The 141,114-nt window shown below is 46.5% G+C and overlaps 5 protein-coding genes and 2 long non-coding RNA genes across 36 annotated transcripts; 3 read left to right on the top strand and 4 right to left on the bottom strand.

The window, feature by feature from the left end:
- Nucleotides 1–244: 244 nt before the first annotated feature.
- PKMYT1 (protein kinase, membrane associated tyrosine/threonine 1) lies at nt 245–9,249 on the bottom strand. The gene is given in 9 exon segments (XM_035135657.3): nt 245–413; nt 415–612; nt 994–1,092; nt 2,330–2,586; nt 3,520–3,692; nt 3,881–3,987; nt 4,174–4,664; nt 5,743–6,113; nt 9,017–9,249. Coding segments are annotated over 8 exon segments (1,725 nt in total). The 5' UTR covers nt 6,112–6,113; nt 9,017–9,249; the 3' UTR covers nt 245–382.
- A 121-nt stretch (nt 9,250–9,370) lies between these two features.
- LOC148683967 (uncharacterized) lies at nt 9,371–14,619 on the top strand. The gene is made up of 2 exons (XR_015946721.1): nt 9,371–9,685; nt 12,877–14,619. It is a non-coding gene; the product is annotated as an uncharacterized LOC148683967 (long non-coding RNA).
- Nucleotides 11,340–38,986, bottom strand: GREP1 (glycine rich extracellular protein 1). 22 transcript variants are annotated; one of them, XM_088656330.1, is made up of 18 exons: nt 36,153–36,366; nt 31,818–31,874; nt 31,477–31,521; nt 30,372–30,416; nt 30,094–30,153; nt 29,643–29,672; nt 27,512–27,556; nt 25,104–25,139; nt 24,103–24,153; nt 23,632–23,697; nt 21,771–21,824; nt 19,367–19,435; nt 18,787–18,861; nt 17,450–17,527; nt 16,672–16,734; nt 16,273–16,356; nt 11,983–12,036; nt 11,340–11,763 (listed from the first exon to the last, which is right to left on the bottom strand). In XM_088656330.1, exons 1-18 carry the CDS (start codon nt 36,355–36,357, stop codon nt 11,738–11,740), a joined length of 1,143 nt encoding a protein of 380 aa, XP_088512456.1. In that variant the 5' UTR covers nt 36,358–36,366; the 3' UTR covers nt 11,340–11,737. The 22 variants fall into 22 exon arrangements, with proteins under 22 accessions (XP_088512456.1, XP_034991554.2, XP_034991556.2 ...); XM_035135663.3 differs by having other exon boundaries at nt 24,103–24,156; nt 36,153–36,364; XM_035135665.3 differs by having other exon boundaries at nt 16,273–16,359; nt 36,153–36,364.
- Nucleotides 38,987–65,924: 26,938 nt separating this feature from the next.
- On the top strand, nt 65,925–68,811 carry LOC118094914 (claudin-9-like). Its single transcript, XM_035135696.3, has one exon. It carries the CDS (start codon nt 66,758–66,760, stop codon nt 67,412–67,414), a length of 657 nt encoding a protein of 218 aa, XP_034991587.1. The 5' UTR covers nt 65,925–66,757; the 3' UTR covers nt 67,415–68,811.
- A 9,163-nt stretch (nt 68,812–77,974) lies between these two features.
- On the bottom strand, nt 77,975–90,910 carry LOC118094915 (claudin-4-like). Of its 4 annotated transcripts, none has more exons than XM_088656320.1 (3): nt 90,868–90,910; nt 80,516–80,614; nt 77,975–79,297 (listed from the first exon to the last, which is right to left on the bottom strand). In XM_088656320.1, the coding sequence occupies exon 3, from the start codon at nt 79,272–79,274 to the stop codon at nt 78,630–78,632; it is 645 nt and encodes a 214-aa protein (XP_088512446.1). In that variant the 5' UTR covers nt 79,275–79,297; nt 80,516–80,614; nt 90,868–90,910; the 3' UTR covers nt 77,975–78,629. The 4 variants fall into 4 exon arrangements, with proteins under 4 accessions (XP_088512446.1, XP_088512447.1, XP_088512448.1 ...); XM_088656321.1 differs by having other exon boundaries at nt 80,516–80,603; XM_088656322.1 differs by lacking the exon at nt 80,516–80,614 and having other exon boundaries at nt 87,319–90,910.
- Nucleotides 90,911–91,037: 127 nt separating this feature from the next.
- Nucleotides 91,038–127,661, top strand: SRRM2 (serine/arginine repetitive matrix 2). 6 transcript variants are annotated; one of them, XM_088656301.1, is made up of 17 exons: nt 91,038–91,216; nt 91,731–91,794; nt 93,752–93,844; nt 111,003–111,278; nt 112,823–112,927; nt 113,083–113,271; nt 113,775–113,852; nt 114,022–114,084; nt 114,484–114,510; nt 114,879–114,929; nt 115,027–115,116; nt 115,241–115,433; nt 115,574–120,390; nt 122,402–122,671; nt 123,959–124,084; nt 124,232–124,348; nt 125,509–127,661. In XM_088656301.1, the coding sequence occupies exons 4-17, from the start codon at nt 111,040–111,042 to the stop codon at nt 125,516–125,518; spliced, it is 6,375 nt and encodes a 2,124-aa protein (XP_088512427.1). In that variant the 5' UTR covers nt 91,038–91,216; nt 91,731–91,794; nt 93,752–93,844; nt 111,003–111,039; the 3' UTR covers nt 125,519–127,661. The 6 variants fall into 6 exon arrangements, with proteins under 6 accessions (XP_088512427.1, XP_088512429.1, XP_088512428.1 ...); XM_088656302.1 differs by lacking the exon at nt 91,038–91,216 and adding an exon at nt 91,245–91,620; XM_088656303.1 differs by lacking the exon at nt 91,731–91,794 and having other exon boundaries at nt 91,058–91,216.
- A 4,069-nt stretch (nt 127,662–131,730) lies between these two features.
- Nucleotides 131,731–137,581, bottom strand: LOC118094922 (uncharacterized). The gene is made up of 3 exons (XR_004693785.3): nt 137,426–137,581; nt 136,551–136,738; nt 131,731–132,954 (listed from the first exon to the last, which is right to left on the bottom strand). It is a non-coding gene; the product is annotated as an uncharacterized LOC118094922 (long non-coding RNA).
- Between the last annotated feature and the right edge of the window lie 3,533 nt (nt 137,582–141,114).

The raw sequence follows: 141,114 nt of genomic DNA, 5'->3' as shown, positions 1-141,114 counted from the left end.
ACACAAATATTAGAAGACAAAACTTTAAAAGAAAACATAGCTTCCACCCTCATTCCCCATATAAAAGAAAGATTAATTTCCCCCTCAAGTGATCTCTGACAGTACACCCTATTTTCCACTGCCTGCCAGCAGATACCAGTCTAAATTTTGGAATACAATAATATGCATCACAAAACCATCATCATCATAGGGCTCAAGCAGAGAAGTTATGCACAGGGAAGCAACCCTAGAAATCCTGCCTCCCCTTTGCTAAACTTAGCTCTATGTCACAGCCCAGCCCCACTGAGCATACTGGCCAAGTGTGTAATATCAATGGGAGGTGCTCCTCCCTGCACCCAGTAAGGGCCTATGTAAGCCAGTAAGTAAAGAAAAGAAGTGCCTCTCAGCTCTGGCACTTCTGCTCAGATGCCAAAGTCTTCATACAAGCTCAGCAAGTTTTTTGGCTCAAAAGTAGAGCACTGGGGAGCAAGTGACTCCCATTCATCCTCATCTCCAAAAACTAGTGTGCGGCGCAAGCTCTTCACATTCAGAGAGCCTGATGTGACATTTCTGCTACGGGGGGACTCTGGGCTGATGTAGCTGAGGTTAGGGCTGCCTTGGAGTACCAAAGACCTGTGAGTGACCAAACAGAAAAAGACAGGTGATAAAAATAAGGTGTTCGGTGCTGCATCAGGATCTCCTATCTGAGATATAGGTCAGCAATGGGAAAGACAACATACTCCTCAGGTCACAAGAACTTTGCAGCAAAATATTCTGATAAATATGCATGGTTCAAACCATTGCACCCTCTACAGTGCCAAAGGGGGGGGTGATACCTTTTGAGAAACTAAAAGTTATTCACTGATTGAGTCATTAACAAGTCTGCACATTTCTCTAAACCCTCTGCTTACATGCAGAATCATAGAATTGCAATGGACCACAAGGAGTTGTCGGAAAACCTCAAGCAGCTCTGCTGCTGTCTCCCCTACAGCTACCCCTTGACCATCAGCTCACCTGTTCTTCCTGCCACCAGTTTGCTGGGGTGAGGGGTGCCGTGGCGTCGAGGTGTTTCCTGCACAAGGGCAGATGCTCAGCAGAGGAGAACCAGGCTGTCTGGAAAGGAAGCAGCAATTTCATGCATTTTAATATCAGGCTAGTAGGAGTCAAACAGAATTCAGAAGTGTGACAGAGGTGGTGGTGAGGAATCCAGACTAGCTTCCTGTAGTGAAAGAGTGCGCACATGTGCTTGAACAGACAAACTGCAGTGGCTCACACTCAGAAGGGAAACTGGACAGCCACTTGATCTCCTACCTTTTAGAGCCTGCGGCCAGTGACTCGCTTTCTCTCTACATGGGTAACAGGAACCATTCTTCCCATGCTTAATAGAAAAAAATAGTATCATTCTTGGCCACCTACCGTTGATAAGGTAAGCTTTATGCAGAAGGTGGTGCAAAGAAAAGCACCTGAATGATTGGGGGGGTCATTATTTTAGGAAAGGAGATTGAGAGTTTGGCCTGTTTAGTCTAGATTTTAAAAAAGGTTAATGGGGAGGACATGATTGCGCTACAGAACATCAGAGGGATTACAGTGGTACCTCGCAAGATGAAAGCGTTTTGCGGTTTTTTTGGCGCTTCACAAGACGAAGTTTTTCAGCAGTTTTTTTGTTTGTTTGGGTTTTTTGCCGCGGCAAACCACACTTCGCAAGACGAAAATCTCGCTAGACAAAGCGACTCGTGGAACAAATTACTTTTGTCTTGCGAGGCACCACTGTACACTGTGTAACAAACCAAATTTAGATTTTTTTTAAAAAAACTTAAGGAATAACTGATAATCAACTGCCCTTTCATACAATACAAACTGACTTAAAGTAGCTTTCTAAGAATTGAGGATAAAGACAATAAAGCAAGTTGTCACATGGGCAATACACCACAACTCTTGAGAAGGAGCTGGTTAGATCTATGAATGCCATCAGGAAGAATCATTACTCCTTCTGCTTCAGAGATCGGAAAAACTTGAATAGAACACTGGTTAGGGTTGACTAGGAGAACAAACATTTTCTCAAGAGAATGGTGAATGGAATTTGCTTCATATTACAGATCTAACTCATTGAGCCCTCCCCAGCCCAGGTCAGACTGGCTAGCAATCCTGGATATGTGAGAGGATGTATATTAGCCTTCCCAGACAGACAGACAGACAGACAGACAGACAGACAGATCACTTGGTTCAGACATCTGGATTGCTCTACCACAGTTTTCTCTGATGGGGGGCACCTTGCTCACATGTGTCTCTACTTCCAACCTGTTACTGTCTGAAAGTAGGCACGGTCCTATCTTCTTCTCCTTCTACTTACTTGTCAGAAGACTGCAGCTCAGGGCAAGTGTGGTTATGGTGCCCAGCTGTCTCCGTTAGTTCAAAGACATCCTCACCAAGCCTCTCTTCAGCGTCCTCTTCCTCCTCACCCCAACCACTAGAGAGGCTGCTGTCTTCTGGGGGAAGGACAAGGGGCGAATTTGGGGGTGTGACTGGAATATTCCGATGCCAAAACAGTAGCCAGTGAACCGAGCTGCTCACAGACCCCCAGAGCCACTGCATGAACCTGAAGATGATCTGAAATAAAATAGATGGGGAAAATCCACACATTAAGAAAGCAATCAATGGAGCAATAACAATAAAGGACCCCTGGACGGTTAACTCCATTCAAAGGTGACTATGGGGTGAAGAAGAGAAGAGAGGAGGAGGAGAAGTTTGGACTTTATATTCCGCCTTTCACTCCCCTTATGGAGTCTCAAAGCATCTAACAATCTCCTTTCCCTTCCTCCCCCACAACAAACACTGTGAGGTGAGTGAGGCTGAGAGACTTCAGAGAAGTGTGACTAGCCCAAGGTCACCCAGCAGCTACATGTGGAGGAGTGGGGAAGCAAACCCGGTTCACCAGATTATGAGTCCACCACTCTTAACCACTACACCACGCTGGCTCCTCTCGCTTTTCAGAACAAGGGAGGTGGCATTTGTCCACAGACAGCTTTGCGTGTCATGTGGCCAGCATGACTAAACTGCTTCTGGTGCAATGGAACACTGGCGAGTGCCAAAGCACATGGAAATGCTGTAAGAGAGCAATTGATGGGGCATAGCATGCTGGCATGAGACATTTCTCAAATCTGGCAATAGATACTCTCCCTCCCTACTGCAAACTGGAGGCCAGGGCACCAGAAAAAGTCTCCAGCCCTTTGCTGTCAGTCAGTGCCGCTCTCACTACTGGGTACATAAAACAACACAAAGACACAACCTCAACTAGGCCAGCATACCCCCCCCCCCGGCATTTAGGCTGAGCAACACATGGAACTAGCTCAGTGTGATTTGCCCATAAATAACTGATAGGCTGTTTTCTGGTAAGGATGCCTTTGTCCAGAACAACAAAAAAGGGGTGTAAAGCAGTAGCATAGTTCTAGGAAGCGGATGATTTGGTAGTGCTGTGGAGAGTGCACTCAAGGAGAACTGCAGATTCGCATTGTGAAGATCTCTGGCCAGAGCCTCGATCACCTTGCACATGGAAACTCCTTGCTGGATCCCAGATTGTGCCAGCAGTATCAGCTTCCGCCACCTCTCTGTCTTCTGCATGAGGCTGGAACCAAGCAGCGTCTCCACCGAGGGCCGGAGCAGATGGTTGGGTTCCAACATGGCAACTAGGAGAGTCCGCAGCTCATCAGAAAGATCTGGGAAGGGCAAGAATATTCCACTGCTTACTTTGTTTTCTGCAATATATTGAACTTCACATACCACCAGCTCTTTCCCCAGACCCTCCTAGTTTTGACAGCCACTTTGCCTCCTTCCATGAGGATTAGCGGTTGAGTTGGCATAGGCAAGTGCTGCATGCAGAAATGTTCCCTTTGTTTCTGCTCACCTGCAGTGAACTCAGGGGGTATATGGCCCTGTCTCAGTTGTTGCCAACCTTCACCTCCATTAGGAAGCTCCATATTGCAAGCAATCTCTAAGATGGTTATGCCCAGGCTGGAAGGACAGAAGCACAGAGATGAAGTAACAGGAGCAGCACAGCATTGCTTATCTGCAGCACTAATTTGAACCCCACAACAAGTTAAATTTTGAGGCAGTGGAGCAAAAGCCACAGCTGTGAAGCTGTGAGCTATCTCAGGCAGTGGAAAAATTAGCATCCCTATTTCCTATCTCATCCCACACCTGAAGATGTCAGCAGCCTTGGTGTATTCCCCACGGAGCAGCTCAGGTGCCATGTAGCGGGGATCGCCTTCTTGAGCATCATTCAGATCCCTAGAGTCCAGCTCCAGCATAAGCCCAAAGTCACCTAGCTTGCAGACATTGCTGGATGAGAGGAAGATGTTAGCTGGCTTAACATCCATGTGTAAAAGGTTGCGGTTGTGTAAGTGACGCAGTCCCTGCAGTAAGTCCCAGAGGAACGCTCGCACTTGCCATTCGGGCAGTGGTCCATACTCCTCACAGTACTGCAACAGGTTGCTTGGACACAACTCCGTCTGTATGTAGAGCTGCCCACGCTCTTCCCAGGCCTTTACGAAGCTCACACAGTTGGGATGGTGCCCCACGCGCTCGTGCTTGCGCACCTCAGCCAGTTTGCGCTGCCTATCGATCTCACCTCGGAATGGCTCCACAGAACGCTTCACAGCATATAGCTGTCCATCTTCCCTACAGCGCACCTGTAGGGAAGATGAAACAAGTTATTGCATCCTGTAGACTGAAAAGGATCCTGGCCCTTCCATGCAAGAACTCCCAGCACAAGGGGTGTTCAGGATCTGTGAGTGGTAAGCTTGCCAAGAACATCCAGATTCTGTGATGATAAATTATATTCATGTCACATTGTCATAAAATCACCCAGCAAACAAATGAGAACAAAGCCTGCACAGTTAGCATTCGTTCTGCATTCATCCTGATTTACTTGAGGGGTGTTTGTACATCATTCTGTTAGTCATTTGTTCGTCCTGCACTCTTCAATGCATTCTCCCATCACTTTCCAAATTGCAAAAAGCAAGATTCTTTTTTAAAGTTGATATGTTGCACTAAGGGGACAGAGCCCTTTAACTGCAAAAAACCTGCAAAAAGCATGCACTTAAATCCTTCTCACAAAATCTGGAGGCACCCAAAGTGTGGCACTGTGTATTTAAGACAATGCACTGTAGTCAGCACCCCACTTCTTACAGTGTGGACTGCCAGATTCCTCCTGGAAGCCCACAAGCAGGGCATGGTGGCAACAGCCCTCTGTCACAGTCACCACCTCTGAACATGGAAGTCTCATTTTAATGTAATCCATTGATAGGCAGATCTTCCATGTGTTTGTCTAATTCATTTTCAAAGCCATCTAACCAGTGGTCATCACCACATACTGTGAGGGGGGAAATCTTAATTATGTCTTGTGTGAAGTCATTTCTTCCCCACAGACTGTGTCCATACCTTATATTTAAAGAGCTTGGCTTCCCGTAAAGAATTCTGGGAACTGTAATTCATCTCACAGAGCTGCATTTCACAGTACACTTAAACCAGGCATCCCCAAACTTCGGCCCTCCAGATGTTTTGGACTACAATTCCCATCTTCCCCGACCACTGGTCCTGTTAGCTAGGGATCATGGGAGTTGTAGGCCAAAACATCTGGAGGGCCGCAGTTTGGGGATGCCTGACTTAAACTATAGTTCCAGCGAATATTTTGGAGAAGCAATGTATTTTAAGTGGCTAGTGTAGATGTGTCCCAAGTGATTAGTAGCCTGCCTGCTACTGCCTTACCTTGTACACTTCACCAAAAGATCCTCTGCCAAGACGACTTAGCTGCTGGAAACACTGCCTGAAAAACAGCTCTCTCTTGGAAGCGTCATACAGGTGACTATGTAGGGGTGTCTCTTTCCTCTGTGCACCATGGAAGGAAACACTGTGTGGCTGGAGCTTGGTCCACGGTTGCTGCCGGCGGTCAGTGAAAATCCTGCGCACACTGAGTGAGCTCTTCTGGCGTGGACGTGGTGGAAGGGTATAGCTGAGTGGCTTACGGCCTTTCTTGGTTGAAAAACTGCATTCTGCTTCCCGGAAGAAGGCAGGCACTGGAAGAGGAGCGTGACTCATCTGAGATTCAGCCCCTCCATAGTCAAGAGGTAGTGGCATGTCTGAAAGCAGAATGCATAGTTATTGAAATTACACTATCATTTCCTCAATGATCAAAAGTTGCAGTCAGTGAGTCTTTGGTGTTGGGCTGCTAAGGCACATTTAAAGTTCACTAACCAAGAACCCAGGTGGCGCTGTGGGTTAAACCACTGAGCCTAGAGCTTGCTGATCAGAAGGTTGGCTGTTCGAATCCCTGTGACAGGGTGAGCTCCCATTGCTCGGTCCCAACTCCTGCCAACCTAGCAGCTCGAAAGCACATCAAAATGCAAGTAGATAAATAGGAACCGCTACAGCGGGAAGGTAAACGGTGTTTCTGTGTGCTGCTCTGGTTTGCCAGAAGTGGCTTTGTCATGCTGGCCACATGACCTGGAAGCTATACGCCGGTTCCCTCGGCTAACAATAATAATAATTTATTATTTATACCCCGCCCATCTGGCTGGGTTTCCCCAGCCACTCTGGGCAGCTTACAACAGAAAAATGAAATAAAATAATTAAACATTAAAAGCCTCCCTAAACAGGGCTGCCTCCAGATGTCTTCTAAAAATCTGGTAGCTGTTTTTCTCTTTGACATCTGATGCAAGATGAACGCGCAACCCCAGAATCGGTCACGACTGGACCTAATGGTCAGGGGTCCCTTTACCTTTAACCAAGAAAAATGTAAATATTTTCAGTTTGCTGACCTGAAGGGACTGATACTTGAGTCTCAAGTGATGGGGAAAAAAGCCTCCTCACATGCATAGCCCAAAGGATAAACGGCAAGAACAGGAGGATACATTCAATTTAAAAACAGTCTTTCACTATATGTAACAATGATGCTCAGAAGCCCTGGAACCTGAAAAGCATTCTAACTCCCACTATTCATTTTCTACATTCCAGTTGTGTGACCACAAGCCCAGAGCTGTATCTTTCTGTACCTTCATAGCTTGTATTCACAGCAGGAAGGGACGTGTTTATTTTTGTCTTTTGCAAGAACAAAAACAACCACCCATTTTAACGTTCTATCAGGCAGAGGTTTCAATAACTCATGCCTCCCAATCAGCTGCTAGAATTCCATCTTAAAAGATCAATGCCCTGTGGGCTGCTGTCTCTAGGCTCTGGCCATTTGGGACACATTTTAGGTTAAGATGCCTTTCATCCATCTACTGCAACTGTCCTGGAACCATCAGTAATTGTGATGTAGTTTGTAATGGCCTTAATGATTCCTGATTAATCATGTGACAGTCAGATGAAACTGACAAGTCTGGGATCAGAATCTTTAGAGGCACTCAAAGGAAAACAAACAAAGCAGTCAGCAGAGTCACAAAGGAAAAAACACACACTAAGTGGAGTACTAACAGGAAGATATGAAGAGTTTCAAAGTATCGATTCACACAAGGAATTCATATTTGCATTATCTATCATAAGCCGCTTAAATGTCTATGTGAACAGCAGAGCAGTTGGATACAAACCTATACACAATTTCCTTTGAGGAAGCCATACTGAACACAGATTTACAGTGGTACCTCGACAGCCGAATGACTCGACTTCCAAAGTCAGCAAAACCAGAAGTCTTGTCGCCGTGCGTGCATTCTGCACATGCGCAGAACGGGCACTTTGACAACCGAAGACTTCGACTTACGAAGAGCGCCGTGGAACGGATCGTCTTCGTAAGTCGAGGTACCACTGTACATTAAAACTAAGATTGCCCTGTGCATCTTCTAAATAAATAGGGCACTACATAAAAATATTGCTATATTTCTAACCCTTTAGCAGAGCATGTGGGTTTTTTTTCTCTTTCCTTTATCCTGACAATAAACCTAGGAGGTAGACTAATAGAGCCCCTGCAGCCAGGCTCAAATCCACACATGAAATTCACTGGGTGATCTCAGGCCAGTCTTTGAGCCTGAACTCTCTTACAGGGCTGTAGCAAGAATAAAACAGAATGGAGAGGAGAAAGAAGAAGAGCTATGTACCCTGAACTCCTTGAGGAAAAGAGTAGGATTAAAAATGACAGACAACTAGAGAATTCCTCCAGGAATTTGCCTTGTTCTGATTTTACCATCACCAACAAAACCACTAAAAGAAGAGCCCAGCTGTCCCCCACAACTGGGCTTGACTTATGTCAGCTGCGGAAGATACATCCTCTCTCCTCCAGCTCTATCACTCTCAACCCTCTAAAGTTCTTCTGCCCCTTATAGAAACACAAGAGGAGCCCTGCTGGATAAGGCCAATGGCCCATTTAATCCAGCATCCTGTCTTCCCAGTGGCCACCCAATCAATGCCTGTGGGGAAACCCCCGCGAGGAGCAGGATTCTAGCACCTTGTGATTCCCACCAACTGGCATTCAGAAGCCCTGCTGCCTCCGATCCTCCTTATGCTTGGGACCGCCTCCCAGGACACCCTCAAATTACCCCCCCCCCCCAACTTCACACTTTCCACGAAGCCTTGGGCACAATCTCTCCCCCACCCCAAACTAAGCCCTATAACATCTTGCAAGTATGACCCTGGCTAGAATAAGCCCCTTCCAACACCAACCCCTCAGCTTCCTTTCCCCCAGCAGGCCTATCAGAAACACGGCTCTATCCATGTTTTTACTTGCTTTTTAATCGTCGTTCCCTCCCCCCTCCGCCCAACCTACGTTTCGGCTGCTTCCTATTCTCTCTGTAACCCGCCTCGAGTTCCTGTCAGGGGAAAAGGCGGGATAGAAATCAACACGACGTTTAGTCATTCTAACAATGATAGATAGCCACCACCGGCAGCCTCGCCCTCCTCCACGGAGAAGGGCCCTGTTCCCAGTCGCCGCCTCTGCCCTTCCCCAAAATTTACCTCAGGTGGGGGGGCGCCCCTTTCCCCTGCCCCTAGTTGGCGACATCAACGCCACACCCGCTCCTGCCAGTGAGGAAACAAAAAAGCACCGGCGCCTTACCTCTCTTCTCCTTCCTCTTTATAATTTTAAATTTCCTCGGAGCCCCGGAGAGCAAGGGTTCGTGCGTACATGCGAGCGAGCGAGCGAATCGCTTGTTCCGGATGGATCAGCCCTTTGTCCACCCCCTCCCTTCCCTCAGGTGTGTCCTGCCCGGCGCGCGCGCTAATCCCCTCAACGCCCGGTTTGCGCTCTCGCGCCAAAATTCCAAACGGCATCGCCCACTTCCGCGTCCCGACGTCATCGCGCATGCGTGCGTGAAAGGCAACGGGCCTAAGGGACTAAGCGAGCGCGCGAGCGCTCCTTTCAACGGAAACGCCTCTCTTAACTGTGAGCCTCTGGTTTTCTTGTTTGCTCAGTCAGTCAGTGAGTTGGCAGGTGGGTGGTCAGGACCAACTAGGTTGAGGGAAGAGGAAAGGCCTCGCTTGGACTCGGAGGCAAGCCTGCGAGCGGGGACTTTGCCGAGGAGTCCCCTGGGCCGCCCATTCGCTAGAAAACGGACAAGGCTTTTTTGCCTTTTCGGAGGCGGGGCCCGCAGTCGTACGCGGCACCTGAGGAGAAAGAACTGGAAGCGGAGGGTCAGGTGGGCCTAAGCGGTCTCCTTCGCTCGAGCGGGAGGGGGAAGTCGCGGTAAATGAAGAATTGCGCTCCCCTCGCGAGTGAGGAGTCCCGGTAGGTGCGAGCAAGCAGTACATCCCAGGGAAGGGCGAACAGTACGGGGGCGGCGGGGCCCCCACCCGAGCCTGGCTCCCTTGCTGGGGGCAACAGCTCTCTGGAAAACCGCAGCTTCCTGAGGCAGAATGGAGCGCCAAGGGGGACCGTCGTATCTGCAGCCGGTCCTTGGCTGGGGAGCAGAGTTGTCTGGATGGGGGGTGGGGCTACATGCAGCCGCTCACCCACCTACCCTCCTCTGATTTAATACTCACACTCCCTGGGAGTGACTAAGGTTGTTGTCCATGCCATACATTTAAAGCACGTTTGCAGCACCCCCACCCCAGCAAGAACTGTGGGAACTGCAGTTTAAGGGTGATGGGAATTGTAATTTTGTGAGGCTAAGTTACAGTTCCCAGGATTCTTTGGTGTGGTAGTGGGGGGGTATGTTTTAAATATATGGTGTGTTCTCTCAGCCTCGGTTGATCCACCTGGGTTTTCTGGGTTCGCTGGATGTTGTCTGTGCAAAGGGAAACATTGCCCCCCCCCCGGGTCAGGCGGTAAATGCCTTCACCTGATTTGTCTGTGTGGGCTGAAGTGGTGAAGCTAGGGGAGACTTGTAAGGTACTGGGGAACTCCAAGGGCCCCAGCTGACCTGGAAAGTGCAAACCCCCGTCCCTTGTCCTGACTGACATAAGTAGTAAGGGTTGTTCTAAATGGCTCCATGATGGGCACCCCTTTGGTCAGATTGGGAGAGCCAGTCTTGGGGGGGGGGGGAGAGACTTTAAAAGCCCATCTGTCAAGCTTGAGTTAACAAGCACAAATTGTACATACGGTAGAACCAGTGCAGGGGAAAAGGCATGTGCCCTGGGTAGCAGGTTGAGGTGTGTGTGGCAAAATTACAATCTTGTTAAAAATTGAAATTGCCATTTTACATACTTACTTTAAAGTGGTTTTATGATACTTAAATCCCCTCACATTCAGTTAATATAGTTCATAAGAATCGGGGAGTCCTGTAACATTAATTTAACTCATTATTTATTTTGATGTAATTAATATGTCACCATTATTACACTAGCATATAAAAGTAGACATGTCAGACCACTGCTGGACCACTGCTGTTAAATTTGACAAGGAACATCAACCCCATGGCAACACCACTTTTTCAAATACGGTTCTGTTTCTAAGAATTGTGTGGCCGAGAAACTGAGACTGAAAGAAACCCCCAAGTGCCAAACTTGATCACAGACGTTTCTGTTGGTTAGGAAAAAATTATAGGCCCATCTGGAATTGCAGCAGCTCCATCTAGTGAAGAAGGCTGGTTATCGAAGAAGGCTGGTTTATCGCTGTGGTTGGATTGTATAGCTAGCATACTTCTGGGTTTCCCATGTACCGTATCCTTCCCCTGCTTTTTCCCCATGTTCAAATTTCTATACGTGACCCCAGCGATCCAAACCTTGCTTTATATTTCTAACTCTTCACATCCTTTGCACAAACAAGTACAAATATTTCAATTTGACTTAGGGCTGGGTAGTGTTTAGAATGTAGAAAACCTACATCGATTGGGGGAAAAACATTTTTGGAGGTTTTCTGATAAACATGAATGTTTAAAGAAAGGCAAGGGTTGGTTTGGTATGTTACGATTCTTTCACCAAAGATGATAAAGACAACAGAATTGTGGATTTACTTATTTTTAATTGAAAAGACACATGTGCCTGGGCACCAAGATACACACTAAGATGGGAATCAACTCTAGGCTACCTCCAAAGAAGTGGAATTGATAAATCAAATCTCTTTGGAAGGAAAGGGGTTTCCAATTTCATGTGTCTGTAACACTGATCATTGACATGCTAATAGCCCTCAGAAAATGTGTTCAATAATGCTTTAGAAGCCAACATGGTAAAATCTTCTCTCTTACAATGAAAGGTTTCTAATAATAAAAACAGGAAAAAGAAATATAGGATCATTTATACTGGAAAACTTTGTTGTCATTAGTCATCACACTTAGCACCAAAAGTTGCCGGGATGCCTGAATCCTGCTGCACAGAAAGTTCCACACAGTAACATCATTCCTCAGCATTTTCCAGAAGAGCAGCGACCTGGGAAAACAGAAGGAAAGAAAATGTAGAAAAAGAGGCAGACATTGTTCCATATTTCATCCTTGCACTTCCAGAAACAGGTTGCAGAAAGGCATGTGGTGGGGATGGAAACTGATCAGATAGGAACCAAACTATGGAAGCTCTGATTTGTACAACAGACTGAGTAGTAAGGATAGAGAACAGCCGCGATTATGAAAGATAGGGATCCCACTTTCTTACCTCTGTACCCATTTCCCAGAAATCCATTCATTCCATACTTAGATTCTTTTCCTCCTAGAGCAAAATAGAAAAAGTGACTTATTTTTTTTCCTTACTCTCATTTGGTGTACAGAACCCTTTTCCATTTATTCCAAAGCAAAAAATTCACTCAAGACCATTTGTACTGTAGCCTCTTTTTGTACAAATCACAGTGCTCAAACATCCAATTATCAAAACATAAAGTGAAACGGCATTGCAAAAACTACAGTATGCAGTGCATGCCTATGCATGCTTTCTCAGAAGCAAGTCCTGTGTTCTATGAGTTACTCCCTAGTAAGTGTTCAGAATTGCAGCTCTAGGACTGCAGCTGTTATGTTTGGCATTCCTTTTGTGGTTGCCGTGTTCAGTTGCTTCTCATAAAGATCTATCAAGATCAGAAGAACTTTGCATTTGTCTTTGTTCAGATGTTCTAATGCTGTTTTATTTCTGAGAATTGATATTATTTTGTAGTTGCAAACATATGTAAAGTTACTTAGCATATGTATCAAGTTTCAATTTTTAAATTTTATGATACCCCCATAGCTACCTCCATAAAAAAAGAAGCCTACAATACAGTGGTACCTCAGTTTAAGCACTCAATTAGTTCCGGGGAGCCATTCACTCCCCGAAAAGTACTTATTTAGTTAAGATTTAAAAATACTAAAGGTGAGTTATTTTACTCATTAATCAGGATTACACATGATTTTTAAATAAGTTCAGTTGTTTTACTAATAATTGTTAGTTTTCTGAAAATGTCCATGGGGTACTTAGATACACTAAGAAACGGGGCACATGGATATGTATAAAAGTGCCCCGCTAGTGTACAATAGTGCCCCAATATACAAGTTTGCATGAACTAGTTATTCTGTTTTCCAGGAAATGGTGCGAACTTATAAACCTAAAACTGATAGAAGAATTATCGATGAGGAGAACGTAAAGACTGCTGTAGCTGAAGTTATATCAAAGAGATTGTCTATATGGAGGGCAGCTAACAAATACAGGATCAAAGCTGCAACTTTGCAACATCGCATTGAAAAGTTTCGAAAAACTTTTGAAGAAAATGAAGTGTTATCTTCTAATATATATGGGTCCAAGTACACTGTTGCACAGGTTTTCTCAACTGAACAAGAGAAAGTGTTTACTGAATATTGAACTGTAGTAAAATGCACTATGGGCAGCAAGTCTTGGTTTTGGCTTATGAATATGCAGAATATTTAGGGTGTAGATATCCAGAATCCTGGGGGGGGGGGGGGGAATAGATGTGCTTGGAAAGATTGGGCAGCAGGATTTAGAAAGAGGAATCGGGACCTAAGCCTCAGAAAGCCAGAAAATTTGAGCGCATCACAAAGTTTTGCATTTAATAAAACCATAGTCACTGATTTTTTTTTTTACAATTATGAACGTGTAATGACACGCCTGATGATTTCGCACCAATGCAAATGTTAGATTCGAGTTCTCAAGATATTGCTGATGTTACGGATGCAACAAATGAAGAAAATACACAAGAGCTAGGTTTTGTGGACATGGATATTAGCCAAAATGATGAGATTCCTGAAAACTGTGAAGACGAGATACCAGTTGTTGAAGCCAACCCCCTTGGGAACCGATTGGAAGAGGATGTTACATTATCTCCTAAGGTCGTTCCACCAGGCTCTACACCAATATTGTTCCCTGAAGTAGTTAGACCATATTAAAAAAAAGTCATTGGTAAAAATACTCATCAAAGAGAGGAAGAGAAATCGAGAGTCTTCACTGATACACCCGAAAAAGATCGATTACAGAGATTGCACGAAGAGAAGGAAAGAAAACAGCAAGTTTAAGTGAAGCAGAAAGAAAAAGTTGAAAATGGCAAAAAAAATATTGGGTTTAACGGAAACTTAAAAAACTAAGAAGAAAAGATGTCGTCGTTCAGAATCTGAGTCCGATACAAGTTGGAATGAATCTATGGAATTGAGTGATGATGATGATGAATATTTTGAAGTTGCATCTAATCCAGAAGATGAGGATATAAATTTTGATGTTCCCAATCCTGAAAATATAAATGTTGGAGATTTCCTACTCATTAGATCTGAAAAGAAAAAAAACTTGTTTACTATGTGGCCAAAGTCATTTCCAAATATAATATGACTGAACGTGTCATATCTCAGGAAAAAACCAGGATCTTGTATGTTTGTCTTCCCCATTGTAGAAGATAAGGCAAGCATTGATTTCAAGGATGTTGTTTTGCAGTTGTTAAAACCAAATTTCTCAAAGGGCAGATCTCAAACATCTCTCTATACTTTTTCTATTGACTTCAGTGGATATAATGTGCAATAGAAGCTAAAAGTTAAGTAATTATCTTATTTTTTATAAGCATTTTGTTTTGTTTAAATTACTATTTTTTACTACCTAATGTGAGGTCTTATACTTCTTAAAGTTTTTCCAAAGTTTTTTTTTTAATGGATAGGTGTTTGAGGAAAGAATATAAGTTTTGCTGTTTTGTTAAGAAAACCTTCCATAAAGTCTATGATATGTGTGAAACACTGTTAGTTTTGAGACATAATTTAGATTTTAAGTAACAAAATGTAAGGCTGATTGATTTCTCACAATTTTTTTTCCATTAAATTTTTGTAAATGCCATTCTCATACAATTTATGCTTTGTTTCAAAGTGTCCATCCTATGTACAGTATCTAAATGCCACGTGGGTGGGGCAGAATGATACAAAACCCATTTTTTACTCGGATCATTATATTCTCATTGTCTTCTAACTTTAATGGTTCTTTTGATTGCTATTATAACATTGATTAGTTATGCCATGCATAAAGCAATTTTATTTATTTATTTTATTTAACTCATTTTATTTAACTCATTTTGTTTAACTCATCAATGTGCCCCACTTGTTTGATATGTATGACTACACTTTCCAATGAGAATGCGTCCATGTAAGTTGCTGAAGCATTTGAAAACCTCTCATAATGACAAGAAGGATAAACCACTGGAATATTTTCGAGCATTGCAAGATAAATTTGAAACGACACCTACATTGAAGAAAATGTTTAGAAATCGGTTTTAAATGATAAAGGCTTAATCACATCTCATGTGATATCCAAACTGATAGCCAAGGAAAGAAAACCACACACTATAGGGGAGTTACAGGTAGGTAGCCGTGTTGGTCTGAGTCGAAGCAAAATAAAAAAATTCCTTCAGTAGCACCTTAAAGACCAACTAAGTTTATATTTTGGTATGAGCTTTCGTGTGCATGCACACTTCTTCAGATACCTTCATCTGAAGAAGTGTGCATGCACACGAAAGCTCATACCAAAATATAAACTTAGTTGGTCTTTAAGGTGCTACTGAAGGAATTTTTTTATTACACTATAGGGGAATCCTTGATTTTGCCAGCAGTGTCTGTTGTTATATCAACCGTTCTGAACAAAATGCTTGTGAAATAATTGAATCCATTGCAAGATGTATTGATGAAATGGCAAAAAAATATTGAAAGCCAACTAGCCCCGCAGTCAAAAGTTCAAAAGTTTGCTTTCCAAATTGATGAATTGTGTATACAGTACCAGATAACACAGCCGTACTGATGGCTTATGTTAAGATATTTGCATGATGACAAATTGAAAGAAGAAATGCTATTTGCTCAAAAGCTTAAAACACAAACGGTGAAACAATTTTTGAAGAAGTAAAGAGGTAAATCAGTGAGAAAGATATCCCTCTTGAGAACATTCTGGACTGTGCTACTGATGGTGCTGCTTCTATGACAGATACAGAGGATTTATTGCATATTTGAAAGGTGTGGCAGAAGTATTCTGTATTCACTATGTAGTTCACCGACAACAATTGGTTTCAAGATTGCTAGCAGGGTGCTTGCATGAGTCTCTACAAATTTTAATAAAAGCAGTAAATTACATTAAATCAAATGCACTTCAAGACCACCTGTGAATTATTTACTCAGCCTAGCGCAGAATTGCCTTAACATAATGGACAGAGACGATCTTTGGTTATCCCTCACAGCAGTAGAAATGAATATTAAAAGTTCTGTTTCTGGTCATCAAGCACAAGGGTCACATTGATCAAGAAATACTTAAAAGTATAAATTTTTAGGTAATATTTTGTAATGAAACATGTTCTATTTATAAACAAAACATTTAAATAGCTACCTGTCTACTGATAGCACAGGGGTGGGACACGGTCAGAAAAAGGTTGAGAAGCTCTATACCTCTTGGGCAGGGAAATCCTATTTCTTTCTCATTGCTACAAGAGAACACAACTCTAGTACCACTTACCGTATCCTCCCAGTGCTTGTCCAGGGCCCAGTGGACTGCCATACCCTCCTGGAGTTTGTCCTGCTGAAAAGGGACCATATGCTCCTGCTAGACAGAACAAGAGCCAAATGAAGGCAGCAAGGCAACTGGTTGCAAAAGGCACCCCCAATTACACCAATCCCAGTCAAACCTATCCTAAAGATCAATGGTCGGGAGGGGAGCAGTGCCATTTTAAATATATTTTTTGGTATTTTATTAAGTGCCAACATTTTTAGCATACAATCCAATACGCATTTGATTTTTTCTCTTTTTTTGTCAACTTCCCACCCCATTTTACATGAAGGGGTTGTTTCTCTCCTGCTGCACCCTATTGGGAGCTGTGCTTTTTATTACCATATTATCTTGCACCTTCAGCCTTACCTGCCCCCAGCCCATTAGCTTGGGGGTCTCCTCCATTCATATATCCTATTCCGTTCCCATTGCCTGCAAAGGATGCAGAGGAAGCAGAGAGTGAGAAAGAGGGAAAGAGCATTACAACAAAAGACCACCCCAAACCAATTAGTCCATGAGCTCAGGCTCTTGGGATTAAAAAGAATAATAAATTAGCTCCAGCCTACTTCAAGTTGATATATTCTACAAACATCAACTCTAAAGGAAAACACCAGTTGAATCCCCTAATCTGGAATGTATCAGATTTTGTACACGGGCGGCATTAAATGAGAGCAATGTAAATATTTACAGTTGCTAACTGCATGCCTCAAATGCATCTGAAAGCTTTGCTTGCTATCTGTGAATAGTTGTGTTAAATTCCAAAACTTGTATCTCAGGGTGCCAGATGCAAAACAGCTGGGCTTTTGCACCTTTAATATTTGTGTAGAAGAGGTAAGCTCAGCGGGTGTAGCTTGTCATGAAACTATTAAAAGGGTAGGAGCCGTCCTTTTTTGCATCTGGCCACCCTAATGTATACACAGCAAACTGAACCTAACTTGGTCTACTAACTGATAACATTCTATCACTTTGGTGTGCCTAGTTCTTTGGGACTAACTGCTACCACCAGAGCCAAAACTGGCCATGTAACTAGACCTCAGTATTACTAGCTTGGTGTACTCAGTTCCCCAATCCATACTGCTTTTCAGCAGATGGATGTGCTTGAAGCTCTACTCTAGTTCTGTGACTAGGTGGGCTCTCTTTCACCTACCATATTTGGCTGCAGCTGGGTCTGCACCAATACCATCAGAGCTACCAGGTTGTGCTCCATAGGGGCTCTGAGGAGCTCCTGGAAGGCATGAGAAGAATAAAAGTTGGGAGGGCAAGGGGATATGATTGCCCACCCCACCAAAAACAAATCGCACCGCAGTCCTGGAGAAAGCACACTACTTGCCGAGATGTACAACAATGCACAATAAGAATTTATAAGTTAAGCCCAACAAGTCGCAGCCAGGACTCTGTGTACTAAAGAGTTAAAAGTCTGCAGCAAAAGAAAGCCCTGACTCTTGCTATCAAAAGTAGAATTCTGCAGCCTATATATAAGGGATGGGGAACGCGTGTCCCTCCAGGTGTTGCTGGACTCCAGGGCCCATCAGCCTCAACCAGGAGAGCCAACAGTCAGGGTTGATGGGAGTCTTGGGCTGGTTCACAGTCCCGCAGACGCTGTGGTGGGCCGGAGTGCGCGTGCACGCATGCACAAATGCTATTTCCGGCGCTCCTTCCGGCATGGAGAAGGCATGCACAGCTTCCCATTGGCTGCAGGAGCTTCCTGCAGCCAATGGGAAGCTGGCCAGCATCATGGAAGGTGATCCCTGCTCTGCTCCACGCCAGTTTAGCGTGGCGCATGGGAGCCAACCAAGCAGGTGGGGGGGGGGGTCCCGAGCAGGCGGCAGGGGTCCATGGGCCAGTTAAACTACCCCCATGGGTCGCTTGTGGCCCATGGGCCTTAGGTTGCTGACTCCTGACATAGATGTTACGCAAATGAAGCAGGTTTACATGTGTGTTCTGCTTTGCATAAATGGTTCTGCCCTGAGTCTACACAAAGAAGAGTATATTTCACAGCTACCTACTCTTCACTTTGGGGACCCAGGGCAGAACCATTTATGCAAAACAGGACACACATGCAGACCTGCTTCATCTGCAGAGCATATATATTAGTACCACAGCTGCTGTGCCTACGAGCCTGTATTCACTGATTGAGGGGGTCTCCAATCTTGGGCCCAGGGCCTCAAAACCCTAAAGAAATCTAAAAATTCATTGTGGAAACCAAAAAAATACCCATTTTGCAGTTCTGACCCCCTGGAAAAAAGGCAGCCCCCTACAAAGGGCCTTAAAATTCATGGTTTTATTAATAATAATTTGGGAGAGCCTTCTGAGACTACCAGTAAGGGTGCATGAGAGCCCCAAAAGCACTACATTTGGGACCCCAGATTGTGTGTGTTTTAGTTGTACCTGAAATAATCAGCACTTGACTCAAAATTGTGCTTTTCCTGCAGTCATACAGAGTACCAGTCTGAGGCACACCTACCCCCTGCTGTCTTAACTTACCATATCTTCCAGCACCATAGTCTCCTCCCAGGCCAGCAGCCTCTGGCTGCCCACTGTATGGGAGTTGCCCTGTCCCTGTAATACAGATAATAGGAGCCCAAGGAAGAGCAACAGAAGGTTACAGAGAGGATCCCTTGATTGCCCCTTTGGCACCCCTCTTTCCCACAACTTAGAACAATTCTAGAGAATTTCTCCCATGTTGACACAGGAGGACACACCTGCACTAAGTCATTCCGTTTCCCCTTCAGGAAACTAGCTTTTTAAGGAAATGTCAACACCTTTGCAGAACAAAAATTCCCTGCATTCTCTGGGTGAAGCCGTGACAGTTGAACTGGTAATACAATAAGCATTCAACACAGTCACACCCAGGCCATTTTCATCCTCCCTATGTTTCCTAAGTCATTTATGCAGCAGTTAAGGCATGTTTCACCCCCTTGGGGCCAGCTGATGCTAAAATGCTTTGCAAGTCTACTCTGCTCCCCTTCAAGCTGCACAAAACTTTGCCAGGCTGTTTGTCAGTTGCCTTATGAAAGGAAGGAAGGAAGTCTGTTTTCCCTTAGGGAGCACAAAAAAGTCTTACCTCCGTATTTAGCAGCAGCAGGATCTCCAGCAGGACCTCCTAATTGACTGCCATAGGGAGTCCGGGCACCTGCAAACACATCCCAAGGGTCAGTATAGAGCCTCTCCCTCCCTGCCTGCCTGCAATCCTATAATGGCTCATTTCTGAAGAAGTGTACTAGGAGGTCAACCCTTCCGCATCCTCTGATTCTTCTCCCTAGCTGCCATGGGCTTACCCAGGATCAAAATTAGGGGGGGCACACCAGCCACGCCCCCCACCCCCAGCCACCCGATTGGCTGGCAATGACATGGCCGGGATCCCCCAGGAGGCGTGGTCAACATCCACGCCCCCCAGAGGGGAGGGGGCCAGGCACACGGAGCCACCCGCACTTGCGCTTCTGCCTCGCCCGCTCCTTTACCGGCAGCGGTGACTAAAACGAGGCAGCAGCAGCGAAGCTGCCTCCATTGAAGGAAACCTGGACCTGGGCTAACTTTAGCCCACACTCCTTCAAGTCACAGCGAGCACAGCACAGAAAGTGCTGCCCCACAATGCTCCGCGGCACCTCATTTGCATACCGCGGAGCATTGTGGGGCAGCACTTTCTGTGCTGTGCTCGCTGTGACTTGAAGGAGTGTGGGCTGAAGTTAGCCCAGGTCCAGTTTTCCCTCAACGGAGGCAGCTTTGCTGCCGCTGCTGCCGTTTCGCTTCAGCCGAGCAGGTCCCTGCCTGTCGTGCTGTGCTCTCCCTTTTTTGCTTCTAGGGGGCAGCTGCCCCCCCCTGCCCCGTGCTGGGTACGCCCATGCTAACTGCAGTTACTAGATGAAATGGAGGAGACATGTGGTGAGTGATAAGAGCTGATCAAATGCAGTCAAGGCAGAAGGAGAGCTTAGCCTTTTTACTCCCATGTCATTTTTCAATTGCCCCTTCCACTGAAGCTCTTGTCTGGTTTGCAGGGCAGGGAAACCTACGCAGGGAGAGGAGAGGACCAACACACAAATCCAACTGTTGAACTCTTGTTGCACTCCAGTTCTACACAGACAGGGGGATCTGCTCATGGGCATAAGAAGGTGCTCAACACTGGTGTCAGGCTATTTGTCAATCTGAAGGTAAAGGGGCCCCTGACCATCAGGTCCAGTCGTGTCCGACTCTGGGGTTGCGGCGCTCATCTCGCTCTATAGGCCGAGGGAGCCGGCGTTCGTCCGCAGACAGCTTCCGGGTCATGTGGCCAGCATGACAAAGCTGCTTCTGGCGAACCAGAGCAACGCACGGAAACGCCGTTTACCTTCCCGCCGGAGCGGTCCCTATTTATCTACTTGCACTTTGGTGTGCTTTCGAACTGCTAGGTGGGCAGGAGCTGGGACCAAGCAACGGGAGCTCACCCCGTTGCAGGGATTCGAACCGCCGACCTTCTGATCAGCAAGCCCCAGACTCTGTGGTTTAACCCACAGCGCCACCTGGGTCCCTTCTATTTGTCAATCTAGCCCAGTACAATATACTCTTGACTGGCAGGAGCTTTCTTTTGTCTTGTCTTGTGCAATCATTCTCATCCCCTACTACCATTTCTTTTGTTGAGGTAGTCCATGGATCAATTTTGGGAGCAAGATGTGACCTATCCCTCTTTAAAAGGATCTTCTCATTGGCATGTGTGCTGTTTCCCACACGGGGCTCGTCCACACTTTTGCTTGTCCCATGCTTTCTCGGCATGGGTTGGAACAGTTTTGCCTTTGCCTGCCACTCCTCCCACCCCAAAAACCCGCTCTTTTAACACTAAATTAGATTAAACGGCAATCCACAGAAAACCTGATTGGCCTTTGTTCTAATACAGCACTAAGCCACGTGTTTTCTCAGGGGAATGCAGCAGGGCAAACAGAAGTGTGCATGAGCCCTGACTTAGCCTCAAAACGTTTGTCTGAACTTCCTGTGACTTGTGCCAAGTGGCATGGACTGTGCCCCAAACACATCTAGCTTGGCCCTTAGTGGAAAGCAAAGGCCCTTTACACGGGCTCAGGTATGCTCCCTTCTTAGCACATATTCTGCAGCTGAATCTCAGGACACTGAAAAGAAGTTCTGGAGCTGAGTCAAGGCGAGCCAATGGGTAAGTCCTGTAGCCTGTCTCTTTCTTATCCACTAACCTCCCCCCGCCCCGCCTCTACTGATGAAACGTCATATCTTCCCCTCCACTTACCCACTTAGCCCTAAATTTATTCCCCTATCGCTGCCAGTATGGCATAGTGGCCAGTGTGGCACTTTGACTTGGGAGACCTGAGTTCAAATGCTGACTTAGCCATGATACTCACAGGGCAGCCTTGAGCAAGCCACTCACTCTGCAGTCTAAAATGTGTCATAGGGTTGTTGTGCTAAAATGCCACTCCAAGCTCCTTGGAGGGAGGGGGCAGGGGAATAAAATGAAAGGAATAAATACTAACCATTCCCATTCCCATATCCAACACCAGGATATCCATTTCCTCCAGCTCCATAGCCTGAGAAAGAAAAAAATTGAAAATGATGGGAGTGGGGGAGATCTTTTTGAGAGGTATAGAAGCTATATATTCAGATCAAAAAGCGAAATTGATAGTAAACAATACTTTGGCTGATTATTTTGATATAACAAAAGGTACTAAATAGGGGTGCCCGTTGTCACCACTGGTATTTATCACGGTCCTGGAGGTATTAAATAAGAATTTGAGAAAATTGCCAGAAGTCAGAGGTATAAAGATTGGAGTAAAAGAGTATAAATTAAAAGCCTTTGCAGATGATGTGGTCTTAACATTAGAAGACCCACAATCTAGTGTACAAGAAGCACTGGTGAAAATTGAGGAATTTGGGCAAGTAGCAGGATTTAAACTCAATAGAAGTTAAACCAAAATGTTAGTGAAGAATATGGTTAAGGAACAGCTAGATGAATTGCAACATAGATCAGAAATTATGGTGGTAAAAAAAGTGAAATATCTTGGAATTTGGTTAACATAAAAAAATATCAATTTGTTTAATGATAATTATGAATCCAGATGGAAAGAAATTAAGAAGGATTTAGAAACATGGAATATATTAAAGTTGTCATTTTCTGGAAGAATATCAGTGGTAAAAATGAATGGACTACGCAAGATGTTATTCCTATTTCAAACAATTCCAGTGATCAAAGGGACAGGACAATTTAAAGAGTGGCCAAAAGTATTATCGAGATTCATCTGGCGGGGGGGGGGGGGGGAACCTAGGATAAAATTTAAATTGCTAATAGATAAAAAAGAAAGAGGTGGATTCGCCATGCCAGATTTGAAACTCTATTATGAGTCTCTGGATCAGCACATTCTGCCTAAAAGGGGTGGGACGTGTGCAGGGCGGCCAAATAATGTCTGTACTTTGCTTTAGGACAGCTGAGCTATGGGATTTCTTGTCCCAAGGAAAATGCTGCTGCAAAGAATTCAGCAATTCCCAAGGATGGATTAGCTACCAGCAGAAAACCATGTTAGTACTTGCCAGCTGATGGTGCCAAACTCTGCCTCCATTTGCCATCATTTTGTGACTGGCTCTGCCCCCTGCACCACCATTTTGTGACTGATGGACCCAGAGGGGCAAAAAGTGAGAGCCCCCTGGCTTATTCTACTCCCTGTAGAATGGATGGATGGGTAGCAATATGTCTATTTAAATAGACTTTTCAATATGTTGGCCAACTGCTCCACCTTCTGGGCATATATTTTCATTGCCATTTTGTGCAAGTACGCACTGGCTGAAAAGTATTATTTCTGCATTATTTTGCTCAACTGCTAGTGCCTTTGAGTTGGTACCATGATTATGCTTGCCTTATTTCAAAAATTCCCACCTGGACATTGTTTTTGACTGCAGTATTCCAGCTATGACTGGGAAATTCCTGATGTATAGCTGATGGATAACGAAGGTGGACAAGACTTTGCATGCAACAGATCTGCCACAAAGATTTGGGTGAGCTTTCTGAGAATCATGTATTAGTTTTAGCAGGTCACTGTCCCAAACATGGGATAGCAGCATAGACACACACACAAAAAATAAAAGGGCAAGTTCTGCAAAGTAATGTCAGGATAAGGAGCTGCCATTGATCCTCCTAACCCAGTAATTTCTAGTCTGACTGGCCTGCTGCCTGAAGTCTCTTGACCAGAACTTTCACATGCCAGGCTCCTTGTTTCTGGGGCAGGGGATGAACATGCTTGTGTCACAGCAGTCTATGGCCAAAAGCAACACTGCCACTAGTTACATTTGACTCCCCTTGTACCAATTTACTGCAGAGTATCAGAGCGTCTCTCTCTCTCTCACCATTCCCATATCCATTATGGATTCCATTGCTTGGGTAGCCGCCGGCTCCATTTCCACCAATATAGGCTGTTGTACAAAGCATGGAGAAAAGAAAAGTCAGTTGTGGATGGAAGTGATCACTCCTTTTTCTCTCTCCCCTGCCCTTCCTCCCTGGTCTGCACAAGGCAAAATCAGTTTATGATGACAAGTTTCATGGGGGGGGGGTTTTCAAAATAAGAAAGAGCTTCTATCTCAGCATGGGCAGAGTGCTTTCTCCCTACAAATGAGGTGTCACAGCCCTAGAAACGGAATACAGAGGCTCTAGCTCAGATGACATATTTACTAAACAGGGTTGGGCCCCACTACCCCTCTCTGGTGAAATTAATCCTTAGGAAAATTAACAGCAAACCCCACTCTTCCTTCTCTCTCTCTCTCTCTCTCTCTCTCTTTTCTTCCTTCCTTTTGGGGCCCCATCCAACTTTTCCAGCTCACCTTGCTGTGCTCCTGTTGGGTAGCCACCAGCACTGGGCCCTGCCCCATAACCTGCTAAGAGAAAGAAAGAAATTCTCTTTTCACAAATCAGCAGAGATATCTAGGGTTCACCCAGTTGTGGCTGGTGCCTGTTGTGTATGGTAGCACAGAAGGCAGGGAGCCCAGCAGTAGGTGGCGCCAGAGCCAATGACAGGCTACTTCTAATTCTAGCTTTACCTCCCTCGCCCTCCCTGCTGAGTTCTATAAGGCAACACTGAGAGTGAGGAGGAAGCTGACAGGCGGCGTCACCCCTTGGGTGTAAATAGGAAGGCAGGCAGGTGAAGGCTGGCTGACAACAGGATGGGGTTAGTGGGGCAGTGCCCCATTTCCCCTAGTGGACAAGCCACCACTGGGTTTATCTGAAGCTTGTGACTAGTGGCACTCTTCTTGCCTAGTCAGTTCAGAACTGAGATTGGCAAACCAAGCTATTCCCTAAAACATCAGTACATAGGTTATTTCCCCCGCTAGCCTAACTTTGAAATCCTGACCACATTGAACTACTGATTACACCATTAGAAGCTCAATCGGCCTTCCGAATGCCTCCCCCAACTGACACTCTACAGAATACTTTACCTTGCCCTGCTACTCCCTTCCCTTTATCTAGTGGCAGTGATGGCAGTAGGAAGGGCTTTTGGGGACTGCTGAGCATGTTTGCAACAGCATCTGAGGAACAAGGAGCCCTGCTGTTTCCAGGGTCCCTGCCATCCATACTAAGGACTCAGGCGACCTGGAAAACCCAATTTCTCAGGACCTGTAACAACCAGGATCTTGGTGCCCCCAAAATCAAGTTGCCAGGGAAGGAGTGTAGCTTGATTTAAATTGCAGCCTGGAGAAGAACTTCTGGATTATTGGAATTATGAATTATGAACACATACAGAATTGCAGCAGACACACAGCCCTAATGTTGGGGAATGGGGGGCGGTATTTCCTGGTGGAACATTTGATGGTGAAAGTACTGCTACCTGATTTGGAAGGCTTGCCTCTGGCTCCAAGGCCTGCTGAGTGAGGAGAAAGAGACTGGGTCAGACCAGAACACTAGGTACAAAGAATAAGAGCAGGTTTGTGTACTTCATGCTTTTAAAAAATCTACATAAATTTATGTGATCTGTATAAATGTTGCAAATTAAGTGCACTTACTTTGTCTAACTCTCTGCTTCTGGCAGTCATCGAAAGGGGTAAAGAGCTATGCAGAGTGCTCAGTCACGACCTGCTTTGTGGCCATTGAAAATTCTGCTGAGCCCCTCTCTAGCTTCTGAAGGTTTCACAGGACCCTGCTACAGCCAACATGCACTAGAACAGGGGTCGGCAAGCTTTACCTCGCCTGGGCCGGTTCACTCTTGCGGAGATCGCTCTGTGGGCTGGATCGCGTCTGCGCAGATGCGGTTTCCAGTGTCTGCATCTGCACAGATGCAATTTTCGGCGCTGCGGAAGCAAGGGAACTCGCCGAGTGGGCGGTGGATTTGGGAGCAGCTTGTGGGCCGTTTAAATGACCCTGTGGGCCACAGGTTGCCGACCCCTACACTAGAAGCTTGCGTTTTTGTTTCAAGGAAAGCACATATTGCTCAAGATGATGAATTTCCCTTCTGGCATTCATCTGCATTGGCACTGGAGACAAGTGAGCTCTGCTACCACACTCAGATGCGTAACTTCTAGAGACCTTTTTTAAAAAAAGTTTTTAAAAAACTTTCATCACAGAGCAACAATAAACACTAATCTGAGTACCATGGTTCTTGCCCTAAACTGCATACCTCATAATAGGGTAAGATACACATCTTCACACTTATGTCAGATCACGTCTCTCTGGAAAAACCCCAAGAATCTTGACCCCCACCAACCCCCTATTCACATATGCAAAAAAAAGGAAACCAGATCTCTGCAAATTTATTCTCTTTCACTAAACCCCATGCTTATTGAAACTGGTGAATTAATCTTTTGGATAGTATCAGCAGCTCTATGTTTGAAAACCAACCCTGTGGGGTACAACCCCCCTTCCATACTTTCAAGTGTTTTGTCACTTCCAAGCCTGCCGCTGCCAGAAGATGCATATCCAGACCCTTCTGCTCAATCCAAGCACCCTCATGTAGTGATCAGGGTGCCAGGTGTGTGTTTGGAGTCAAGAACTGTCTGGATTATATCCGAGATTACCATAACAGCTTCTCCCCAGGTAACTTCTGGAGGAAAGGGCTGAACCCTGGAAAACGATGTATCCAAGCATCTTGCACCATCAACATTTTAACAATGCACCCTTGTAAGGCAAAATGCAACAACTAGACAGTGGTTTTCATAGAATCATAGAGTTGGAAGAGACCACAAGGGCCAGCCAGTCCAACCCCCTGCCAAGCAGGAAACACCATCAAAGCATTCTTGACATATGGCTGTCAAGCCTCTGCTTAAAGACCTCCAAAGAAGGAGACTCCACCACACTCCTTGGTAGCAAATTCCACTGCCGAACAGCTCTTACTGTCAGGAAGTTCTTCCTAATGTTTAGGTGGAATCTTCTTTCTTGTAGTTTGAATCCATTGCTCCATGTCCGCTTCTCTGGATCAGCAGAAAACAACCTTTCTCCCTCCTCTATATGACATCCTTTTATATATTTGAACATGGCTGTCATATCACCCCTTAAGCTTCTCTTCTCCAGGCTAAACATACCCAGCTCCCTAAGCCGTTCCTCATAAGGCCTTTGACCATTTTGGTTGCCCTCCTCTGGACACATTCCAGCTTGTCAGTATCCTTCTTGAACTGTGGTGCCCAGAACTGGACACAGTACTCCAGGTGAGGTCTGACCAGAGCAGAATACAGTGGTACTATTACTTCCCTTCATCTAGATGCTATACTCCTATTGATGCAGCCCAGAATTGCAGACATGGAACACAGAATAGAAATGATCCCTAGCAAAACAGATAATTGGAGCGTATGCAGCTTTACGGCTGCCGTTAGGCCAAATTGCACCAAACACTGGAGGATCAAAACATTAACACACGTGGACACAACAAAAGGCAAGAAAACAATCTCATGATTAGTTTTAGAAAGCACCCTCAGAAGAAACCACAGAAAAAATACACCAGCATCCAACGTCCAGTACCTCAGCTCCAGGGTCTGAAAATAAAGGAGGGTGGCCAACAGTTTTCAAAAGGGTAAAATAAGCAGAAGGGTTGAAGGGTTGGTGTTTTTGCCAAGAAGTGCAGCTGGGTCACTTAGCGGTCTTCCAAGTTTGTAAAAAGTCTTGGCACACCCTTTTTAAAATGGAGGGTTAATTCGAGCGAGACGTGTTTAGCCAATGGAATGTTAAGAGAGTAAAGGAACAAGCACGTAAGTGAGGTACCTGTTGAACAGGTAACAAGAGACAGAAAGAAGAAGATATCTGACTTACTTCCCAAGGGGAGGCCAACACGAGGGTAACCAAGTCCTCTATAACCTGGAAGGCAAAGATGCATCATGAACAACGATGGAATAGAAACATCACGTCTATTTCCCCTCTTTTAAGTGGAATTTACATTTGCTTATTCAAATTTCAATTTTAAATCTGAGTGGCACAAAAAACAACAACACAAGGTCACTTGCAGAGGACCTGTTTATGGAGCCTTCATTCTGATTTGTTTGTGGGGAGGTTGGAAGACTTTGTGTCAAGCAATTGCTATATCCCACACTTTTCACTGCACTTTCCTTAGTGCAAAAAGTCCTATCTTTGGGGGGGCGGGGAGTTTGTTGTGCAAGAGCGCAAATTCAGCTTTGATGGTGCAATTTGAATTTTGCCAGTAAGTGATTGAATCTCTGACCCGAAAACAGTGATAAGTCTATAAATATCACTGTTTAATAGAAATAAATATCAATATTAAGGCAGTTGGGCAAAGGAATCACACACCCCAGCTCAACAGATCTCGGCTTACCTTAAACCACTAAACCTGACAACACATACAAGGTGGAACTCGGAAAATAAGAATATCGTCGAAAAGTGCATTTATTTCAGTAACGCAACTAAAAAGGTGAAACCAATATATGGGATAGATGCATGACATGCAAAGGCCTTTATTTGTTGTAATTGTAATTATTTGTCATTAGACGGGTCAATTATAAATGGAATGTAATTAAGGAAATGTAATAGCGATGTTTATTTTTGTATTATTGTAACTATTTGTTTTATTACTGTGGAATTTCCAAAAGTAAGCATTTGTAAAAAATAAAATAAAAATAAAAAATAGTAAGTTGCATTACTGAAATAAAGGCACTTTTCGACGATATTCTAAATTTTCCAAGTTTCACCTGTTTAATTGTTAAGCAAAGTGGGGGGGGGGTTGAGTTGTGGTTTTTTATAAAAAAAATCTTAGATGCCAAAACAACTTGACCAGCTTTGGATACAATGCACTTTGACTTGCCAGGGTGGGCACAGCAATCTTCTCCTTCTGGCAGTAACATGTCCTTGGCTCTGGGAGCACCGAGACTCCCCAGAAGGAGAGGAAAGGCATCAGTCTGAAGATACCAAAGGTGTATTGTCAATGCTGCTTCTGTCCTTCTGCCCCTGTACATTGGGATTGAAATGGGGGCCACCGGAGCTGGTGCTTGAGCCAGGTTCACGTTCACGAATAGCATCCGTGGGTGCCCCAGCCACTCTGGGCGGCTCCCAACAAAATATTAAAATACAGAAATCCATGAAACATTAAAAGCTTCCCTAAACAGGGCTGCCTTGAGATGCCTTCTAAAGGTCTGGTAATAGTTGTTCTCTTTGACCTCTGGTGGGAGGGCGTTCCACAGGGTGGGTGCCACTACCGAGAAGGCCCTCTGCCTGGCTCCCTGTAACTTGGCTTCTCGTAGCGAGGGAACCACCAGAAGGCCCTCGGCGCTGGACCTCAGTGTCTGGGCAGAACGATGGGGGTGGATACGCTCCTTCAGGTATACTGGACCGAAGCCAGTACAGTATGTCCTTCCCTCTTTTCAGAAGACATGTTAGCAGAATGAGACCGGGGGAGCAGGGCACTAAACTGTAATTAACAGAGCGAGAGAGACACACAATCCTAAACCTGCAAGAGGTTTGTTTAGACAGGCCATTACAACATGAATTTTTAATTTAACCAGTATTTATTGATATTTATTGTTTTATTGTTATTTTTAATGATCTTTTTATGGCCCTCTTGTTGATTTTATCCCTATACTGTATGTTGCACTCTGCCTGAAAATGTGGGTTATATACCCATAAATAAATAAATAAATACATGTAATGATTGATAAAACAAAACACCAACCTCCCTTTCCAATTTCTCTGCACTGGACATAATTTTACAAATCTCTGCCATGTACCCGTTCCTTTACACATGCTTTTATTTTTTATTGTTTGCAAACTTTGTACGGAAGAGCCCCTTGATCACGTGGTTGTTCTTTTCTACACTTGTCCATCACCCAGCTCTGCCATTCAACTCCAGTTCATCCTGTTCCCCCCTCTCATGTGCATGGGAGGTAGGAAGAAATGGAGACATGTTCAGTGAAGTGGGAAAGAGAAGCCCTCATACCTGCTCCATATCCATTTGGGACTCTGTATCCTGTAGAAAGACAGAAAGCATCAACCGATGGGCAGGCAATATCAATGACTGCAGAAGCACTCTAGCTAGCTCAGTGGTAGAGCATCTACTTTGCAGGTTCCAGATTCAATATCCAGCATCTCCAGGTAGGGATAGCAGCAGATACTCTGTCTGAAATCCTGGAGGGCCACTGCCGGTCAGTGTACACAAAACTGAGCTAGGTCTGACGAATGGAAGGCAGCTTCCTGTGTTCCGGAAACAACTGAGAAAGGTCACTTAGTTCCTGCTAATGCTCTTGGTGGTTGCAGCAATAACCCTTATCTCTGGGCAAAGACCAAGACCAACCATGTTTCTACATTTCATATGGTCCATGGCTTAGCGTTGGCCCCACTGACGGATGCAAGACATCCTCCCCCTGGATGTCATCCCATGCGCTGCTCACCTGGCTTTCCTGGTTTGTTCCCAAAGCCTGGTCCAGCAGCCCCAAATCCATTCTGAGCACCTGCAAAAGCAGAAACGTCTCTCTCTCAACCTCTTTCTGCCACCATGCGTGGGCCAAGCCCTAATGATCTCTTTAGGAGGGGACATTTTTGTTCCAGTCAGCTTTTGGCATATGAATTGACAGCTTGAAATTATTATTATTATTATTATTATTATTATTATTATTATTATTATTTTCTACTCCTCTGTATTTAAGTCCACCATCACAGCTAAACTTACCCAGCCCTGCTGGCAATCCTTGGGCCCCATAGCCTGGATACTTCCCTGTGGGAATAAAAAACAGAGGAGGTTATAGCTAGGGGAAATGAAATTAGAGTGATCATAACAGATCAGGGCTTACTGCAAACCACAACATGGTATTTTCCTTGGCAGTTCCCATATGTTATCTACAATGTAGACCAGGGGCTCACAAACTAAGACCCGGGGGCCGGATGTGGCCCAATCACCTTCTAAATCTGGCCCGTGGACGGTCTGGGAATCAGCATGTTTTTACATGAGTAGAATGTGTCCTTTTATTTAAAATGCATCTCTGGGTTATTTGTGGGACCTGCCTGGTGTTTTTACATGAGTAGAATGTGTCCTTTTATTTTAAATGCATCTCTGGGTTATTTGTGGGGCATAGGAATTCGTTCATATTTTTTCCCAAAAATATAGTCCGCGCCCCCCCCCCAAGGTCTGAGGGACTGTGGACCGGCCCCCTGCTGAAAAAGTTTGCTGACCCCTGATGTAGACCAATGAGGCCTGGGTTCAAATCCCTGCTGAGCCATGAAACTCGTTGTGGGTGTCTTTCTCTCATCTTAAAGCTACCTCAAAGGCCTGTTGTGAAGATAATTTGTCAATGAGAGAGCACCTTGAAGGAAGTGTGGTGTGTGTGAATTAATTAACCCAAGTCCCCTGCAGTGTACATTTTCTTCTCAATTTTGCCTCAGTTTTAAAGAATTGGGCAATGTTGTGAAGGTGGACAACTGGAAAAGAACAACAAACTATTGCATATTGTAACAAAGAGGATTTGTTCCTGAGGAGCTGAAATGCTTAAAATGCAGGTAAGCCCCTTGTGGGAAATGTACGAGCTTTCTAGAGTTACTGTGAATGACATAGTTATTTGTAATAACACTAAAAAGCTAGTATAATAACTATCAGAGGGAGGCTCATCAGATTTTAAATGGATGCACTGCTCTGTTATACCACCCGGCCGATGTACCGGTAAAAGCAACAGTTTGTTGTCTTAAGTACTGCATGATAATCCTGTAGCAAATGCCAAATTCTGTCTATATTTTCACCCTCCATCCCATACCCCGACCTCAATATTTGCCGCACAACTTACCAGCCTTGGCTCCCGCTGGTCCCAGTCCCAGTCCAACTCCTCCTCCTAAGGGATGAAATACAGACCACAAAGTGTGAACTGCCCTCTTGTACTGGCCATGGGTGGTTCAGCAGAGCCAACAGGGCAGGGTGAGTGAAATGAGGGAAGCCCCATGAAACAGAAAGCAAAGAGCAGGAGATCTTTCAGAGGCACCAGTCAAACTTTGCGTATGCACAGGAACTAGTTCAGGGTCAATATATGCACATTTAAAGCCACTCATTGATTAATGGGAATAATCCCGTTGGTTTTAGCAGCTGCACACTATATACTTATGAGGGGTGGGTGTGATGCAGGATACTTACCCCTCATCAGGGATGGGAAGTAAGGTCCTGCCCGGCCATTTGATTGTGGTTTAAATGCTGGAAAAGATCCATGAGAAAAAGGGAATGAGACTGGATATCACATACATCCTTTACTTCGTTTTTATTTTGGAGCCTTATCATTTCCAATATTGTTGTTACACACCAGGGATCCCCAAACTAAGGGCCGGATGCGGCCCAATCGCCTTCTAAATCCGGCCCGTGGACAGTCCGTGAATCAGCATGTTTTTACATGAGTAGAATGTGTCCTTTTATTTAAAATGCATCTCTGGGTTATTTGTGGGGCATAGGAATTCATTCATATATTTTTTCAAAATATTGTCCGGCCCCCCACAAGGACTGAGGGACAGTGGACTGGGCCCCTGCTGAAAAAGTTTGCTGACCCCTGTTACACACCAAGCCTCTAGCATAAAGTTAATTATAACTCAATAGACCGGTTTTTGAAAGGGACCGCCTTAGTAGAAGAACATAGCAAGAGCCCTGCTGGATCTAGGCCAGCTCTACCATTAAGCAGAGGGAGGCGACTGCCTTAGGCAGCTGATTTGGGGTATCATGAAAAAGCAGCAGATTGTCAATGAGTTATGCACCTTGACCTGATCATGTTCGTGTGTGTGTGTGTGTGTGTGTGTGAGTGTGTGTGCGCGCGCTGATTGGTGCTCTGTCTCAGGCAGCAAAATGTATTGGATCAGACTTCGCTCAATTACTACTCAGTGTTCTGTTCCCACAGAAGCCAACCAGATGTCTAAGTGAAGCCCACAAGCAGCAGCATCCAACTGTTTGTGGTCCTCAACAACCAGTCTTTAGAGGCATCCTGCTTCCAACACAGGAAGGCATACATAGTCATCCTCATGACTAATTAGCACTGACAGCTTTTATTTCCCATGCTTTTTTCTCCTAATCCCGCTTGAAAGCCCTCCAAGTCCACGACCATCAGGATGTCTTTCTTGGGTCCTTAGTTCACACTTTGTTCCTTGGGCTCTTAGTGGACAGCATGTTTTGGAGAACATCTAGAAGGGGTGGCTACGATAGACACTTTCCGTCCAACAACCAAGGCTTTTGTAGTGCCTTAGCAAACATAGATGGTGAGTGAGTTTTCATGGATTACTGGAGCCCACTTCACCAGATGTATGAAAGGTTTGTCTTCAGTTGGCCGGCAGACGAAGAGGAGCTCTGGTCCACAAAAGTTTATGCCACTATAAATCTGTTAAGTCTTCAGGGTGCCACAAGACTCTTGGTTGTTCCTGTTGCTGAGAGATTGGTTCTCCTCTCAACATCTGGCGGAAAGCATCCATCATTCTGCCCTGTCAGGCCCAGCGAAGGTGGCTCTGGGCCCTTCCACAAAGCTCCTTTCAAAGCCTGAGCCCCAGGTGCCAAAGGATTATTTCACCACCCTGGCCATCTGGCCCACCTGGGTCCCACCCTGTCTCCTGGCTCAGGGAGCTGGCCTGCCTGTCTTCGGGACTTTGCAAGGGGGTGTCAGTCTCCTCTCCCCTGAGAAGGGCACTAAGGAGGCCTTTGTGTGTGCAGGGCTGCCCGGGGCATGGAAGGAATGTGGCATCCTTGTGCCAGGTAGAGATGTGACCTGGAAGGAACAGTATGCAAACTCCCAATCGCTGCCCTGAGCCTGGACTTTCTGGACAGCTCGGGGGCCAAAGAGGGATGTTGGGGTTATGAAAGGAAAGTTGGTTTGTGGGGCTCCTCTCCAATTTCCACGGGGCTTGCAGCCTCCTGACGCCTTTGCAATGCACAAATTCTGCTGTCATTTTGTGGCACCCTATGCAATGATCACCCAATTGCCATTAGCTTTGACTTATTCTGGAATTAACTACCATGGTTATGACTCATGGGTATTATATTAACTACTTGTTTACAAAGCAGGTAAAATCTACTAAGCACTGTCCCAAGACAAACAAGCAAGGCAGCCCCTGCCTGAAGAATCACAATCAGGCCACAGTTCAGGGGAAGCACGTGTTGCCTTGCATGCAGAAGGTCTCAGCTTCACTCCCCAATATTTCCAGGTAGGGCCCTTTCTGAAACCCTGGAAAGCTTCTGCCAGTCAGAGTCGACAATACTGAGCTAGACAGAGCAACAATCCAATTTGGTTTAAGACAACTTCCTAATGTACTGGCATAGTATCAAAGGGAAAAAAAGTCTATGATTCTATTGGAAAGGAAGAGGAAACAAGAGACTTAAGGGAACAATGATTGAAGGTGCATTAAAGGTAAAGGTAAAGGGACCCCTGACCATTAGGTCCAGTCGTGACAGACTCTGGGGTTGCGCGCTCATCTCGCATTATTGGCCGAGGGAGCCGCCGTATAGCTTCCAGGTCATGTGGCCAGCATGACAAAGCCGCTTCTGGCAAACCAGAGCAGCACATGGAAACGCCATTTACCTTCCCGCTGTAGCGGTTCCTATTTATCTACTTGCATTTTTGACGTGCTTTCGAACTGCTAGGTTGGCAGGAGCTGGGACCGAGCAACGGGAGCTCACCCCGTCACAGGGATTCGAACCGCCGACCTTCTGATCAGCAAGCCCTAGGCTCAGTGGTTTAACCACAGCGCCACCTGGGTCCCTGAAGGTGCATTATGTTGCTTTAATTGATTTTTGGCATGGAGCACTATTAGTGGCAGCTATATCAAACTGGTGCCTTAATATATTACTGCATTTTGTTTGGTTTTGTTGCAATTACTGGTTTTTTTTAAAAACACACACACACACACACACTAATTTTAAGAACCTGCAGAAGTTGCAATTCGGCAGAAAGGTAGTACAGAAAACCAAGCTGCTTCCAGGGGGATGTTTATTGTGGAATCGGTGCTGCTCACAGCTGCATCACAATGCTATTGTAACTCATTCCTCCCACCCCCCCTAATTAAATACAGATCTACCCTTTCTGATAGAAAACAAGTTTAAAAAAAACAAGCAATACCCTTTTAAATGTCTTTGTGGGATGGGGTGGGTTGGGGTTTTTTTTGGTTTGTGTTTCCCCACCCTTGTTTTTCCTTGTATTTTTATGCTGTGAACCACCCTGAGCTCTACAGATGAAGGGTGATATACAGATTTAATTAAATAATAATAATAATAATAATAATAATAATAATAATAATAATATGTTGCCAACAACCTTGTTTCCAGTATTAAGTCCCTGCCTGGAAGCATCCTGGATGAATGAAATAAAATCAGTAGTAGTTACAGAGTCTGTAAGAGGCAGGATGGGGTTCTTCCTAGTGGGGTTTTAAAAATTGAGAGGGAGTTGCAGAAGATGAGCCAGTTCTCATTAAGTGACCTGAAGCAGATGACTTTTGGTCCTTAAGCTGAGAAGTACCTTTGTGCTTCTCTCCCCATAGTTGTGCCCTGTCCCTTGTGGATGCAAAAGAGGATATGCAAGAGACATAAAATTTATTTATTTTGCTCCAGTTGTGACCCACCCTCATTGAAGCTGCAATCCTACGGGTGCACACTTAACTGGAAACAGCAGGGCATATTTACATAGACCACTTATTTCAGAGTTAGCATTCATGGGACTGCACTGTAAATCTTCAGCATAACAATCCTCTCCATTCTTTTGAACAGCACAGTCCTATACCTCAATTAAGACTCTGTTGCACTTGAAGAATATACTCCAAGCCCAGCATCTGCCCTGGAGGTGTTTTGGACTACAACTCCCATCAGCCTTCAGGGCACCTGGTCGGCAGAGGCTGCTCTAGCTCCTATCCCTGCATTTTGGGATGCTCAGTTGGGAGTGCAGGAATGATTAAATTTAACATCAAACTTCCAGTGGTCAAGGGAAAACCTGGCAACATATGAGTGATGATCTCCTTCAATGTAAATTACCCAGTTCCTGCATCCTCCTTACCCACCTCTCACTGCATTCTGGTGCCCAGATTTACATTTTATAGAATGCCAGCCCTTATAGCCCTCATTTAAAAGCACCTATAACATTTGCCCAACAAAGTGTCTCACCGACATCACATTGCTGGTGCAATGTGAAAGGCAGCATGGTGTAGTGGTTAGAGAGTTGGACTAAGACAGGGGTGGAGGCTGAATGGACCTTTCCAGACACACCCTCCCCCCTCAGGCCATGGCCTTTACTGACCCTGCTTCACATTCTCTATTTGCTTTCTTTCTCTTTCTCTTTTGATTTTTAAAATAAGCTTCTATCATGTCTTTCTTACCCATCTCTTGCAAACAGTCCCTACTGTGCATTATTTCCCTCCTAGGAAAATGGTGTTATCCCTCTAAGAGGAGCACGAAAACTGAATTTTCTGTTGTCTATTTCTGTTTCTTCCCTTTTCCATGTCCGTCTCCCAGACTTACCTCCTCCCTGCAGACTGACCCTGGCCAGGCACAACAGCAGAAGCGAGGTGCAAAGATTCATCTTGGCCACTGTAAAGAGTCTGCAGTACCTTCTCAGAGTCTCTGGGTGCCCACTGGACTTGGAGGGGGGGGCAGCCCCTTTTATTCCCTGCTTATGCTCCGCCCACCTCCCACCTTCTCTCCTCATTGGGTGTCTGGGCCACATTCCCTTCTACCCTGCCCAATGGGCTCCAAGTATGAAGCACAGGGACCCTCGCATACTTCTGCTCAAGCAGCCTTGTTCTCTATACATACATCCACATCCTTGAAAGACGCACTTGCTTCTAAGGCTGTCATCTCACTCCTCTCTGCATTTTCCAGAGGAGACCTTAGTACCACAACTCTATTATACTTAATGAAGCATTAAAAAAAACTTTTACAGGATACAAATTAATTAACTATCTTTTTTTAAAAAATTGGTTAAATGATTTGATCTGCTTTTAGGCTGAGCAAATTGAAGTCTCACATTGAATGTAGCTGATCTGTAAAAAGGACTTTATAATCTGAAAGTGGGGGCAATGTATGTACTTCTGTAACCCAAGGAAACCTTTAATAAAAACAATAATAAAAAAATACACCGGGATATCATCCGGTCATGGTGCTGCTTATGTTCCCATCTTCCCTCAACACACCTGCTTCACCTGTCCACAGATACATTCTTAATGCCTCCCTCCCCCCAAAAAAACCTTTTCTGTTTTATATTCCACATGCCACAACATGTAGATTTAACTCTGCTTCCATTTCTGAAATGAATAGGGAACATAGCTGCCAAGTTTTCCCTTTTCTCGCGAGGAAGCCTATTCAGCATAAGGAAAAATCCCTTAAAAAAAGGGATAACTTGGCAGCTATGATAGGGAAGGGGGAACTCTGCACCTTTCCTCAACTGCTTAAGCCACTCCTTGCTAATCTCAGATATTTGGGAGCAAGCCACTTAGTGGAGAAATGCAGCTAGACACTCTGCATGTTGCTCAGACGGCCTCACATCTATTTTCTAAGGGGCAGGGGGATCCTTGGCAAGGAAAACAGGATGAGGCCTAGTGCAAATAACTCACACTTGCATGTACCATACAGTGGTACCTCGGGTTACAAACACCTCGGGTTACAAACACTTCAGGTTACAGACTCCGCTAACCCAGAAATAGTACCTCAGCTTAAGAACTTTACCTCAGGATGAGAACAGAAATCGCACGGCGGCAGCGGGAGGCCCCATTAGCTAAAGTGGTACCTCAGGTTAAGAACGGTTTCAGGATAAGAACGGATTCCGGAACAAATTAAATTCGTAACCAGAGGTACCACTGTATAGGCAAAATACATATCTCCTTCACATACAGAGAGCAGAGCCCTGGCAGAGACCTACAATGTCATTTATGTGCAATGTCTCCCTCTTGACATGGCACTGATTGTCCTGTGGCACTGTGGGAAATGAAAGCCATTGAGATTACCCACAATACCTTGGGTGTCGCGTTGCATTGGCGACACCCTTAAAATGGCAGGAGGCTCACAGCCACTCACCACAGATCATAGCTAATTCTGCTTGGGAGCAGGCGCAGTCGCTGATGTGCAAAAGTCTCTCTCTCTCTCTCTCTCTCTCTCTCTCTCTCTCTCTCTCTCTCTCTCTCTCTCTCTCTCTCCATCACCCTGATGGCACGTTGTCCAAGACTGCCAAGATCCTGGATTCAAATCTGTCCAGGATCCAGGGCTGGGCCAAGACATGTTGTGGTCTGACACATGTATAGAATTCTATTTCATGTGCAGCAGGAAGGGATGGGAGAAGGGCCAGGATTCAATTCAGTTTGCATTTAAAGGTGAACTTACCTAATTTTACTTGTGACATGATTTTTTTTTAATTTGCAAAATTAAAACTTGCACTTCTCCCAGTTATGCAAGTCCCCAGCCAATAATGCATATATTAAGAGCGTGCATAAATTGCATATACTGTAGTAGTGAAAATATACTGAAATTCATTATATTAGGGGGAATACCTTTCAAAAATGAGCATATTAGGCAAAACTGTATACTGAAATACATATATTAGGAGAAAATTTGCACTAAAATGCTAGTGAATTTTCATGCAAACTTTTTTTTAAAATCAAAAACTATTGTAGAAATGTCAAGAAAAAATGAGAGAAACTGAAATTGACGGATTTAGAAGAAAGTGGCCAACCCAGTGTTTAAATATTACTTCAACAATGATCATGTTGAACCAAACCTGCAGGTGGCAGGCTAGCTTAGAGGGTGCTGAGCCACACAACACCCACATCTTGCCCCTTCCTGGAATCTGCCGCCTGAGGCACCCACCTTACTCGACCAAATGGCTGGGTCGGCCCCACCAGGATCCTCCCTTAAAGCTAACACCTCTTCGTGAAGATTCAATTCCCTTTGCCCCCAGTGCACCTCTGTGCTGAGAGAAGCTGCACCTGTTGAATGTCTGCTTGTCAGGCGGTTCTTAAAGGCTGCTCATTTAATGATAATAATAATAATAATAATAATAATAATAAATGGGCAGCGGGCAGGAGAACCCTACCTGCTCTTTCTACTTCAAAGCTGCTCTGTCGAGTCACTTGCAAAATCCGCTCTCCTTCTCCAAGATAAACACTGGGTTGGCTTCCATCCCTGCGCTTGTAACAAACCCGCCTGGATGTTTGGTAAACTTTTGCATCTAGCCAGCTGTGTAACGTCCCCCCACCAACTCTCCCTCCCCTCCAACCATGTTTAAACTGTCTGGACGCTGCAATGGCTGTTAATCATGGGGCTTCTTGCCAGCACTTGTTCGCGAAGGTGCCTCAAACTCATGTGCTGAATGAGCAGGGAAATCAGCCGTCGGAGGGCTCCTTCGCATGGCTTAAAGCACTTAGTGGCTTCCTGGTTTTTAAGTGGCCAGTCCTCAGCGCCGCTTCTGCTGTTGGGCTGCACTGCCAGCCGTTAACTCTCTAGCGCCACACCCACAACATATATTTAAAGCACATGGCTTCCCCCCAAAGAATTCTGGGAACTGTCATTTATTAAGGATTCTGGGAACTGTAGCTCTGGGACGGGGTTAGCCAGGGCCTTTTTTTTCCAGCTGGAACTGAGATCTGGCACCTCTCAAGAGGGCACCATTGCCATTATAAGAGAACAAAGGAGGCATGCATGATGAGTTTGGGCACCTCTTTTTCTGGGAAAATAGCACTGGGGTTAGCTACAGTTCCCAGGATCCTTTGGGGGAAGACATGTACTTTAAACGTACACTGCGGATGTGACAGCCTTAGACAAGCCTTGAGCCTCCACCTGTGGCATGGGGATAAAAATATTGGCCTACCCTACACGGCTGTTAATGGGACTCAGGTGGCGCTGTGGGTTAAACCACAGAGCCTAGGACTTGCTGATCAGAAGGTCGGCGGTTCGAATCCCTGCGACGGGGTGAGCTCCTGTTGCTCGGTCCCAGCTCCTGCCAACCTAGCAGTTCGAAAGCACGTCAAAGTGCAAGTAGATAAATAGGTACCGCTCCAAGCGGGAAGGTAAACGGCGTTTCCGTGTGCTGCTCTGGTTCGCCAGAAGCGGCTTTGTCATGCTGGCCACAAGACCTGGAAGCTGTACGCCGGCTCCCTCGGCCAATAACACGAGATGAGTGCGCAACCCCAGAGTCGGTCATGACTGGACCTAATGGTCAGGGGTCCCTTTACCTTTACCTTTACACGGCTGTTATGTGGATTCTTGAGGCAGTGTAGAAGAAAGACGTGAATTAAGCTGCAGAAGTGTTTTTTATGTTAAGGAGGCCAGGCCTCTTGCTCAGCATGTGTTTCACCTCCTTTTGGGGACTTTTCAGTATTTGCTGAACTCGGGCTGTGACCTGTCAAAGCACCCTGGCACAGTTCGTACCCCCCAGCCCACCCAAAAATAAGCATGACCTCCCTATTGATTTTGGGGCCAACACACACATACATACACGCACAAACACAGAGACTGAGAGCCTTTTCCTGCTTTCACGCCTTTTGAGAAACGCACCGGCATTACTGGAACGTCAGGGCAGCCTCGCAGGGACTTGCTCCAAAGGGTCTTGGTGCATTGCAAGCGTGTTGGGAGGGAGAATTGCCATTAGAGTGGGGTGCTGTACAGCAAACACAGATGGCAAGGTGGGGACGGAGGGGAGGTTGGCTGGGTGTATAAACACAACCTCTCTTGTCACCCCCCCCCAATCCCTCTGCAATGTTTGAGTGCCAGAGGTCACTGTCTGGGAATGCTCAGTAGACAGAGATGTGGAGGTGGAAGAGAAGAAAGTGGGGCAGACAAGGAGAAAGACAGAGGAAATCTACCCACTCTGCTCCTATATTCAGCAAGACTGTGTTGTTGTGGGAAAAGGCAAATCAGTATCATCATCATCATAATCATCATCAAGGATGGGCCATTTGGGCTGATTAAGTGGGTAGTTAAGGTTTCACAGTAATGCAGCATCTAGGTCGTAGACTCCTTCTTGGTGACTACGATTTGTACGGATTGCTGAATTCAAAGCCAGAGTACAATTTGTGTGCCTAAATTACAGATGTGGCATGAAAGATATGGAGACCTTACACAGGCAGAGTCCTGAAGGCCACACACCACACTGAAAGTACATTCAACACATCTTGCGGGATTCCCTCAAAGAAACCCGGGAACTGTAGTTTGTGAAGGGTGCTGAGAATCGCAAGGGAAACTACATTTTCCAGGATTGCTTGGGGGGAAATAATGTGCTTTAAACGCAGTTCAAAAGCGAAGCATGCGCAAAAAGTCCAAATGTCCTCTGCAATCTTATTTTACTCCAGTTCCTACTTCTCATTTGTTCTCTTGCTCGTCTTCACTGGTGAGAGCCAGTTCCGGTTTTGCACATCTCACTACAGGGCGCCATTTGCTCAAGGGACCGAAATCCGGCCTGTTCGTCCTTTCTGTTTTATTCCTCCCAGTGGTTCTCCCGTCCCTGTTTTTGTTGCCGCTAATGGGAATTTACCCTGCTTAAAATAAGTCTGCTCCCTGACTCAAACCTGGGGTGCCTCCAGGACACGTTTGAAAGGCAGGTCATTCTGGAAGGAAACTTTCCATGTTCTTGAGGTGCCAGGAACCACCAATAAACCTCATTTATAGTTCAGCAGGTTAACCTGAGAATGAACAGAATGGAAAGATACAGCAAGGCCGCCATGCGACCAGAAGGTAACCTGGAGGAGAATAACAGAAGGGGCTTTTCACCCCCTTGAATGTGTGGGCAACTAGGGGGTGGGGTGTAGGTTAGAGCTCCAAGCAAAAAGGAGGGGAAAAAACCATACCCTGAAAGCACAACCCCCAAAGAATCCTGAGAAACATAGTTCACACCTCACAGAGTTACAATTCCCAGCACCCTCCACAAACTAAAGTTCCCAGGATTCTTTGGAGGAAGCCATGAGTGTTTGAAATGGTATCCTAGTGCTTCAAATGTATGGTGCCAACGGGGTGAAGGAAATCCCCTCGGACTCAAGTGATGCTGAGTCCCAAGTTGTGGCCTCTGCTGCTGGACTGCGCAACAAAACCTTTTTATTGTTATCACCATGAACTGCTACAGAAACACGTCCTGGAGAACAAGGTAAGAATTTATCTGAGACTCAGGACGGGCATATCCTTGTGTACATTTTACCTGCTGGTGAGGACTGAAGACGACCATGATGGATGTTCCCGTTGCTGCTTCTTCTCTTGCTTTGTGCGTTGATTCTTTCTGAAATAAAAGAGAGAGAAATAAACTGGATCATAAACTCACAATTCAGTGCCTCAAACTTTCCTTCTGTGCAATCTGCTGTTCTGTGCAGAGAGAGTTAATAAAGTATATGAATTATATAGAGGGGCAGTGGGGAGAGGTTCCGCCCCCCCAATTCACCCCATAAAGGATAAGCATCTTCTTCTAAGTTCCATCAGAAACCAGGCATCTCCCAATGGGAAAGTCAAACAGCAGGAGGAATCTAGCAGGTGGGTGCAATGTTTGTGGCTTGGGGTGGGGTTGGGAGGAAGAGCAGGCCAGGACAAGATGGGGTGGCCAGACATGCACACGAGAAGTGGCAGAAGGAAAGAATGTGGCATGGCTGTTGTGCAGGAAAGCATCAGGGGATTTGCAAGAGGTGGGGAAGGGGTCCTATGAGTAATGACAGTGCCACAAAGCAAACAACATATCCATTTGAACAGAACACAAGGTAACTGTTATTGTTTTCATGGGCTTGTTTATTATACATTTTAATCATGGATACTTTCATGTTTCAATGAAATTGTTTTGCTGTTTCTGAACTGCCTTGGTATTTTGTTTTCTTGAAACAAAAGGCAGCATGTAGAGTAGCAACAATGTCACCCATAGAAATGGACTCAGGCCCAAATGACTCTATGCACAACATAAAACAAACGAAAAGCTCTGGATTTTGCTAGTGGGTCACAACATGCTCCTTTGTAAATTCTGCCCTGGTTTTAGCGGATGTTTAAACCCTGCGAGGCAGACTGTGCTGCAAGATTGTAAGGGGCGAAAGTTCACCCAGAGAACTTTAGTAGAATCATAGAATTGTAGAGTTGGGAGGGGCTTTGAGGGTCATCTGGTCCAAGCCCCTGCAATGCTGGAATATGCAGCTGACCCATATGGGGACTGAAACTGCAACCTTGGCATTATCAGCACCATTTTCTAACCAGCTGAGCTACCCAATGTGTTAACCAGCATCTCCCTGAGTCCTTGTCCAACACCAAAGCGCCTTTGAGATATTTAAGGATGGAGGAGGAGGAGAGGCTGCACAGGTGACGTTAGGTCAGTGGAATAATCCAGGCCCATTGTCCAAATAAACACACTTGTGTTTGTGTTGCTAAATGAAGCCTAATTTTCCATCCTGTGTGGCAAAGGCATGTGCAGTTGCCGCTCCCCCTTCCTAATGAACACAATCAATTACACCCACATACCCGCTTTGCGTACTTTCCTATTTGCCTGCAGTTGCAACCTCAGTGTCAGCCTGAGGTTGCCGAGAAGGGAAAGCAACAGGCTGCAATGAAAGACCGACAGCACTTTCGGTCCTACGAGTGCAGCTGGGCCTTATGTAGCCAAAAACAGCATTGTTCATGCCCAAGAAAGAGGTTCTGTATCAGCAGGTTTAGAGAATCCTAAGTGTTTTCAAAACCCTTTCTAATCAGCCCCAACAGGTCTGAGCGTGCTCAGTGGGCACAGAATGCTGACCGAATGTTTGCAGGTGGGAGTGGAATGGAGTGGCTGAAAACCTGAATGGGAGCATTCCATGCTTGGGCCTTTCGTTGCAGCCGGCCCTGCTTGTCATGTCAGAATGCAGAGAGCCAAGAATCTTTAACCCATCTTGCAGATTAAAACTGAATCCAGACAAGAGGTGGAAGCGACGCTGAGAGATAATGGCTTTGGTCTGGAGGGAATTAGGCTGCTTGTTTTATGTGTGGAATTTTGCAACCTTCCCCGATGAAGTTAAGAGCTTAAAGCCAGGGTGGCACTCTCCAGATTCATTCATTCATTTGACTGATTGGTCTCTCACCCTTCCTGCCAATGGAGCCATCAATGAGAGCTTCTGGGAAGGAAGGCCTCATCTGCACTGGGTCCCCCACAAAGGTTCAACATCCCTCTATCCGCCTGGCCAGACTGGGCTCCCCTCCCCACCTGCTCTTGACACAATGGCTAATTGAATGAATGGTGTAATGTCTCGCTTGACCCGCGGTCCCACGGGTCTCAGTTGTTGCTTTCCAGGATTCTGATCTAACTCGTGGCTTTTAGGAATGTTGGAGGGGAGTCCGCTTTGAAAAGGGAAAGGAAAGCAAAAATGGAAAAAGTTACAACCCTTTGGCAGGAAAAGCCTGGGTGGAAGTTTTCTTCCCAATGTCCCTTCGCAGTCTCTTTCTTCCGCTGCCAAGATGCACACCCTGAATGGTCTCTTCACGCTCCCCCTCGGAGGCCCTTCCTGATCGCTGCCTCTGCTGCCTAAACACCTCACCCCGAGAGACCCCTCCTGCACCATTCAATAAAGGCAAATATTATCAGGCAGCATCCTTATGGGGGGTGCATTTTCCCATTGAGTTCCCCAACACAAGACACCCCTGCGAGGAAGGCTTGTGGCAAGGAGTCTGTGGGATCCGAAACCTTATTCAACCCACTAAATACAAGGTCCTGTCCCCCCGTGGTAGTAACTAGCTAATTCTGGAGGAATAAATCCATTTTGCGCATTTGCAGATGTTAACTCGTGTACATGTACACATTTCCTCACGATTCGGTCACTGTGCAAGAATTGCTGCACATGTGGGCAGTAGCTGCAGAGTCTGAGGGGCAAAAATAATGACACTTCTGCTACATATGAAGACAGGTTCCAGTGGAACTGAGCGGAGGAGACCAATAGTGGCTCCAACGGTCAAGAAGGCAGTTTCTGTACGTCCTGTAGAGGGGAAACGAGAGCTCGTCAACATGGGAAGGTAGCCCATCTAGGAGAACGAACACTCTGATCCTAAACCTCCACTGCTTTGCAGGATAGTTTCACGAGAAGAAAAGGCTAAAGAGTAATCCCTACACCAGGCATCCCCAAACTGCAGCCCTCCAGATGTTTTGGCCTACAACTCCCATGATCCCTAGCTAAGAGGACCAGTGGTCAGGGATTATGGGAATTGCAGTCCAAAACATCTGGAGGGCCGAAGTTTGGGGGTGCCTGCCCTACACAAATCCAGAGTGGAGTTCCTAAGACAGTTAGGTGGCACCTTGTATATCTCCTTCCGGCAAACGTATTGCTCTGCTTTCCTTTGGGCCACCACAGTGAGGTCGAGAGGGAGTCTTGTCATCTGGGGAGCCCAGGACCTCCAGAAACACAGCACAGGCGTGTACCCCGGGGAAGTCACTGCCATGAAATTCTCCTCAATATTGAGCCAAAGCAGAACTCCAGTGTATAGTTAGTAAAAACTTAAACATGTTACAGGATCCCCCCCAAATAGAGGCAATTAATATTTCATCCAGCAGAGCTTTACAGCTACTGAAGGCAAATGAGCATAATGGTCACAAATTCAATACATTCAGGGCTGGCACTGTCAATAAGAAATCCACTTCAACTTCAACTTCAAAGGTAAAGGTAAAAGGACTCTGACATTTAAGTCCAGTTGCAAACCACTCTGGGGTTGCGGTGCTCATCTCGCTTTACAGGCTGAGGGAGCCGGCGTTTGTCCGCTTCCGCAGACAGTTTTTCTGGTCATGTGGCCAGCATGACTAAGCCGCTTCTGGCGAAACTAGAGCACATGGAAACACCGTTTACCTTCCTCCGGAGCGGTACCTATTTATCTACTTGCACTTTGACATGCTTTTGAACTGCTAAGTTGGCAGGAGCAGGGACTGAGCAACGGGAGCTCACCCTGTCATGGGGATTCAAACCGCCGGTAGTGATAAAGCAGGATATCAAATCCAAACTCCTCCTCCTCCTCCTGTTCTTATTCACATATTACAGACTGCGTTACTGGGTTTCAGAGGTACACTGCCTCTGATGGTGTAGACCAGGGGTAGGGAACCTAAGGCCCGGGGGCTGGATGCGGCCCATTCGCCTTCTCAATCCGGCCCATGGACGGTCCAGGAATCAATGTGTTCTTATTTGAGTAGAATGTGTCCTTTTATTTAAAATGCATCTATGGGTTATTTGTGGGGCATAGGAATTCGTTCATATTTTTTCTTTGAATTATAGTCCAGCCCACCACATGGTCTGAGGGACGATGGACCGGCCCACGGCTGAAAATGGTTGCTGACCCCTGGTGTAGACAGAATGTATCCATCACAGCTAATAGCTGTTGATAATTGGAAGAAATGTTGCTTTGCAGGATAATACCCTAATCTTCCTCCATTTTAGGGATGTCTTTTGTAAGCGGAGGGACGCAGGTGGTGCTAACCACTGAGCCCAGGGCTTGCCGATCAGAAGGTTGGTGGTTCGAATCCCCGCAATGGGGTGAGCTCCTGTTGTTCAGTCCCAGCTCCTGCCAACCTTGCAGTTCGAAAGCACGTCAAAGTGCAAGTAGATAAATAGGTACCACTCCGGCAGGAAGGTAAACGGCGTTTTCGTGCGCTGCTCTGGTTCGCCAGAAGCGGCTTAGTCATGCTGGCCACATGACCTGGAAGCTGTCTGCGGACAAACGCCGGCTCCCTCGGCCTATAGAGCGAGATGAGCAATGCAACCCCAGAGTCGTCCACGATTGGACCTAATGGTCAGGGGTACCTTTACCTTTACCTTTTGTAAGCGGAGTTAGCTGGAGTGGACGTATTTGGTGAAAATTAACACAGGCCAGAAAAAGCTTTCGATTGTTGTGGAAGTGCAGCTCCCGCCTCGGCCAATACCCCTCCCCACCGCCGAGAGCCACACCACAGGCCCCACATCTTAAATTTTGGCCACAGAAACCTGTAGACCTTGGCTTCAATCCAGGCTAAACTCCGGAGCACCATGTGGCAGCTCTGTGTTAATATTTAGGTTGGGTAACGTCTGACTCTGCGAACCTGGGAGTGGTCAGTTTTACTGCCGTTCTGCACCACCTCCTGGAAGTGCACTTTCCCTTTGCACAAGGGGCTGCCTGCTGCTTGCCTCCCCCACAGATGTTTTCACTTGGGTTGCAGTCTAGCACACTGGAGAGAATAGTGTGTGTTGTGCGGGAGGGGGGAACGGTTTGGTGAGACATGAAAGGGTGTGAAAATATATGTCGTTGTTGTCCCCCCCCCACCTTCCTCTTTGATCTCTCGCCTTGATCTTTTGTTTTCATTCTTGGACAGGCAAGTCAAAAGAGAACTGTATGTGAAAAGAAAAGAAACAAAGAAAGAGGGAGGGGGAAACCCTCTGTAAAAAAACAATGCAAGACATAAACAGACAATTTTCCAAAATGAAAGCAGACAAGACTGCTGATAACGCATCAACATTTTCATTGTAAGCTGTGTGTTATGAGAGAGTGAGTGAGAGAGAAAGATTTGATTTTTTAAAACATTCTCAATCCACACTCTGTACAGCGTTGTTTTATCGTGGGGTTTGGAAGAATTCTGGACCCTTCTGAGATTTTTAATTTTTTTTAAAAGAAAGTTTTAATTCTTATTTTAAAGAAACACGGGGTGTTTCCAGGCAACTTGTTTAATTGTGCATTCATCCTGATTTTGCATCAAAGTAAGTGGGATGCGGGTGGCGCTGTGGGTTAAACCACAGAGCCTAGGGCTTGCTGATCAGAAGGTCGGCGGTTCGAATCCCCATGACGGAGTGAGCTCCCGTTGCTCGGTCCCAGCTCCTGTCAACTTAGCAGTTCGAAAGCACGTCAAAGTGCAAGTAGATAAATACTGTATATTCCTGTGTATAAGACTACTTTTTAACCCAGGAAAATCTTCTCAAAAGTCGGGGGTCTTCTTATATGCTGGGTCGTATTTCTTATGCGGCAAGTATATCCCAAACTCTATATTTTAACTGGAAAAGTTTGGGGTCGTCTTATACGCCCAGTCGTCTTACCGGTATATGCCGGAATATACGGTAGGTACCACTACAGCGGGAAGGTAAGCGCCGTTTCCATGTGCTGCTCAGGTTCGCCAGAAGCGGCTTTGTCATGCTGGCCACATGACCTGGAAGCTGTACGCCGGCTCCCTCGGCCAGTAAAGCGAGATGAGCGCTGCAACCCCAGAGTTGGTCACGACTGGACCTAATGGTCAGGGGTCCCTTTACCTTTACCTTTAAGTGCTATCCCACACTTTCTCAGGCATTTTGCTGTTGCTTTCCTTATTGGTTCCTAGGGCTGCAGCGGCACAGGTGAAACCAAACATTCCCTGAGGGCAGCCACAGATTCTCTCTCCCCTCTCCTCAGTTATGTGCATTTATTTACATTTATATCTCATCTTTGCTCCAAGTTTCTCAACGTGATGCACATACTTGTCGCACTCCCCATTTTATCCGCACAACAACCCTGTGAGGTAGGTTTGTCTTAGAGACAGTGACTGGGCCAGGGTCACCCTGTCAACGTCATGGCTGAATGGGGATTTGAACCCTGGTCTCCCAGGTCCTAGTTCAGCAGTCTATCCTCATATCGTATTATAAATCACATGTGTTGTGCTGACGACCTTGTCCTGCAGGACGCATCCCCACCCCCTTTTTTCCAACTGCAGCTGCGATTGCGGGGAGATTCCTTTATTGCACCTACCCGTATATATGTTTTCACCTTCATGGCTAACGTAGTATCTTTGAGGGGCGAGATTTTAAGTCCTGGAAATAGCACGAGAGGGGAATATTGAGGCAACTTCTCCGAAATGCTGCAGCCGCGATCCAAACCAGCTGCTCTGAGCAAGAAAAATGACGTCAGGCTAATAATTTGCTTACGGATCTTCTGCGTTACGTCGTGGCGCCGGTCTTAGAGAATGCAATAAATAGGTTCTACCACTAGAGAGCAGGCGGACAGTTGTTGCGTCCGGCGCAGCAAGTCTGCTGTGAATTTCTTCGTCTTGCTCCGGGGAGGGGAAAATACTGTACGTTGCCTTTTCAGCTCTGTTGGGGCTGGGACTGATGCTGTGCATATTCTGGAGGAGTTCTCTTGCCACCAGATTCATTCCTCCTCGCTCCCATAATGGTATCCGTCCTTGCGCATTTCAAGTGGCCTTGTGCACGCTCGCTGGGCTGGATCTGGCCTCCGCAAGCAATCTTGCCCGGCCCGCGGCAGGAGACCCTGCCAGATTTGAATCAAGGTCTGGCAGAAAGTTTACCCGTGCTTCTACTAATGAGAAAAGGGCGTTTTTAATTTGAAAGAAACTGAACGATCCCACACCTTGGCGTTGTTGCATCTTCAAAGTTTAAGGCAGCTCACCCCACCCCAGGCGACCCATTTATTCAGCATCCTCCTAATTTGTTTGCACAACGTTTGCATTTATTGAGCATTGATTAGGATTTTCTTGTGGGCGGTTTATATGACCTCACCTTAAGCATTCCTTATCACGCACTTTCCAGTGGGTTTTCTTGGCAGGTCGCTTCCAGATGACCCATTAATTGAACCCTGATTTGTTCATGGATAAATTAGGCAAGGGGGTGCTTCCAGACCATCATTGTTTTCTGGTGGGATTCAATTGCATACAGTACTGGCAAATTCATGTTGTGCAAGGGGCACAACCTTAGCTGATTAAAATTCTCACCGATAAATCAGGTAAACATTGCAGCCCAAGTTACACTTTATTTTTTAACGTTACGTGTAATCTCAGTCTTCTAAATAAGCCCAAATAAGTTATTAGCCTACACATGTTTCTATCTAGCCTGCTAAGAGGCTAATAGCCCATCTCTTCATCCTGGCTACAGAGGAAGAGCCTTTTTCTAAAGAAGGCTGATAGAAGAGGAGCATAACTTTGGAAGGGCTTCTCATCCTCCACAGCCAGCATGGATACCAAAAAGGAATGGGGAAGGGAGAAAAGGGGAGATCCATCATAACTTGGCATTCCTGCATGGAAGTCATGATCACCTGTGGCTACTAGGCCTGCCCTTTCTTTGAAAAACTTAATAAGCTGGTGAGATGAAGTCAATGGTATGGGTTTTCCAGAAATGTTCGAATGGGAAAAATTTCTGGAAAGTGTTCCTAGGGCAGAATATACATTAAAAATAAGCATAGTGAGATAGAATATTTTCCAGTGCAAAATGATGCCCTAAAGAACTCTAGGCCCTAGAGAGTGATCTAATTTAACCCACTAATTTAACTTGTAAACAAACTAAAAATGTTGAAAACTTCCAAGCTTGCCTGATTACTGTACTTGCACTTGGCATCCTGGCCCATTGTTACTAATGAACTCACAAAGCAAAAATATTTTCCACCGAAAAATAAAACACTGGAAGATTTTCTGCCTCACATCACTGGATGATGTTACAGGTAGGTAGCCGTGTTGGTCTGAGTCGAAGCAAAATAAAAAAATTCCTTCAGTAGCACCTTAAAGACCAACTAAGTTTATATTTTGGTATGAGCTTTCGTGTGCATGCACACTTCTTCAGATCTGAAGAAGTGTGCATGCACACGAAAGCTCATACCAAAATATAAACTTAGTTGGTCTTTAAGGTGCTACTGAAGGAATTTTTTTATATCACTGGATGAAGTGTGTGGTGCATATATCTGCATTTGAACTTTTGATCATCTATTATTGTAGGGCAATTCTATTTTCCTAGTTCCTTTTTTTTAACAAAAAGAACAAGCACTCCCTTGGCTTCCAAAACAGTGCAATATGGGCATTTGCATAGTCAATGAATACAACATTCAGAAAAGGGAGACAAAGAGCCTTCAGCCCCCACCCCCAGTGTTATATTTTTAGCAGAGTCAGGGCAGGATATAAATTACTTGAATAAATGGCCAATGGGTGGAGGGGGCAGTAACTCCCAGTATGAGAGTTACAAGCATGCCCTCATTTTCATCTTTGAAATTTTGGAAGGTGTAGAACCATTTATTAGGAGGACAAGCTTGCCCACTAAACTACACTCTGTGGCCAGGGGAGAGAGCAGAGTCTGGGGAATGAGCTCATCTTGGCAAAACTCTACAGAACTGAACTAATTCCATGTTCCCTTAAACTGTGGTCAGGTTGCTGACTGGCTGCCCAGACTGTCCGCCCCGCCCCACCCCAAACTCTCCTTCCCTGACTGCTCCCCTGCCCTCTTTGCATTTGGCTTACATTTCCATTCTTCCCTCTCCCCCTTCCCAAATCCATGGGCTTCTGCCAAAGCATATGGGGGGCATGCAAGGAAGGCTTGGGACAGATGGGTCCCAAACTAAATATTATTTGTCTGTCTGGCTACATCCATCCCTGCTGGTGAAGGGGAAGAGATGCCTCTGCCCACCTCCGAGCAGGACCAAGTTCAAGCTGCAGACTTTGAACTCTCAAGCCCTCCAGCGCCTGGGCTTGCAAAGGCTGCTGCTCCCTGCCAGAGCCCCCCTCCTGTGAAAATCTGGTGTGTTAATTCTGCTCACCAGGCCTTACTGAGTCATTTCCCACCCCCATCACCATGCACAAAGGAAATGCAAAACAGGGCCTTGTCTGCTGTTGCCCCAAGGCAATTGGAATGCCTCCCTAGAGCAAGTGCATAAACATTTAGCTTTTCAGAGGCTAATGAAAGCCATTTCGGATGGCTTTGGGTGGAGGTTTTCAGTTATGCGATTGACTTCCATTGTCACTGTTTTTAATTTTGCGCCTTTGAATTTACATTCTTATGAAGAGCACTGTTGGAGCAGACCAAAGCCCCTATCTAATCCAGATTTCTCCTCTCACAGTATATAATGGGGTGCCTACAGGAAGCCCCAAAGCGGTGGTGTGATCCTGTTCCTCATCCCAGCAGTTGGTGCTGAAAGGCACACTATGGTTAAGAGACACTGACAGCCTTCCCTTCCACGAATTTGAGCATTCTGTTTTGAGTTATTTAGTGTTACTTTTAAAGGCAGTTTTTAAAGTAGCCTTGAGTATTTGGAAAGCAGCAAATGAAGCAAAGAAATAAAGAGGGAAAGAAAGAATAAGGGATAAAAGGAAGGAAGGAAGGAAGGAAGGAAGGTTAAGTTGGAGAGAGGAAAACAGACATCGGAGGCGTAAATGGCTTTGCCAGTGGTTCTGTACATCATGGATTCACTGTAAAAAGTAACATGAACAAATTATGTTCCATTTAGGAGAGAAAGAGCTAATAATGGAAATAACCCCCATTTCTTGGAACAAAAAAAAAAAAAGGCTTGTCAGTGGATGCTGGCATCCCTCTTAATATTTCTCTCTGTTTAGCCTGGCTCAGACTTCCAAGTCCTGCTGGTGTCTCTCGAGCCTGACTTGCAAAATCTGCCTTGGCCTCCCCATCAGCCCTTCCGCCCTCCTGGCCCTCAGCCCAGGTCATGCCCTAGCCCAGTCAGCACAGGCCTTGAGGGCTTGCCTCCTTTCACATCGCTGTGGGAGTCATCCCCCACTTCCCCATTGCTACAGCACTTCTTCCTTTGGGTGCCTCCTTGATTTCATTCTCCATTTCAAGATGAGGATTTTCGGAATAGCATGTGTCCAGCAGTAAATCACTTTTAAATCACTACCTTAAGTTTGTTTTCCCAGTTTTCTTGGGATTTGTTAGGTAGTGTGCTCTGGATTTTTTATTTTTATCTTTACATGAAGTTAAAATAGCAATCCAGTAAGAAATATGAAATAAAAGAAATAAAAGGAGGGGGGAAAGGTACAAAACAAAACAAAAGCTTCACAGCCATTCCCTTATAAGATAAAGTACATTCTCAAAAAAACTACACAGTGAACTAGACGTTAAAACTGGCCAGATACATAGAGAAAACAAGGAAAATGCTATGAATACCATACAGTGGTACCTTGGTTCTCGAACGCAATCCATTCCGGCATTACGTTCGAATTCCGAAATGTTCGAAAACCAAGGCGTGGCTTCCGATTGGCTGCAGGAGCTTCCTGCACTCAAGTGGAAGCCGTGTTGGATGTTTGGCTTCCATAATTGTTCGACAACACTTACTTCTGGGTTTTTGGCGTTTGGGAGCCGATTTGTTCGTCAACTAAACCGTTCAAGATCCGACTTCCGGTCTACCGCACGGACTAAGCGGCGAAGAAACCCCGAGGTCCGAGGCTTCTGGCTGCATGGAGGACGGGGGGAATTTCGCGGGAGCAACGCGCCCCCCCCAACCCCGATCAAGCGTTTCGGGGGTCTGGATTGCTCGGCAGTGCCCCGGAGCGATTCCTCCGGTGCCCGGGAAGCTCCCTGGAGCCCCGAGAGCCGGCGGAGTGGCAGTCGCAGGAGCCATTTTGAGCCCAATCACTACCTCCATGGAGTGAAGCTCCGAGCCGACAGCACGTAAGCGGTGGATTCTTCCCTTCAAAAAGAAAGATTCGGACTGAGTAAGTTAAAAACGTATGAATTGGACGTAGAAATTGGCTATGGGATGAGACTTAAAAGGGAAGTCGGTCTCCCCATTTGAGTGCCGGATGATGCAGTAAAGTTGTGGAATGCCCAAAAATTGGCTTTAAAATCTTTCCCCAAAGCAGAGTAAGGGGGAGAGTTTGAACTGTGTTTAGATCTCTGCAAAGGACTGTGTGTTGATAAGAGGATCCCCTCTGGAAATTGGAGTCGGGTCAAAGGAAGGATCGACTAGCCGCCATTATGTCGTCACAATAGAAAGGAATGTGCTGGTTTATTGGAGACTGAGAGCTACTGACAGGGGGAAAAGGCGGGAAAAAAATCGAAGGCTTCTCAGTATTGAATTTAAGATTGAATATCAGGAGGAAGATCAAAGAAATAGAAGTTGGAACCAGTTTGGATGTGACTTTATCCTTTTAAGTTTGGAAAATAAAAAATAAAAGCAATAATAATACCATTTCCGGCTCTGTCACATTCTTTTTTTTAATAATATTTTTATTAGTTTTTTAATAACAAAAAGGAAAAAAGAAAAAAGAAAACAATAAGAAAAATATAACAAAAAACAATAGTATAAAAACAAAGCCATACAAGATCATAAGCACATTTTATCATTAGTAACATTGAAATTAACTTTACATAATCATATATTGATCAAATACAATTCTTTATCTCTATAGACTTCCTCCTATCCTCCCTTCTACGTTTCTATTAATAACTAACTCAGCACTTTCTAATTCTTTTTAACATTCTTATTCTAATTACAGGTAGGTAGCCGTGTTGGTCTGAGTCGAAGCAAAATAAAAAAATTCCTTCAGTAGCACCTTAAAGACCAACTAAGTTTTTATTTTGGTATGAGCTTTCGTGTGCATGCACACACTTGAAACAGAAGAGTCAGACCCTTATGTATATACAGAGGGTGGTGGGGGTAGGTGGGAATGGGTGATGGGCTGATGGGAGTGGTAAACCTGTAGATGGCTGTTAACGACTGCTGATGACTGCAATTGGTCCTGTGGGAAAAAAGCAAGGGCTGAGGCGCTAAAGAAAGCTAGATCATGCATAATGAGATAAGAATCCTATGTCTTTGTTCATCCCAGGTGGCTCCATGGTTTTAAGCTTGGTAATGAGTTCCAATTCAGCAACTTCTCTTTCCAGTCTGTTCCTGAAATTTTTATTACAGAATAACACAGACATAGTTATGTTGAAGACATAGGATTCTTATCTCTATTGAATGGATAAAGACGGTCTGAACCTGGAAAGTTTTAAGGAGCTAGCTGAAATCTCTGGAGACATTGATTCCAAGGGAAGGGGGGTGGAATTAGTTTTAAAGATGGGATTAAAAAATAAAAAATAAAATAGAAAATGATGTATGGATATTTTGGGGTAGAGAATAATGGTTTTGGAGTAGTATAAAAGTAAAGAGAATTACGATGTTTTACAGGAGATGAATTAAAATGAGAAAGATTTTTGTAAGGATTAAAGTTTAAGAATTATGGTTTAAACTATAAGATATGGTGTTAAATTAAGATATTTGGAAACTGCAAAATTTAGTTGTCAAAAATGAACTCAAGAGGGTGATACGAGGAAGTCCATTGTGTTAAGAAATAAGATTTGATATTATCTGTATTGTGGTATAAAATCAATAAAAATTATTAAAATAAATAAATAAATAAACCGTTCAAGATCCAAGGTTCCACTATATTTCATCAGCTCTGAATTTGTCATTCTGTTGCTGAACTTGGTCAGAATTCCATTGCCCTATCATTCTTCCAGCCAGTTGTCAGAACAGGGAGGGCATAAAGCTAGAGATAGAGGTCTCTGTGTCAGACCAAAAACAAGCACACCTTACTATTTTCCTCTATTCTACAAGATGTTTAAAAAAACAAACAAGCTACACATAAGATATCAGAGAGTGCAGCTGGGATGGGCTGTGTTCAGAAAAGAAGCAGGTCTATTTCCCCACCCACCCCTTTCCTGATTTTTTAAAGAAATCTGATTTAAAAGAAACCCACGTCATACATGGAGGGGCATGTGTGCATTGCGACAACATCAAGCCATGGTGGATGGTATTTCTTGGCAGCAGGCTTGTAAAAACACGCAACAGGTGTGTTAAAGAGCTTTCTGTACTGATTTCTGCCCTGTCAGTTAACGACTAGGCTCTGCCCTCCGACCTATCCCAGGCTTCACTCATGCGTCCAGAAGGTTGCAACAATAGGATGGAGCACTCTGTACATGCACCAAAATTGCAGGAGTAACGGTCTTGACCATTTAGAAATTAAACAAATGTGACAGCTGTATAAGAACATAGTTAGGACTACTGCTTTTTTAAATACTTTTTTACTTACGACAATTACTTAATATTTATTCAAAGCATTGTTTTTTTTAAACAAAAAAACCCTGCACTTTAGCTGAAGAAAAGACACCCAGAGTGGCTTGCAAATATCAGTAGTAAAACAGTCACTACCCCTCAGGCTTCCAGTCAAAAAGACATGATACCCAAGGAAAAAGGGATGGGGAGGGAGGAGGGGGAAAGCAAGCTCCGTCACCAGTTCGTAAAGTTACAGATTCTGATAAAAACCAGCTTGAATGGAAACAGTAGAGGCCTTTTGATGTTCCGGCTTCTGTCTAGTCGTCTCTTACGGTATTTTTTAATCACAAAGACATAATGGCTGACTTTATATAGTAGCACTTCATGCTTTAGCACTGAGCTGTGGTCTCCTGCCTTCTCTCCTCCCTGGCTGCATATGCTCTGCCAACCCTCCCTGTTCACTAGGGACAGGCCTTTTCTTCTTTTCCTTTGATGCCTGTCTCTGGTAAATCATTGCCCCTATTTTTGCCTTGGGGGCAGCTTTGTTGAAAGTCTTGTTCCTGTGAATTGCCATGGTTCTCATACTTCAGGCATCACCTTCCTTCTCAGGGTCTCTAGAAGTTACATTTCCAAGTAAGGAGTGGATGTGTCTTGTCTCTGGCTACATATACACACACTGTACTTTTAAAGCACATTCAAAGCACTTGACTTCACCCAAAGAACCCTGGGAACTGTAGTTTGTTGAGGGTGCTGGGAATTGTAGTTCGGCAGCGGGTTAAGACCAGAGCTCTGTGTAAAATTAAATGCTACAGGTGCAGTGCACTGCACAACCTCCCACATCAGACCCAGTAGCTCCTGAGGAATATTTTGTGCTGCTATTATTGTTGCAGATTGATCATGTCTTTCTCCTTAGCCCAAAGAAGAAACCTGCTTTTTGACTTGCAGCTTAGCGGAGGGCAGGCAATCGAAGAATGAGGAACTGCAGCAAATATAGAAAAAGAACCGCCAGTAATGCGAAACCGCAGACGGAGGTGGGCAGGCGAGAGCTCAGACCCTGTTCATGCGCCCGATGTTGCAATCACGCCCCTTGCTTTCATCCTGCCTGTCAAATGCCGGTGGGTAAATGTGTATTCCAGTCCTAGCTTTGGAGTAAGCATAAACCATTGTTTGCCTGTTTGGACAAGGATTTGAAGTTACCAATTGCTGAACTGCATGAAGGGAAGGAGGAGGGGGAGCAGGAGGAGGGAATGTGCAAACTTGGAGTGTTCCTGCCTTCTTGGTGGTGCTTGAATATAGACTTTACGGTGATTTTTTTTTTTAAAAAAAGCTGCTTTTTATCAAAAAGAAAGAAACACTCTTCAAATGCTCAGAAGACCTTTTTCCTTGGGGCCTTAGAAAACAACAACAACACACACGCATGCAACTGCTCATTTGCTCCACTCGAGGAAAAGGCACTGTTACACCTGCTCAGAGGAAGCATAATGGAATTTTTCGAAAACAAAAGCTGGCGACACTATTCAAAGGGTGTGCAACCCCGCTGCACAGACACCAGGTGGAGCATTCCTGAAGAGCTGGTTGTTGGTGAGGATGGAGTGGGGGGGGGGAACAAGGCGGCAGGACACTTGATCTGTCCCAGGTGAGGCAGCTCCAGGCCTCCTTGTTTCCCTTCACTGCCTGCCTTTGTTCTCAGGCCCAGTCCATCTCCCTTGACAACGCGATCCTATCTGCCTGCGAAACTGGAACATGGGCACCGGTTGCACGCAGCAATGACCTACTAAGCGAGCTCCTGGCGGTGTTCTCTTCTCACTCCCCCCTCCCCTGTGGCCTGTTCCAGCAGCGGGCGATGGTTTCAAGTAACCCTCCTCCAAGAACTCACCTGTATTGCGCCAGCTGTCCTCACCGAGATGTCAAGCCTGGCGAGGCCCAGCAAAACCACTGGGAGACATTTCGGAGAGGGGCAGCCTTTCGGAGGAACCTGGGGTTAGGATGTTGAGGGTGGAGGAGACACCTGGATTCAAATCGCCCTTCAGCCGTGAAGGCCCCACTGGGAGTCTTTGGGCCAGCTAGCCTCTCTTGGCCCAAGAGAGGGGGGAAAATGAGGGGATGGGCAGAAGCAATGAATACTGGCCTGAGCTCCATGGAGGACGGGTTGGATTATAAACAAATACATTAAATCAGGAGTGGTTAAACCATCACCTCCTGCCCGCTTTCCTGAAATACGGTATATCTCCTATCATCCCTGACTATTGAGCATGCTGGGTGGGACTAGCAGAAGACACGAGGCTAACAATATCTAGAGGTCCAAGGGTTCCTCAACCCAGTGGTTTTCAGCCAGTGTGCCGTGGCACCCTGGGTGCCTTGAATGATGGTCAGGGGGTTCCGTGGGCAACACTGGCCTCTTTCCCTCTTTCCTTCCTTCCCTCCTCTGATGCCCTCTAGCATCTCTGCCTCCCAAAGGTTTACGCAGCTGTTTGTTGCAGTAGCCCTGTCAACCAGCTCCGCAGGCAAATGGTGCCTCTGGGGTTGGTTAGGGGGTGCTGGTTGGCAGGAGCTGGGGTGGCCTCGGAGTAAGCAAGCAAGCAAGCAGGTGACAGAGCCAGCCAGCCCCTGCTGTTGGGAGTGGACAGACAAGTCCCAAGGCCCCTGTGGGGCAGTGTGAGGAGGCACCTCTCTTTGGGGCAGGGGAGGGGCAACTCAAAGATCAGGGGCGGTGGCAGCGGCTGCCCAGAGGACTCCCAATGAAACGGGAGAGGAGGGGAGGCTAAGGGAGGGTGTTCGAAAAAGGGTGAGAGGCTGACAGCTCTGCAGGCAAGGGGTGACATAACTGGGCTCCTGAGCCCCACAGGGGTGCCACAGAAAGAATGTAGTTGGTCAAGGGAGCCATACACTCGAAAAGGTTGAAAACCTCTGCCTTAACCCACTGCATTAAATAAATAAATTACATGCATCCATACATTTTTATTATCAATGCTGTAAGCTGCCTTAGACTTTTCACGTAAGGAAAAGGCTGTAACTATTTCAATTATAAAAAAACCCAACACATTCAGCTCTGGACATGTAGACTAGGAATACAGGAGAGAGTAAAGGTAAAGGGACCCCTGACCATTAGGTCCAGTCGTGACCGACTCTGGGGTTGCGGCGCTCATCTCGCTCTGTTGGCCGAGGGAGCTGGCGTACACCTTCCAGGTCATGTGGCCAGCATGATAAAGCTGCTTCTGGTGAACCAGAGCAGCGCACGGAAACGCCGTTTACCTTCCCGCCAGAGCAGTACCTATTTATCTACTTGCACTTTGACGTGCTTTCGAACTGCTAGGTTGGCAGGAGCTGGGACCGAACAACGGGAGCTCACCTGTTGCGGGGATTCGAACCGCCGACCTTCTGATCAGCAAGCCCTAGGCTCTGTGGTTTAACCCACAGCGCCAGAGTACCTCAGCACATATACAGAGTTCCTTTTGCTACTGAGTAGGTATTTCCTGCTGCCATATATATCGCACATTGTGGCACAATAGGTCACTGCACCTGGCTGTTAACCAAAAGGTTGGTGGTTTGAGCCCACCCAGGGGACGGTTGTGGGCAGGATTCAACCATTGCAGGAGGCTGGGTTGGATGACACTTAAGGTCCCTTCCAATTCTACAGTTCTATTATCTTCCAGGTCAGAGGATGTATCTACTACGCTGAGTGTGAGGCAAGGCTTTTCTGCCTGTTTTCGAAGCCTGTGCTCAGACTTGGGAGGTAAGCATTCATCCCGGTATGTCAGAGTCTGTCATGTTGCAGCAGAAAGCGCCCAAGAGTCTTGTGGCACCATTAAATTACTTTTGTTTTGTTTTGTTACAGTTTTGTGGAATACAGCCCACTTTATCAGATGCTCGAAGTGTTATCCTGAGTTACAGGAATAAATGCACAAGTGGGGAGGGATTGCAAACAGTGAGGTCAGAAGGAAATGAAGTGCAGAAAGTACAGACAGTGGTAATTATGTTATTAGCAGTGACCATTCAAAAAAGAAAAGTAAATCAATTGTTGTTGATAACACAGACGTTCTGGCATTGGTAAGGCAATTAACACATAGAGAGAGTGTAATAAAAACACAGGACATTTAGCGTTGCTACTCCAATGCTGTGGAATTTCTTTTAGCAGAGATTTGGGAGGCATCCTCACTTTTGACTTTCAGGTGCCTCCTGACATGGGTGTCGCCAGGATTTTTGTTGGGGTGTGTGTGTCAGAATCTCAGTTAACTATGTATTTTTATTGATTTTTATTGATGGGGGGGGATAGCTGCTCCTTACTGCCCCCCTTGGCTACGCCCTTGCTTCCTGAATCATTTTTTATGCTGACAGGCCTTTGCAGCTATTTAATTATTATTATTTATTATCCAGTTGCAGTATCGATTATCTATATTTTAATTTTTGCTTCACGCAAAGTAATTTACCCTCCCTGAAAACTAACCAGGATAATTGCTCAATACAGTCGTACCTTGGTTTTCGAACAGCTTTGTTCCTGAACGTTTTGGCTCCCAAACACCGCAAACCCAGAAGTGACTGTTCCGGTTTGCAAACTATTTTTGGAAGCCGAACGTCCAACGGGGCTTCCGTGGCTTCCGATTGGCTGCAGGAGCTTCCTGCAACAAATCAGAAGCCATGCTTTGGTTTCTGAATGTTTTGGAAGTTGAACAGGCTTCCGGAACGGATTCCGTTCGACTTCCAAGGTATGGCTGTAATCAGGTCACCTGGAAGCAGCCAAAGGGTCTCTGCACATACCCGGTAGATTTTCTGTTTCATAATCATGGCTAAACTTAACCTAGGCATATAAAACATCAAGTACTGTATATAATTCTAAATCTGAACTTAGCAATTGCATGTTTTTAAAAGCAAATTACAGGGTGCTCTCCCCCCCCACTATCAATCCAGACTGAGGCCATGTATGTACACATTAGTGGTTTAAAATGAAGCGAGGTCGTTTCTCCCTAGTGAGTTTCAAGTCACATTTTTGCATTGCTATACACACCAAAGAGGCATCAAGGGTGCATTAGCTGATTTGTTTCACTGCGCCTGCAAGCCCCTTGAACTTTTATTCAAAGTAGCTGTCAACTGTGCATGCGCTAACATCTGCGCATGCACAACAACTGCACCTTAGTCTAACCGCAGCTTACAAATCACATGGAAGATGGGAAAGCACATGCAACAGCAGCCTCTATCAAGAAACTGCAGGATTAGAGCTTGATTGTGGCTAGCACCTTGTGTACTCAACACCAGAGCCAGAGTAAACGGTGATGTGTACCTAGCGCAATACTTTAACTGTGGGAGGCCAGGGGGCTTTTCCCCTTTGGCCCCCTGCAATCCCAATCCTGTTTGAACAAACCCAAACCTGCCATTTGGATTAGAAAACAACCTCCATTGGCAGATATGAGCGCTTTCCTTGCATTGCAAATAGTAGGCATAGGCCATGCAAACCTGACTGGGACTGCAGTAGGGGGGAAGGTAAAGGACCCCTGACAGTTAAGTCCAGTCACAGAGGACTCTGGGGTTGCGGCGTTCATCTAGCTTTACAGGTTGAGGGAGCTGGCGTTTGTCTGCAGACAGTTTTTCTGGGTCATGCGGCCAGCATGACTAAGCCGCTTCTGGCACAATGGAACACTGAAACCAGAGCAGTGCACGGAAACGCCGTTTACCTTCCCGTTGGAGTGGTACCTATTTATCTACTTGCACTTTTTTGCGTGCTTTCGAACTGCTAGGTTGGCAGGAGCTGGGACTGAGCAACAGGAGCTCACCCCGTTGCGGGGATTCGAACTGCCGACCTTCTGATTGGCAAGCCCAAGAAGCTCAGTGGTTTAGACCACAGCGCCACCCATGCCAACAGCTAAAGTTCCCCCACCCTCCTCTTGGGTACCAGTCTGCAAAAAAACCCTGTCATGCAGTGGTTATTTGCTTTTTAAAAAATGTTACTGTCTTTTCAGAGGCGTAGCTTGGGGCGGGCCGGGGGGGGGGGTACTAGACACCACACCGTGGGGGGGGGCATTTACCATGCCTGAGCCACTCCTGGGAGTGACACAGTGGCTTGGGCCCCTGCAAGCTCAACACTGCCCAAAAAGCCAATGCAGGTTTGCAGGGCACCGGAGCAGAATTGGGCTTGGGCACTGGGATTCTGGCGCGCCTTGCCACGATCTTTTTAAAAACAACTGATGTGATTGCTAAGTGTACCAATGACATCTTCTACAGCGTAGCCCTAAGCTAGCAGCCATCACTGTAACATTGCATTTTATATTGCGGTTTTATAGTCATATCGTGATTTTAATTGGTTTTAGGTGCCCTGAGTGATGTGCAGGCATTAGAAAGACAGGGGTAGACCATTTCATAGCTTATGGCAGGGCATTCCGTAAACTGAAGCATGTCTGACAACCTGAGCTCAATTGAAGAAGGGGTGTGTGTGCAAAGATGAATTTATCACCACCAGCGTCGTCGCAGTGATCTTTGGCAGAAGAACGTTGCATTATTATTTATTAATCCCTAGATCTCAGGGCGGATCACAACATAAATTTACAATATAAAAAACACAAAATACATTTCACAAATGGAGAGCCACTGCAGAAAAGGCACTTTCTCCTGTTGCTCCCCTCAGCAGATGATCTCAGGGTCTGGGTAGGTCCATATGGAGAGAGACAATCCTTGAGGTATTCGCAGTCCTGAGCCGCCAAAACCAGCACTTTGAATTGGGCCTGGGAACTCATTGGCAGCCAGTGCAGCTAGGTCAGAATTACCGTAGTGTAATAAGCTAACTGTAGTGTAATATGCTTTCGTAGTGTAATATGCGTTCGAACTGCCAACCTAGCAGTTCGAAAGCACGTCAAAATGCAAGTAGATAAATAGGAACCGCTACAGAGGGAAGGTAAACGGCGTTTCCATGTGCTGCTCTGGTTTGCCAGAAGCGGTTTTGTCATGCTGGCCACATGACCTGGAAGCTATACGCCGGCTCCCTCGGCCAATAATGCGAGATGAGCGCGCAACCCCAGAGTCGGTCACAACTGGACCTAATGGTCAGGGGTCCCTTTACCCTTTACCTTTAATATGCTCAAGCAGTCTTGGTCCAGTGAGCAACCTGGCCCCTGAATTTTGCACTAGCTGAAGTTTCTGAACCGTCTTCAGAGGCAGCCCTACGTATAGCACATTGCAGTAATCTAACCTCGAGGTCACCAGAGCATGGGCAACAGCAATTAGGCTGTCCTGTCCAGATAGGGGTGTAAGGTGGGCCACCAGCCAAAGGTGATGGAAGGCACTCCGTGCCACTGAGACCTCCTGAGCCTCAAGCAACAGCAAAGGATTCAGGCAGTGGCGGAGTAAGCCGCTGTGTCACCCGGGGCGGCAAATTGCCATGCCCGGGGGGGGGGGGGGCGTCGCTACGTAACGAAGCTGCACATGTGTACAACTTAGAGGGGTTTCTACCTGGAGGCTGGATGCTCCGTTTAGGCTCCGTTCTGAATTCGGGGTGGGTGGGTGCGTGCTACATAAGAGGGGGATCGCACCCCCCGCCCCTACGACTTCAAAACGGAGCCTAAATGGAGCCTCTAGCCTCCTGGTAGAAAGTCTCGCTTGGCACGGCAGGGAGCTCCAGAGGTCTCTGCTATGTTGTTCCAGGTCAGTGGTGGAGACGCTGTGTGGCCCTCCAGGTGTCTGTTTATAATTCAACTTACTTACATTTTAAATTCATATCTCGCCTTTCCTCCAAAAGGAGCCCAGGGCAGCAAATGGCAAGAGATAAAGCATATTTTTTAAAAAAATTCTCACAAATAATGCCAACACAGATGCAGAGCGAGAAAGATCTCAACTTAAAAGCCTTGTTGGAAGATGGGTCTTCAGTAGGCACAAAAAAGACAATACCAATAGTACCTGCCTTAATATTCAAGGGGAGGGAATTCCAAAGGGTAGATGCCATCACACTAAAGGCCCAGTTCCTATATTGTGCAGAAAGGTCCTCCTGATAAGATGGCACCCGCAGAGCACAGTGATTCAGTAGTTAAGAGAGGATACGATCTTTTGGGTGTTCCCAGCCAGCATTGATGGCGGTCAGGGATCATAGGGGTTGTAGCCCAGATGCACGTGGAAGCCACACATTCCTTTGCCTGTTGCAGAAATGAGTAATCTCTTGTTCGGAGGGGAACCGCTATGCTAAGGTTACAAACTGTTTGAAAATGCACTGGGTAAAATAAATTGTCCGTGGTTACTGTTTGAAAATAAATTCCTTCTTATCAACTGTGGTTGCCACATTATCAACTTCCTTCAGAGTTATGTGTGCTTAAGCTGCTCTTTATCAGGCTTTGATAACATGACTTGTTTTTGACCTGGAGACAGAAGAACCCCATTAGAACGCCTAATCCTTTTAGTTTCTTGCCTTGAACCAAGCATGCTGTGGATGTTTACTACTATTAGCAGTAGATACTATATACTAGTATCATGAGTAGTCTACTAAAGATAATTTATTATATGCCACCCTAGGGATGCGGGTGGCGTTGTGGCCTAAACCACAGAGCCTAGGGCTTGCCGATCAGAAGGTCAGTGGTTCGAATCCCTTCGACAGGGTGAGCTCCTGTTGTTCGGTCCCTGCTCCTGCCAACCTAGCAGTTCGAAAGCACGTCAAAGTGCAAGTAGATAAATAGGTACCGCTCCGGCAGGAAGGTAAACGGCGTTTCCGTGCGCTGCTCTGGTTCGCCAGAAGCGGCTTTGTCATGCTGGCCACCTGACCTGGAAGCTATATGCCGGCTCCCTCGGCCAATAAAGCGAGATGAGCACTGCAACCCCAGAGTTGTTCGCAACTGGACTTAACTGTCAGGGGTCCTTTACCTTTTTATTCCACCCTAGTTTTCCATTGTTTCTGAACCTTGGAGTGGTATTGACTTTTAATTTTAAATTGTTTTTTAAAAAAACAACAACACACCTGTTTATTTTGATTTCACTTTTGTTTAGATACAAATGGTATTTTTTGCTTGTTTTACTACATATGACTTACTTCCTTCAATGTTTTTAATTAAAATGAAAACGAAAACAAATATTTTTTGTAGGGATTTTAGCATACATGGGGATACTTCCTCTCCTACCTGAATATGAATGCTTTGAAGTGCTATGTATATTTGTCTCACTGCTATTTACCTCTCAGGATTATTTTAAGGAGATCTTATTGGTCTAATCAGAAATAAAAACCAGGCATAAAATTGTTTTCGTATCATAGCTTCAAAAGGCCACCAAAATTATTTTGATGCCCGTGTTGTGGATTGCTAACTGGATTGCTGTTATTTTCTAGAGTTAACATGCATTGTTGCGTTTTGCATTATTGTTGGGCTACCTTTCCATGCAATAAATGTTGTAGGCCGAAAGTCACTTAGCTGTGTAAGGCCCTGTATACATTACCAGCTTAAAGCGTAACTAAGGTGGAATCTACACACACATGTGAAAGTGCTTTTTAAAAAAATGTTTTGAAAAAAACACTGAATTCGGCATAGCCCACTGTCACCATCTAGTGTCACATTTGTACATTGCTCTTTACAACACATTTCAAAACATTTTATTTGCAGCTGTATAGCTGAGCCCTAGGTCGTTGAAACAAAATTTTAAAAATCCTTCCAGTAGCACCTTAGAGACCAACTAAGTTTGTCATTGGTATGAGCTTTCGTGTGCATGCACACTTCTTCAGATCCTAGGTCGTTCTTTTTCTTAATTCAGATCAAAGCAGTGCTTCATACAAAATGACAGGAGAGGTGTGGATGACGGTTATCATTGTGCGTACTGTATACCGCTTTCCAAAACAGCGGTGGGAGCACACTGGATGCGGATTAAACAGGGGAGTGAACCCAGCCTGAGTCCCACTCCACGAGTTTTACTGGAGCAAACTTGCTTAGGATTGGGTTTTATATAGCTTTGTTATGGCAACAAGTGAAAGGAGGCTACGCACAAATGCTGATTCTTTCTGGCATCTGTATCCCACCTTCCCTCCAGAGAGCTTAGAGAGGCCTACGTGACTGTGCTCCCCATTTCACATGAAGTTAGGCTGATACTGAGTGACTTGCCCTGTTCAGCCCCTTGAACATCGCAACTTGAGCCCTGTTTAGGGAAGTTTTTAATGTTTGAAGCTTTATTTTGTTTTTAAGGTTCTGTTGAAAGCCGCCCTGAATGGATGGGGAAACCCAGCCAGATGGGTAGGGTAGAAATAAATTATTATTATTATTATTATCATTATTATTATTACTATTACTACTACTACTTGTGTGGGGATTTGAACTTGGCTCTGCCCACTCAAGTGCACAGGGTCTCAGTTGCAAAGTTATACTCTTGCTATTCACCCACACCTCAGATGGGAAACCTTTGGCTCCCCAGGTTATAATACCCATTGCCCTTGAAGATTGGCCATTCTGTCTGGGAATGATGGGAGCTGGAATCCACTTCTCTGTGCCTCTTGAATTCAACCACAGAAACTCCCTTTCTCGCTTGATCGCTCGCTCTTTCTCTTTCCCCCCCACCTCCCTCCTTCTCTCCACCTCTGCTTGTTTTTCTCAGCCTTCTCCTCCCCTCCCACCCTTTCCCCTCTAGAACGGGCAGCTTCCCAACTCGCCAACAGAAAATAAAGAAATATTCAAACTCTCTCCTCGACACCACCACCCATTCTGTTGTTACCATGGAACCCCCAATGCCCTTCTCGGCTTGGGCTGCCTGCTCCTCCCACCCACCTGTTGGGGGTTCATATAACCCGCCCCTCCCTGTCCCTAAGCACGGGCTCCCACGGGATCCTTCTAGACAACAGCAGGTACCTGTGAAGGAGAGCAAATTCAATAACAAGCAGCCTGCCGAACCCAGGGAGGGGAAGAGAAGACGGAGGATCTGTCCAGCTCCCACCATTGCTAGCAGCTTCTTCCTGGGCCTCCTTCCTTTGCTGGTTCCACCGCACCTGTCTGCCTTTGGTCCTGCCAAGCTCCTAAAAGTGACGCCCCACGGACAGGTATCCCTGGACGACTCCACATCACAGACCATCTCTTGGATGCTGTTGACTGCCATCTTCCAGGCTGGCATTCCCAGCCGCAGGTAACACAAGAAGGCCTCTTTTGTAGCCGTGCTATCGACTGGTCCGATAAAGAGACTTGGTTTTTGCAGAGGAGCCCCGTCAGAAACCCTCCTCCTGGGCCCACAAGTTGCTGGAATATCCTTCCAGGACTTACTGTCCAAAGCTGCTCTTTGGGGAAATACGTTATCTCCCATTGCAGCATCATTCACTCTGAAGATCGTGTGCCTTTGAATTCTCACCCTCATTGATCCCTGTAAAAGACAGCCTGCCTTCGGACACTGCCACCCGGTAAAACGTGCGTTCCCCGACCCTCCCAGAGGGTGGCGGAAGAAGGAGTACGTGTCTTGCAGCAGGCTAAGAAAGCGAGTCTCCGCTCACAATGTCCTCCGCAGGGCTGGAGATCTTGGCCCTGGGCCTGTGCATTGTTGGCTGGATAGGGTCCATCATCGCTTGCGCCCTGCCCATGTGGAGGGTCACCGCGTTTATCGGGAACAACATTGTCGTGGCGCAGATCATCTGGGAGGGTCTGTGGATGAACTGCATCGTGCAGAGCACCGGGCAGATGCAGTGCAAGATCTACGACTCCTTGCTGGCCCTCTCGCAGGATGTCCAAGCCGCCCGGGCCCTCATGGTCGTCTCTGTGCTGCTGGCTATCCTGGCGCTGATGGTGGGCATTGTGGGAGCCAAGTGCACCAACTGCGTGGAGGACGAGGGGGCCAAGGCACGCATCGTCATCACCTCGGGGGCGCTCTTCATCATCTCGGGTCTCCTGACCCTCATTCCGGTGTGCTGGTCAGCCAACTCTATAATCCGCGACTTCTACAACCCAATGGTGGTCGAGGCCCTGAAAAGGGAGCTGGGGGCCGCCCTCTATGTTGGCTGGGCCGCTTCCGCACTGCTGCTGCTCGGAGGGTCGCTTCTATGTTGCTCCTGCCCGCCACGGGAAGACCGTTACCCAGCCCGCATTGGGTACTCTGTCCCGGCCAGATCCACTGCACCTCCAGGCAGTGGGATCGACAAGCGGGACTATGTATGAACAGCTGGGGTTGGGGGGAGGGTAGACTTGCCAGATGTTGCTAGGCCCAAACCCTGACAGGAGTTACTGGCCCAAGGACTTTTTCAGCGGGGAAAATGGGACAAAGCCAATCGGTATGGGTTGAGCCGTGATATCTGGCAATTCTCAGTTGCGTGTGCATGCACAGGTGTATGTGTGAGACCACGAGCGGGTGGGAGATTAGGGGAAACATGAACAAACAAACGGCTCTGTGAGAGAATGAACAAACAATTAGGAAAGAGATGAGTGCGGCAGCAAACACAAGTGGAATGCAGGAACTGTACCTGAGGAGGGCTGAGCAAATGAGAGCAGGGAGATGGGACAAGGATACGGGCAAGTTAATGGCTAAGCCAGCAAATGATTGTTTGGGAGCGGGAGGCATGGGGCAGATAAGGGAGAGAACGGAGAGGCACTTGTGAACAAACAAAAAGCAGGCTGGAACATGAGAAGGGCCAGCGAAATTAAATATGAGAGAAAGAGGAAACACTGAGGACTGTCTGTCTTGTTAAAAAGCAGCCCTGCTGCAAGAACCAGCTCATGCGAAAATGTTTCGTCAGGAACAAAAAGTGAGGGGGAAACGGAGAGTCAGAGAACAAGTGGTTTTTAATATTGGAAATGGCGAATGGGTGCTGACATGGCTGAAACAAAAGAGGGAATTAACGGGGTGAGGCTTGAGGGCGGAAAGGAAACTAATCAAATGAGAAATGGGCAGGGTGAGTAAGCCTACCCAAACCTGGCATATCAAGAACAAAGAGACCACAAGGGATGTGGAGAATGGAGGCAAGGCACGACTTCCTCACAAGGCTTGTGTGAGAATGGCAGAATAAAATAAAATGGGAAGTGATGAACAAGAGCCTTGGTTTGGTGAGTGCAGAGGGGCTAGGCAGGATGTGGCAGGAGACCCTGACCCTCTTTTGCCTTGGACTGGCGCTATTTGCTTGCTGGTTAATAATTTGTCAAGGCTTTGGCTACTCCTGGAGGCCTGGACAAACAGATGAGGATGTTTTGCTCCTGTTGTTCACTACCACAGCCTTCCTCAGACAGTGCAAGAATGAAATCAATATGTCTCTCTCACACACCCAGATGCATTAGGCTCCCCTCCGCTCACAGAGTTGGGAAGAGAACCCAGGTATTCTGGCTTCCACCCCCCTCTGTTATTGGAATGGGGGTAGGAAACAGGATTCTCAGCCCTGCCCCCCTTTTCCCTTCAGAGTTTTCCTAAGGAAAGTGGGGGGGGGGACTTCCTGAGGTAACTCTTTTCCCTTGAGCAAGAAGGGGTCAAATGGGACTCCCTTTTGTGATCACGCCCTCCCAGAGGTCTGTGTGGTGTTGCTGAAAACTGTATTATTCAGATAAAGAAGATAAATGTTTGTAACCTATCTGTCTCTGGTCTTATTTTTGGGGTGAGGAAAGGGGACTGCAGAGCTTTTGGAAAGTGAGAACAAAGCCTAACTACAAAGGGCGGGGAGGGGGACACAGAAACAAGTATGGGGAGGATAGATAGTGAATATATTGAAAAGTGCTTCATTTGTAATAGGTGAAGTGTGTTGGGAGTTTGTGCATATCACACATCACTCAGTCTGACATAGAAGCTCTAAGCTTCCGTGTTTGGGGATTATTTCTGAGGAAAGGCACTCTGTGTAAGCTCAGGAGGACTCTTCTTCACCGCTTCATTTACTCATGCCCTGCCATTCAAGAGTGGTTCCTTAGCAAAGCCCCCAGCCTTCTCAGGCTCTTATGAAATGGAGGCACAGGAACTCCGACATATATTTCCAATTCTATATATTATAGTGGTGATACTATTAGTAACCTATCTGACACCAGGAAGCAACACAGTAGTGGGTCCCAACCCACCAGTTGAAGACTAAAGGGTTAGACAGCATCATTGGTATATATTGTCAAACAAAAAGCAGGTCCCGGGGCTCACACTTGCCTGGTAGCTGTGCCCCTTTGGACTCTGAAGCCCCCCCCCACTACTCCCGAATCTGTTAGAGTTGGCAGGCGGTGAGTGAAAGGCATTTCAAACATTTTCCACATCAGGGGTACCTTTTCAGCCCGCTTGAAAGTAAAAAAGGAAGGAGGGGGAGAAAACCTCCCAGATAATGCCTGATGGGGGAGATTTGAGGGTTTGGGGTTTTTTTTTTAAAAAGGTTCTAGGACAAAACTCAAATTAAGCATCCCAGGGAGCGCAGGCCAAAGAGCAGAGGCTGTCCTGGAGTAGAAAAGTGTGTCAGGACAGGGATTGACTTATTTATTAAAGAGAATGCAAGTGTAAATGAATGGGAAGGCCAAAGGCCTGACAAGGTGTGTTTATATGTGTGGGGAGGGGACAGAGGAAGCTGGTTTATTCCGAATCCAGAGAGAGCTCAGTACTGACAATGACTGGCATCCGCTCCTCAGGGTTTCAGCGGGGGCTCTTTTTCCTGCATTTACCAGAAGATGCTGGAACCTTCTGGATGTAAGGTATGCGCTCTGCCGCTGAGCTGAAACCATTCACCTTTACTCCCAGATAACAAGGGAGCTTCTGAGAGAAATTCATTTTGCCCATGCTCAGAGGCACTCCGCTCCTTGTTACTGCTTTACATGTTGCAGTGTGAAGGCCTGACATTGAAGAATGGATGGGTGTGTGAGTGAGTGAGTGAGTGAGAGAGAGAGAGAGAGAGAGAGCGCCACATTTCCTGGGCTGATCCTCAGCTCAGACGAACACCTGTGTTCTAGATGCAAAATACAAATTCACACACTGATCTACAATGCAAAGTGTGTGACTTTTCCAGCTGAGCTTTGGGCAGGTGCCAGGGCCCTCTTTCCCCTCAGCTCACTGTGCTGTGAGTGGCATCTGGGTCAAAACAACCCCCTGCACTGTAGTGCCGCAGTCTGGGACACTGTGGGAAATCAAAATGGCAGCCCCCCCCCCTGACACATGGCACAGCTCAGAGCACTGCTTCTGCCTGTCAGAGATGCCACATCAGCCTTTCAGGGCCTATCCAAGGATGTTTTGATTGGTGCCTTCTTAAACCTGGATATAGCTCTACAGGAAACTAATGTCCTTTGCACAGCAATTAGGACATAATTTGGGCTTCCCAAAGGCATCTGTGAGAACAAGATGCTGGACTAGAGGGGGGTCACTGGCTTGATCCAGAAGGGCTGTGTAAACCGTTAGAGTAATGGGCTGGTACTCTGGGCTCAAATTCCCACTCAGCCACTGGGTGACCTTGAGCCGCTTAATATCTCTCAGGGTGACCTACCTCACAGGGTTGTTGCGAGGATGAAACGGAGGGAGGGAGAAGCACACATGCCACCTTGAGCTTGTGAGCAAAGTAAACAATAAAGAAGTTATTTAATGCATAAATATAATTAAAAATAGCAAATAATTGTCATTCATACATTATGCTGACGCCATCTCTTCCGCTCAGTCCCGCCCCAGGATGAAATACAGGCAGGGTTTCTCTATCACCTGCCTTTCCTGTCCAAAAGAGGCTCGAAACCTCATGAGTTTCGTGGCATGGGGATCAATGACACTTGTTCTTTGAATTTAGCCCATAGGGAATGGCAAGCATTTCCTTGAAATGAAGAGAAAGGGAGAAAGAGGATGTGAGTCGCCTCACTCCCCACAACAGCCCTCCCCGGTCCAGGTGAAACCCACAGATCGCATGAGGAGAGGAGGTTAAATCCAGTACGTACCAGAAGCATATGGTGTTTGCTCTGTGTAGACAAGTGGTGCTTAATTTCTTAAGGAGAGGTTTAAAATATCATATCCTCTTGAATGACAAAAACACTAAACTGAAAATCTTTCCCCAACCCCAGATATATGCATGTGGGGGGATTTGTATATGTTCAGGAACTCTCATTGCTTCCCAGTTTGGGCTGAAACTTTCCTTCAAAAGAGTTGCCTGGGTTTAGGGTTGCCATATTCCCAAAACTGAAAATCTGGACAAAGTTGAGCTTTTGGGGGGAACATCTCCCCCCCCCCCAAAAAAAGTTTTGGGGCTTTTTCTGATTTTTTTTTGTTTATCCCCCTTGTCATATACCTGGGTTTTCCTTGAAATGTTCCCCCTTGATTTTGCAAAAATTCCCCGGACACCAAAATGCTGTGTGATTTCTGCAAAAATCTGGATGTATGGCAACCCTACCTGGGGTGAAACCTAGAACAAATTGAGGCCTAGTGGCAGTGGCAAGATGGGGTGGGTAGAGGGGAGAACAAATTATACAGGGAGAGGTTGTGGAAGGCGGAGTGCAAAACCTACAGACACCCTTCCTTCCTAATTGGGGGGGGGGCAGGTAAATTAATTTGAGCCAAACATAAGGTGACTGTTCTAAGAAAAAAGTAAGTTGTGTGAAGGGGTGGGTGGGAATGAAGAACTTCACTTCCCCATTCCAATTGCAATTGTGAAGGTGGGGGAGCAACATTTTTGTGAAACAGCTGGGGAACTTGAGAGAGAGGCATGAAAGAATCAGATCTGCCCCACCATCATCTTTTGGAAATCCCCCATTTCAGTTTGAAACTCCCTATGAGTGAGTCTGTCTGTCTGTCTGACCACGCCACTTTGAATGAACTCAGGTGCTAGCTATCCAGGCAGTGAGAGCAACCTGGCTGGCTGGTTTTCCTCTACTTCAACAAAGAAGCAGAAGTGCGGACATACACCCTCCCCCTACTCCACACCACCACCCACCCTCCTATTTTCTTGGATGTGGGCCCAGCAGTCGACCCCTGTAAGGAGAGATCCCTGCCTGACTTCTTGGAGGGGTACCAGTACATTCCAGGGCCAGGCCGAGCCTTCCACAGCCAGACACGTAGGGACAAGGAAGCCGATCTCCCTGGCATGAGATGCGAGTCTCCTCCCGTCAAAACTGGCATGAAGTGGGACGTACAGGGTGGGGGTCTGGAACAGAGGGCAATGGCGGACAAGCTACTGCAAGGGGAACACTGGGAAGAAAGAGACGGTGGGGGGAGGGAGGCTGTGCCACAACCCCCTAACCTAATGCCGGCTTGCTTCCTCACCCCCAATACATGCTGACTGCAGTCTTAGTGCTGTAATTTCATCTTGTTTTGCTATAGTCCCCAGAACATTTGCTGCCTAATGCAACCACACACAAGATGCAAAATCCCAACTCTGTACAAACTCCAGAGTTTGTACATAGCACCCACATTGTGAAATCTAGGCAGCAGCAGCAGCAGCAGCAGCAGTTCCTACTGTAACTGTAGTGGTCATCGTGGAGCTGGGAAGTCCCAGATTTTTCTCCTCACTTTGGCACGAAGTTCACTGCGACTGTATTCACACAGCAGGCTTTTAAAAACATCACATTTCCCCAATGATTCCGTTAATTTCCGCATTATATGTGAGCTTTCACGTGACGTAAAAGCCACTTCTAGAAAACAAAAACTACAGCACATGTTTAGCACTCATTTCCGTGTTATTTGATCCCAGAAAAAAGGGAATCTGCAGCCCCCTTAACTCAGAAAATTGTGGGACTAAAGCCATGAATTTGGGGGCTGCATGCAGTTCTTTTCTGCCTTTTTCATGCGGGAATCATGAGGGAACAGAAGAAAGAAGTGCATAGGTCCATAAAGCAGGGGTGTGGGGTGTGTGCATTGTTGTCCAGTGGTGGTCATTGTGTGGCTCTGCACCCTCAGTTGTGAATGAAATTTAGTGTGACATGCTGGTATATTGGTCAAGGAGCCAGAGTTCAATAACAAAAGGGACTGCAGTGTGAAAGGAACATTTAGAAAACTGGTCAGAACCGCTAGTATTATAATGGGGGAAAGTAACACAATATTCCAGAAGTCTGAATACATCCTTAATGGCTTTGAGCCAATCTCTTATCTCTCAGCCTAACTTACCTCACAGGTTTGCTCTGAGGATAAAATGGGAGGGAACCTGAGCTTTCGAGGAAGCGTGGGTGGAAAAATGTGATGAATATGGATTATTTTTTCCCTTGGTTTTCTTTCCTGTGGTGTTTTGCTGCCTGGAATAAAGGTTAAAGATCCCCACCTCATTCCACCCATGTACAGAAGGCAACTGGGCTGCAAATTTGGGCAGGACAGGAGGCTGGTTTTGTAGCCCAGGCCAGGCCATGTGGATCACACTTTCTGCCATCTTAATACCTCACCACCATTGCTCCCTCTGCATCTGTCACATTCGCACCACACATTGGCAGCACTTATGCCACTTTAGTAACCAGGGCTTCCACCAACAAACCCCGGGAACTGCAGTTTGTTAAGGGTGCTGCGAGTTGTTAGGAGACCCGTCACAGAGCCGCCGCCCCCCAAACACCCTTAAAGTACAGTTTCCAGGATTGTTTGAGAGAAGTTATGATGATTGTCCCATGGACTGCAAGAAGATCAAACCTATCCATTCTGAAGGAAATCAGCCCTGAGAGCTCACTGGAAGGACAGATCCTGAAGCTGAGGCTCCAATACTTTGGCCACCTCATGAGAAGAGAAGACTCCCTGGAAAAGGCCCTGATGTTGGGAAAGATGGAGGGCACAAGGAGAAGGGGACGACAGAGGACGAGATGGTTGGACAGTGTTCTCGAAGCTACGAACATGAGTTTGACCAAACTGCGGGAGGCAGTGGAAGACAGGAGTGCCTGGCGTGCTCTGGTCCATAGGGTCACGAAGAGTCGGACACAACTAAACGACTAAACAACAACAACAACAACAACAACCACAACATGATGATGATCATGATGATTGTCAAGGGACCCCTGACCACTCTGAGGTTGCAGCGCTCATCTCCCTTTACTGGCCAAGGAAGCATGCCCTCTCAATCACAGTTCTTAAGTCCTGCCACCTCTTCCCTTCAAACCCCCTCCCCCCCTCCATTTTGCCTCTGGCTTATCCCCTTAATAGGCTTATTCCAACTTGTAACCAAGCCTCAAAGGACATGCAACACCCACAGCCAGACCCACTGCTTCCTTTTTTCCTCCTCCTGCCTCAGAGTGGGCAACCTCATTTCAGCTCCATAGTGATCCATGCCAGTAGTTGGAGGAACCAGAAGCAAACGTACCTCTGTACAGGAGGCTCAATTCCAAAAAATGCAGTGTTTGTACATCTACCTGCCAGCTCCTCATCTTCCAGCCAGGCATGCAAGAGGCATGACCACAGTTCAAGAGCGCATTCCAGCCAGGCAAAAGCATCTCAAGTTCCTACATCCTACACAACTGTTTTCCTAAATTCTCCATTTTAGATTATAACCTCCTCAGGGAGTCTTACTTGCCTGTGTTAACCCCATGTGCACCATGTACTCCAGCAGTACCGAAGAGAACGATAAGCACCCTCCACCCACAAAACATTTATCTTAGTAATTGGCACATCACCCAAAGGGACAATGGAGTGTCCACCCCAAAAGCTGAAAAAGTGCAACTAACTTGATGGGTGAGCAACATAGGTTAGAAATAACTAAATATAGAATGAACTGAATGGCAGTGGAAAAGAGCTTCTGGAACTAGGTAAAGGTAAAGTGACCCCTGACCCTAATGGGTCCAGTCGTGTCCGACTCTGGGGTTGCGGCGCTCATCTTGCGTTATTGGCCGAGGGAGCCGGCGTACAGCTTCCAGGTCATGTGGCCAGCATGACAAAGCCGCTTCTGGCGAACCAGAGCAACACACGGAAACACCGTTTACCTTCCCACTGGAGTGGTACCTATTTATCTACTTGCACTTTTACGTGCTTTCAAACTGTTAGGTTGGCAGGAGCAGGGACCAACCAACGGGAGCTCACCCCGTCACGGGGATTTGAACCACCGACCTTCTGATTGGCAAGCCCTAGGCTCTGTGGTTTAACCCATCCAAATAGTCCAATGAGGACGGAGGACTCAGAGGGTATGTAATGCTGGCTCTTGTGAGGTGGGATGACAAGAATACTGTACTTTGGAAAGGAAATGGAATGGAGTATCGTGGGAGAGAGCATGGCTGGCTGGCACCTTCAAAAGCAGTACATCCTGCCACACTTTCTTGCAGGTTTGATGTGTGTGTGCGCGCATGCACACACAAATACAGTATATAGAATGAGATAAGAGCCGCTTGCAGACTGGCAGAAGCAGAAGTGTTTTTTGTCACTTCCGTGCCTTTTCTTTTTAGAGTAATTTTTTGTTGCCACAGCTGCCCTTAGGTTGATCTGGTTGCTATGAGTCTGGCTCTCAATCCTAAGTGGGCTAACTGGGAAGCCAGTGATGGTGAAGCTGAAGTGGGGGATGGAATACAAAGGCTACCTCGTCTCCGTTGATGGCTACATGAACATGCAGCCTGCAAATAAATAATATATTGATGGTGCATTATCTGGACACCTTGGTGAAGTTCTGATAAGGTGCAATAATGTCCTTTATATAAGGGGTGTGGAAGAAGAAGATGGAGAAATGAGAGAATAACTATTTTTGGGGGAAAGTTTTTTGTAACTGTGCTAATAAATTTAGTTGTCCAGTTTGGTTTGCTTGCTTTTTAAAGGTTTTGTCAAGTAACATTTTTAATGGCCAAAAAATAAACATTGTCATTGAAGAAAAATTACCACTATGGAAGAAAAATAAACATACTATTTCTGACACACACAAAAGCAGTGTGAGATCATAGCTGCCAAGTTATCCCTTTTTAAAGGGATTTTCCCTTATGCTGAATAGGCTTCCTCGCGAGAAAAGGGAAAACTTGGCAGCTATGTGTGAGATTCCAGGGGTTTACCTAGAGTTCGGTTTCCTGAAAATTAGGGACAGCGGAGCCTGTGGTGTCTTCATGATATATGGTTTATTTAGACATATATTCCACCTGAGCCTACAATGGAGGGGCTCACAGCATTAACACCCCAATAAGGTCTTGCTTCTCCCATAGCCACAGCCTTGGATCCCAGCAGAATTCGGCATGGCTCTGTCTCTCAGCTGCTCAGCCTGCTTCCAGCTTCTAACTTCTAGCTCACACACCTCAACTCTGGCTTTCCTTTCTAAGTGACAGACAGATGAGGGAGCGCCCCCCCCCCCCATTTTCCCTTTTGTTACCTTAAGGACCCATACTTACGGGGCCATTACCAGAAAATTTGTCTGGCTATTCTAGCAATTGGATCCTTGTTGGCTCCAGGAATTACCATAGAGGAATTCAGGCATGCTGCTTCTGCTTCTTTGGGGATCACTCCTAGCAGTCTTCCATGAACACGAACTTCTGTTTCAGTGTATCTGAAGAAGTGTGCATGCACACGAAAGCTCATACCAATGACAAATTTAGTTGGTCTCTAAGGTGCTGCAGGAAGGGATTTTTTAATTTAATTTTTTTATTTTGTTTCGACTATGTCAGACCTCAGACCAACCCGGCTACCTACTTGTAACTAGTTCCATGAACATGGTGTTAACACTTAGTCTGCAGTGACTGTGTGGAGGCCAGTTCTGGATGCACACAGCCTTCCACAGTGGGGACATAGGTTTCCAGGCAGGAGTTGATCACGTTTCTCCCTTTTGTCCGGAGTTTGAGCATCAACAAAGTCTGACACCTTCAGTAAAGGCTGTTCCCCAATTGGAGCGCCCACAGGCCAGTCAGTGTTTATACTACGTTTTTAAAGATTTGCCTTGAGAGCGTCTTTAAACCTCTTTTGTTGACCACCAGCATACTTTCCACATTTAACTTTGGAATAGAGTAGTTGCTTTGGAAGATGATAATCAGGCATCTGAACAACATGACCAGTCCAACGAATCATTGATTCGACAATGGTGATCTTTTCTTCTTCTAGTACACTGGCATTGGTTTCACCTGTCTTCCCAAGTGATGTGTAAACTTTTTCAGAAACACTGTTGATGTTTCACAAGCAGCCTGCCACCTCCCGAACTTCCAACATTATCAATGCTAAATCTCCCCTTGCTCCCCAGGACCCCAACTACTTAACTCAGGCATCCCCAAACTGTGGCCCTCCAGATGTTTTGGCCTACAACTCCCATGATCCCAAGCTAACAAGACCAGTGGTCGGGGAAGAAGGGAATTGTAGTCCAAAACATATGGAGGGCCGAAGTTTGGGGATGCCTACCTAACTTCTCCCCATTTTAATTTGCTCCCAGTTTCTTGTTAGCACTTTCAAGACCACTAGGCACTTCCAATCTCTCTAAGACCTCATGGAAAAAGCACCTCCCTCGGCCTCCTCTCTTTGAACTTCCTCTCTGCTTTGTTTCTATGCTGGGAATTCTTGCTTGGTCAGTTGTCTGAATACCTTTGGGATATGTTGGCGCAGAGACTAAATTCTTCCAAGAGGGGAGTCTTGCCCCTTGGCTATGGATTCCTATGGCTTTGATGCATACTCTGGTATCTAGAGACCAAGTATGTTCACCCTTCCTTGGGGGCAATGCGAAGGTCACTTATCTTCCTTCTCTCCCTACCCCACCTCTTAGTTAGAATGTTCCACAAGTCAGAATATGTTCTGCTAACTCTCCCAGGAAGGTTCACTAGATAAGGCACACCTGGCTCCAAGAACTTGTATTTAATGACCTGGAACTTGTATTTAATGACCTCTAAACACGAGCAGAGCGCTTCTCTCCCCCCCCCTCTCACACACATACCAGTAATAACCAATAACAACTGTTATATACAAAAGCCTGTAAATTTTATTCAGGTCATACTAATAAAAAACAGAAATAAAATGGCATTCAATATGAAATGCATGCATGGTGAATTGCAGTGAGTTAGCAAAATGGGAAAAAAGACCACATCACCTTTGTTTACAAACAACATCGTACAACACATCACAGCTTTATAAACTCATTTCTGGAGTACCCGTTTCCACCACCTACTTCTGCCCCCAAATGGAGACCATATTGAACGGTGACGTCCAGGACAATATTAGTAGTTTTAGTCTCCTGATGAGCACCCAGGAAACCTAAAAACAAAAACCACATTGATCATTAAGAACTACTTGGAAATGACTTTCTCCTGCCCCCCGAGGTCCAACATCTCTTCTACCTACATCGAGGAGAACCAGTTAAGAGTAGAAAATGTTCTCTAGAAGCAGAGCTCTGACTTCCGTAGGCAAGTCCATACAATAATGTAGTGGTAACATTTGGGGGTGGGGGAAAATACTGATGGGACAAGCACATTGGAAAGTGATGGGACTATCAGATGTTCTGTTCTTTGGATGGATGGATATTCTCTGCAGAGCCCCAGGAGAGATGCATCTCGGCTCCTCCAAAGAGGACCCAAGCAGTAGTGATGACAGCTTTGTTTTCCGGAGGTGGTGTTCCTAGACGTAGTTCTTGCTGGGGTAATCACTGTGGGGCTGAGAGGCAGCGGCTGTGTACCGGGCGCTGTAGTTGTTGCCCTCCTTCTTGGGGCAATTGCAGCAGAGCAGAGCTCCTCCGAGGATCAACAAGGCAGAAGACGCCCAGCCGATGTAAAGGGCAGCTCCCAGCTCCCTCTTCTGGGCGTCGATCACCATTGGGTTGTAGAACTCGCGGACGATGGTGTTGGCTGACCAGCACACGGGGATGAGGCAAAGGATCCCTGCCACGATGAAGACTGCGCCAGAGACAATCATTATGCGGGCCTTGGTGTCCTCGTCTTCGACGCAGTTGGTGCACTTGGCCCCCACGATGGCAACCATCAGAGCCAGAGCAGCCAGGAGCACAGAGATGACCATCAGGGCACGGGCCGTCTGCACATCCTGAGAAAGGGCCAGCATGGAGTCGTAGACCTTGCACTGCATCTGCCCGGTGCTCTGCACCACGCAGTTCATCCACAGCCCTTCCCAGGTGATCTGCGCCACGACAATGTTGTTGCCAATGAAAGCGGAGACTTTCCACATGGGCAGGGCACAGGTTATGATGGTCCCGATCCAGCCCACCACTGTCAGGGCCATGCCCATGATCTGGAATCCAGCAGAGGCCATGACTCAAGGTGAAGACGACAACCCTGTAGAGAATACAAGCAAGGACACTTTTAATGAATATCCCCAGAAAGTCATGGTTACCCGTTGTGTTCTGGGGCAAGACAACTTGCCCTTAGTGTTTTAACACATCGGCATGGAGGAAGGCCATCTTACATTTGAGGTCATCCACGCAGGCGGTCATTGGTGCAACTCAACTTTCTCCATGCAATGCCCAGTTCAACTTATGAAATTTTATACGTAACATTACATTCTAATTAAGACTTAGGTCACCCATCTCCAACTTGGAAGTCTCCAGGTGTTGTTGCCATCCCTCTCTGACCACTGGCCATGCTGGCTGGGGCTGATGGGAGTTGTAGGCCACAACATCTGGAGAGCACCAGCTCGGGGAAGGCAAGTTTATGCCCATTCAACTCTTGGCGGCTAAATGGAAGTCCTTTTGTTCAGAGGCAGCAAAGCTACAAAGCTGGAAATATTTGTTGCCTTATTGAGCCTCACTTGCTGCCTTCCTGCAAGGATCCACACTCTAGAGAGCACCATTCCCCAGCCTTGGGTCTCCGGATGTTGTTGGACTACAGTTCCCATCATCCCTGACCACTGGCCCTGCTGGCTAGGAACAGTGGGAGCTATAATCCAACCACATCTTGAGACACAAAGTTGAGAAAAGCTGCTCTGGAGGAACCCTCGTTCTGATCCAGCAAAGCTCATGTGTGGCACACACACAACTCTGACACTTGGAAATATCCAAGTACGAAATATCCTACTGGAGCCACCTTCAACTGAGAACAAACTAACACAATTAGGCAAATGTTAAAAGTTGTCTTGAGTAAGTGCAGAACTCTGCAGCAGGCCATTTCGCAGACTGCATAGCCCATATAGAGTTGAAGGGCTCCCCTTGTCAAGCCAGTTTCCCCTTGTCACTGAGGGGCGGTGAACATGGATTAACTGCATGCAGTTATACAACCTGTTTTTTCCAGAAAACCAGGCGTCGTTACTTATTCTGTTGCCCGCCCATTATTGGGGTTAAATTTTAAGGTGGCTGCGGCGGCAGTGGGGGCGGGGGAAGAGATCCCTTCAGGCTAAGTATAGGTTGGAATGAGGTTTCTTTTACCAAGCTTCAATTCATCCCCCACCCCCCACAATATGGTGGGGAAGGTTAAACAAGCTCTAAACTCAGTTTGTGCTTATAACTAGTTTGCCTAGGCAGAAGCAGCTCACCAAGCACTAGAAAGTCATACACACACCTGGTAGCATTTTCTGTGTCAGCTTTAAAAAAAGTTACAGGATTCTTCAGCCTTGGTACAGGACAACCCAACTCCTACCATATTCACTCTGGAGAGAGACTAAGAAGATCATTGCAGGATCAGGCCAGTGGGCCCATCTAGTCCAGCATACTGTTCTTATAATGGCCAAGCAGATGCCCATGAGAAGCCCAAAAGCAGGACATGAGTGCAAGACAACTCTCCCCTGCCCTGCAGTTGCTAGTAACTGGTATTTAGAAGCCATGTAGAGCTTGGTGGTTGAGCCCTTGTGAAAGATTCCTGGTTCAATACCTGGCACCTCCAGCTAAAATGGGAGGTGATGGGAAATACTCTACTGGAGAGGGCCAGCCCAAGGCATTTCACTGCCTAAGGCAGAGAAGATTACACACTTTCCCCCAATCCCCATACAGATACCAACTAAGCTGGCAGTTGAACCTTAATTAAAGGCTGGTGATGAGATAATATCCTCCACTACACCCAAGGCAGCAAGGTCTTTTAGGGGGCAAGGACACACCCATGTCCTGTCCTCCTGCAGAGGGCAATGGCCAGGCGACCTTAGGAGGAACAGTACCCCCAAACATCTGTCACATGGAGTAAAGGTTGGGCTGCCCAAGATCCCAAAAGCTAATGGCAGCCAGTAGTGGACAATACTGGGCTTATACAACATTTGAGGTCAATTCACATACCATGAAAAACCATGGTTTGGAATTAAGATAAACAAGCCATGTGCTCCAGTTCAAAGGATTGCCTCTTCTTTTTTAAAACAAAACACAAGGCCCGTAGTTTGCAACTGCACCTGAACTGGCAAGTGCTGGTTTGTGCTCCCCCGCCCCCCAAGCCAGGACTGAAAGCCAACATTTAAAGCTGGTTTGCAGTCCTGGCTTAGAGATCCAGACCAAACCAGAGCTGGCCAGTTCAGGAGTTAGTTGACAACTAATGCGTCTTGCACTAAAGAGGATAAGTGCCTCATACTCTTGCTTTATTCTTCCTGGTTTCTAAAACAGCTCTCTCTCTCTCTCTCTCCATTTTCTATATAGTTTCAGAATGACTGGAAAGGGCAATGTTTTGTTTACTGAAAAATTAGCTGATGTTTTTATTTCAGATTAATCCAGAACACTTTTACCTCTGGCACCACCCATGATCAGCCTCAACAGTGGGTTCCTCTGGCAGCAACATGCAACGCCCAACAGAATGTGGATTTTTGGTGGGGTGGGTGAAAAGGGAAGCAGCTCTGAATTCAAATCTGTCCAGACACGAAGCTCATTGAACACTGTTTGGTTAAGCTGAGTGTGTGTGTGTGTGTGTGTGTGTGTGTGTGTGTGTGCATGGGTGTAGACAGGGGGGGCAGGAGGGGGCAGCTGCCCCCCCCTAGAAGCAAAAAATTATTGTATTTTACAGACCATAACCAATACTTTGCCCCTCCAAAAACTGAAGTGGAAAGGGCTTTGCTTTAGCAAGAGCAGCTCTCCACTTGCTGGGGGCAGGAACACAGCTGTAACAAAAACACATCAAATAAATAAAGCAAAGTGGCTACCAGTACTTAAGCAGTTAAGACAATGGAGCAGAATATCCCTTCAGGCAAGGTCCACCCTATTCACCCTATTGTTATTCAGTGGGAGTTGTTAATGGGCATTCAGGGATCGCATTAACAGTTCTATTGGCGATTTAATGAGGGTGCAGAGGGTGCAATTTGACTAAGGTGGCCCTGCAAGGCTAAAAGGAAGTGAATAAGAAGGGGGGGGCTGTAGCTTTGATAGACACAGTGATGTTTATAAAAAGCAGTGGTGTTCCAGTCTGCCCCTCCTCCTGCATCTGTATACTGTAAATCAGGGGTGGCCACCTCCCAAGAGACTCTGATCTACTCACAGAGTTAAAAACTGGGAGTGATCTACCCCCTTTTGGGGGGTTCAGGTCAAAGCTGTTGAGTTTTTTTAAGGAAGGGAAGCCCTGTTTTGGGGGGTTTAGGTCAAACTTGTTGGAGCTTCTTTTAGGAGGGAGGGAGGCCCATTTTTGTTTAGGGCTTCAGGTCATAGTTCAGCTTTTTTTAGGGAGGAGGAAAAATTTGGGTGAGCTTTTTTTAGGGGTGCCAGTGATCTAGCAGTGATCTACCACAGACATCCAGTGATCTACTGGTAGATCACAATCTACCTGTTGGACGTGCCTGCTGTAAATCAAGCAGAGAGAAAGCTGCTTACAAGGCTCCTGTACAGGTGTACCGGTATCTTCCTCTTGCTGCAGAGTTCTAGCATCACAGCGTCACCCAGAGGCACCCACAAATGTGAGTTATCCCTCTCTCTATTTCTTCCTTCCTTTCCTCCCTCTTCCATCCTCAATAAAATACTGGGGGGGGGGCAGATAAGCCCCACATAGAAAGCCCATCAACATGGGGGGGATGACTCTTTCACATACGGTATTTACTAGTAATTGGGGGGGGGGAGGCACCTAGGCCTCTAGGAGTTGGCTGCTATGCCTAGGAGTAGGACAATTCAAGAAAGCAGAATGATGCATATGCTATGGCAATATATCAATAGAATCATAGAATTGTAGTCGGAAGGGACCACAAGGGTCATCTAGTCCAACCCCCTGCAATGCAGGAATTTTTTCCTAAGGTGGGGCTTGAACCCACAACATGGTTGAAATATTATGCTGATATGCAGCAACGCCTCGGAGCCGTCGTGACTGCGGCCGTGCCTTGCCTTGCCCTCGCCCACCCTGTCACCCCCTCTTGCCTGCCCGACCCTCCCGTCCTCTCCAGCCAAGCAGGGTAGCCGCCGCCGTTGCCAGCCCCAGAAGCACAAGGTGGCCGCTGCCGCCGCTGCCGCCACCACGATGTCGTCAGGCCAGCTGGCCCTGTAGCCCCGCCCACGTTCCCACTTTGTGGCCCCGCCCCTGAATGATCATGGCTTGCCCCCCCCCTAGTTTTGATCCTGGCTACGCCCTTGTGTGTGTGTGTGACTTGCTTATCTCCCAAGACTCTTGTGAAGATGCAAGTGGAGTGACTCATGTGTGCCATACAGAGTCCTTCGATCCCATTGTTGTTTTTGTAAAATTAGCCAGCCAGCCAGCCCTCCCTCACCCATCCCCATAAGAACATAAGAGCTGCAATCCTGCTGTTTTCAAGCCACACCCTGTTGAATAGAAATTAACCAAGCTGGCACTACATAATGGTCAAGTTGGGCCTCAAGAGAGGCCCAAGTTCAAATCCCCACCTTGCCACTAAGGTCCCTGGGTCAATCATGGTCTCTCTGCCTAACCTACCTCACAGGGTTGTAGAGGTACCCCTGACCATTAGGTCCAGTCGTGGACGACTCTGGGGTTGTGCGCTCATCTCACTCTATAGGCCGAGGGAGCCGGCATTTGTCTGCAGCTTCCAGGTCATGTGGCCAACATGACAAAGCCGCTTCTGGCGAACCAGAGCAGCACACGGAAACGCTGTTTACCTTCCCGCCAGAGCGGTACCTGTTTATCTACTTGTACTTTTATGTGCTTTCGAACTGCTAGGTTGGCAGGAGCAGGGACCGAACAATGGGAGCTCACCCCACCGTTGGGATTTGAACCGCCAACCTTCTGATCGGCAAGCCCTAGGCTCTATGGTTTAGACCAGAGCGCCAGTCGCGTCCCTTGTCACAGGGTTGTAGTTAAGATTTTAAAAGGGGCAAAGGGGGGGGGAGCATGTAAGCCACTGCGATATTATTGGAAAGGGAGAATATATACAAGTAACGTCTGATATTTCCTCTGCTTTTTGTTTTCCATTAAACGTGCAATATTAACTGGCCTAAATTTTTGCAAGCAACAACTGTTGGCTGTTCATAAACCCCACCTAAAATTCTACAGATGCACTTTGCCTCACCTCCCCTAAGTAGTGGGATTGTAGCTAGTTGTAGGGGGACTTTGGGCGTACAAATTTCCAGGGGTGCTCTGTGTAATGCCAAAATTTAGTGCACCCTGTCTTCCACCTATGTCGTAGCGCCCCCTGTGGCACCTAGCGCAGGTGAACTGGGGCTCAGCTATACAGCTGCAAATAAAACAATTTTAAGTACGGTATGTTTTAAGTGCAATATACAATGTGACACTAGATGGTGATGGAAAATTCACTATTTTTAAAAACCGCCTTTTTTATTTTTTAAAAAAGCATTTTCAGAAGGGTTTTTATATGTGTGTATATTCCACCCAGGTCATGTTTCCTTAAATCCGCCTCTGATTGTAGCAGCTGAAGTTCCCACAATTCATGACTTTGAAAATCAGGGCAACCTGCTAAAGGAGTTGGCAGGGAGGGGTTCATCAGGTGGCTTATGCTGTGGTAGAGGTGTGGCAGCTGACCTTAGGATCCTGCCTTCTCAGAAGAGAACACCTGTGTTTTAAGCAATGCTCCCACCTGACTCAGAGGCCGGAGATAGCCTAGGTAGGTGATACTCCTATTTGACTCAGAAACAAGGCCTAGCTCCTGACTCATCTGGTCAGGCAAAACCATTCAGGATTAGCCTTCAGTCTAAACCACGGGTGTCAAACACAAGGCCCGGGGGCCTAATCCGGCCCGCCAGACCTCGTCATGTGGCCCGCGTAGCCGCCGCCGACACTTGCCACTAACAGTAGTTCTGGAGCCTGCGATTGGCCGAGGGTCAAAACCGGGGGCGGGGCTGCAGGCGGAGGCCGGGGCGCTGGAGCCGTGCTGACGACCTTGGCCAGGGAATTTCAATTTCGAATGAGGCTGAGGGAGGCGGTGGCACAGCGGCCAGACGGGGAAGTGATATGCAGGAGGAGGAGGAAGCCCGCCGAGGAGGTAGGAAAGCCCTACAGGCACCGCCGGCAAAGTTGGTGCCGGGACGGAGCAGCGCTGGATTTTTTTTGGCGGGCTTTGCTGTTGTCTCCGAGAGCGAGTGAGGCGGCACTGGGGAGCCGCCGCCCGCCGCTTCCCTTCCTCTCCTCGGCTGCATCCGGGAGGTGGGCGAGCGAGCGGCGAAAGGGACGCGGAGTGAGCCTGAGGGAGAAGTAGGCAAAGCGCAACAGTCACTCTCTTGATGGAGCCGGGTTTCTCTTCCCTCTTCCCCCGTTTTCTCCTCATAGACACTCGGGAGGGTGCCTGGCTTTTGCTCTGCCCCCCACCCCCGAGCCGCCCTTTGGCTTCTCAGTTCCGGCGGAGCTGCTCCCCGGGGGGCGGCCAGGAGGGAGGCGACGACGATGGCACGGGTTCCTGCTCTTCCCGCTCTGCCGCCGCCTCCTCTCAGCTCCTCGTGATGTAGGGCTCCAGATGGAGTCGCCTCGTGGTTTGAGTAGGTGGGAGGGGAAATTTTTTTGGGTGGGGGAGGTTTTCAAGCCTCCTCTGCCTGCGGTCCCGGTAGGGAGAGGCGGCGGCGAAGACGACAACAGCGCGGGTGGGGGGAAGAGCAGCTCTGAAGTGAAGATGCACGTCCGCTGGGGCTGCCGCCACCTTCCTCCTCGGGAAATCCGCTGCCCTCCCTCAGCGCGAGGGGAAGGGACTCTGGCGCTGAGGAGGGAGGATGCAAAAGCAAAGCAGGGAGTTGGCGCTGCACCGCATGTTCCTGCCCCTCTCCAAAGCATGGGGTGGGTTGCAGCGTGTGGCATCCTGCCTAGCAGGGTTTGGGTGTGCGCAGGGCGGGAGAGGGAAGCCCTCTTTCCATCTGCAGGTTTTTAATCCCAGCAGTGGCTTTCTCCTTCCTGCCGAAGGTTTAGTTGAGCCCCCCCCCGAAGCCGTCGATCCCCACCTTTTGTTCAAATATCCCTCGTTTACATCCCCTCCCACACACGCGCCACGACGCAGGAATGTGATCCGCGTGGGGGCGGGAATGAGCTTACATTATTACAAAAAACAGTAATAATTGAATGCAGTGACAATAATTTATGATAATAAAGAGTGGACACATAATCCTACAGACACAACCGGCCCTTTGAGGGTGACCAAACTGCTGATGCGGCCCCCGATGAATTTGAGTTTGACACCCCTGGTCTAAACAAAGCCAGATGATATAGATAGCTCTCTTTTTCTCCTCCTCATGCTGAGCAGGGCAGAAGAAAAACAACACTCCCTCCCTCCAACTCATCAGGCACCTAGAATAGCAGCGGTTGCACAACTGGTTGTTCTCCCAAGATCCGCTTTGAGCAGGTAGAGAGAGAGACACCTGCCCTAGGAGCAACCTCAAGAATTGCATCATCTTCTGCCCTCAGGACTCGCAAGGTAGTTTGTTGCCACTGGCACTCCGCAACATTAACTGAAGGGAAAGAACAGTACTGTATACCGGTAATTTGGCGACCTATTTCACAACTATTAGGCAACAGATACATGCCATTCTCCTCAGCGCTGTGGCTCACTTGTTTGCAGTGTCTGTATGGGGAAGGGGGGGGAGGAATGTCCTTATTGTTTTAGTCAAAGCTGGGTATTTAGGTTTCAGCCCACCTCTGCCCCAAGGCTCCAGGCAAGTCAGGCTACAAGGACATGTACAGCAAGAAAGCACTACAAACACCCACTGGTCTCTCTGGGAGGAAACAGTGGTTTGGATGGGACACCACCTCCTGAAACTAGCAGCTGATTCCAAGGAAATCCTTCCCACCCCCATTAAAACAACCGGCACATGCCTGGACACAAACTACAGTACACATTACGCAAGGGGTCCATTATCAGAACTCACCCAACATTTTGCTTTACATCGGCATGTCAAAGGGGAGGCTCCAAATTCAGTAACAGCAGTAAGAGTTAAGCCCTACACAGTCTTGGTTGGAGTAGGTTTACTCTGTGCAGAATTCAATCTTTAAAAATATTCACAAATCACCTTTTCCCAGCAAGTCCAAGGCACTCTGCAGGTGCTCAGTATCACAGAGCTAAGTGACTGAACAGGTCAATTTGTAGCTTCAGTTGGAGAGCCATGCTGCAGAAAAAAGCTAGATGTTGCACCCCTGCTCCAAGCAAACTGATCTCAGGCCTTGAGAGATGATCCAGGCCAGGGCAATGCTCAACGCTAAGGCAAGTGTATAGTGTATCTCACAATGCAACAAGATTCATAGCAGCTCAAGGGGGGCAGTGGAAGAAATGCAGAATGGGATTTTAGGCTGGCAAAATTGTGCATGAGAAAAGGTTAAAGAAAGAGACCTCCCGCCAACTGCAACTGCTCCATTAACAAAATGGGCAATCTGACCACAGAATTCCTGCATGGCTTAGCCTTTTGAGATGTACACTTTTGATCTGCTAAGCCTAGGCAAGTGTGCAAAGGATCTTTAAACACTGGGATGTTAAACTTAAAAAAAAACAAAACCCTAGGTTTTGCACTATGTTTCATTTCAGCTGCATACAGCAATTGATTGTTAGCTTATTACCATGGATCCCAGTATTTTTTAGTCAGCATAAATAGAAATAGAGCTGGGGTTATGAGCCTAAGTAAAGCAAAGAACAGACTTCACCTGGAAGCTACATAATTGGCCCCCCAAAAGCCCTTAATGCTGATTACAGCAAAGGAGATGCTGGATGTGTCAGGTTAATGATAGAGAAACACAGGCAAGTAGCAACAAGTCTCTCCTCCCAAGTACAAGCCTTATTGATATGGAATACACTGGTTTTCTACGTCCACCAACCATGCTGTATGAGGCGGAAGGCCTTGGAGCCCAAAACCATTCAAGGGCATCCAGGTTGGGGAAGGCAGGTCCAAGGAAGGATTTAGGAAGAACCTATGCAGGGTTTTGTCCTGAGCTGAACTGATCACACCAGCACCGCCATTTTCTTTCCCAAAGAGGAAGAGAAGACAAGGAGTTAAGGAAAGAAACATACAGGAAGGAGTTCTAAATGGATCCTTTGTTGTAAATAGTCTCTAAATCTAAAACAGGCTTCCTCAACCTCGGCCCTCCGGATGTTTTGAGACTACAATTCCCATCATCCCTGACCACTGGTCCTGCTAGCTAGGGATCATGTGAAATGTAGGTCAAAAACATCTGGAGAACTGAGGTTGATGAAGCCTGATCTAAAACATTAAGCCTTCTGATATGAGAAGAGGCAGAATAATACCTGTGCAATAGGTTCTAGGCCCTGATTTTGTAATTAAGTCCTGTTAAAGACCACTTAAAAAAAATCAGTAACAAGTTGCAATTTGTTTCAACCACCCACTGTCTCAGTCAATGTGTTTCTATTTAAAGCTTCAGGTGAGGTTTACATCACATGAAGACTACACCCTTTTAAACCATGTTAATCCAGGGCCAATTCCAACCATGTTTTACGGTATAGTTTTCAGCTAGTTTAAAGGAAACAACTTTACCTTCCTTCACAGGTGCAATATACCCAACCAAAACAATGCCATCTTGCTTTTCAGGTGACTCTAAATAAAATCAACCCTACTTCTCCCCTTTCTACTCCCAATAAGTAACACAAGTCTAGTCTGATTCTGATTTAAACAGTTTAGACACAGGTCTTAAGTAGTGTCTAGTTCTCATTATCCCACAGTTTGGAAATACCTGCATTAGGATCAACCAAATGTCACAAAAATGTGGCCAACTTTTGAGTTATTTAGGAAAGAGGGTGCTTGATTAAGAGTTATGGAGAACTCAAAAGCATGCCAAGTTTTTTTAGTTGTTGGGCAGCGCATTTATTAGAATCAACCAAAAAATGCATTACCTCCCCCCTATGGATCAACCAATACACTAACAAGAACTTTGGAAAGCAAGAGTCTAGATAGCTCTTAATATCTCAAAAATATGCTAATATTCATGGAGCTGATCAGCAACAGCTACTAGGACAAAGGCTACATCTTCAGGCAGCCAGGAAGCAATGAGACCCATCATATTCAAGCTTGTGGGGAGCAGAGGGCAAAGTGGTGGGCTGCTCACAATAGCAAGGGGGCAAAGTTATTATCCTACGGTACCTACAGGTTGGACACATCTTGCAAGCTCTTAAGGCCCACCAGTATGTTACAGACGAAATCCACCTGCCGCAAGGCTCCTTTCTAAACACCAACCCATAGTTACAGGTGGGCTAGGGTCCAAGGCAACTCTAGCCCTACTTATTCTGCAGCCCCAAAGCTCTCGAGAGAAGGCAAGCCTTAGGAACTGCAGAAATCGACCTCTTATGCCTGCTAGGTGGGTGGGGTATACGGACGCAGGTGTAGGTGTAGCGGGGAGAATCGTCAGCCCTTATGGAAGGTTTTCCAGCCTCTGGGACAAAGAGACACGAGGTCACTGGGTGCCTGCGCTCCAGGGAACAAAGGTTCCCCCCCTCCGCCACACGTATGCCTCGGGCGGGGCCGGGGCGTGAGCGTGGGAGGGGGGGAGAGAGAAGAAGGCGGGGCCGTCCTCCTCGCTTTGTCCATGCCCTTCAACCGAAACTGTTCCCCCTCCTTTCTTCTCAAGGGGGTTTCAGTGGGAGTCCAGCTCGCCACCGAAACATCAGGGCGCCACCCCATTCCCTTGCTGGGACAATGGAGGAGAGGGGGTAGGATGCCTTTGATATGGGCAAGGGGGGGGGGAGGAGCAGCGCGGACTCACAATTCAAGCCCTTTCCCACCATGAAGTTCCCAGCAAAGTAAAGAAAGCCATTTCTGTTTGCCGCTCAAGTTTGCTCTCCACCTAAGTTCCCCTGGGAGCACAGCACCCACGGAACTCAACGAACCCAAGCTAGCCATGCCCGCTCGTTTCAACGGGTCTACTCTCGCGTAGGGCTCTGGGCTCACATTGCCCCTCTGACCCTTAGCGGGATTATTGTTATTATTTTTTACTCTTCCAAGGGCTTCTAGAGAAGGCAGACTATCGCTCCGGACCGGAGACCAAAAGGCACGAGAGAACTCATCTCACGGCAACTCCCTAAATTAACGCTCGGGCGTTTATTGAAGACGCCCGCAAACGAAAGCGCTTTCTGCACATGCTTAAGAGTCCGCGGGTCTTCAATGATCAAGCGCGAGTTTCATCACCCGCGTTAATCTTACCCCCAATCCAAAGAGAGCAAATCTAAATCTGTTCCGAGCTTTACCAAATACCGCAGGAGATCGAGCGTCATTTGGGAAGAGCGCGGAATACAATAAATTTAATAAATAAAGGACTTTTTAAAAATACTGTCTAATACACCGCATCGATCTTTGGGGAAGGGACCCAGGCGTCCTGCCATCACTCTTCAAGGCATCCCTCGGGACCCACATAACGCAACAGATTTTTAAAAACTTTGCCTGGCTGGCACACAATATCAAGTCTTTAAAATAAAGTAAAACTAGTTAACCCATTCGTGGGGTCACGAAGAGTCGGACACGACTAAACAACAACAACAGTTAACCCATTTCCACCCTGCAGATCACCAATCTCACTAGCCCCCCGGACCCCCACCCCCATCTAGCTAAAGTCTCTTCCCTTACCTGTTGACGGGACCCAACGAACGAAAAGGCTTCAAATCCTCAGGAGGCAAGTTGGAAGCAACTTTCCTGGAGGGGCCGGCTATATACCCCTCTCATCCTCCTCCTCAGCCCTCCCCCCCCAGACCACACCCCTCTCATCCCTGATGACGTCAGTGGCAGGTGAAACTGGCGGCCTGGGATAGAAAACCGTCGGGAGGAAAAGCCCCCAAAAGAGGAAGGCGGGGGGGGGCAAGGAGAAAGAGCGACCGAGACGGGCTTGCCACACCCAGGGCGAAACTGGCGCGAGCGAGCGCACCTGGGCGGAGGAAGGGCCGCGTTGGCGCAGAGGATCTGGTCGAAAAGTTCCCAGGTGCTCGCCCTCGAACCGCTCCTTAACCCAGCCCGGCCGGACTTTTACTTCGGCCAGCATTATTATTATTATTATTATTATTGTTATTATTATTATTAGTTCAGTGATATCCGCGGAACTCGGTGGGGGACTTCCTTGCGAGCAAGCGTGACCCGGATCGGGCTGCAAGAACTGGGGAGGAAGCAAAATATTACCCCTCGGTGGCACGAATACAGTGTAGCCCCGTGGATTAACCACGAGGCCAATAAAGGGGCCATATAGAGTTTAACCTTAGGCGCTTCAGATTTTTAGACTTTTCGGTTTCCTGGGTCAGCCGCGGATATTCGCCCGGTGACCTTGGGCCACTCACTCCCTATTAGTCTTCTCTTCCTCCCGGTGCTTGTTTCTTTTGAGGGGGAATCCAGGTACAGTACATAGAAAACCGTGTCGTGAGCCAAGACATCATTCATGCCTTTGCCACAGCCAGGGAAAGGAGCATTGTGGATTATTTGTGCTTTGACGATTTTCTCCTCAGAATCATAAGAGTTGGAAGGGTCATCCAGTCCAACCCCCTGCAATGCAAGAATCTCTTGCGCAAGGTAGGTCTTGAACCCACAATCCTAAGATTAGGCCTCATGATCCGCTAACTGAGCTACCCCTAATGATTTGATTTGGATACATTTGTTAATTTTAGATCATTTGTTTGATGCATATATGTGCTTTCCCCTCTGTATGTAGACTCTCTTTAAAAAAAAGAAAGCAGCCCCAACCCCAGCCTGGCAGACACAGGATGTGTCCCTACTCCTCCTGCCAGTTGTAGGGGCAGGCAAACTCCTATTCAGAGATACACGGGCCTGGAGCAGGCGTAGCGACCAGGCCCCATGCCATCAAAGGTCAGCAGTGGGGCTGGCTCAAGCCCTCCCTATTATTATTGCTTCCTTTATAGACTGCTTAACTTGCCAAGGTGGGTTTCTGAAGGCTATCACCGACTGATGTCTTGGTGGTGGTATTTCTGCCCGCTTACACTTCCTGCATTCTAGGGGGGTTGGCTGTTGCGGGGCAAGAGGCCAGTGTGGGCTGTTTTGGGTCTGCATCCAATCTCTCCCCCCCCCATACCAGTGCAGCAGATTAGGGTTTTGGACTGGAGCCTCTCAGTCTGTAGTTTAAGGGTGTTAGGAGTTGATGGGAGACACCTGTTCTCCTCCCAGAGCTACAGAGTGGTTGAACAGTCAGTCGCTCTTCATAAGGAATTCTGGGAATTGTGTTTCTGAGAGGGGAATAGAAGTCTCTTCATAAGTCTGAGCACTCTTAACAAACTAAGGTTCTTGGGGGGTGGCCATGACTGTTAAAAGTAGCGCCACAGTGCTCTGAATCTCTGGTGGGAATGTGGTCATTTGTCTTGCCGTGTCCATTTGCAAATTCAGTGGATTGCTAATGCGATGAGGAAGGAACAAGTTCATTCCAAAGGCTGCTTGTCATAATTCTTTTTTTAAAGTGGGCCCTGCCCAAGATCAGTTCTTAAGGATGTCTCATGTGTTTTTATGTTTTTTTAAGCTGTTTAAATAAAGTCTTCCCTCAAACCACACCTACTTTCCCAAAAGCCCGGACTTCTTGCTCTATAATGAGAAAGGAGTGTATGCTAAGGATTCTTGTCTTTATACCAGGTGGTTGAGAACTGAGCCCTGGTAAACATTTCCTGTGTAGACTTTAGAGACACTCTTACCCTCCCTTGGACAAGAGTGTCATCAGGTGATGGTTAGGAACATGAGCTGTGAGCCTGGAAGGCCCTGATTCAACCCAGAATACTCAGTGGGCAAAAACTACAACTACCAATCTGAAATATAGTACAGTACCGGCCTACAGTACAGGGCTGTTGTGTGGGGCAAACATTTGTCTGATAAGGTTGCATAGCAGCACTTAGGAAAAGTACTATATCTATCGATCTATTGATCGATCGATCGTGTGTGTGTGTGTATGAAATCATTTTTATTGGGTTTACAGACACAAAGTACAAATAAACACTAGTAAAAACATATGTATATACAGAGATTATCTGAATCTCAGGACTTCCCCCATCCCTACAACTGCATATTCATCCATACTCCAATTTTTATACCAAACCATATTGTCCATAGTAATTTATACACAGCAAGTGAATCAAAATCCTGCTATTGTTTCCATCTGCTTATAGTGGACTCCAAGGTAACTTATGAATTTTCCCCATTCTTTTATAAAGTTTTTATCCTCTTGGTTTCTGAGTTTTCTAGTCAGTTTTGCCATCTCGGCATAGTCCACCAGCTTGGTTTGCCATTCTTCTCTGGCTCCCTCCCTTGGCAACTGGCATTCAGAGGTAGACTGCCTCTGAGCCTGGAGGTTCTGTCTAGCTATTGTGGCTAATGGCTTGTACCTTTGCTGAACTCAATCCCCTTTTCAAATCGTTACAGAAGATCATTACAGTAGTCGTATTTTGAGACAGCAGTTAGTCCCACCGAGACTTGCTTTCTAGTAAGTGCCTTTAGGAACTGCAGCCTTAAATCCCACATTCTCTACTCGCAGGAGTACAGCTGGCAATGAAGGATTTACCGGTATGCAGAGACCACAGGAGTTCCACATGCTTGACTTGAGTTTTGATTTAGGACAGCAAGGAATGTGAGTAGAAAGATGGGGAGGGAACTAGCTCTCCTGGGTACTCGAGAACTCGTGGCAGGATTGGTTGCCAGACACCTTTTTGGCATAAGCAATAAAGTGCTTTGTGGGACGCGGGTGGCGCTGTGGGTTAAACCACAGAGCCTAGGGCTTGCTGATCAGAAGGTTGGCAGTTCGAATCCCTGGGACGGGGTGAGCTCCCGTTGCCCGGTCCCTGCTTCTGCCAACCTAGCAGTTCGAACGCATGCAGTGCAAGTAGATAAATAGGTACCATTCTGACGGGAAGGTAAACAGCATTTCCGTGCGCTGCTCTGGTTCGCCAGAAGCGGCTTAGTCATGCTGGCCACATGACCCAGAAGCTGTACGCAGACTCCCTCGGCCAGTAAAGCGAGATGAGCGCCGCAACCCCAGAGTTGTCCGCAACTGGACTTAACTGTCAGGGTCCCTTTGCCTTTAAATAAAGTGCTTAAAGAGCAACATATTTGATTTGTTGTAGCAGAATCTTTCGTGGACCACAGCCCACTTCATCAGATGCATGAAGCACAGTCTTCATTTAAGATGCATGTACTGTGTAGTGTAAAGCAGGGGTCAACAACCTTTTTCAGCCCTGGGCTGGTCTACCATCCCTCAGACCATGTCGTGGGCCAGACTATATTTTGAAGAAAAAAAATGAACTAATTCCAATGCCCCACAAATAACCCAGAGATGCATTTTAAATAAAAGCACACATTCTGCTTATGTAAAAACACCAGGCAGGCCCCACAAATAACCCAGAGATGCATTTTAAATAAAAGCACAAGTTCTACTCATGTAAAAGCATGCTGATTCCTGGACCGTCCGTGGGCCAGATTTAGAAGGCGATTGGGCCACATCCGGCCCACGGGTGATCTCTGGTGTAAAGGGTAGTGGGAGGGATGTGTGTACAGGCAGTATAAAATACACACACATGACACATACAGAGAGATAACATAAGAAGAATCTTCTGAGTATCTTTCTTCCACCACGGGAGTAACGACAGTCATCCTCTTTTCGATGAGGTTTCTGGGACCAGAACATTATTCACCACCTCTGCGGGAGGAAGATAAATTTAGCAGTTTATTAGATCAGAAACATTCTACTAGTTTCCTGGGAGGAGTGGGCTGGGATTTGGCTTTTTGAAGAACAAGGAAGGGGGGAGCTGTATGAGCCCCCTGGAGAGTGCAAACTATCCACCTGCCTGGGCATGACAATGAGTCATTGAAATGGACAAAGCTGAGAGATCCGGCCCTTTCAGATCTCCTGAGGTTGGTTTGGGGGGGAGCGAGGAGGAAGGGCAGAACAAGGTGGGGAAAGTTAGGAGGGGGATGGGAGGGAGAGTCACCACTTTTTAAACTGGGAAGAGCTCCTGCGCCTTTAACAGCAACTGCCTGCGAGGCAGAAAATCAACCCGCTGAGATTTCCCCAGTCCCTGCGGATGCAGTGCAAGGAAAACTTTCACCACGTTGATCTTCTGCCTTGCATGCAGCTTGTTAGGTCACTGAACCTAGGGAAGCATGCACACCTAGTTGAGATCAAGGGATTTCCCTGTCCTAGGCAATCTGCTCATGGCCACTGTAGCTACATTTTCATGATCATCCTTTGCTGCCCCCTGTGGAACTCTCTCCCTGAACCTTATGACAGTCTTCGGCAACCAATGTTCCAGGTTGCAACTCCTATCAGCCCCAGCCAGCATGTTATTAATTTCTGAAAAGTTGGACTTGCAACAGAATGTTGCAGCGTGTCCTTTCTCACTGACCTAGGAATGGTCCTGGTCAGGATTCCTTGTCAGAACAGAGGCTTTGCTCTCAAACCTGGAAGTTCACAGTTCTTTGTCAGTTGCTCTCAAACCTGGAAGTTCACAGTTCTTTGCTGCTGCTGCTACTACTGCTGTTGTTTCCTCCTCCTCCTCCTCCTTTGCAAAGCTCAACACTTGGAGGCACTTACAGGACCACCTAGGTGTGTAGAAGTTACCCTAATTTTGGGTGGCTGTTTTGAAATGGATAGGCACTGAACCATCTGGGTTCACTATTAGAGGGATTGGTGATAACAGCAACTTTCTCTGGGGATTCTGGGCACTTCCCATTATAATAATATCTGATCTTATATTGGGCATTGGTTTCAGAAGCACACACACACAAGCGTGTGTTTGCACACATACATATGGTGTGATTGCACCTACACTTCAGACAGTATCACATTGCTTTTTTTCCTCCCTGATTCCCCAACTCACAAATGCGCCTTTAAGTCCTGGAGCACTTATTTCCGGGTAGTTTCATAAATGACTATTCTGAGTTTCAATGTGAAGGTAAACACCTTCTAGACATTTATGTTTGTCTTGGTTAAATATATATTCATTGATGGTTGTTGTTTTTTGCAAGGAAATTCTACAAGATGTTTTTATAACCTTTGGTCTTATGGAGGGTTTTTATTGCTCATTTTATTGTTTTCGTTTCCTTTTGTGTAAACATCACTTCCAAAGCCCGGGCTGATGTGTAAATAAACTAAGAAGTGTGGGCTGAGGTGAAATCAGGCGTCCACAAAGAAATTAATGCAATATTGGCATGTGATGTTCAATATGGCTTCTGTCCTGAGCTGGGTTCCTATTTCGTAGGGATGTCCAACCAATAGATCGTGATCTAATGGTAGATTTCCCAGCTGATCCTGGTAGATCACGGGATCCTTATTGTGTACAAAAAGTTATGGGGAAAAAGCTAAAAAACTGTGCAATCCTCCTCAAAAAAGCTCAACAACTCTGAGCAATCCACCCACCCAAAACATGCTCTTCCTCCTTCCAATGACAATGGGTAGATCACTGCCAGTTTTTCTTATACTGGGAGTAGATCACAGTCTCATGGGAGTTGGATATGCCTGCGTGACATCAACAGGTTCCCATCACTGTGTCTGAGAAGAACTGGAAGGAAGGAAGTCCAAGAGAGGCCTGGCTGAAAGGCTCAGCCTCTTTTCTTTGGCCCCACCCCTGGCCGGCCGGTCATTGTCCTACCTGGCCGAGGGCGAGTCAAAGGCCAGCCTAAGCAGGTGGGTGGCACCCGCCCTGGTATGCCCTGCTTGGTGCCGCAAACCCCGCCCACCTGTGTGGAAGGGAGGGCGGAAAAAAATGACATGGGGGGGGGAGAGAGAGAGACAGCCAAAAGACAGTTTGTGTATGTGGTGAATCACATTAGTTAATGAACTCCTGGGTTACAAAATTAACTGGAAACAGAAAGCTACAACACCAGGCAAAGGGATGGACACTACAACCATTGTCCCTAATATGCTCTTTAAAAAAAGCCTGCATGGATTTTATTATTCTTATTAAATGTGGGAAGCATTTAAAAGTGTATCTCCCATCTGATACCAACCCTATTATTAAAGCAGAGGGAGGAGGCTGCCTCAGGCAGCTGATTTTGAGGTCCATGAAAGAGCAGTCACCAAATTTATTCTTACATTTATTTCCCAGGAGAGGTATTTGTGGAATTTTCTGTCTAAGGTGCCAAAATGGCATAGCCTTGGGTGTTAATAGTACAGTATACGCCTTGAACTGAGGAAGGGGGCACCATTTGCTATGGAGGAAATGGGCCTTGTATATAGGGAAGCCCCAGGTTCAAATGCCTGATATTTCTACTGTTATAAGAGTTAAAAGGGGTCCTTTTCTGGGAGGGAGCCTGGACCTCTGGCAGAGCACAATTGAAAGCCCTTACCAGCTACCGGTAGTAAAATGGCAGAGACCAGACCAGAATTCTAGTGAAAAGCAAGGCGGCTAGTTAAGCTTGATCTTTATTAAAAATTGTTGCAACAGGGTGTTTCCCCCTCCCCACACACAGGAAGGTGGGGGAGAGACCCAGAACAAAGGTGTGCAAGCTCTTATATAGAAAATTTTAAATTGCCCGCCCTGGAGTCCAAGACCGCCCCCAGAAACATCACAGATACATCACAGAAGAGGCGGTCTACAACAGAAATCTGAGTGCATTGTTTTTATCATGCCTGGCAGGTTACCTGTTAATGGTCATTTGACTGGATTACCTGGGGAGCCTGGCCAGTCTTTTGTAATGATAAATGCTTACCAGTAGTTCCTGAGCCAGGTCACAGGCTTACACCCTATTCATATCTTAAATGTGCCCTTAAGACAGGATTTGTGAGGAAAGAGACAATGGGGAGGTTTCCCACTTTGACCTTGCAGAGAAATAATTGAGGTCAATTTGTTCAGGACTTTTTTTTTCTGTGAAGTTTCAGACATGTGGTTTATATATACAGTTATGAACATTTATCTTTTATATATATGTGATCTTAAAATTCTTATAACACTACTCAGAGAGGTAAAGGTAAAGGGACTCTGGACTTAATGGTGTTAGCAAAGGCTGTTTAGATAGTAGTGTAGTTTTACTTCAGTTACTTTAAGTGTATCTCACAGGGGCCTCCCTCCTTTGATGGTAATGGCCCATTTCACATGCCACAGTAAACTGTAGTTAATGGTTTACCCTAAACCCAAAGGTGGCTCCTGGTTCACTCCTTCCCTACTGCAAGCAAGGACAACGATCCAAGATTACTGGCTTTGAGTTACATCCGAATTGGGAATAGGTAGTGGTTTGTTTTGCTCAGACAAACCATGATAGATAAGCCAAGAGCAATCCTTGACGGCCACATTGGGGCTTGTTTGGAATGAAAGAAGCCACAATCCCCAGTTCAGAAACTGGGCTAAGCCAGTGATTGATTGCTCCTGCCTGAGCAAAATGTAGATCGAAAGGAGAGTGTGTTCACAGTTAGCCATTGACTACTGTTTACCTTATGTGTGAATGTAGTCTTATTCGCATAAAACACTCAGACAAACCATGCCTACATGTAAATGAGCAAGCATGAACGAGCAAGAACAAACCTTGGATACAGCTCAAGGATTGTTTGGAGTGAGACAAACCATGAGCCCAGGTTTGCACATACAGTGGTGCCTTGATTACCAAACGCAGCTTCTCCAACCTTTTGCTAATTGCTATAGACCAGGCACGTCCAACAGGTAGATTGTGATCTACCAGTAGATCACTGGACATCTGTGGTAGGTCACTGGGGGCCCCCAAGAAGCTCAACAAGTTTGGCTCCCCCCCAAAAAAGCTCAACATTTTTGCCCTGGACCCCTAAAAAACGTGGCTTTCCCCTCCCTCCCTATAAAAAGTTCAACAATTTCAACCTGAACCGCCCAAGAATGGGCCTTTCTCCTTCCTAAAAAAAAGCAAAAAAGCTCATCAACTTTGACCTGAACCCCCCAAAAGGGGGTAGATCACTGCCAGTTTTAACTCTGTGAGTAGATCGCTATCTCTTGGAAGTTGGCCACCCCTGCTATAGACCAAGAGTGAGGAGCCTGTGCCCCCCCCCATATTATCAGTCTCCAACTCCAATCAGCTCCAGACAGTCAACCAATGGTCAGGGTTGATGGGAATTGTGGTCCAGCAACATCTGCAGGGCCATCAAATATCTGAAAGGTCACACCTTCAGCACCTCTGTTCAAAATGTTGGCAATGAACCACCAGAAGGCAAAAGTTACTTTAAGTGTATACGCATAGCAGACAAAAAATTTCCAGAAACCAAGACTGCTTTCGATAAATAGGAGCAGAGCACATGCTTCATTTTGTGAGTGAGTCCTGTTGCGTCACAGTCCTTGCCTCTAGGGGTGAGAGACAGTTGTTCCAGGATGTTGTTTTGAAAAGCCTAGAGCCAACCCCCCCCAGCTGGGCTGAATTGTCAGCAACTCAGAGCTGACCATGAGTCAGTTATTTGGAGCCGAGTCAAACCTGAGTATCGAGGAACTAGTTTATATAGGATGACATGTTCCTTTACACAATCAGCACACAACCCAGGTCACTGTGGAAGTCCAAGTGGGCTGTGTGCCATCGTGCTCTGGGGAGGCTGTTGTGTGCGAGAGAACGAGGACGAGGGAGCCTTTCAATGAGGAAAGGTGAGGCGGTTGCCTCAGGTGCTAGATTCTGGGAGCCATTAAGAGTGGCAGAAGGGGAGACAGATCCTTCTTGATCCACATAAAGCAGCCACAGAAGCCTGCCATTTTGAACAGAGGAGCTGTTGTTCGGGAGGGACTGCTCTTTCATGCTATTTTTTCTGTTCATCAATATGGCTCCCATGTTGGTTCCCCCCCTGCCTCTGGGTGCCAGGTGCAAAACTCTCAAAAATGCATCTGGAACCTTATAAATGCTGTGCACATGTTGAAACGGTGCAAAGCTTACTGGATGGCCTCGGGCCGTTCACTATCTCTCATATTAACCCACCCCATAGGTGTCTTTGGAAGACAGTGCATGTGGACCATGTATGCCACAATAGCACTTTGGAGGAAGTGCAGAATCAGAATAAATAAGTTATTTAAAAAAAAAAAACATGCCAGGGACATGATATCCTTCCCTTTTGTGGAGGAACATGCAGTGGCATTCATGAACATTTCCCCATTCTAGCCTTACAACAAACCTGCCAGGTAGGCTTGGCTGAAAAAAAGAAGATAACCCCTGAGATCACCCAGTGAATTTCATGGCTAAGTGGGGAATGTCCTAGTGCAACACTTATCACTGGCTCACAGGGCAGGTGCCAAGCTTGAATGGACTGTCTGTGGCACTGAGGGGTGCCCTGGGGGAGGGGCATTGGGTTCCTACCACCATACCCCTGGCATTGCCCGTGGTTTTTGTAGCCACTTGGTACAAGAGCTGCCTTCCACCCTCTTCCCTTTGGATGGGCTTGCATGGCAAGGTTGCAATGGGATGGAAACTGAGCAGCTGATTGGCTCTGGGAAACTGCCATGCTTAATCTCCCACCATGCAATGCCTGGGCTGCAACATCAGATGTAACATCAATGTTTTGCAGGAGATAAAACATGGTAGAAGCCCTACACTGATCAATGTAACACCCTCCCTTCAGATGTCAAGGAGATAAAGAATTACACAACTTTTAGAAGGCACCTGAAGGCAGCCCTGTATCTGAAGGTTTTTAACCCTTGATGTTTTTATTATGTATTTTTTTTAAAAAATATTTTTATTAAAGTTTTCTTGGTTTACAAAGGTATGCGCAATGTCTCTTTTTCCAAGTTACGTTTTCCATAGGTCAGTTTCATTTGTTGAGACATTAGGGTTACATTAGGAAGAAAATGGGGGTGGGGAGGTGGCGGGGGGGGGGAGGCGAGTGGGTGTGGGGTCGGGAGGCGATGTCTCTATTTTGCTTAATGTCTGTGTGGGTTTGTATTATGTACTGTATTATGTATATGCTGTAAGCCACCCAGAGTGGCTGGGGAAGCCCAGCTGGATAGGTAGGGTATAAATATTATTTTTCTTTTTATTCCGGCTAGACTTGTCCAAGCTGTGGCAAGGGCCCAGCCCCAGTAGGCCTGAGTTTGCTGGGTGCTGACGTATACTCACCCAGTCTGCTTCCTCAGTTATTTGAGGATCCACCTGTCGGGGAGATGGTTTTTTTTTTGTGTGTGTGTGTGTGTGTGTGTGTGGCTTAGGCCTCTGCTCACTTTTCCGCTGGAGTCATTATCTTGGAATCTGCCTCCGGGAACTGCTTGTTCCTTGGCTTTGATCCCACAAATAACACCGGAGCATAGCTTTGTGTTTGCCTGGCAGTGCTGATGGGCAGAGTGCTTTTGGAGCCTATGGCTACAATTGCCTCTGTTTCCCATTCCCCTCCTGATTTCGTGGAGGGATCTTCCCTGGGGATTTGCTTGCCCGGGTGAGCTCCTTAGTTATATCCAAGGTGTACTTGTTACAACCTGCCCAGTGGGAAGGAGTTGCTGCTGCCTCCCCTCCTCTGCCCTTCTGTCTTTTTCTGCACATCGAAACTCGGAGTTCTGCGTAAGCAGGTGCCGCTGTTCTCAGTCAACGTTCCAGAGAACAATGGGATGGCGACCTCTTTTTATTGGTTCTGCTTTTGGGTGGAGAAAGTGGATGGAGATATTTTTCTCTTTCCCTCCTCTCTCTTAATACTAATACATGGGTTCACTAGTTAATGGGAATAGCAGCAACGGCTAGAAGGGTTGCTTATCTACATTAGTCTACCACAGTGAAGCGCCTTGTGGCACCTTCAAGACAACCCATTTTATTGTGGCATGAGGATTACGGCACACTTCGTTGGCTTAAACACACAAAGAGACTGCCGTAAAATTTGCACATGCTAATTCATACATATAGATGCACGTTTGGAAAGAATGATTATGATTTAAATAGAAATTTAATTTTGGGTATCAAATGGCAAGACAGAATTCCAGACAAATATGTGCTCTCCCAGCGTGTTGGCATTCCTGTCTCAGCAAGGTCTACACTGGCTTGGTCATATCCACAGAATGGAAGGTGGCAGGATACCCAAGGATGTGCTCTATGGGGAGCTGGCTTCTGGTATCCGGCCTGTTGGCAGACAAACTCTGAGTTCCAAAGATTTCTGCAAACGTGACATGAAGGCTGGCAACCCCACTGTGGCATCACTTCTGAACTTGTGGCATAGTTGTATAGCTCCATGATCTTGCCGTGGGGCAACCTAATGCTTAGTGACGAATATAAACAATATGTCTGTCATGTGAGATGGCGGGGAACTTGTAGCCCTCCAGATATTGCTGGACTCCAAATCCCACCAATGGTCCCAATCCCAATGGTCAGGGATTATGAGAGTTGTAGTTCAGCAAGCGCCACAGGGTTCCACCCCATTGTGTGCTATTAACGCAGGCACCCCCAAACTGTGGCCCTCCAGATGTTTTGGCCTGCAACTCCCATGATCCCTAGCTAACAGGACCAATGGTCAGGGATGATGGGAACTGTAGTCCAAAACATCTGGAGGGCCACAGTTTGGGGATGCCTGTATTAACGCGTGTGTTTTTAATCTGAGATGGCCACACAGTTTAAAGGATTTCAGGCCCACGTAACATTGGTAGTGATAGAGTTGATATTCCCTTCTGCGGCTGCATATGCACAATGCACTTAACACACATGGCTTCTCCCAGAATACCAGGAAATGTAGTTTAAAGGTGCTGGGAATTGCAGTTCTGAGGGAGTGAACTACAGGTCCCAGGATTCTTTGAGGGGAGGTGATGTGCTTTAAATGTATACGGTAGTGTGTATGCAGCCTGTGTCGCTTTATAATTTTGAGTCCGATTGCGAAGTAAAAAAGAATTCATCTTTTGTTGTTTACTGTCATTACATTGTACAATAGCCTCTGACTATAAATACTTAAAGTCTGGCTGGTTTCTGCTTGAGAAAACATAGCAAGCCTTGCATTTTATGCCTCTGGAGGTTTAAGACCAACAGTGCCCGGTCTCCATGTTGTGGACAGTGAAGTGGTGCGACAGTCTTCCAACCGTAATTCCATTTCTGTGCAAACAGGAGTAACAGGAATGCCTTCTGATTCTTAGCAGTGGTTCAGGCAGGAGACAGGATGTGTTATTGTGGGTTGCGAAGCTATAGCTCCTTCCTGTGGTCATGATAGGAAAAGAGACGGGAGAGAGTTAAGCAGGGCATGAGAAGCCACGCAAAACATACCGTTATTTACGTCAACAGTATCAATAGGGCACACTTACCTTGAAGAGGCGATGTCAAAGGTTTGGGCTTCTTTTTTGTAGGATTGGTGGCTGTGTCCACACAAACAATGGCAAGGGATTTTTACAAGGGCTGTTCAAACTTCAAGAGCTACTTGATTTGAGAGCTTCACTTCTGTACTTTTCACCCACATTTTAATGAAAAGCACCACATTCCCCACATTCCTCATTGTAGGGCAGGGCCATGTTTAGTGAAATGGTACAGGGCTACCCACCGTTCCCCAGAATCTCTTGCCAGAGACACCAGTTGTGTGATTTTCTTGCAAGAAAACACTTTAACAACAAAAAGAGCTGCACAATTGAGGTATTCCAGTTTTTCTGTGCAACAGCATCTCTGCTCCAAACTCAACAAAGCTAAAGAAAAATACTGTACAGGTGTGAGATTTGGCAAAAGAAGTAATATATAGTAAGACAAAGGTAATCTCCAAAATGTACAAACTCCTACTTGAATGGGAGGTTAAAGACGAGGAAGCCAAATAAGTCAGGACTAAGTGGGCAATTGATTTGGGGAAAAATATACCAATGTCAGCATAGGAAAGACTATGGAATACAGACTGGAAATTCACAGCCTGTTATACACTAAGGGGAAATCATTTGAAGATGTTCTACAGGTGGTATATAACTCCCAGTAAGTTAGCAAAGATGTACAGAACATGCTCAAACAAATGCTGGAGGTGTAAACAGGCTGAAGGGACAATGATTCATATGTGGTGGGGCTGCAATAAAACTAAAAAATTCTGGGATATGATATACAGTACAAAGAAATTAATTTTTATTCAAACAAACTTTTACAAAAGAACCAGAAGCCTTTCTCTCGGGGATATTGGGACCAAGGAAAAAAGAGTTTTCCAAGCAAAAAAGAATATTCCTATACACTGCAACAGCAGCGAGAATACTGGTCGCCAAAAAATGGAAAGGTGAAATGATACCATCAAAAGAGGAATGGCAGGAGAAATTGTTTGAATATCTTGAATTAGCAAAAATGACTGAGACAATTAGGAGATAGCCAACCCAAAGGTATAAAAAAGAATGGGGAATTTATAAAGAATATTTAATTAAACATTGTCTACAAGTGAAAACCTGGACATGCTTTGTCTAAACTCCGCAATGTGTAAGTTAGATAAAGAATATATGAGATAAAATAAAAGAAAGAAATGGAGATAAGGAATATTGAAGCAGTGATAATAAAAAGGGGGAAAAAGGATGAACCCTCAATGAGGAGATTGGAAGTCATATGGAGAAATTAAGAAATTGTGAATTATATAATACAAGTTGTCTTTAGGAATTTAAAGATTTATACATATTTGTTTGGTAATTTGTTGTTTCTTTTGCATTTTATTTGGAATGTATAATCTTTACCATGTAAGAAAATCAATAAAAACATATTAAGAAAGAAAAATACAGGTGTGAGAGAATGGTTAAGTATTAGAAGTACTGTAAAGAACTCTACATATGAAAAAGCAATAAAATACATTTTAAAAAGTAGAGAATTGATGATGTGCAACCATGTCTGCAATCCTATACAGTCATACCTCTACATACGAATGCTGCGGGTTGTGTACAACACAGGTTACGAACGTGCTGAACCCAGAAGTAACGGAACGGGCTACTTCCGGGTTTGGCAATTCGCGCATGCGCAGAAGTGTCGAATGACATCACACGCATGCGCAGAAGCACCGAATCGCGCAGCGAGCATGCACAGATTTGGCGCTTCAAGTTGAGTACAGCACTGGATGTGAACGGGGCTCCGGGACAGATGCCGTTCGCATCCAGAGGTACCACTGTATAGTCTTCATCTGTCCAATTCAGTGGGACTGATGTTTGAGTGAACATGCACAGAATCAGACTAAAATATGAATGGACAAGACTGAGTCTTTATGGAACATTAAAAACAACAAATCCCATAGCAGTACAAATGAAACTTTTGCTTTTGATACCAGCTGAGATTCCATTACGACAATTCCCCATAGAAATTAGTTGCTAGGTTGGAAAACTGACGTTACTCCTTCTCTTGTTTAGCTTTTTAGATACTTGCAAGCTTCTGTCATCATCTTAATCATCTCTTCCTTGGCCAAATATGGCCAGTGGCTTCAGCTTTTCCTCATGCACCATGCATTCCTAACTCTTGATCTGCTTCCCCGCTCAGGTATATGGCAAGAACGGATGTGAAAGGTTTACTAGACATTTTGCAATGAGGAAGGCTAGAGTGGTGTAGTCTTTGCTTTCGTATTTGTAGCCCTATGCTCCAGAATTGAATTCATTAGGTTATTACAGAGACCCTAGATAATGTTACATCAATATTCTTACATTCTAATATTCCCATTTGCCCTTCTGTCTTTTCAAGGCTTACTTTCTTGGAGGGTCTTCTAACTTGGAATGCAATTGCAATACCACCTATCATGGGCGTACCCAGGATCAAAACTAGGGGGGGCAAGGGGAGGGGCCAAGGCACGGAAGGGGAGGGGCCACAAAGTGGTCGGGAACGGCGAACTCGTGCTCCGCCGGGCTGTGCCCCTCCCTAGAAGCAGGGCTGGTGGGCGGAGGCGGAGCCCAGCCCAGCGGAGCGCGAGTTCAGCGTTCCCGCCCGCCGCGCCGCGCTCTCTGGTTCCCCGCCGCGCTTGGCCTTGCCAGAGGGCGCGACGGGGAGCTGGAGGGAGGGCGCAGCGCGGCGGGCGGGAACGGCGAACTCACGCTCCGCCGGGCTGTGCCCCTCCCTAGCAGCAGGGCTGGTGGGCGGAGGTGGAGCCCAGCCCAGCGGAGCGCGAGTTCGGCGTTCCCGCCCACCGCGCCGCGCTCCCTGGTTCCCCGCCGCGCTTGGCCTTGCCTGAGGGCGCGCCGGGGAGCTGGAGGGAGGGTGCGGCGCGGTGCGGCGGGAATGGCGAACTCGCGCTCCGCCGGGCTGTGCTCCGCCTCTGCCCACCAGCCCTGCTTCTAGAGTAGGGCAGCTGCCCTAACTTGCCGCATGGTGGGTACGCCCTTGCCACCTATTCATGTGGGGATTGGCAACATGGCTATCGACTCACCTGTTGGAGAACTGGCCTTGTGGGGCAGTTGGTGATGTGGCTGGTGAAGCCCACTTTTCTGCATTGCTTGCCCTGCATTTCCTGGCAACAGCGCCACAATTGCCAGTTCTGGCCAATTTCAAAAAATGTAAATGTTTGAAGAACAGCAGTCCAGGATAGAGGTCAATAATATACCGGCAGGTTTACATAAAATGAAGTGAGAGCTGGACCATAAAGAAGGCTGATCGCCGAAGAATTGATGCTTTTGAATTTTGGTGCTGGAGTCCCATGGACTGCAATAAGACCAAACCTATCAATTCTGAAGGAAATCAGTCCTGAGTGCTCACTGGAAGGACAGATCCTGAAGCTGAGGCTCCAATACTTTGGCCACCTCATGAGAAGAGAAGACTCCCTGGAAAAGACCCTGATGTTGGGAAAGGTTGAGGGCACAAGGAGAAGGGGACGACAGAGGATGAGATGGTTGGACAGTGTTCTCGAAGCTACGAACATGAGTCTGACCAAACTGTGGGAGGCAGTGGAAGACAGGAGTTGCCTGCATGCTCTGGTCCATGGGGTCACGAAGAGTCGGACACGACTAAACGACTATACAACAACAACATACATAAAATCACAAAAGACATAATAAAAATAGAAACAAGAACAACCCAATATTCCCCACTCCAACACATTTTAAAAGGGCATTGGATGTCAATCAGTGAAAGGCCTGGTTAAAGAGGAACATCTAAAGCGCTTAAAGGTGTATAATGAAGGCGGCAACTGAACCACCCTGAGGAGAGCATTCCACTAATCAGGAGCCACGGCAGAAAAGGCTCGTTCTTGTGTTGTCACCCTCATGGAGGAGGCACATGAAGTTAAGGACCTCAGAGGATGACCTCAGTTAATATGGGGAAAGGTGGTCCTTGAGGTCTTGCAGTCCTGAGCTGTTTAAGGCTTTCTAGGTCAAACCACGTGGAAACTGCCTCAGGAACAACTGTGTCAAGAGGAACAGTAGAAACAAAAATAAGTTAATAAAGTTTGGGTGGGTCGGTGGGAGGTTTTAACTCAGCTGCGGTCTCATTTGGCTGGGCCGTTTCTGGTGATCCTTGCAAGCTCCTGGGCTGGAAGTTCCCATGTATGGCTTAGGGCAGGCTTCCTCAACCTCAGCCCTCCAGATGTTTTGAGACTACAATTCCCATCATCCCTGACCACTGGTCCTGCTAGCTAGGGATCATGGGAGTTGTAGGGCCAAAACATCTGGAGGGCTGAGGTTCAGGAAGCCTGGCTTAGGGCAGTGGTGGCCAAACGTGGCCCTCCAGCTGTTTTTGGACTACAACTCCCATCACCCCTGACAGGACCAGTAGTCAGGGATGATGGGAACTGTAGTCTCAAAACAGTTGGAGTGCCACGTTTGGCCACTACCAGCTTAGGGCTATTCTGAGGGCTATGAAAGGTGCGAGGACTGGGTGGGTAACCCCTAGGCAACCAATACAAATATTCAATTCAGGGCTAGATTTAGGTTTGATGAGGTCCTAAGCTACTGAAGGTAATGGGGCTCTTTATATATCCAGCTGTCCTTTGTCAACAACAAATTGTCGCTGTTTTTTGTGTTGAATATATGCTATATGGTAATTTATGGACCTAATAGGTATGTAGGTTTTATTTTGTTTTTATCTTCTATTTTGGAAATGTACATCCAGTTTTTTCCCCTTTATTTTTTTTTTTGGGTGGGGCCCCCAATAGTGGGGCCCTAAGCTATAGCTTGTTTAGTTTATACGTAAATCCGGCAATGATCCAATTGGTAAAAACTACATTTCCCAGAAGGTTTAGGGTCCGTATTTTTATTAAGTGTATTCTGGGTAATGCAGTTTCTTAAAAAATAAAAATGAAATGTAAATGCGACTCTTGAGAATTAAACTCTGCTCGCCACGCTGCGAAGCTGAGTATATATCAGGGCTGACAAGATGGCAGAAGGCTGCATTGATGATGAGATATTGCTACCTTAAAGGTAAAGGGTAAAGGGACCCCTGACCATTAGGTCCAGTCGTGACCGACTCTGGGGTTGCGCGCTCATCTCACATTATTGGCCGAGGGAGCCGGCGTATAGGTTCCAGGTCATGTGGCCAGCATGACAAAGCCGCTTCTGGCAAACCAGAGCAGCACATGGAAACGCCGTTTACCTTCCCGCTGTAGCGGTTCCTATTTATCTACTTGCATTTTGACGTGCTTTCGAACTGCTAGGTTGGCAGGAGCTGGGACCAAGCAACGGGAGCTCACCCCGTTGCAGGGATTTGAACCGCCGACCTTCTGATCAGCAAGCCCTAGGCTCAGTGGTTTAACCACAGCGCCACCTGGGTCCCTATTGCTACCTTAACTTTCCCCAAAATCCACCGTCTGGTGCGCAACGGATTATCCACTCCACTCCCAGCCAACCTTTCACTTTGGGCTTTATGGAAAGTCCCTCTAGGAATAAAATTCCCCATTCTTTCCTCTTTCTGAGGAGAAACGGGAAACAAAATGCAGCAACATCAGCTCGCAATTCATTCTGGAAGTTGTTGTCTCACTTGTAGGAGGAGTGTGTGCGGGTGCTATGGTGCAATGGGAACAACTGAACTACAGTTCCCAGCATGCTTCGAAGGCACGCGAACCACGCGCCTAACATTTTGCGTCACGATAGACGCAACGCGGGTTTACAAAATGAAATCTCGCGAGACTTGGCTTTCTACTCTGGATTCCACCCCTCTGCTCTCTAATTTGGGAACGCGCGGTGGCTGACGGGAGGGACGGATCCGTCTCGTCTCGTCCTGTCCGCGCTCCCTCACGCACCACTAGCGGTGCCTCCCGAAGTGCGTCGCGCCTCGATGTGACTGCTGTACGAGAGAGAGAGGGAAAAAAGTGAGGGTGAGAGCGAAAGGAAAATCCACCCGCAGGGGCAAAGTCTTCCTGAAACAGCCTCCCCCCTCATCTCTATTCCTCTCCCCAGAGCGCTTTAGAAAATGGCGTCCGACCTTCGCGCTGCTTGCGATGCATGCCGGGACTTGTAGTCTTTTCCATGCCTCGGAGACTATTGGCGTCAGGGTCTTGGTCGCGAAAGGACTATGTTTCCCATAACCCCGCGGGCGAGGAGAGGGACAGACGGGAGCGAATTGGACGGGAAGGGGGGCGGTTCCGCTTCTCCTCCTCCTTTCCCCCTCCTCCCCTTCACCCTTCGCCTGCGCCGCGGCTGCTGCTGCTGCGTCGGGTGAGGGAGCGCGAGAGAGAGAGAGAGCGAGAGAGTGGCGCAGGCAGAGAGAGCGGCCTCCCTGAGCAGCGCGAGGGAGGCGGGTGAGAGGCCTACTCCGGGGCGGCCCGTCCTCGGGAGTCGCGCAGGGGGAGGGAGGAGAGGGTTTGGGGAGGGGGCCCGCGGGCGCGCGTCATGGATGCGGTGCATGCGTGGGCGGGTGTTGGGTTGAGTGCTGGGGTGCGGGCAGAGGGAGGGTCTCATCAGGCCTTGAGGTGAATCGGCCTAATAGGTAGAGGTGTGTGTGTGTGGATATTCCTGGGGAGGGAGGAAAGGCCTAGTAGGGGGTAGGGGTGGGGCTTGAAACTGCTACAGAGATGGCTGTCAAGGCCTTTTTGGGGGTGGGGAATATAGGAATGATTTGCTCGTAGCCAGGTTGTGGGTCCATGTGGTGGTGGGGCGCAGGCCTTTAAGCCGGTTAGAAACCTCATAGAGACTGGGGAGGTTATAACAAGACTGGGAGTTCAGTCCTTCAAAGGAGGTTAATGGGGTTGTTGGAGCCAGATTGGGGAAATATCGGGCTGGAGTTTCAGCCGTTTATGGCCGAGGATCAAACGGGATAGTGAGGGAGGGAGGAGGAGAGTGTTGCAGGCCAATCGTGTGCAGGTTTATTTTTTTGCTCAGAGGTAAGTCCGACTGAGCTCCCAGATAATGAGCAGGATTGTAGCCTTAGCTGGGGGCTTGAAACTGGTGGGGTTGGGAACAAAGGATAGGGTTGTATTTGTGTAAAATGTAAAAATAGGAAGAGGGGTTCAGTAGAGTGGAAGTTAAGGCTCCAGAGTTTTGTTATCGTCGCTGCTCTCTAGGGGGTGCGATGAGTAAATTCAAGCAAATTCTGAGAGCAGGTGGGGGGGGGAATCAGGTTTCTGGGAGATTCATGAAGGGAAAAGTGTTGAACAGGAAAGATGTAGGTAAGAGGCTGCAGGTGAGTCACTTCTCTGGGGGAGCAGATAGAATTTGAAGATGAGGGGAAGGGGAGCCTGAAATGCAATAAGGGAGACTTTGATGAGTAAATTTGAAGATGCATAGGGAGCATTAATGGGGCAAAGTGAGAAGAAAGGAAAGTGTATGTGTGAGGGGGTGTTTGGCACTAGATTCAGGTTGGAGTCATCATAAGTACATAATTTGTGGGAAGCATGTTGCACCACATGATTTCTGTGTATTTCTTCTGTGCATTTATATTTTCAGTCTTGATTGTGGAGAGGCATGGGTCCATCCTGGTATTTGGAAAATGTTGGCAGAAGCTGCCAGTTGCTCTTTTGCCTCTGCTTCTAGCCATACACCATCTGTTTTTTTCTGTAGGCATTAGAGGCACCATTGGTGCTAGCCTGTGAGCGCCATGTACAATGGGATAGGACTCCCCACTCCCCGGGGCAGCGGCACCAACGGTTACGTGCAGCGCAACCTCTCGGCCGTGCGCCACAAGAAAGATCGCACTGACTACAAGTCAGAAGAGGAGTTGAGGAAGCTGGAGTCATCCCTGGTTAAAAAACCCAACCAGGACATCCTGGACCACGAGCGCAAGCGGAAGGTTGAGCTGAAATGCTTAGAGTTGGCTGAACTCATGGAAGAGCAGGGGTAGGTTGTAGCAGGCAATAGGGAATATAACAATTGGGATATAACAATGTGGGCTGAAAATAAGCATGGAGACAGTGACAGCTGTTGAATGAATAAGGCTGATAGCAATTGTGGAAGAAGGTGGGGTATGGGAAGGTGGGGTATGTGGGATTTGGGAAGGTGGGGTATGTGGCATTGCACCTGGGATTTCTGCCTTCATTTGTTGGCAACATTGGTCTTGGTAACTGACCAATTACTCTGATTTCTTACCACAGCAATGATGGAAGGTAGACAAAGTTAGGAAGCAGGGGTGAGGAAGGAAAAGCTGTGCTTCCTCTAAGGGCAAAGGGTGAGAGTAGGTGTTGAAGGAAATTTGAAAGTTACATATTTATGATTAATAATACAGGTATAAATAAACTAGGAGTAAAGAGGAAAACTGAAATGGGAAGAATAAGTGAACATGTTCAAGGACCAGGCTCGAGGGTAGGGTAGGGTGGGGGAATGAGGCACAAGTTGAGCATGAAAGGTGAATGGGAGAAGAATTTACATGAAATGGGTAAAAATACTTATGAGAGGTGCTTGGGAGTGGGGGAAAAGCCTTCTTTCTCTACTTAAAGTGAGCCTCAGGATCTGTCAATTCTCTGGAGTAGTCAATAGGGGGGCTGAGTCTTAGTACCTCCTGAGTAAATGTCTACTATGCTTGAGGAAAGTTAAACTATGGACCTCATTCTCACAAGGAAAATGCTTTGGCAAAGAATTTAGTAATTTCTAAATATTGATTAGATGTCAGTAATTGCCTGCTGATAGTACCAAACCGCCTATATATATTACCATTTTGTGATGGGAGGACATCATTAATTTTTGGCTGCCTCGAGTTGAAAATATGAGAAATCATGTCATAAACTATACATGCTAGATGTACATATGCGTTGTGGCACTGGCCGCTTGCTGCCTGTTGGTTTCAGTGGGACTTGTTCAGAAGTGCTTCAGGTACAATATATGTAGTATTAACTTATTTATAGGAAAAACAAGCAGAGTGAAGTTACTTTACATTTAGTAGGTGTTGAATCAATTTTATGTGTATTGCAAGAAAAGTTAAATTTGTCAATTTTGTTTTGCTGGATTCCAGGAGTGAAGATGACATTTTCATTTGTAGTAGAAAATTATTCCTTTTGGGGGGTAGTAACAATGTTGCTTAGCTTTTTATAAAATACTTTGAAGTTCTAGTCAAATGCTTTATTGATAATGATGATTCTCCTATGCACAGTTATTGTAATATTATCTCTAAATTGCAGATCTCAGGGAGGTTGAGGCTGAGAGAATAGTGGTTCGTAGAAAGACACTTAGCTAGGTCATGATTGTGTGTGTGTGTGTGCTTAAGTCTTTGGTTTACATTTAAGTCATAAGTACTATGCTGTGCTAGATAGAAGTAGTCTGTGTTTTCAATCTGTTATGATTCATGTCCCTTAGCAGCACTGCCTACTACCTCATTAGAGACTGGTTGCCTTGTTTATGGGGCCCATCTGGTAAGCCTTGTAAAATATTTTCTGGTGTTCTCAACCCAGGTATGGAGAAGGGGAGATCCAGGAAAAGGTAGCCACTTTTCGGATGATGCTTTTGGAGAAGGATGTAGCAGTGGTCAAGGAGGGGGAACAGCAGCAGAAGCCGACGTAAGTAAGGCACCTTGGTGGATTTTGGTTCTGATTTATTAGCGCCCCACCTCCTTTCCCTTCCCTGTGGGGCTTGTTGCTCTTCCCATACTTCCCTCGGGCTTGCCTCATAACCTCAGGTTTCCCCTGTAGTAACTATTTCTGTTCTTCTCCAGTGTCACAGAGACCCATCAGCTGGCTGAGGCCAATGAAAAGAAGAACGAGAGGCTCAGAGCTGCCTTTGGAATTAGTGACAACTATGTGGATGGCAGCTCCTTTGACCCCAACCGCAGGGCTAAGGAGGCAGCGGCAGCTGCAGCTGCAGCAGCAGCTAAGCAACAGCAGGAACAGCAAAAGCAGTACAGGTATGTGGGCATCCTTGCTGAGGAAAGAAAAGATAGAAGTTGGGGAGGTAGACATGGTTGTGCTTACCTCAGTTGAGCTCCTGTCGCTTTACATGGATTGGGAATCAAGTTACTGTATTTTTTTGTTTAAGAAATAGATATTACTTGATAAAAGTTGTTTGACGTTTACTGTACTATATAATACAAGCCTTGCCTTGGGGTAAGATTACATCAGATGATACCTTTATTAAATATATATGCATTAAAAAATCTGATTTGTATTTTGACATGAGTTTGCTGTAGTTTTGACATATTTTTTGTAAGGGTTGTTAACGATACTGGGACTCCCTAATATTCCTTTTGTGGTGTGCATGCTAATGCCCCTAAACTTGAGAATTTGGCAGCCTAGTTGCCTGCTTGGGGATGTGTTGGGAGGAATGGGGAGAGGAAAGAAGGAAGGGAGAGCCGTTATTTTGGAGCCTGTTTGGGAGTTGGTTTTTCACCATTTCTCTGTGTTTTCCCAGTCTTGTTAAAGAGTCTAGCAGCTCCCGCTCACCGTCCCCAAAACAGAAGAAGAAGAAAAAGAAGAAAGACAGAGGCAGGTGGGTGAATGAGCAAAGGCAGTGGTGAGATGTGGCGAGAAGAGGGAGTCAGTTTGAGTTTGACTAGGTGGGGTGCATTAGTGAGGGGAGAGAGTAAGGGATCTGGGATGTGTGGGTCTCCCTTACTCCTTACCACATGTAATATGTCCCTTTCATTTGTCTCTTCAAGATCTGAGAGCAGATCACCTTCTCGGAGGGAGAGGAAGAAAAGTTCAAAGAAAAAGAAACACAGGTAAGGGGCTGTCTTGGGAGAGACAGGCTGGTTTAGTGTGATAGACTGGGCTTTAGAATCTTTATCTCTTCATCTGATGGTTATTTTCAGTGTTTCCTAAGTAGCTTCTGGTTTGTCTTCAAGTGTGCATGAGAGAACAGACCTCTTGCTTTCTGTGGGATACGGTTGTCTTGTTTTTCCCTACAAAAGAAGTTGCGTGATGTAGAGTTTGGGGCCTTTCTCACCCTATATGCAGCTATCTCTTGTCAGAAATTCTCTGTCTGAAAGCATCGTGTGTAGGACTGGGGTGGAGGGAAGTCATCACTTTTCATCCAGTATCAAGGTTTCTGGGCATACTATTATGTTGTTAGGTGACCGGCAATAAGCTGAAGTATGTAAGACCCTGTTTCTTTTTTGTAGGTCAGAGTCAAAGAAAAGAAAGCACAGGTGAGTCTTAACATTTTAAAAATGCATTTGGGTATAGAGAGTGCAATTCTGATTTTACTCTGCTTGTATTCTCAACCAATCAGAACTGAGAAATTGTGAGTTCTCAGAGGATACCCTGTGATTTTCATTGTTGAGTGGTGACTTGAATCTGATTGTCCCACAACTACATCCAACATTACTAGCCACATGTTGCATTGATCTCTTTGTTATGAATTGTGTGGCGGTGTTTTAGGGACATCTGTTTAATAATAGCTTCTTGGTTATTCCTAGGGACAGGGATGTTCTGCAGTGGGTACTATAGGAATTGAGATAGAAATAATGGCTGTGCAATGTTTCCAGAATGTTTGAAAACAAATGTCTTTTTCCAGGTCCCCAAGTCCCAAGAGCAAACACAAGTCTAAGGAAAAGAAACGCAGGAGGTAAAAATCATGTTTTTCTTGCCACTACCAAGATCCCTCCTTGCTAAAGGTGGTCTTTTTTTTGCATCCTTTCTGCTCACATTTCTAACTCTCTTAGGTCCACTAGTGAGTCCGCATCTCAGAAAGGCCGACGGGATCGTTCCTCATCCCCAGATGATTCTTCCTCTTCAGATGCTTCCTGTAGCAGGTACGGCTTTGGGATGGAGATCCAAAGTTCCCTCTATTCCTTCCTCACCCAATCCAGTGTTCTTGAAACCAGATTTCAGACTAACTCACATTTCAAGTCTCTGATAGTTATTTATCATCTACAGGTCAGGTAGCACCATAGCCCAGAAGCGGGCCCCCTTAAGGCGACAGAGCAAGTCTCCCTCAGCACCTTCACGTAAACAAGGGGAAACTGAGGCAATTTCCAAGAATCTGCCAGAGAGAACACGCTCATCTTCTCCTGAGCCTGTCCGGCGGGGCAGGAGCCCAAGCCCTCGAGAAAGCAGAGAAAAGCGGGAGGTACGGGATTATACTTTAGTGACTTGCAACAGAGATTCCTTAGGGATTTCAGCAGGACTTGATTATATTTGTAGGAGAAAAATCATGGAGTCGGGGTTGTAATACTAACAGTTTTTTTTTTTAAATTTCCTGTTGTCCAGAAAACTATGTCCAAGCATTCTCCAGTACGTGAGACCCGCCAGCGCTCTGGCAGCCCTTCTTTATCTCCTGCCAGAGAGAAGGAAAGAGAGAAGGAGAGGAAGTCTGCTCGGCATGGGGATCGGAAATCCTCTCCATCATTTGAGCGGGATTCAAGGTTCAAGCATCGCTCTCCAATGCCAAGTGATCCTTCTCGGGAAAGAGTCTCGGGGCAGAAGCATCCCTCCTCGAAGGAGAGTGTCTCCCCACCCCCTAAGAAGCAGACAGAGGATCATAATGGGACTCTACTATCCAAGGCTAAATCATCGACTGACAAGAAGGAGAATCTGGCAGCTGCCTCATCTCCTACTTCTAAAGCCAGTGAGATAAAGTTGAGGAAGGGCTCACCCGATGGCTCTCCACCTCAGCGCTCTTGTTCTCCTTCAGAGAGTGGTAGCTGCTCCTCTTCTTCTTCCTCCTCCTCTCCTTCCCCAGCAACCAAGCCAGCCCCAGTTTCCCGTAGCTCTTCTCCAGAGGAGCCTCCTAAAAGGCAAGGCAAAGAGAAGACCTCCGCACAGAGAGAGAGGTCTAGCTCATCCCCTGAAGTCTCCCGCTCTGGGCAAAAGCAGGCTGCCAAGGTCACATCTCGTCGTGAATTATCGGGCACCCCTCCAGCCAGGGGCAACAAGTCAAGGACCAGTCGGAGGGATAGATCTCTCTCCCAAACACCCATTGCTCGAAGAGGTAGATCTCGGTCACGCACCCCAGCTAAGAGAGGCAGATCACGCACACCTCCAAGGAGGGGAAGGTCTCGCTCGGCTCAGAGACGTGCTCGATCCCGTTCACGTACTCCTCCGAGAAGGATCCGTTCTCGCAGCCCTCAGTGGCGGGGCCGGTCAAGAACACCCCAGCGGTGGGGCAGGTCACGCTCACGAAGTCCTCCTAGATGGGGCCGATCACGGACACCTCAGAGGCGTGGCTGGTCTCGTTCTAGAACTCCCCAAAGGCATGGCTGGTCTAGAAGCAGAAATAGTGGGAGATGGGGCAGGTCAAGAACCCCACCAAGAAGAGGGAGGTCACGTTCAAGAACCCCACCAAGAAGGGGCCGATCTCGATCCAGAACTCCACCCAGACGAGCAAGGTCTCGATCCAGAACTCCACCCAGAAGAGGGCGATCTAGAACCAGAACCCCTCCCAGGAGAGGGAGGTCAAGCTCTTCACCAAGGAGAGAGAAGTCGTTAATTTCAGCAAGGCGAAGTAGGTCTGTGTCATCTCCGGATCGGAAGGCCTCCAGAATTTCTTCAAGAAGAAGCCGATCTGGTTCCTCCCCCCAAATGAGAGAGAGGTCCAGAAAACCTTTGCGGCGTAGCCAGTCTGGCTCATCTCCTGAATCAAGGAGCAGATTACGTGTTTCTCCCCGGCGCAGTCGATCTGGATCACTTCCAAAGGCAAAGAAGAAATCACAGTTGTCTCCTAGAAGAAGTCGTTCAGGTTCATCTCCAAGGTCAAGGAAGAAAAAATCAAGAACACCATCACGGCACAGTCGCTCTAGTTCTTCACCCAGGCTGAAAACGAAGTCCAGGTTATCTCCACGGCAAAGCAGGTCTGGTTCTTCAACACCAAAAAAGAAATCCAGATCACCAGAAAGGCGAAGTCAATCCAGGACACCTCCAGCAGTCAAAAATAAATCTAGCATGTCCTCAAGGAGCAGATCTGGTTCATCTCCAAGACATACAAAGAAGTTTGAGGATTCTTCAGCAGTTGAAGAGAAAACTAAAATGTCTTCCAGAAGAAGCCAATCTAACTCACCTGTAAGACGTAGCAGGTCTGGATCCTCCAGAAGGCGAAACAGGTCTGAGTCTTCTCCAGAGGTGAAAACCAAGTCAGGGTCCTCTCCAGGGCTGCAGAAGGAATTAAGATCATCTCCAAGACGAGACCGGTCTGGTTCCTCTCAGTCATCAACAAAAGAAAACTCAATATCCCCTCCAAGACGAACAACCTCTCCAGAACCAAAGTCTACACCCCCGTTGCAGCGAAGCCGATCTGGAAGGTCTTTAGCAGCAAAAGAGAAGCCTAGATCACCAGTCCGAAGGCAGAGCTTGTCTGGATCACCTCCAGCTTTGAGGGAGAAATCTCTTTCTCCTCCAAGACGAACTACATTTGGATCATCTTTGGAACTGAAGAAGGAATCCACTTCACCACTGGGAAAATGTACAACCGGCTCTTTGGAGTTGAAGAAATCCAGATCACCAGCAAGGCGAAGCAGATCTGGTTCCTCCCCATTGGTCAAGGAGCAATCTAAATCTCCTTCCAGGAGCAAGTTGAAGTACTCTCCTGAGACAAAGAAAGTCACATCACCGTTGATTCAGGTCAGACCTGGGCTCTCCCCTCCAGCAGTGAGAGAGAAGTCTAGATCACCTATGAGGAGAAGTGGGTCCAGATCATCTCCTGAACTAAATGGCAAATCCAGATCTCCCCCAAAACAAAATAAGTCCCAAGAAATAAAGTCAAAATCTGGGTCACCTGCAAGGCACAACAAATCATTGGCAGTAATGGAGGGAGCTGCATCACCATTCCAGAAAAGTAAATTAGATTCATCTCCCCCTGGGAAAGAGAAATTGAAGTCTCCACCAAGTCAAGGCCAGCCTGGGTCATCAGTACTCACAGAGTCAAAGATTCCATCAAGGCGAAGTAGATCTGGATCTTCCTCTTCTTCCTCCTCCTCTTCTTCCTCCTCCTCCTCTTCCTCCTCTTCCTCCTCCTCTTCATCAACATCTTCTCCAGAAGACAATAAATCTCGATCACCTCCACGACTGAGTCGCTCTGCAACACTTTCAGTCAACAAGAGCAAATCTGTATCATCGCCAGCACACAGCAGGTCAGATTCATCTCCAGAACCAGACAACAGCACACTTCCAGCTGTTGCAAAGCACAACAGACCTGGAGCTTCTCCAGAAGCAAGTGAGACTTTGAAGGTTTATCCTGTAGAGAAGAAAGAGGCACTCAGAGATGCACCTTGGAGGAGCAGGTCAGGGTCGTATTCAGAGGTTAAAGAGAAGCCAAGAATACACAACAGTGAGAGCAGTTCAGAGTCTTCACCAGAACGAAAAGAAAAATCTGTAAGCAGATCTCCGTCACCTCCCAGACCGTCAGTAAAATCAAGGACACCTGTAAGACGCAGGACATCAAGGTCTCCACCCAGACCTAGAGCAAAATCCAGAACTCCACCAAAGCGTGGTAGGTCTGGGTCACCACCAAGGCCCAGAGTGAAGTCCAGGACACCCCCCAGACGACGTAGGTCTGGATCATCTCCAAGACCACGAATGAAGTCCAGAACCCCACCAAGGCGACGCAGGTCTGGTTCATCCCCAAGACCACGAATGAAGTCCAGAACCCCACCTCGCCGCCGTCGCAGATCTGGATCCTCCCCAAGACCCAGAATAAAATCTAGAACCCCACCACGACGTCGAAGGTCTGGTTCATCTCCACGAGCCAGAGAGAAGTCTAGAACACCAATTACAAGAAGACGGAGATCTATGTCACCATTGAGCCCGAGACGGAAATCTAGAACACCTCTGAGACAGAGGTCTAGATCGCGCTCAAGGCAGAGGTCGAACACCAGCATGCATCCACGTAGATCTGAATCGTCATCTCACTGTGACAACCGACCTCGAACCTCCTTGCGACGGGGAAGATCTGGCTCTCTGTCATGGAGGAGTCGCTCCCGTTCGCTCTCCAGGCGGCGAGACAAGTCTCGGGGCTCATTACGGCGGGAAAGGTCCATCTCATCCCCAGGCCGAAGCTGCTCAAGATCCCCTTCCCGTCAAGACAAATCTCGCTTCACATGGAAGGGTGAGCGCTCAGTCGCCTCACCTCGCAGAGGCCATTCCCGATCACCAGCACGGAGAGAGATGTCTAGGCTGTCACCACAACGGAGTGCTACCAGCCGGAATGCATCCCGTTCACCTCCCAGATTAGATGCCCCACGAATAACAGCAAGCTACAAAAGCACTGGGTCCAGAGTGTCTCCTGATTTTCGGTCGTCTCCTGTGAGGAAGCATTCCAGATCAGGCTCCCGAGAAATCTGCACCTCTCCAGGAAGGAAATCCCGCTCTCCTCCTGTGCTGGAGAAATACCCTAAGTCTGACACCCAGGAGAAGTCATCAGCACCCTCGCTATGGCACAGCAAAAGCAACACTGCCATCCCTCGCACTCCAACTCCACCATGTGAGGACTCTCCCATAGCTCGAAAGGCCTTGTCTCCTGCTCCATCTGCCGTGTCAAAGAATGGCGGTTCCACGACTGTCCGAGACAGCCCTGGAGATAGGAGTCAGGTCTTTCATCCTTCCACAATTAGGGATGAAACAGCTGCTGGTGCTCCTTTGTCAGGGAGAAGCAGTTCCCATGCAGACTCCCCTTCTCCTGTTAAAGCTCGGTCATCGTCGTCCTCCTCTGAGTCCTCCAGCCCCTTGCCAGCCCTGGTTTCTGTGCTAGCCCCAGCCCCCAAAGAAGAGGAGTTTGTATCTGAAGGAAAAGTAGCAGAGAGGCCTGCAGGGCGCCTCCCCACCCTGGAGGCTGAGCCACAGCTGGCTTCTGTTGCCATGGAGGAGAACACCAGGAGCAGCTGTTCTACTGCCCCACAACTGGCTGTCCCCTCTCCACCACCCTCTGCTGCTTCAAAGGTGAAGAGAAGTTCATCTGCTTCTTCCACCACTTCCTCTTCCTCCTCCTCCTCCTCTTCCTCATCGTCTTCTGATTCGGATTCTGAATCCAGCTCATCTGAGTCCATCCCCCCGGATCAGCCGGCAAAAGACCTTGAGGCGGAGATTGTACCAAAACAGTAAGAGTCTATATTTCTCTCCCCCACACACCTTCTCGCTCTCTTAAGTTGCTAGTAATCACTGCTCATGCCTGTCTTATATGAAGCTACTGGTATCTTGCATCTTGTCTTCACTTCTAGATCACCTGTTCTGCTGTATTTACTCAAGTTATCCTAACCTCTAACCCTTTGTGCCTTGTTTTCCAACCATCTCCGCCACTGTACAACTCCACATTGTGCCTTCCACTCCGGAAAAGGGAGTTTTGTAGCACCTTGAAAGACTCACATTATAGCATGAATTTTTTTGGGACAAGATCCATTTCATCTGATACTTGAAGTGTGTGTTCTTCTATGCAGGCTGAGAGTGCAAAATAGCTAAGACCATGAAAACCAAGAGATATTATTCTCTGTAAGATTTTTATGCAAAGCTCAACTGGTTGCTAACCTTTTGTGGCCTGAGGCGTGCCTTCACTCTTGGTCAACTGTTTGGGCACGGATTGTCAGTAGTAGGTATTTCCCCCCACCCACACCACCTCAGCTGGTAATTTTCCTCTCTCCACTCCAGCCTGATGGCTGAGGAGAGGAAGATTTACATCTCCAGCATTGGTGGGGTTTTGGAGGCCAGAAAAACTTCCTTGGGTGGTTGCATCAGCTCTTCAGGTCAGGGGTTGGCTGCCCCAATATAACAAGATAAGCGCCAGCTAATAATTGAATCCTCCTCGCTTTGGTGAGCTAAATTAACCACTGTCGTGTGTCTTGGTACGAATATCAGCCTTGAAAATAAGCTGTCAGAAGTTATTAAGAAGCTGGTAACCTGTGTTTGTATGCTGGCCATTGGAGGGGCATAAAGGCATCTCCATTCCTTAGCACAGAAACTAGGCTTGAGAAAGGTACAAGGATGTATGTTTGCCATCCCCTTTTCAGCTGGTCCTCTCTCAAATCTAGATGCCAATAGGTGTCCAGATGAGAGGCTTCCTTAAGCAAAAAGGGCATAACATGACCTGTATAGCTAAGCTATCCCAGATTCTGCTTGTGGGTGGCCAGTGTCCATATCTTGTATGTTTCTTAAGCTTGGCATAGAAATCCTTTTGCTTTTCATGGCTTCTCTCCCCACTGTATTCTGACACTTAAATCTACCAAATGAGGGTGAGAACTTTACCTCTTAGTTTTTAAAGATCTCATAAAGTTCTTCATGTTAGCTGAAATGGTTTTAAAAACTGTAATGGTGGCCTTTGTCCACCAGAGGCTAACCTTGTTTCACTTCACTGCGTCTTTGTAGCAGGAAGGCACATGGAATTTGGGCTCTAAATCTGCACTGCAGGCCCCATGCAAGTCTTTTGCTCCTTTAAAGCACACCTGGTGAAACCAAATGCAGGGCTCCCTTGCAGAGCATGTTTTTGTACACATGAAATACATGTGGCTAGGTTTGTGAACATCCTTTGATTCTTTCCCCAAGATTCTAGTTCACTGTACTTTTCATACTTCCTTTTGCCATGGTTTGGGGTGATAGAACTAGAAAACAAGGCATTAGGGAACTGGAGAATGGGAAGAGGAAGCAAGAGTTGAGATGGAGGAGGCTGATCATTAGAATCACTAATCAAAATACTGTTCTGAGTTTTGAACTTCAGCAGGAATGATGACCTCCTTTGACATTGTCTTACTAGTGAGGTTGCTGTTCCTACTGAAGGTGATGATTTTGCATTGATCTAAGAACACTGGCCCCTTGAGTGATATAACCATTGTGATGTAGCAGTAGGCCAATGTACGTAGAAGCCTTTAATGTTTTCTGGTGTGGTGGGAACAGCAGCAACCATTCTGATAACAGAAATGTAAAGGGCTAAGGCAGCTAGCCTCCAGGACCTTTCCAATAAACACCATGATCCAAAGGTTGGTGTATCAGTTTCCCTTGGCAAAGAAACAAAAATGGTGATTCTAGAAATAACCCACCAATACCTCTCTTATTCCTTTTAATACAATTGCCCTGTGTGTTTGAACTTGATACTATCCTTCATTTTCTCTTCTCCCTTCCCAGGCCACCAAGTCCAGTGCTGAAGGAGGCTAACCGTGATGAGCAGCCTTTGGAAGTGGGCAAACGTAAGCGCCGTTCTCAGAGCTCCAGCAGTTCCAGCAGCAGCTCTTCCTCCTCTTCCTCTTCCTCCTCCTCCACATCCTCCTCCTCCTCCTCTGCCTCCTCCTCATCTTCATCATCCTCCTCCTCTGCTTCACCCTCGTCGCCTAAGACTGGATCCCAGGTACCAGCCAAAGTGGTCCCCAAAAAGAAGCCGTCTCCAGAGAAGAGGAAGTAAGTATTATTATTGGTTATTGGTGAAAGAGCTGATAATCTGCTGCAATGGAATGATTCCATGACCTATTGGCAGGGGCTTAATTTTAGTATAGGGGTGGGCCAGCCCCTTCCTCCTACATGACTGTTGTATCCTGTGGGACTGTTCTCTGTTCTTCCAACTCTTTAATTAGGGTAGCTGTTGGCACCACATTGCTAGTGAAAATGATGTAAAAAGAGCATGTGTAGCAGAATGCCAAAACCCCCAAGTGTTGCAGGTGGGCAACAAAGGTGCAGAAAACTTTGGGCCTGATTGTGTGGGTGGGTGGTAGTAGGGAGGCTTACTCTTGTGCCACTGGCATCTCCAGGTAGTAGGCCCCTGTTTGAAGTACTGGAGAGCTGCTGCCAATCATTGATGCCTAGGAATAGGGAACCTGTGGCTCTCCAGATGTTGGACATCCCTGATAATTGGCCATGTTCCCCGAGGCTGATGGGAGTTGTGGTCCAACAACATCTGGAGCATCACAGGTTCCTCATCCCTGGTGTAGACAGGACTGAGCTACATGGAACAGTGATCTGGCTCTGTATAAGGCAGCTTTCATGTTTCTGTTAAGGAATCTGGAATCTGTTTGCTTGCTTTGCACCAACCTCTTCTTGAAAGCCACTGTTAGCGGCCCGGATTTCTGCTGGGCTCCGAAGTCCTTTGCACTAGAAAGCTTGCTTAGTCTCCACCCGACTGAGATCTTGCCAGGCATTTCCTGCACATACTGTAGCCTGCCTTTGCAGCTTTAAGGATTCAAACAACTCCAGCATTGGGGCTTGGCCTGATGGGGGGCAAGCAGGGGACCCTTTGCAGAGAGTCTGCTGACCCTACTTACCCGTAACCATTTGCTTACCCACCCTTTGGCCCAGATTGACTGCATGAGTTATGGCAACAGCAAGGAAAATGGTGTGGCACCTGCTGCTGCTGCATTGCTTGCTTGCTTGCTTGCTTGCTTCTCTCCCTGACCTGCAAGTGATGTCAGTGAAAAGAATGAGGACACAGAGAATCTTATGTGTGGGCTCCCAAAATATGGAACTAGTACTGAATTGGAAATGTCTTAAAAATGAAAGGATTCTGAACTCTGCATGTAGTACGAGTGCATGGGTATTTAGCTCTGGGTATAGCCTAGGGGTGTGTCCATGCTTTACTCTTGTCCAGCATTTTGCTGGAAAATGATCACACAAGTTCTTTTTCTTCTCCTATAGCTGAAGGACCAAGTGTGGTGAATGCACTCTAAGCAGCCCATCTTCTCTCTCTTCCTTCAGGTCACGCAGTCCCCGGAAGCCTATTGACTCGCTGCGTGATTCACGTTCCCTCAGCTACTCCCCTGCAGAACGCCGCCGGGTATCCCCTCCGGTCCAGCTGCCTTCAGCTCCAAGGGACCGACGCAGGTAGGTACCTGAGCCTCCCTTCTCACCATGTTGGGATTGTGAGGCAGGGAGGCGGTGGCTAGGGATCTGTTTGGAATAGGGAAGGATATGTGAAAATTGGAGTTAAGATAACTTGGAACAGCTTCATGCCTTCTTTTGCTTGTCCAGGGACAGGTCCAGGGACAGGTCCTCGCAGAGAAACAGACGAAGCATCAGCAGGTCTCCAGGCCGGAAACGTCGACGCAATTCCCCCAGCCCTCGAGTCCCCCGCCGCAGAACTTCAAGGTAGTATGTGCTTGGTTTCTGACAGTATTCAAGGTGGCTTATAAAATATGACAGCTCATAAAGAGCAGTAATTCAGCATAAACCCCAGCAACTCCAGATTTGAATTATTGACAAAAAGCAGCCTGTAAGAACAGGTTTCTACATAGAGCCCCTTTTCCCTGTTTCTCTATCCTCCATTCAGGCAAGCAAGATGAACTGTAATAGTTTAAGGACACACATTCCAGTCAGGTAAAAGCACAGAGCCTGGCTCTGGGTGTGGCCTAGGAGGAGGTCCAAGGGCCAGATAAAGATGCTCTAGAGGGCCACCTTTGTCACTGGGGCTGCAGCTCCTCCCCTCTGCTCTTAAGTGAATGGCCTTGGGTGTAGTGTCCCAGAAAACGCTCTGCTCCATGTTCCTGCTGATCTTTGCAGTTGAGTTACAGAATCGTGTCATAGGATGGCTGGAAAAGCACATGGTGCAGCTGCACTGTAATTCAGTGGAAGTTGAGTAGGTCAGACTCTGTAACTTCCTGGATGGGAGGTTTCCTTCTAGTAATGTTAGTAAACAAATTGAAAGAACATTGAGTAGACCTTTCTGACATCACTGTATGGGGAATATTTGCTTCACCTCACATTCAAACCAAGATTGACCCCCAGAGCAGCTGACTGTTAAAACCATCACACAGGTAGAAAGTATTACAAATAGGTGGAGGTTGTTACTGCAGCCTCTTTTGCTTCCTGGTGTGTGATGTCATGGTCCCAAGTGCTTTCCTGGGGGAGGGGGGCAAGAAGTGTGCTGAAGGTGGGCTTGGGCTGGCTCATTGTATAGATGCCTGTCTTCAGAAGCAGGCCTTCTGTGGGTTTTTCTATTTGGGGGTTGTGGACTCTTTCCTGCCTCATTCCCTAATGGCTTGCAGATACATTAGGCTGTCTGGAGCCTCTCCAGTGGGCATTGTGAAGCTTTCCCTTCTCCCTCACAACATTTTTCACTCTGTACTACTGGTGTCCAAATGGCCATGTTTCCTTAAGGTGATGTAGAAAATGGAGAAAAAGTTGCAGTATACTCTGGAGTGACTGCAAGTGCTTGGGGCAAGTGGCCTGCCCCTAGGCTGGGAAATTCGGGTGGTAGCCCATCCTGGGAGCTAAGCTTGTTAATTTCTCCTCTCTTTGCCCCCTTCCAGGTCCCCCTAAGCGTCTTGGAGAATCTGGAAAGCCCTTGCCCTTGCAACCACAGACTGCACCACCCCAGCCTCCCACAGTGCTGTCCCAGGTGGGAGCCCCCTGCCTCCTGAAGCCCACTGGAAGCCAGTGTGTTTGCGTGGGGGGCCCCTCTTCATTTGCCATTGGCTTTTTATTCTCATTAGTTTTTTCTTCACTGTCCCTGTCTTTATTGCCCATCATTTGTCGGCAGCTACATTCCCCTCCCTGGACATCTCTGCTCAGCACCCACCAGGATCCGCCGTCTCTGCGCTCCTCTTCTTCCTCTTCCCAACAGTTGGTGATGTTCATTTGATTTTTTTTCTCTCTCTCTCTTGTGAGCGTTTTTTCTGTGCGTTTTACAGCTAAAATCTTTACTTCTGTGTTTTGAGAGAGGGGTCTCCTTTTTGTTGATTTAGACATAAAAGGTTTAAATAAAAGAAAACACAAAAAGGGTGGGCGGGTGGGGAGTAGGGAGATAAATGTGAGCTAATCTGTTTGATTTAGTGTTTCTCAGGCACCCCTCTCTGTAATGGTGGAGGGTTGTAGAAAAAAATGGGGAAGGAGGGCAGGTTGGCCTTGGGGATCCCCTAGTTTTCAGAGCCGGGGTGGGGGGCTCCTGCTGAATATTCAGAAGCTTTCCTTCTGTGACCCAGTGGTTCAGGAGAACTGCAAGCAAACTTTTTGGGAGAAATGAGGTGTTGCTTGTAGCCTGCAACATTGGGGATGACATCTGATGGTGGCACAATTTGAGCATTAGACCATTTCCACCCCCCAAAACAAACAGATTTTAATAATGCGGTGCTCTTTTCCCTTTTTATCCTTCCCTCAAAGCAGACTCTTTCATATTGATCAGCTGAGCCAGGTCAGGAGGGGTCAAGATAGGGACTGGAAAGGGGGCAGACAGGCATTTTACAAGGGAAGGTGAGAGAAATTCTGCTGGAAAGAAGCCGAGAAACCCTAAATCAGGGAGGGATGGGAACAGAAGTTTCTTCATATTTCTTAAAAGCATTTAATTTTTTTTGATATGTACAGCAAGGAGATTTTTTCTGTCAAATAAAAAACTTATGAAATGCAGAAATTGTTGTTGAATCCCTGAGATTTTCTCTGCCTCTTCTGTGGTGTTGGCTTGTCAAAGAAGACCTCTGTTACATGTGGAGGTTTTTTATTCTGCTTTGTCTTGAAATCACAGTTCTGTGTCTTAAGTGCGTTATTTTTTAGTACATTAATTAGTACATTGGCCCTCCCACTTTATAAAGCCACCTTCCAGGTTCTGAGAGTTGAACCATTCAGTTACCACGTGGTGACAGCCAACAGCATATTTCTAAAGTGGATTTTAAGATTTAGTTAGAAACTATATTCTTTGCCCTTTTCTTATAGTCAAGGTGGCTATAAATAGCAAGAGTAACATTGAGTAACAATAAGTAATTCTACACACCCTCTTTTTAAAAAAGAAATACTCTGGCGAAGCCAGGCAACCAGGTAGAAAATTCAAGACTCAAGTGAAGATACTTCTTTGTAGTAGCCTGTAAATATGTACTCTTAGTTGGCTTTGCTGGGCAAAATACTTAGAGTGTCAGGACCACAGCAGGAAAGGACCAGCTCCGTTCTCTGCCATGTTGGTTGCAAAGGGGACTCTGATGAGGCTCTGTTCGATGGACCCTTTAGTAGGAAAGTATGATTGATAACAGAGAGGAAAGAGTGAGAGCCCAAAATTTCTAAAGGAAAAGTAGTAAAGGCATTGCATCTCATTATGGAAGACAAATTCATTTTGGAGCAAGTTCTCAAACGTGCCTGACAAAAAATAGGGCACTCTTGAAAATTTAGTAAGAGTGTAAGAAACAAGAGGTACCCAGTGTTGCAGACATGGGAAACATTAGGATTCGCTTTCTCTCTTGTGGATTCAGTTGCAAAATTTGATATAGGTGTATAATATGTTGATTACAGTGAAATAGGAATCCACATATATTTGTATCCTGACTGCTTGTATTGGATCCAGATGGTTGCCAGAACTGTTTTTGCCTAGTGAGTTTTCCTTCCTTGCAGCCGTAACATGGTTCAGGTCCTCTCAGTTATTTGGTTCTCAAAGTTTTCTGTAACTTTTACTTATATCACAAATTAAATTCCCTTAAACCCATTCCTTGACTGAAAAGAGAGAGCGCGTTAAGATTTTTTTGTGTAAATGTGTTGGAAGGGTGAGATGGGATGGTGGTGGAGGAGGAAATAGCACTGCTGTCATGCCTAATAATAGTCGCTAGAGTCTGCTGTTGCACAGGCTAGTGTGTGTTTTGGTTTTGCTTTACAAAGGAAAATGCATTTCTTGCCAGTGCATCTGTTCAGATTGTGTACCCTCTTGTCCTGGCCACTTAAAACCACCACCCTCTTCCCCTTTATTATTCTTTTCAACCTGCTTTTTCTTTTCTTTTTTTAAAAAAGGGTGCATACCCCAAACGATGCTCCCTTTCCCCCCTGCCCTGCCTCTCAAGATCTTGTGCTTTGTTGAGCTTCATTAGTCTTGAGAGAGCTGTTGCTAAACACGTCTCCTAAATTTGCTTCCCTATACTATGAACATGGTTGTTTGTTTTGCTCTTTCATGGTAATCCTGCTTCTGGGGCAACTTGTGACAAGCCTCAAATTGCCAACTTGCAGCTAGCCAATCAATGCCTCTCCTGTCTCCTTCCTAGATAAAGAAAAGCATTTTATTTCCCATTGATTTCCCCCTCTAGACTAAGCATGCACAGTTTATTTTGTCCTTGTGCCTTCTAACCTCCTTTTATCATTTGTGGCTCTCAACCAAGTCATCTCCAAAGGCCTCTTCACTCCTGCTCCACCTCTCCTTTGTGATGCCACATCCCAAACGAATATGTAACACTTGAAATACCTTCCATGCCAGCAGAATTTTTTTGAAAATATCTATGTACTTTGGAGATACAAGGCCTAAGCCCCCTTGAGCTCACAGGCTAGCTGTGGCCTCAGCTAAGGACTTGTCGGGGTGGGAGGGAAGATCCTTCTGCCCACCCCAATCTAAAATGTTAAGTTTCCTTCCTATTGCCTCCCCCCTTCTCACCTGCTGTGTGCAGTTCAGTTGCTCTTTCATTTTCCTCCGCTGTGCCAGTGAAGTTTAAAATGAGCTGTGCTTTTCAGAATGAAACAGAAAGCAGTGTGTTTTGCCAACTTCTTCTTCTTCCTCCTCCTCCTCCTTTCACACTCGGGTCTCAGGGCAGGTTACCACAATTAAAGCACAATGTTAAAAACAAAGAATCATAGAATTCTAGGGTTGGAAATGACTCCATGTTTGTTTGGTTGTTGTTGTTGTTGTTGTTGTTGTTGTTGTTGTGTGTGTGTGTTCGTAGTGCCAGGGTAAGGAGGTGACCTTTCAGCATTCACTAAAAGCTATATAATGAAGTAATCAGACTCATCTCTGTGGGAAGGGAGTTCCACAATTCAGAGGCTGCACAGAGAATGCTCTCCAGGGCCATCACCACCCTGAGCTTCTGATGGCGGTAGAACAAATAGTATGACTCCACTTTGCTGATCTTCACTTCTGACAGCGCGTGTAGGGAAGGAGGAAGCCATTCAGGTATTGGGGGCCAGTTATTTAGCGCTTTAAACACTACTGTGAACACCTTGAATTGGGCCTGGAAATGAACTGGCAACCGGTGTAGCTGTTTTGAAATGGGGTTATGTGAGATCTAAATAGAACCCCAGCCAGTAATCTGGCTGCTGCATTTGGTGCCACTTGGAGTTTTTGGGTAGTATCCAAGGGCAGCCAGTTAGCAGAGCATGGAGTGCAATGTCCCAAGTTTTAGTCGAAAGGGGTCATAACTGGTGAACCAGCTGTAGCTGGAAAAAGGCACTCCTAGCCCCCCCCCCAACTCAATTGAGTCTCCAGTGATAGGGTTGAATTCAGGAACATTGCCAATCTGTGGACCTGCTCCTTCCAAGGGAGGGTAACCCTGTCTAGGCCAGGCCATCTCTACCTCCCGGGCATGAGAACTCGAGACACATAACATCATCTTGGTCTTTCCAGGATTCAGCTTTAGTTTACTAGTCCACATCTAGCCCATCCCCGCCTCCAAGCACCAGTCCAGTACCTCAACCACTGCTCCTGATTCAGATGAACCACACACACGGAGAGAGCGAGTGCTGGTATCATCTGCATATTTATGGCACTTCACTCCAAATTACCTGACGACAGCTCCCAAAGCCTTCATACAGATGTGAAGTAGCATGGGGGAGGGAACCATATGGAACCCTGTGGGATACCACAATACAACTTGCAGGGTGTTGAACAGTCGCCTCTTATAAGTACTTTCTGGAAATGGCCCTGGAACTAGGAGTGGAACCCCTGAAGCATGGTGTCCCCCATCTCTAGAAGGATACTGTGGTCAGCAGCAGCAAAAGCAGCTGGGTGATTGAGGAGAATGAGCAAAATCACACTGCTCTCCATATCTCTCTTGTGACAGATGCAATCAACTAGGGCAACCAAGGCAGTGATCAGGTCCAAAGCCAGACTGGAATGGACCCAAGGCTGGGCTGCTGCCACTGTCTCTAAAAAGGGGATATTTGCCACTGTGAAGGAGTTATTTCTGGGTTCAGAGAGGTCTTAACTTACGGAATTCTATATTATAAACCAAATAAGTGTGTGTATAATAAGTGCCATGGTAACAAATCAAGGCACCTGTCATGGTTTGAAACTCTGAAATTACAAGTGTTTTCTTAAGCCAAATGATGGTCCCTTCCAAAGCTTGACAGCAGAAGTTTCCTGGCCTAATAATAATTTATAATAATTTATTATTATTATTATTATTATTAGGCCAGGAAACTTCTGTCAAGCTTTGGAAGGGACCATAATTTGGCTGAAGAAAACACTTGTAAGTGTAAGCCATCATTTGGCTTAAGAAAACACTAGTCTTCACTTCTGCCTTCTCATGGGACAGACAGGTCTTCATAAACCCCAGAAGAATGGGTGGCGGGTGGCTGTCCCAACCCAGCTCTGGCCAATTGAGGGTCCCTTCAGGAGCCGATGGCAGGAAATTCCTGGCCTGGGTTTCAGGGCATAAGTAGCTCCAAAGTCAGTGTGGGAGTGCTGAGTGCAATATCTTAAGACTGAGATTCAAAATGGTGGAATAGAATATTCCTCTCAGCCCTTCTGGTAATATACTCCCCCTTCCTGTTTTCTGATCCTTTTGTTACAGAATTCGGAAACCTGTGACCCACTAGATGTTTTCATTGGACTCCCAACTCCTGTCAACCTTAGCAATGTGGGCTGATGGGAGTTTAGTCCAGAAACATCCGAAGGGCTGCAGATTCCCTGTCCATGCCTTACTTGCAACTGCCACCTTGATTTTACCCTGTTTTTCCATTAATTTGCCTTTGACCAGTGGTTCCCAAGTGTTTATCCCCATGGACCATTTGATAGTTGCTTAGGATCGTGGCAGACTACTTAATTATTTTTCTGCCTGCCATAGCAGCTGTAATGCACTGTGCCAAATGCTTATTTTTAAAGGTATTTTTACAGTTGCTTTAATTTCTTATATATTGTATTACAATCTGAATTCCATAAAATTCAGGTTGTAATATAAGTACTGTACGAGAAACAATAAAATACAATTAAGAACCAGTGTTAATATTTAATGTGATGAATGTGCTGTCCCCCATCCTAAACCACAAATCCAGTGTCACAATGTGGAATGAAGCTTGTTGACCAGTTTGGAAACTCCTGCCTTAGACTACAGGTTTTAAACGGAAAGTAAGAATCTCACTGCATGAGATTTGCAGTGATGAGCAGAATACCCCCAGAGTTTGGTTCTGTGTTGCCTGATTCATTTTTTGTGCCCGTTCGCCTGTATCATGCGGTGATGCTGTGAATTTGCTTTAGTAGTAGGATGCTTTCAGCTGTACATGGATTAGTGGATTGGTTGCATGTAACGGTTTGAATCCAGAGTAAGTTGATTGAACTTCGTTCACAATGAAACCAATAGGATGTCACTAGCTCATGAGTAACTTTCCACACTGATTTCATCAGAATTGGAGTGACTTGCTCTGGAGCCAAGCCAAAAAAATTATGGCATTGGTTGGCAAAGTTTGTAGTGCTGATTCTTAAGTGAAAATTTAAAAATGAGATACACTTGTGAAATTCTGCTCCTGTTTCTTCTCTCCCAAGCACAGCTTCCCCCACCCTTGTGAAATAAGTACAAAGATGCAACTGTGTTGAAAGTTTATTTTCGTGATGCAAGTGGTCATACAGTACATCCTGTAATACCTGTCCCCTCTCCTTTCAAGCACATATTCACAGCTAGTGACCTTCAGACAGTTACCCAAACAACGAAGGTCTTTAAAGGTATGTTGGTCATGGGGTGTTTGCACATGTATGGGCAGCTTCCATGCACATGTACCAAGCATCGTGGAATTCTGATATTTTACTCACCCCCTACTCTGCCCCCAGCAAATTCCCAAACCCTTCCACTTTCTAAAAGCATATTCAGGTAGGGGTATGTGGCAGGGTAGAAGGTACCGGTATCATGCACAGATTTTAGCAAAGTTGGTAAGGGGGTATTGGCAGAATAACTTCTTAGCACCCTTAGTTGGTGCCAATAAATGGGCCCTTCCCCCCAGGTCTTGTCCTCCACCCCTACCTCCTACTTAGATTTAGTTATGAGTCACATGTTACAAGCATTATTGTTGGGAGTGTCATGTACTATATTTTGGGGAAAGAGATGTGTCTGTAATTGAGTGACAGTCTGGCTAAGACTGTGTGTGTGTGTGTTCAACCATGATGCCCTCCTGTGGATGGCCACGTGGCATTTCCGCCTTCCCCTCCCCTCCACCCTTTCCCTGGTTCTGTGCCAGTCTCTGCTCCTCCTTGTTGCCTCCGTTGCTCACAGTACACTCATCCATAAAGTAGGAAACACTACACTTGGACACGAGCGTTTAGTAGTGCTTTCTACTTTATGGATGAGTCCACTGTCCATAAAGTGCAGCTGCTGGTCATGGGTTGGTCTTGGCGTCTTCTTCATCTGTCGCTGGCTGTTTGTGAGCTGGTCGCCACCCCTGCCCACCCCGTTTAATCTCCCCTGCGCCCGCCCGCTGGCAGCTCCCTGGTTGTGAAATAACAGAGAGATACTAGCAGGAGGGGAGGTTTGACTTACCCTGCCTTGTGGGTTTTGGGTGAGACAGCAGTTTTTACAGAATTAAAAAACGTTCTTCCTTTCCCATAGGGCTCACAGACTACATAAGGCTTTATTCTGCATTAGGAAGCGGAGAACAAAACTGAAGGAGACTCAAATCTTGCATGTTCAGCAAAATAGTGTAGTAAATATTTAAAAGCTCCTTTACACCTGCAAAATACTTACTTGCCTTTATCCTTCTTCTCCTTCCATGCCTGGTTCCTTTCATTGTCTTTGGAAAAGGGGCCTGCCTTTCTTTTTCTGCAGAAAGGTAAAATTTCATTTAAGGCATATGCACAGATAAAAACCTGAAAGAAACAAAAACGAGTGCACATGGTTCGGATTTTCAGTTGGTCATTGGAGCTGGCTGCCTTTGAAGAAAGGGCAAATGAGAACCCAGTTCATGTGGCAATTGATGGCATGCTGCTGATGCCCTCAGCCTGCCCTCTTTCTCCTACAGGGATGTTCTGAGCCCAAAGTAAAAGGGGAACACAAAGCATTGGCAGAGCAAATGCCTCTGTGTTCATCCTCTTTTATCCCACCACCCAGAGGACTCTTGCTACCATAATCCAATTTCTACCCTTCCCCTTTGCTGTCTCTTGTGCTTGGAATTCTCTTCCCAGCACAACTATGAGAAGTCCCCATCCCCACCCCTTCTATCAAATCACTCCTCAAAACCCGCATTGTTTGTGACGCATTTGGCACGGTCCCTTTATCCCCATATCTTAGAGCTAAGTGTGTACAAATAAGCCAGATACATATTTTTCATTTGTTCACTCTCAGCCCTTCCCTTTGTCAGATATTAGATTGTAACCTCCTTGGGGCAGGGACTGGCATTTTAGTTGCTGCTCTTTAAAGTGCTGGGCACATTGAGAGTAACTCACCTATTCATAATCATAATGGCAAATAAGTCTGGGAAAGTTTGGAACAGAGGATCTGACTCCCAGCCACCTCTGACTTCGCTGGCTCTGAGAATTGATAATAAAAATATATGTGTTCTGGTTCACCCAGCGTATGAGCGGAGGGCAAAACCCAGGTACCCTACTTGAAACTCCATAACTCAACTAAAAGATTGCCAGATAGTTTCCCTCGCTGCTTCAGATCCTATGTTCTGCTTTGCTATAACTTCTGTCTCACATGTTTAAATTTAGAGGGTAGTTTACTGGGGGTCATTGTATTAGAGGTTACTTACTGCCTGTTCCTGTGGCTTTATGAGAAAAGCGCAACCATTTTTCACTAGTGGTGACAAACTGAATAGGGAACTAAGTAGAGCATTTTAATAAAACTAGCTGAGGGGAAATTTTTTGGCATTGCTTTTTTTTTTTTTAGTATTTAACCCCTTAACCAAAAATCTTATGTTTTCCTGAGAGAGTTAAAGAAAGAAATGTTGTCAAGTCTGGAGTAGGTCTCTGCTATTTCTGATGAAATTTAAGAGAGATGAGCAATTGGCCTTGAAGACTGAGAAAATGGTCTGGGTAGAGGCTTTCTATAACTATATATCAAATTATTGTTGTTCTTAAAGCCGGTCCCCCCAAATATTATGATCATTTAATTTCAATTTTACATGTGGGTTAGCTATAGTTCTGGTTTTTTGTACCGCACACACCACTGATTATCAGAATTATAAACATTTAAAGGTTTTCAAGGCTAGGATCCAATAGCTCATGAAACTAGTTGGTGCCAGCTAGTTGCATGGTTGAATAATTTGAATACATCTAATAATTGCCTCCTTGCTAGAAACATGCAAGTGATTAGCAGGCTGTGTGCCAGTTTAATGGGCGAGACAAATGTAATGCCGGTGGATCTTGTGTGTGTGCTCGCGCGTGAGCGGCAAGTGTTAAAATGTAAAACTAGGTCAGTACAGATGCATTCCATGAGGCAAAGTAACTCCTTAGATCTCTGCCCATATAGGCTACCATAAGGAAAAGGAAAGTGTATTTTTAAAAAGTATTTTGTCTCCTTCCCAATCCCCAAGGGACAAAGCTGCAATCCCAAGCCCATTAAAACAACCATTGTATTTCTAATCAAAGCATAATTTTTTTAAAATAAAAATGTTTTAAGTACTGTCCTTTAAAAAAAAATTATAATGTGAAGTTTTGGCAGGTCTCTTAATTGAGAGAATTCTGCAGAATTGGGGTACAACGAGACCTTGCTTTTCACCCTGGTAGATCTTAGTAGAGCAAAGAGGTGAAGGTTGGGAAAAAGGGCCACTGACACTGAGCAGAATTCTTGGAACCTCCTTTCCCATACAGGATTTGCAGCTTCAGGTAGGCTACAAAGTCAGGAAGTTTGGTTGTAATGCACCTTATTGAACACAGGGCCCAGCCATGTATAGCACTCTGAGAGGGGCTCATGTTCTGCAAAACATAGCTGCCAAGTTTTCCCTTTTCTCGCGAGGAAGCCTATTCAGCATAATGGAAAATCCCTGAAAAAAAGGGATAACTTGGCAGCTATGCTGCAAAACTATCTTGAGAATAGGCTGGGGTGGGAAAATTTATTCTAGGTTTTATCTCAAATAAACTACAGGTTTTGTGGAAATGGCTTAGTCTTGTAGTGTTTCAGTTCTAAAAGAACTAGGCAACTTAACTGCAGCAAACTTGGCAACTCAGGAGTGTTGGTGGTTTTTTTAACCCAACCAATAGAACAATTTACCCATTTATATACAGTGTAATGGTTTCCTTTTAATATACCTGCATATAATTGTCTTATAAGTTAAGGAAATTTAAGGAAATATTGCTATAAATTGGCAGGATAAATAGATTCAACTAAGATTAAACAGATAAAACTATTAATGCGTAAACAGGCCTTAAGAACCACTTACTTGGAACCCAATTCTATGCAGGTTTACTTCGAAGTAAGCCGCGCTGATTTCAGTGGGACTTACTCCTGAGTAAAATTCCATAGTATTGTAGCGTCTGTTCAGTAATAAGCAGCATAAAATGGCTGTGTCTATGTTTAGCTTTCTGTTCAATTTGATGGCAATCATGTGTTTATGTAATTTTGGTGTAAGCCCCACTGAATGCAGTTGGGACTTACTCTGAGTTGAACAGGCAAAGAATTAGACTGCTCATAATCTTTAGGATGCAATCCTGCGCCCATGTATCTGGCAATAAGGCCCATTAAACTTAATGAGACTTTCTTCTAAGTACACACACATAGGACTGCACTGTCAGACTTTCCCCATTATAGATGCAAAATGATTTGTTAAGTTTAATGCAATAATATGTGGCTATACCTTTGATTTCAAGAGAGCAACAAAGAAATAGTTGGAAACTTCCTTCCACAATAGCGGGGGTTGTTGTATCCAATGTTAGTCCTACACATGGCAAACACATTGAATTTAATTAGCATGACTAATTTAGGTTCATTAATTTCAGTGGGTCTACTCTGATTAGAACTTAGTTGGATGCAACCCATTTGGTTTAACAGAAAACTTAATGAGGTTTTGTTTTTTAATATAGTGACTGGTATTCAGGGGACATTAGGAGTCTGTTTGCTTTCATTTGCCTAGATGGCGGGCACTAGGTTGGCGAAGGCTGATCTATACTCTGTATCTCTTGCCTTTCTTGTTTTCTATCTCTTACTTTCTCTCCCCCGCCTTTCATGCAAGTTCCTGTTTGGGGTTAAGACAGAATCCTTCATACATTAGTTACTTGCCCCACAACCCTGAACACCTTTATGCAAAATTCCCCCCGGCTTTCCTTCTGAGCACTGCTTGTAAGTACATCTTGGGCACAGCATGAAGGAGGCCTTATCTTCACTATGCACATGCTCTAAAATGGAAAATACTGTAACCTAAAAAAAACCCCAGTTAGATTCCAAAAGTGGGGAAAGGATCTCCATGTCCCGTATCTTACCAACTGCTTTGGTCCATAGACTTTTCTTGGAACGAGATTCACGATGGCAGTGGAACTGTCCTCCAAGACCTCCAGGCAATGATCCCAGACCAGCTCATGTTTCATCGAAGAGACTCTTGTGGTCAAATGGTGCTGGGACGGGCATTCCTGCCAAACTCCACACATTTCTGCAATAGAAAGGAACTGCCCTAAAAAGCAGAGAGAGGAGGAGGACAGGTTAGGAAAATGGCTTCAAGTTCAACCAACTGTTGCTTGCTTGAACAGAGGTGTTCATCTTTTTTCCTATCAGTAGAGGGCAGGCATGTTGAAATTTCACAGCGCCCTTTCAGTGAAGGGCCTGAATAAGCATGAATGTGTACCCACTGACTGTGCACAGCCGCCATATTTCCTCTTTGCATAAGCCACCCGTGTGACATCTTTCGGAACTTCCCTATTCTTACTTCCCAGTCTAAGCCTGTTTAGGAGGGGGGTGGGGAGTTAGGACTAATAGCGTATATGCCGATGAAGACCCCTGCATGCTCCCAATTCCTCAGGCCCCTCTTTAAAAATACATGTTTTGTTCTTCAAACAAGAAGACGGACTAAGATTAGCTTTGGCCCAGATCCCCATCCTTCCATCTCCCAAACACCAGCCTCATTCTTCCTCTTATTCCTTCCTAGACAGGATGATACAACTCCGGGAGTCCTAGAGCGTAACACCCACCCAGCATACGGATGCAGCGTGCTCTCTCCAAGAGCCTCATTCGCCTTATCTCTTATTGCACAGCCCTTTCCTGCCCTCCTGCATTCACAGCTAGAACCCAGGACTCTTCAGTCAAGTAGCCCCGCTCTTCCCAACTCCCCGCCCAGGGATCCTGTCAGCCCACAGGAGTCTACCTCTTGGGTTGCTTGCAATCTGCCAGGCCTGCCGGGGAGACCAGTCGCCAGCTGAAGTCAAGAGATGGAAGTGCCGGTGCTTGGCCCATTTATAGACGCCTTGCCACACCAAGCCCGCCTTGTGTCTCCTCCCACTTGGGGAGAGAGATAATCACATGACTGTTTGCTATCTCTCCCCTCCCTGCCCCAAACCACAGGAAACGACAAGAGGCCTCTCTCCTCGAACTGGGGCAGGAAATTGCAAACACTCCCCCCCCCTCCTGTCCTGAGTCTTGCACACCCCTCCCACCTGATGCACCAAGGAGCTGTGGTTGATCTGTTTGTGGGGGCAGCTCCTGGCTAGGTCTGCCTCCAGCAAAGCGAAGGGGGCAGAAGGGTCCCGGGGGGCCCGCAGACACCTGCATCCTCTGGTAAAGCTCAGGGTGTGTACATGTGGAACAAAGGCCTGACTATAGAAACATCCTACGGAACCGAAACAAATTTCTCTTGAGCCCTTTCTTTTTTGGGGGTGGTGGTGCTGGAAAGGGGAGGCACCTCTGGGGCCCTTTCAGGGCTGTGTTTGGGGACATGGAGCTACGACTGTGCTATTGGGTGCTTTATATGAATGAGTGCTTAGCGAAGGCTGACCTTGGCATGGAACAGTTGGCTGGGCTCTTTCACCCATGCAGTGTTCAAATGCAGGTTTTCCTGTGCACATGCTCTGACCCTCTCGCAAGTGTGTGTCTGGCCCTCTTCAAATGCCTAAAGCAAAGCTAACTTGAGGGGTGTGGAAGTTGCCAAAAGAGGGGCAAATCTGCTGCTGTGCTCCTAACCCACTCATCAAAACTAAAATAGACAGGACCTTTGGGCTTGGCCTAGAAGTTGGATGGTGTGTATGAGTGATTGTCTGTTTTATGGTTTTGGGAGGCAATACAGTCAACTCAGGGTTTCCCCACAAGGGTTTCTGGATGTTGTTGCTTGCTAACATTCCTCACCACACTTCTGTCTCACTGAATAGCTCATTACTAGATGGGGAGAGCAAATGAGATTGCTTAAAGCGCTCCCTTTCTTACCTTAAGTTAGCCTTTGCTAGTCTGGTGTCCTATGTAGGCTTTCGACAACAACGCAGGCTGGAGCTGATGGGAACCGTAATCCAAATCCTCTAGGGCTCGCTGAAAGCTGCCCCAGGTTATCTCATAAGGGCCCTGAAGTGAGAACTTGTGCTAGCTCACAATACTCTTCCTCATTCACAAAGTGCCTGCGTGCTAATTTGTGCTGGGCGTGCACATGTGCGCTGCTTTGCAAATGCACTTTTCGAAGTAGTGCAAATAAGCTATGCTGAGGTGTAGGCAGAGTTTTTTCTGTAATGGAATCCATGCTATGGAACATGCTTCTTAGACGTCCACACTGGGTCCCATCTCTATTTCTCTCCCCCCACCTGACCCTCTGTGAGTCGAGATGTTCTTATTTAGGATAAGCCCTTCTATTTGTGTAATGATTGTGGTAATGTTAAACTTCTGCCCAATGGCTTTTGAGAAGCTCTTAGTGAATTGCAGAATCTAGATCTAGGGAAGTAATAGTACCACTGTATTCTGCTCTGGTCAGACCTCACCTGGAGTACTGTGTCCAGTTCTGGGCACCACAGTTCAAGAAGGATACTGACAAGCTGGAACGTGTCCAGAAGAGGGCAACCAAAATGGTCAAAGGCCTGGAAACGATGCCTTATGAGGAACGGCTTAGGGAGCTGGGTATGTTTAGCCTGGAGAAGAGAAGGTTAAGGGGTGATATGATAGCCATGTTCAAATATATAAAAGGATGTCATATGGAGGAGGGAGAAAGGTTGTTTTCTGCTGCTCCAGAGAAGCGGACACAGAGCAATGGATTCAAGCTACGAGAAAGAAGATTCCACCTAAACATTAGGAAGAACTTCCTGACAGTAAGAGCTGTTCGGCAGTGGAATTTGCTACCAAGGAGTGTGGTGGAGTCTCCTTCTTTGGAGGTCTTTAAGCAGAGGCTTGACAGCCATATGTCAGGAATGCTTTGATGGTGTTTCCTGCTTGGCAGGGGGTTGGACTGGATGGCCCTTGTGGTCTCTTCCAACTCCTATGATTCTATGATTCTAAGTCTTTCCTCTTCCAGTAGTGTTAGGTTACAACTGTGTTAGTTTTGCAGCTGGGATATGTTTCATGGTGCCTTTTGGTACTGTGCTTATTCTACTTCTGTATCTTGCCTTGAATAATTATGTGTGTGTATAAATACTCCTCGCACACTAACTTCTGCATGTGAGTTTGTGTATGCCCAGGCTATGGTATGCAACCATATATTTAGCTACCAGCCTTGGATAGATCTGGAGAGGGATATAATCAAACTCCTAGGTTCCTATATCAAATTTCCAGGTAACCTGTTGGAATGAGGAGTTGTTTTGACTGCAATTCAGTTGACAGAGAAAAACAAACTCTGTGCAACTTTTTTGTTGAGCAATCCTATATCCTGCCTTGCTCTCCCCCACCACTACACCCCCATGCAGCTTTCCTTAGAGCCCAGTGATAATTTTTCATGATATTGCCATGGTTTTGGAAGAGGCCTCTTGTTCCTACCCTCTCCCATCCTGTATGTCTCAACTTTTTCTTTTGGTTTCTTTCCCCTTGTATTTTCTTTCTGGTCTCCTTCCTTTTCAGATCTCTGCATGCCTACAGCAGGTATGGGAACTTTTGTCCCTCCAGCTACTGCCATTGGCCTTGTAGAGACTGTTGGAAGCTGTTGTTCGGCAACATCCGGAGGGTCAAAAGTACCCCACTAGTGGCCTTTAAATGTTGTTTTTCAGACCCTTTCTGCCAAGAGCTCTTGCAAATCTGCTATGGAGTCCCATGGATGTTCTAAGGCAGGGGAAGCAAGCTGCTTTGCTGATCAGCTGCAGGCAGCATGGCCAGCATCCCTGGCATGCTGGGGGTTGTAGTAGACCATCAAGATCTGGACAGCCACAGGTTAGCCACTCCTCTTGGTTCATGCAAGGCCCTGGCTCATTGGTAAGGATCACAGCTCAGTGGTGGAGTGCATAAACTGTACACTGAAGGTTCCAGGTTCAGTGCCTCAGACTCCGGAGAGTCAACTCGTGTCATGGACTGGCTGGATGCAGAGGAGTGGTCTGAGGCACGAATTGGAGAAATCCCAAGGGAAGAAGGCTGAGCCAGGGGATTGGTTGTGGGACCACGATGAGTAGTCAGAGGGAGAAGAGGGAGCAGACTGGGAGGAGGAGGTGTTGGGAGATAAAGAGGGTTTAGTGAGCAGGAAGAGTCTGTGGCAGAGAGCAGTTCAGAATACAGTGGTACCTTGGTTTACGAACTTAATCCGTACCGGAAGTCTGTTCTTAAACAAAAGCATTATTAAACCAAAGCATGCTTTCCCATAGCAGCAGGGGACTCAATTTACAAATGGAATACACTCAACAGGAAGCGGAACATATTCTGCTTCCAAGGCAAAGTTCACAAACCAAAACACCTACTTCTGGGTTTGCAGTGTTCTTAATCAAAGTTGTTCATAAACTAAGCTGTTCTTAAACCAAGGTACCACTGTAAAAGGCTGGAGAGGAGGGGAGTCAAGAGGCAGAGCCAAGGCAGGCTGCTGGAGAAGCCAGAGCATCTCCTTCTCCTGTTGCAACCAGCTGCCCTCCCTGCTGGTCTCCCAGAACCTGAAGAGGTAGGAAGAGGACA

Source organism: Zootoca vivipara, chromosome 12 (genome assembly GCF_965207765.1).
Source record: "Zootoca vivipara chromosome 12, rZooViv2.hap1.1, whole genome shotgun sequence".
In the NCBI taxonomy this organism is placed as follows: domain Eukaryota; kingdom Metazoa; phylum Chordata; class Lepidosauria; order Squamata; family Lacertidae; genus Zootoca; species Zootoca vivipara.
The sequence above is the reverse complement of the archived record's forward strand: the minus strand, read 5'-3'. Positions and strand labels throughout refer to the sequence as shown.

Coding starts and splice junctions, on each gene's coding strand:
- GREP1 (XM_088656323.1), bottom strand. CDS start 36,357: ATGTGGCCCAGACACCCAATGAGGAGAGAAGGTGGGAGGTGGGCGGAG. Junction 21,825..23,631: donor CCATAATGGATATGGGAATG/GTGAGAGAGAGA, acceptor TTTCTTTCTCAG/GCTATGGAGCTGGAGGAAAT. Junction 16,735..17,449: donor CCCAGCTGCAGCCAAATATG/GTAGGTGAAAGA, acceptor CATCCTTTGCAG/GCAATGGGAACGGAATAGGA.
- LOC118094914 (XM_035135696.3), top strand. CDS start 66,758: ATGTCCTCCGCAGGGCTGGAGATCTTGGCCCTGGGCCTGTGCATTGTT.
- LOC118094915 (XM_088656322.1), bottom strand. CDS start 79,274: ATGGCCTCTGCTGGATTCCAGATCATGGGCATGGCCCTGACAGTGGTG.
- SRRM2 (XM_088656301.1), top strand. CDS start 111,040: ATGTACAATGGGATAGGACTCCCCACTCCCCGGGGCAGCGGCACCAAC. Junction 114,085..114,483: donor TCAAAGAAAAAGAAACACAG/GTAAGGGGCTGT, acceptor TCTTTTTTGTAG/GTCAGAGTCAAAGAAAAGAA. Junction 114,930..115,026: donor AAGGAAAAGAAACGCAGGAG/GTAAAAATCATG, acceptor TAACTCTCTTAG/GTCCACTAGTGAGTCCGCAT.